At 42.4% G+C, this 139,594-nt stretch overlaps 2 protein-coding genes and 2 long non-coding RNA genes across 13 annotated transcripts; 2 read left to right on the forward strand and 2 right to left on the reverse strand.

The window, feature by feature from the left end:
* Positions 1 to 1,214: 1,214 nt before the first annotated feature.
* LOC147306696 (uncharacterized) lies at positions 1,215 to 2,661 on the forward strand. The gene is made up of 2 exons (XR_015126459.1): positions 1,215 to 1,556; positions 2,393 to 2,661. It is a non-coding gene; the product is annotated as an uncharacterized LOC147306696 (long non-coding RNA).
* A 5,724-nt stretch (positions 2,662 to 8,385) lies between these two features.
* On the forward strand, positions 8,386 to 12,103 carry LOC147306697 (uncharacterized). Its single transcript, XR_015126393.1, has 4 exons — positions 8,386 to 9,311; positions 10,069 to 10,136; positions 11,321 to 11,462; positions 11,890 to 12,103. It is a non-coding gene; the product is annotated as an uncharacterized LOC147306697 (long non-coding RNA).
* A 3,827-nt stretch (positions 12,104 to 15,930) lies between these two features.
* Positions 15,931 to 101,743, reverse strand: bltp1 (bridge-like lipid transfer protein family member 1). 10 transcript variants are annotated; one of them, XM_086275276.1, is made up of 91 exons: positions 101,585 to 101,743; positions 97,546 to 97,681; positions 96,767 to 96,883; positions 95,144 to 95,222; positions 94,984 to 95,048; positions 94,611 to 94,785; positions 88,349 to 88,430; positions 88,070 to 88,263; positions 87,462 to 87,541; positions 87,099 to 87,249; positions 86,048 to 86,204; positions 85,550 to 85,628; positions 82,867 to 82,958; positions 82,566 to 82,683; positions 82,288 to 82,443; positions 81,554 to 81,651; positions 81,165 to 81,349; positions 73,346 to 73,452; positions 73,037 to 73,245; positions 72,653 to 72,871; positions 72,187 to 72,324; positions 70,199 to 70,375; positions 69,864 to 69,992; positions 69,141 to 69,260; positions 68,696 to 69,024; positions 67,810 to 68,060; positions 67,340 to 67,583; positions 66,682 to 67,173; positions 65,327 to 65,600; positions 65,088 to 65,225; positions 64,856 to 64,926; positions 64,388 to 64,561; positions 63,783 to 63,903; positions 63,477 to 63,626; positions 62,885 to 63,012; positions 62,387 to 62,589; positions 61,995 to 62,201; positions 61,659 to 61,870; positions 60,414 to 60,565; positions 59,899 to 60,049; positions 59,572 to 59,724; positions 59,165 to 59,405; positions 58,788 to 58,930; positions 57,915 to 58,146; positions 57,291 to 57,440; positions 55,046 to 55,230; positions 54,440 to 54,615; positions 53,719 to 54,304; positions 52,759 to 52,957; positions 52,080 to 52,343; positions 51,798 to 51,891; positions 50,685 to 50,735; positions 49,758 to 49,964; positions 48,454 to 48,689; positions 48,071 to 48,321; positions 47,833 to 47,938; positions 47,197 to 47,294; positions 46,877 to 47,065; positions 46,460 to 46,628; positions 45,212 to 45,423; positions 44,170 to 44,253; positions 42,739 to 42,937; positions 42,497 to 42,556; positions 42,105 to 42,331; positions 40,984 to 41,151; positions 40,378 to 40,508; positions 40,169 to 40,292; positions 39,911 to 40,023; positions 39,348 to 39,441; positions 38,997 to 39,050; positions 35,180 to 35,442; positions 34,819 to 35,034; positions 34,432 to 34,612; positions 34,158 to 34,347; positions 33,639 to 33,800; positions 33,404 to 33,543; positions 32,999 to 33,194; positions 32,365 to 32,565; positions 32,039 to 32,215; positions 29,635 to 29,772; positions 28,696 to 28,941; positions 28,420 to 28,573; positions 26,552 to 26,709; positions 24,401 to 24,590; positions 23,695 to 23,912; positions 23,070 to 23,321; positions 22,730 to 22,933; positions 20,174 to 20,368; positions 18,994 to 19,128; positions 18,199 to 18,364; positions 15,931 to 16,847 (listed from the first exon to the last, which is right to left on the reverse strand). In XM_086275276.1, the coding sequence occupies exons 2-91, from the start codon at positions 97,649 to 97,651 to the stop codon at positions 16,631 to 16,633; spliced, it is 15,525 nt and encodes a 5,174-aa protein (XP_086131402.1). In that variant the 5' UTR covers positions 97,652 to 97,681; positions 101,585 to 101,743; the 3' UTR covers positions 15,931 to 16,630. The 10 variants fall into 10 exon arrangements, with proteins under 10 accessions (XP_086131402.1, XP_086131406.1, XP_086131401.1 ...); XM_086275280.1 differs by having other exon boundaries at positions 34,251 to 34,347; positions 58,788 to 58,936; XM_086275275.1 differs by having other exon boundaries at positions 58,788 to 58,936.
* A 5,037-nt stretch (positions 101,744 to 106,780) lies between these two features.
* c9orf72 (C9orf72-SMCR8 complex subunit) lies at positions 106,781 to 119,885 on the reverse strand. Its single transcript, XM_086275126.1, has 10 exons — positions 119,689 to 119,885; positions 118,453 to 118,933; positions 118,054 to 118,149; positions 117,459 to 117,523; positions 116,823 to 116,895; positions 115,315 to 115,431; positions 113,955 to 114,190; positions 113,616 to 113,673; positions 112,398 to 112,507; positions 106,781 to 107,891 (listed from the first exon to the last, which is right to left on the reverse strand). Exons 2-10 carry the CDS (start codon positions 118,897 to 118,899, stop codon positions 107,705 to 107,707), a joined length of 1,389 nt encoding a protein of 462 aa, XP_086131252.1. The 5' UTR covers positions 118,900 to 118,933; positions 119,689 to 119,885; the 3' UTR covers positions 106,781 to 107,704.
* Positions 119,886 to 139,594: the final 19,709 nt, after the last annotated feature.

Raw genomic sequence — 139,594 nt, forward strand, 5'->3', positions numbered from 1 at the left:
ATCTAAAAGAAATAGTGGGATCTGCACATCATGTTATTCCCACTTTCTCAGAGCTGCTTTTTAAAATCAGAACGCATGAGAAAGAGAGTCAATTAAAAGAAATGCGCAGGAGACGTTACATGAGCGGCACCTCAACTAAAGTGCAGGCTCGAACACTCGTAGCCACAGATGACGGCAGGCCTTCTGGCACCCTCCCACAGCGCTGGATGCTTGTACCAGAGAGCAACTGGAGGAAAAGAAAAAAAAAGAGGAGTGGAGGAAGTATGTTCGCCCCCTTGTACATGCTTATAACTGTACAAAACATGACGCAACTGGAGAAGCGCCCTTCCTTCTGATGTTTGGTAGAGAGCCACGGCTTCCGATGACACTTGCATTGCTCAATAACTTTTTCCTGTCATTACAACAACAGATTGCTGGGTTAGTGCAATCTCTGTCGGGTGATAGTGACGGGGACGTCACACTTTAAGCAGGGGTGGATGTAACCCAGTGTTAATTTGGTTATCTGATATTGTGTGATATTCAGTATATATGTATATACCTATATTGGGTGTTATAAAATGTTCTTCAATGATTTTGAGTTTTTTTTATTGCTATTGGTTTGCGGCTGCTTTACGACAGTCGACTGTGGTAGTACATCCTAGCGGGAGGGGCTATGAGCTTGTAGCTGTGCCAGAGAGCAAGCTGGGGTGAGCTAGCGGGGAATATCGCCTTCTGCAGTAGCCTTGAAAAGGACTATTGTTCGTTCTCCTGCCAGGTAAAAATCTGTTTCGTATGTATATTATACTATTCCATGTGTTAGCTATGATGTGATGTGTAGTAATGGTTATTAAGGTGCTAATCGCTAATCGAGGCTAAGCTAGCAAGCTCGACAATTAGCCGCCATGCTAAGCGGACGTTGGTAGCCAAGTTCGTATGTCACTATGGGGCTATGAGCTCACGTGGCTTGTAGCTGTGCCAGAGAGCAAGCTGGGGTGAGCTAGCGGGGAATATCGCCTTCTGCAGTAGCCTTGAAAAGGACTATTGTTCGTTCTCCTGCCAGACGCTTCGCTGCTGTGCTGCCTTACGGTGTGTTCACACCGAACGCGATGGACGCGAATAGAGCGTCAGGTTTACATGTAAAGTCAATGGAAAGGCGCGATGACGCGCGATTGCGGGTTCCGCGAAAATTCGGAAGCAGATTTGCGTCGCGAAAACGCGAAACGCGCGTCAGTGTAGCGCGTCTGGCGCGTTTGACTCGCGAATAAAACCACGCGCGTGAGTTTTTGTGTTGCATTTTGTGCATACGCGCGTTTCGCGTCTACCGCTCGAGTTGGAAAAATCTGAACTCCAGCGTCAAATCGCGCCGCGACAACCAATCAGGAGCCTGGTGACGTGGCTGTTACCTAGGTCAAAGGGGCAGATCCAGCCAAAGCCTTTCATACTTCAATGGAGGGGAAGGCTAATCAATGCGGTAGCAAACAACTCGGAGCTGTACAACACCAGCTGCTTTCAGTACCGAGACAGGAATAAAAAGGACCGAGCTTGGAGGAAGATATGTGAAGAGATCGGGCAACCTGGTAAGTTCATTCATTTCTCTTTTGAAAGTTTTCACTGACCCGGGGAAGCCGCACAAAAGCTAGCAAGCCACCGCTATTTTCCCACTGACGTACAAATACCGTTCTGCTTTTATGCATGTTGTCATTTAGGAATATATTTTATTGTTTATTAATAAACAGCACACAGTGGTCCCGCTGTTCATCCGTCACTGCTTTGCTTTTTCGCTGATTTTTTATTGCACAGTACAGCATTGCATTCTGCAGCCTGATTGACAAATCTCCTGCGCTTGCCAAATTTATCACGTTTGGTTTTGATAACCATCGCGTCCAATAGAAAAAACAGCACAAAAACACCCATAACTATGAGCCTCATTCGGAAATAGACACCTGCACCGTGAGGGAAAAAGGCGCACGAAAGTGGCGGGCAGATGAAGACAAACCGCGGCATAATAATACTTTTACGTTTTGCAATCTACAAAGGTTTGCACTTTGAGAATCAATTGTGAGAACTGTGACCAGGGGCTAGTTATTCTGAGAACCCCTGCAATAAATGAGGGACCACTGTCTACTCTACGATTATTATATCCAACCTGTTAACATTTAATACTGTATTGATAGAACCAACTGATTCTGCAGCAGAGCATCCCCAGTCCCTGAGCTCCTGCTGCTGCACCCACAGATATGTACAGCAAGCACTGATACCTTTTTAGTCGGTGGGATTCCCTTGTGATCACCTTTACTAAATATCTACAACCAATCTGATTATATCCTGTTATTGTTTTTTTTTTTTTTTCAATGTTGAAATTAAAATCTAGTAGCAGCCTTCTCATTTCTTTGTGTTTTGTGCTGTTTTACAGGCCCACAGAGGAGGACGGCTCCGAGGCAGATGAGGGACGGGTCCCAGGACGGTCCATCGGCGGTGGAGCTGGCCATCCTGGAGTCCCTGAAGAGGCCACACCAGTCTCCAATGGAGCATTTCCTCCTCAGCCTTGTTCCTGCTCTGGAGAGCAGCTGGTCCTTTTTATTCCTGTCTCTCTGTAAATTCTTATATTTTATATATTTATGTTTAATGTTTTTCTGTTTGAGACTTTTAATATTATTTCAAATAAATGTTTATAATGACTAATGTCTCAGTTCTACTACACAGCAAATGTTGGCACACAACTTGACACATGTAGAATTTATTTCATATTATACTAATGACAAAATATACTGATACAGTGGGATGCAGAAGTTTGGGCAACCCTGTTAATAGACATTATTTTCCTGTATAAATCGTTGGTTGTTACAATAAAAAATGTCAGTTAAATATCATACAGGAGACACACACAGTGATATTTGAGAAGTGAAAAGAAGTTTACTGGATTTACAGAAAGTGTGCAATAATTGTTTAAACAAAATCAAGCAGGTGCATCAATTTGGGCACCACAAAAAAGAAATGAAATGAATATTTAGTGTATATCAATGTGTGTGTCTCCTATATGATATATGGGGTGCCTTTGTCTGGATGTGCTTCCCATCCAGAGCTGCACAGCACAGAGGAAAGTTCCAGCGCTCCTGGAATCCCTCTGTGATGGACCGCCAGTCTCCAGGTGAAGGCACAGCCATGAAGTCGTCCACTAGACAGTCCAAGATGGACGTCGCTGCCTGGGTGATCTGGCTCACCGTGGACACACCGACTCTGAAACTGAACGCGATGGTCCTGAAGGAGTCCGCGGTGACAAGGAACCTGGACAAAATTGTTCAAAATCAGTATTATGTGTACTGCAGTTACAAAATGCATTATTCAAATTCCAAAATACTTTTGTGATGTCAGATATAAATCACAAAACTTAAATCTTACATAAAACATTTTGTAATTATAAGGATAATTACAAAATGTATATTAGATAATATCTAAAACAGTTGTTTTATTTTAACTTTAACATATCATAATTTGATTGGTAGCAACTTTCACAACTACAGTGAGCCAATCACTCATAATTCCTAAACATGTCAATCAGGTAGGAATGAAGTAAGACATTAATAGAAATAAAGAGTTGTGTGTTGACATGTAGCCCTTTCCTTGCTTAAATCATTAATATTTTTGAAAAATTAATCTGTGATAAGACAGCTTATCAAGATAGAACCATGTAACTAGAGATGAACCAAACTGTTCACAGTTTTATCTAACTCTGTTTTAATAAAGGCTGTGACCCCTGCTATAGAGTCTGACAGCTGCAGGGATTATATACAAATATTCAACTATCCCAGAATTAAACCAGGTCTAAATAAAAAGGAGTGAGTATCACTACAAAGGTTAACTCAGTGGTCCTAATGCTACAGTTTGATATCAGCAAACACCGAGCGCATACATTGATGTGACACCACAGCCATGCTATCATGCAAACACTGATAACAGCATAAATCGAATTAAATCGGGACTTGATGAGAGCTTCTGAGTATCACTAGAAATATTATAAAGAGTCGTCTCTGTACCACAGTTTGCTTTCAGTAAACACCGACAGCATTCACTGTTAGCATAGCACATCCATGTTAGCAGTGTATAACTGGATGGATTAGCATATTAGCACAGATATCAATAAAGGACTACCGTATTAAATAGTTTTACTAACCTCAGGCAGACGGACAGGCGCTCTGCAGGTGGGATTGAGCGTCTGTAGTTGGTGTCTAGGCGGGCGATGCTGGGACCGACGAGGGAAAGCAGGTCCTCAAACTGGCCGACGGTGATAGCGCTGGAATCGGCCGTCATCCAGGCGCAGCTCCTGGAGCAAGTGGTGAAACTCACCAAACTGCTCATGCCTCTGGAGGACCTGATGGACCCAGGTACGGCGAGGACGTCTTTTACGCTGCTGCTCTGCTCTCCACAGTACATAGAGAAGGGAGACTCTCTCTTCAAGCGCTAGCTCGATAGCTGCCATCTTGCAAAGATACCGGTCTGGCACAACTCCCTCCCACATTCCTCCCACATTTCCGGTTCACGCGCGTCAAATTTTGACGCGCGATGGATTTTTCTTGGACACGCGTTGAGACGCGAATGTACACGCGTCAAATTAGGGGCGTTTGGGGCGTTTTATTCGCGTCCATCGCGTTCGGTGTGAACACACCGTTACTGCTGTGCTGCCTCGCTGCTGTGCTGCCTTACTACTGTGCTGCCTTACTGGTGCCATTAAAGGACAAGCGGCCGCCATCCCTTCATCCATCCGGACCTTGATTATTTGGACCGAAGTACTCACACACACGCCCGCACTCAGTGCCATACACTCTCTTTATTTTGCTGGCCAGCTAATATCATTTGTTTTTTTTGTTTTGTTTTGTTTGCATTCACAAAGACTATCCAAAGACATTTTGGTTATTGTCAAATAGACACTCTCTGATTACGGACTGAGGAGGTTGTGGTGTTACAACCCCAGGACTGAGAAAAGGGACTCTTTACATAATATATTCACTTGTCTCCTGGTTAGGAAAAGTGACTATTGATGGAAATATTTTTCTTCTTCTTGTCTTTGTTTACATTGTATCCCAGAGAAGTTTTAAGTTGTTCAGGTTGAAACATTTGCATTCAAAGTCGGTTAAGTTTCCTTTGATATATCAGTGTCAAGCTGATGTTTAAGAGGGTATGTTAAGGACAGATGTGCTCCAGTCCATCAATCCTTTAAAGTGCTGGACACCGATGGTAAATTGCCATCAGACCCTAAATAAATTGTCCTCTGCTGTTATCCATATTGCTTCACTCATTCTTTGGTGAGTAGACGTATTGGTTACAGATGGTTTGGAGGTGGCGGTGCTGAGCAAAAGACAGGAGGTGAGGATGCTCAGATTTTTCTGGGAGTGACCAAAATGAACAGGATCAGAACATAAGAAGGACACCTCAGGGTGAACGACTAGGAGACAATGTTAGAGAAGAAAGGCTGAGATGGTTTGGACATGTGCAGAGGAGGGACAGTGGCTATATTGATGCTGAATATAGAGCTGGCAGACAGGAGGAAAAGAGGAAGACTAGAAAGGAGATTCATGGATGTAGGGAAGGAGGACATGTAGAGGTGGTGGTGTGACAGAAGAGGATGCTAGGAATAGGGTGAGATGGAGGCAGATGATCTGTTGTGGTGGCCCTTAAAGGGACCGGCTGAAGGAGGACAATCATCATCCACATCATCCCCTTTAGCGATGCAGTAAGAGACTTTATAACTTCTAATGTAAAAACAGTCATTATTAGTGCAGCTTTAAGAAAAGCTGTTGGCACCATATTATTAGTGGACTAACAGCAAAGCCACAAACCAAGTGTCCGTGAATCCAGTGGGGCATAAGTGGGACAGAAGATAGCCACTACTACTACTAGCTAGTTGGCCTGAAAGCAGATTTCCTTGGCGTTAGTACAGAAGCATTACATTCAAGCTACCTTACATGAAAGAGATGCGGCAGCTGGCGCAGATGTTCATAGCGGTTCAGTTCAGACAACACGGTCGTCAGTGGGGTCATCACCGAGTGAGGAAAGCCCCTGAGGTACCATGTGCGCATCTCAAACAGAGAATGAGTAAGTGAACACTTGAGAAAAGCCACATCTGACTATCAACTACCAACTTCCCCTTCTAATGTTTATGAGGCATATTGTTATAATGAATTATTAAATCAGGTAAAGCCAATGAGGTGGAACAAGCAATTACAAACTCAATCAAAAAGACGCTCAAATCTCAATCTGCACATTTGCATTAAAACAGGTTAGCAGCTGTACGTCATAACAGCGCTCTCTGGTATTCAATTTAATGGACCTGACTTTATTGTCCCACGTGGGCACATTTGTTCTGTAGGGCAAGGTTTAGAAGACAGCTTTGAAGAGGTTTTCAATATCCTTGAAAGTATCATGCCTTTGCTCTTTGTTTCCATCATTAGGCTAATGAGGCCTCTCATAACAAGATGATGATTTGAAGATGTAAAGAAAAAATATTCTTCCCCTGGAAAGCAATTTTCAGTAATGGCTGAGGGAAATAAATAAATAAAACTCTAATTATTAACAGAAAAAAATCTGTGTCAGTTTAAGGTGTTCAAAGCGGTCTCGTGTGTTGTTGGCAGGGCACAACCTCAGGTCCAAAACAGTTGTGAAGCTGCGTAACTTGTAAATAAATACAGAATGCAACTGTGACTATAATAAGGCCATTTTTTATTCACAAGAGAACATAGAAATTCAATATTTTGTGAAAACGAAGAGCTCAAGTCTAATTAGGTTTAGAAACAAGACTGAGTATAAAAAGAGCATCAAAGAAATAGCCTCTAAAAATATTGGAATGAATTTAGAATAATGTTTTATCACTATGAGAAGAATTTTATTTAATCATTTATGTTACAATAACATCAAAATATTCAGAAAATTGGAAGAAATCTCTGTGTGCAAGGGACAAGGCCACCGTTCACCCTGCTATCCACACATGCAGGCAGGGACCGCTGGTATGAATGGGCTGACAGGGCTAAGCCCTCCTATCTTTTTCAATAAAAAATAAATATATTTATATAAATTTAAAATAATCTTAGAACAGATTACTTAAACGCTGGTGTAACGAAGTGCAGCAACAACACCAAATAGTCAAAAGAAAAAACCCCCCCCACAGGATTTAGCTACATTGGCTTATTGACTATGTGCACGTTAGCATATGCTACTTCCGGTGCGGAAACTCCTGTGGGGAGCTTTGTTTCCGGTGTCCTATTCGCACCCTGTTTACTGTCTAAAACAAGTTAAGCAAATGAATGAATCAAGCGGCGATTTACATGTCTATAGATGTCTCGGGCATTTACCCAATATATCTGTAAATGATGTTCATCGACTTGTCGATATTTTTCCCCCGCGCCTCAGAGAAAAAGAGAAAAGGGATTCAAATGTTATATTTCTCAGCTGTTATGTTCTAAAAATAACCAGTGATAGGTGAAATCAAGTAGCCAATTTTATTTTTTGACGGTGCAAAACGTTTCCTGGACATCGTGGACATACAGTACTGCACTTCAGAGTCACACTGCAGCGATTCTGTACTGTACAGGAGAGACGTCACGGAGGAGATCGTCTGCAGCGATCAGGACGCAGGACACAATGTGATGTAAAAATAAGCATGCAAACTTGCACTAAAAAAATCTGTGAAAGGTGAACCGCGTTATAGCGAGGGACCGCTGTAATTTTGAAGGTAAGTCACAACATACCCTTCGTAAATACTAATGTATAGAAACCCTTACCAGCAATCATTCATTTTTTGTGTGGCTTTTTTCACGGTTTGTTAACATGCTGTGTAGGTGTGTACTTGACTAGCTGATATCGACATAACAGGGAAACATCTGGTTTGACTATTCTTCACCTGTAGTTTGAATGCTGAACATTTGCCTGTTTAGATCATGAGACCAGTCACTATACAGAGATGTGCTTCTGAATGTGGACGATGTGTCTTCTGCTGCAGTGATGCAGTTCTGCTTGTGTTGAGTGATGTAAACAACTGATCGATCTAAACTCTTTAAACGTCAAAATTGATCATTAGATTTTTTATGACACAGCAGTGGTGAGTGTTCCCACCTTCTGCTCTTTGTAACTTAACGCAATCTTTCTGTTTTCGAGTTTTGGACATGATTTTGGAGTATATCTTCGCAGTAGCGATTGACCGCAAAGTAAAGCTACCGGAAATGCACAACCCCATATCCGGTCTCAAACCAGGAAGTTAGCATTGTGTTTTTGTTTTGTTTTTTAATACGTTTTATTGACAAAGCACAAAATACAGATATACAAATACAAAATAGCAAACACAATGTCAGGGGGTTCGTATAAAAAAGCAAAATAGACAGTCAATTATAGAATCACATGATATTGAACAGGGAACATAGGTTTATGGTTTTGACAGCTTTTTGATTTTGAGAATGTTGTATGGTTTTAACATATTGTTTGGTTTCATTTAAAAAGTACCGAAAGGATGGTTTTGCGTTAGAAAATTTCGACTTATGTATATGAAATTTAGCCAATAATATCAATAAATTAATCAAATAAAATTCGTTTGCCCTGTGCATGGGGTACTTAAAGAAACCGAACAATATTTTCTCGTAACAAGGAGAGAACTCAGAAAAGATAAAGGAAACAACAAAAACACAAAATTCAGGAAGTTAGCATTGTCTCGTGCACATAGTCAATTCTCAAAGCATATGCACCGCAGCATCAGCTACCATTCATCTTCATGGAGTAGTGAGTGACAGGCGTCAGGTCACAGCCCCTTAATTTGCTGTTCAGCCCAGAGGCGGGAATTTTGGCGAACGAGTGACAGGAAGCGAAATCAATATGGCGGCAGCGACGAGCGTTAGCATAACCGAAGTGGATTATTTACTTAGTTGTATATTTTCTTCTATATCTTTGGACGAAAAGGTTAAGAGACTGGGACCACATCATCGAAACGATGTTCAAATAACACAAACGACAGAATCGTAAAGTTTGTGTTATGTGGTTTCAACGAAAGGACTAGCTAACGGAAAGCAGGAATTCACTTTACTGTGTCCCATGCCTGCTTTTTGGAGGAGACACAGCTTGAATTCAACAAGGAATTGTGGATTTGAAGCATTTATCTGACAAAATTAGGAAACACGAATGAAGCACAAGTCACATTGGAAATGGGGTAAAGTTAACATCGCCTGCCACCTGGATGAAGGACACCGCATTGCTTTAGACTCTAAAGCACTTGGTGTCGTTTGACTTCAACGACAGGGTGATTAACATGTTTGCATCCCAGAAAACTCGATGTTGTGATCTTCACTTTAAATAAGGTAAGCCGACCCCCTCTCCCCTTAAAATAGGGTAACATACTTCTTTCCTGTTGCCTCTTACTCATCTTTAAAGATCAATATTTTCCTGCTGTAGATACCAACTCCTTTTGTTGGTGATGTGTCATTTAAGTCAGTATGTTGTAAAATAGTTGTGACATTGTAATTGTAGTCTATTGGCAGATTTTACATTTTTAAGTACATCCCTGGCAAATTCAACAGAATTTGAATAGATTTTCCTGGCATTCTGCTCATTCAGCCGTCATTCCATCCTTCTTGCATATTTTGTTTTTCTAAAAACAAAAAAAGGGCTAATGTGCCTGGGAATATGGGTATTCCTCTATATAGTTTTGTTAGTGTTGCTTTGACAAGGTCTTGTGGCTCTAAAGTGGCATCAAGGATGTGATGTCAATATATATATAAAATAATATATTATTTTACAGTAATCAGGCTATATTTCACAAATGCAGTAACATCTGCAAACAGCAGTTCTGGGCGCTTGTGGTAGTTTATTTGACCTGTAAATTTACAGGTGCATTGTGGGATTTCTAACAGTTGTGACTGGAGGCATTTCCAGTGGCAGGAAGTGACTTATTTGGTTCAAATGTTATTTCAATATTTTACTCTTCATGTTTTTCTCTCTTCTCAAAATGAAAGAAATCAGAAGAATAGTGTTTCTGTTGGTCTGAATAAATGATAGCTTCATGCAACTGCGTTTATGGAGACGCTTGTTTATCTTCCCCTCAACTTGTAATTTCAGTGGCTGTTTGAGAGTGAAAAACTCCACTGTGCATGGGGAGGAACTACTGAGGAGTGGAGGAGAGACAGGTGAGCTATTTTATTCATAAAATGTTGTGTGAACAAACAAAAAAAACCACAGAAAGCAGATGTTGTGGCATAAGAACAGAACAGGGAGAATAATCCCAGCTGTTGTTTCCCACACCAGCAGCACTAAGCATGTTGTGTTTGGGCCACACAGTTTAGTTAACTGCTCTGCACTGCAGAGCTGCTTACTTCATGCTTTTCCTAATTTGACCAGCTACACGGTCAGCAATCTAGGAGCCGTCTTTGATGTGGAGTTTTACAGGGATTCATCCCATGTGAATGCATAAATCTTGGAAGAATGCACTTTGATGCATTGTTTCTGTATTTTTCGTCTTTAAACGAGTCTTCTTCCATGCACGGGTTTGATAACCACCGTCAGAGGACACAGTGACAAAGTTTTGCTTCCGGGCGGGGGCATGGCCTCTATTGGACAGAGGGGGTTGTTCCATTTCAAATCAACCAAGCCTTCTGCTTGACCATCGATTTGCATAAATAATTTTGAACATTTATGATTGCTGTGAAATTTTGGCTTCATATATCAAATAGTTTTCAAGATAGATTATTTTGAAAAGTTGTTTATTGACACACTTCCTGTTTTTCACACATTGAAATCTGAGGCAATGCTCGAACACGAATATTTGAGAAACTATTAAAGATAAAAGCCTGAACATTTCACTGGTCTCTCTCACCATCAACGAGAATCAGGATCTGTAATTTGGGACAGACACTACAAAAAAAATGTCTCAGTACTGGCTAGTTAAAAGATGGAAAAGTTCCATATTTGATCACACACTGATTAAAAAAAATGTTTAAGTGTTGAGATGATCCAGAAGTGTGCCACAGCAGCAGCTTTTCAACCAAAACACACCACCTGGGAGCCTGTGACTCACTGTACCCACTGAGACTGTGTACACTCTGTAATTAGTGTATTTTAAAGGCTCGTTATTGGTCATGCTGTGATAGTCAGTAGTGTGTATGAACAGATCTGTGTGTTTGAACCTTCTATGTGAATTTATTTGTACACAAAAAAGACAAAACCTTAAGTAAGAAGCAGTGAGATCTTAAATCAGTTAAATTAAATTCTTAGCACATGAAAATTACAGTAATTTAAAAAAAAAAACAGAAAAGTGCAACAAAAAACCACTTCCTGGATGTAATCACTTATGGGTGTCTTCTTATAATTGCAGTGTTTCGCAGCTTGGGCTGATGGATCCAGGTAAAAGTCTCATCGAGATTTAATTTTCCAAGAGAGACCTGGCCGTCATGGAAGCAAAGGTTACAACAAATACAACATATAAACAGAAGAAGCGAGCACAATTTAAAGCAAAAGTACGTTTCCAGTTTTACTGGGAAACTTGTGAGTATTTTTCAAAGATCAACCCCACACTGCTCTCAGGGACTATTTGTGTAGTTGTGGAAAAGTTGTGACACTGAACTGGTAACATTTACAACTGATCCTGATAATTATTGTCACTAATGTTTATATTGCTATTTTGAATAATCTCATCAATGTTTATAAAGCATGCTTTTATCCTTTGCTTCTTATTCTATTTTTCTTTTACTCTTACTGCATTGTGGGTTTCAAATGATAAAGCCTTCCCTGTCTGCTTAGACTTGAATCTGCTGTAGTCACTGTTTTATCTGTAGGGTAGGTGTGCAGAGAACTTAATGTGTGCCCAGCCTAACCCTCCTTTACCTTTTTGTGCTCCCAAATCCATACGCTGGTAACACTTACATCTCTTTTAAAAACCTGCAGCCGACTCCTTGGACCTGGGGAGCGTTTCGTGTCAACACGTCTAAGAAAAGAGACAGTGCAATGCTGCAGTGTTTCATTCTTCACTGTATTCACTTGCTTCTTTCTTCAAAATGTTGGTATCGCAGTCTCTGTTGCTTGTTGAAGTATTTTGTGCATGAATGCTGACAGATTTTGGTACCTGCTCAAAGAAGGTCAAATAAAGCTTTCAACATGGTTTTTGCTCTTTGTTCTGTTGGCCACAAACTTATTGAGTAACATACTTGGTTTAAGGAAAAAAAAAAAATCTTGATTTCATTCATTCATTTATTTATTTATTTATTTATTTTTAAACCCTCCCCCCCCCAAAAAAAACCACCCCCCCAGCTTGATTAAAGCAAGTTACTTATATTAGCTATTCAGATCAGCTGGACACCAATAGTGCTCATAAACATCACCAGGACACTAACCACAAGAAGATAAACTACCTAAGCCAAGGAGGTGACGACATGTCAAAGCACGTGTTTCCCGCCAAGACATGAACAAGTACACCTACCTTCTGCATCTTCCACCAAAGTTGATTGTTACTGCCTGAAATCCATAGGGTGACCTGAGCCTGAGAAGTGGTGCTAGAGCACAGCCACAGGGGGGATACAACAGGAGGATGGTTTGTAGGTTCCAGTTCCATCTTCAGCTTCTTAGACTTCCTCCAAGATAAAGATCTTCTGACTCGCTTTGTTCTTCTGAGTGGGGGGTTGTGATATTACCCCCACTGTTCTGGCGTCCTGACTCCTCCTTGCCGTAGCATATGTAGCACTTTCTAGGTCTAGGACCCTACTGGATACAGACACCCCAGGCAAGAATCGAACTTGTGACTCCCACTACAAAGATGTGTAGTCTTACCACTACGCTATCCAGCTGCTGTCCATGAATGTATCTATGGTCCCTCCTAAAGTCCAAGGGCCCTGACGTCAAAATTTTAGACCCCCCCTTTATGTAAGCACATACACCCAGGCTTTCTGCTGTGTAGCTCGGGGCAAGAGACCAAAAATGACCAGTAAAGTCTTCCTTGCAGGATCCAATAAAGAGCAGTCATGTCGGAGGTGATGTGATGACATCTGATAAACAAGAAGTCAAGCTGCTGCTGTTTGAACTAGCTCAAGGTGATATACTTGTTTTATAGTGCTATGCTCTCACTTGTATTCTGTATGCTGCTTTTGCTTCAGCTTATTTTTTTTTACCATCTCATCTTCCCAAGGTCAAAACTACTCGAGGCTGAAATTGAAATTGTCACAATATTTTAAGTATTACTATTCGAAATGTAATTTGAAACGCACGTTGAAAAGCTTGTATCCAACCTGAACTTTAAATTAGGTTTCTTTTTAAAGAATAAATGACAGGAATGCATGGATCTGGACTGCTTTTTATTAATGGGTCAGGCTGCTGCTGCTAGTGTTGTAATGGGGTGGGGGATATTATCCTGGCACACTCTGGGCATCACAGCCTACCTGAGTACTGTTGCTGACCACGGTGAACATCTTCTGACAGCTGCTTCCAGCAGGACAACGAACAATGTCATAAAACTGAAACTGTCTCATGAACATGGCAATGTTCACGGCAGTGTACTCAAATGTGCTCCACAGTCACCAGATCTTTTGGTAAGTAACTACAAACGATTATGAGGCTGCAAAATGAATACAAATGGGTTCAAAGAGACAAAATGAGCACAGATGGAAAAACAGTGCAAAGTAACACAAAATGAAACAAAGAGACTTAATAACCTTAAAGAGATGCACAACAACAGCAAGGCTAAAAACTCATTTCATCTTTTAGTCTAGGTGAATTCTCTCCTGTTGTCCCAAAACTCAAGACATACTCTGGCACCTCAACAAAGACTCGAGCGTGGCTCTCATGCGGAGATGCCCGGCATTACTATGTGGCAATGACTTGCAATTTTTGCAATTGCATTTTTTTTCTTGCTGTGATCAAACACAGAAGATATAAAAAAACATGCTAATTAACGACTTTCATGTAGTTTCTCACCCAGTTTGTGAGGTTAAAAGGAACCCTGGTGCTTTTGTCCAGCTCAGTTTGGTGAAAACCAGAGCGACTGGTCTGCACCACCACCAAGTTTACACTTAGAGTTGGCAGTGATTTTGAAATTAATTCTACAATTAGTTTTTCAGAACGGTGTTTTGCACACTAATCTGTCAAATGGAGATTGTTGTCATCACATGTAGGCGACCTAATGGTCTTTGTTAGTCTTCCTGGACCTGGTAACTCCAGCAAAGAGCGTCTGAGCCAGACGGATCCAATATAAGCTGCTTGACATCTCTGGCCACTTCATGACTTTTTAATGTCTTCTATTCCGTTTCTATTTTATAATTCAGGAACACAGCAGTACACTAAAGGGAGGTGTCATTAAGGTGTTCAGTTTGTAGGACGACTGGCTTTTGACTCCATCTACTGGTCATTTGCTTGGCTCTCATGTTTATATGTATATACTGTATCTCCAGGAAGTGAAGGAAATAAAAGAAATATGCAGTAACGATATGCAAATCGGAAGTCACTTCAAAGGAGAGCGCGTGGAGTAGGCAGAATAAAAAATCAAAAATAATGTCCGGTCCTGGCGAGCGAGACCAAAGACTTGAGTGTGCTCTCATACTGAGCAGTCTGCCTTTCCTCAGGTGACACTTCTGCATTCTCACAGCAGACATCACAGAGGAAACGCAGCAGTTCTCTTCCCCCTTTGCTGTGCTGCCGCGTGCCCTGCTCCACCCGCCAACGCACCATCAAAAATTCAACAAGCATGGCATGGAACCAAAAGTGGAACATGGCTCGTGGTGAGGGGGGAAAGGCACGGAGGAAGAGATTAGCACTGGAGAGGTGGGGAAGGGGGTCTTAGAGTCAGAGTAATGTATTAACAAAACCCCGCGGTGAGCAAAGCCGGTGACATGTGGGGAGGTTTTTTTTCCCCCCTCACAGACATCAGTGGAAACTAGTAGGAGTTCAATTACAAAGAGTCTTACAGGAGCACTCATTACCTCCTCCAAAAATCCAGAGGTGAAGCAAATTACTGCCTCAAGAAAGGAAATGTATTAATGCAGATACCATTACAGCTCTGATTTAAACCATGTGAAGCACTTAAAAGCATCAGACACTGCTCCTGTAACACCTGACTGACATTTCCTGGAAAAGTATCAACACAAAAGATGCATTTCATAGATCTGAGAATGAAGTGCTCGTGAGTCAGTGGCTTTTAGACACGAAAAAAAAAAAAAAAAAGCAGTGCTGCCCTTTCATTTAAAGCAGGGGTGTCAAACTCAAATACACAGTGGGCCAAAATTCAAAACTGGAACAAAGTCGTGGGCTGACAATATTTATTGAAATATATTTATTCCTCCAGATATAAGAATGAATCTTTTCTTATGGACTCAAACACGTTTTGCTGAAAAACTGAATATGGAACAAGCAAAGCTTAATACTAAACAATATATATATTAGCTGTATAATACCAGTAGGCCAGCTCTGATAGTAATTTGGTATGGCTTCGCGGGCCAAATGTAATCTATGATTTAAAGGGTAAAAAAAAGGGCTTTGTTTCTTAAACTGGATCCAATTGTGAACCAGTCCGTCTAGAGGCAGGTCTAGACACCAAAGACAGCAGAAATGACATCCCTCCATCAAGTCCTGCTGGCATCTTGGGGTCTTGAAACAAGATATGAAATATCGGCGACTGAACCCATAAAGTCATCTGGAAACTGTTTAAAGATTTTAGAGCTGAGGGATATTTTCCCATGGACTTCTATTAAGCTGCCTCATGTGACATTATGTGGACATTGGATGGAGGATACAATGAAAGCTGTTTAACAGGGAATCACTGAGCGATCTGTAGGCCTGGATTACTGGGACATTAGCAATCAGTTTCCCAGCTACCACTCATAACCAGTTGGGGAAAACTCACTTTTTCTCTCAGGACTGGTGGTTGCGATTTACAACAAAACTCCTAAAGCTCACGGAACAGGTAGCCTACCTTTAAGCTGTGTAAAATGAACAGACTCGAGCTTTATTTTTTAAAACTTCATGGCAATAGTTTTATTAAGTTACGAAATCAACACATTTAAGAAATTTAACTATATACATTGGTTCTAATGTGTGGATTAAAAAAAAGACAAAGAAGCTTGACACATCAAGCTAATACATCATACAGACGCTGAATTTCACATAGTCATAAATAATGATCAAATTATAATTACAAGCTTATATCATCCTCATGAGTGAGGGGATGATTTTAAGAAAAATCTCCCAGGATTTATTTGTTCGTGTCAAGAATGAAGAACACGTCACTGAATTCCTCTTAAATATCGCGAAGCTGCGCTATAAATTACATCAAGCATACCCACCATGTGTTCCATGGGAAACAGAGAAAAAGGCAATGGTTTAAGAAATCATTTCTCATGAACGACTGGTAAGCCTTAAAATAAACTTTGAAGCGGTTTCAGTAAGGTCATTTACAACAGGTAAGAGAGGCAGGGTTTTACCCATAAAGCAATCAAATAATGCTAGCATTTGCTAATTTGTTCAAAATGTACAGAAAACGAAAAACAGCAGTGCAAAACGCTTCAGTCGCAACCCCTAGAGGCAAGCACCACAGTAAACAACTATGCAGGATGCTGGACATCGTAAAGTAGTGGCCTTTTAAATACAGAAAACTAGTGTTGAAACATTTTGCACAGCTCTGATTCCAGTGGCATGACTGAGTTCCTCAGTGTTCTTCTTTGTCTCGGCCTCTCTTTTCCTTTTCGTCTTGCAGAGCGGTGCCCAGCTTCTTGATGAGTACTGACAGCACCTTGTCCAGTGGGTCCATCACACCCCTCTGCAGCCATTTGGGAATTGTAGTCCTGGCATGGTGGAAGCCCAGTTTCTGTAAGATGTAGTCCACGCCAACTGGGTCGATCTTCCGACCCGTCCAGGAGATGAGCCTGAAGGTAGAGGTGAAGTTTAAGCATTGCTAAAGGTGGATGAAAAGACTCCCTGTTGCTGCACATCTCTTTCCATTAAAGGATTTGCTTCTTCCTTTTGAATCTCAGAGGGGAAGCTGTTGCTTTGTACAAAGATATTTCATATAAAGATTCAAAAATATTCTTTTTTTTAAATTAAAATCTTTGTTCTTTCCTGGATTAATGAAGCAAAGTCTTTGTGAAGGGACTAAGATGCTTCATTTATTTAGTGTTTGTGCTGCATTTGTACAAATTCACAAAAGACTAACGATTAGTAATTATGAAATAGCATCTGAAAAAGGCTAAGGGGGTTAATAAGAGATACTGCACTGCAAAGTTATTGCTCATCCTGTACAGGCCATTTGTGAAATTATACCTCTGTTCATTATTTTTTGATAAAGCTTATCGTTAGGGCTGATTGGGTGACCCTTAACCATCCCTTAGTTACGCTGCTACAGGCTCAGGCTGCTGGGAGACTTCCCACTGAGCATTTCTTCTCTACTTCTGCATGTCATTAACTTTGGTCTTCTCTCTCCTGAAGTTTGAGTTTGGTCCTTATTTTTTCCTCTTCTTGCCTGAGCCTGCCTCTGCAGGACATTTCTTCCTGTGATAAAGGAGTTCTTCCTTCCTGCAATCACCTGCAAGTGCCTTCTCAGAGGTCGTCTGTTCGTGAGTCGGGTTCTCTCTATGATACTGTCTTTTTCCTACTGTATTACTGGGGCTATTAATCATACAGCTATAAATTCATTGATGTGAATCTAATTTTTAACTGGCTCCACCTAAACTAGCATCACACATTGCTTCTCACATATAGAAGAGTTACTAATATTAGTAAAAATCGATATATAACATTTAGATAACCAAGCACTGACAGCGCATCTTTCTGTTCATTTCAAAACTTGCATTTTTAATGGGCTAATTGCACTTTTACTTTTTACAACCCGGCTCATTAAATAGCTCATCGGCATCTCTGTGGAATCGAAAATATTCAAAGAGTCTTTACAAGATGATAAAACCCACAAAAATCCAACAAACAGAACAAAATTAGGCCATAATTGGGGCTCAGCTGTTCCACATCTTGGTGAAACGGCACAATCATTTCTTGATGGTTTCCAGCACAAACACTAACTAAACAGAAAATGAAAGCAATTTTTTAAACCTTTGCTGCATTGTTTGTTTTTGTTGGTTTGTGCAATCATGTTTGCTTTGAGAACAAACTCGTAGAAAAAGATGCTTTTTATTTTCTCCTCTAACATTTTTGAGTGAGCTTTAGGACTCCTGCTCATCATGTGAAAGTGTGCGTCTTATAATAACAAACAGATGCTGAGCTGACCTGAGAGTCGGCTCCAGGTGCCAGGTGTTGCACATGAACTCCCTCCAGTCCACCGTGGTGTAGTTGATGCTGTCGTCCTTGTCTTTATCCGCGGAGCTTTCATCGTGCAGGGCGGTGGGGCTCTTCTGGCCGGGCCGAGGTGCGAACATCCGCGGGGCAAAAAGAGCTGAGAACACCGAGGGAGAGAGGCAATCAGGTCTCTGCTTTGAAACGCTCCAGTTTTCTCTTTTAGCACATTCGTGAACAACAACATCAGAGCACAACATAGATGCGTCCTACTTCAATTATTCAGAATGAATCAAACGTGTGAAAATCTGAAGCGCTCGCAGTGCTTCTCTTTCTACTTTGTTGCAGAATCAACAGAACAAAGTCACGGCTGTTTTAATTGTGGTGATGAAAGCGAGGTCGCCGGCATAAAGAGTGCTAATTTGTTCCTTTGTGACGACTTGAAACCCATTAGGATGCTGCGCGCGTCGGGCTCCCTGACCTGGCTGCTGTGTGTGAAAGTAACAGCGTGTCACGCTGCTCCCAAAAATTTGTCCCACAGCACGCGGACAGCTTCACAAGTACAGAGACAGACAGATGTGCTTAATCTTGTGGTCTTCTCCTCCGATGGCTTGATGACTCATATTCTTGACAGACTGTACAATGCTTGGAACTCTGGAGGGTGTTTTTTTCGTGACTAGTTGAGTCATAAATTTGTGGGCAGTTGAAATGAATAAACATTGTTGTTGGGGGTTTTTTTTCTATTCACTGAAAGACTAACATCGATGAGTAACATGGAAAAAACAAAACCTTTCTCTTTCTCCTTTAGATAGGCCGACACCAGGTCGTGCAGGAACATGATGAGCTCGGCATCCATGGTGACGCAGATGTGGTCGGTGAACTCTGTCACCACACTGCACTCCACTTTGGGTTTGCTGCTGGAGTCTGGAACAAATGAAAACACAGAGATTGGATTTGTAAGGTCATATTTAAAAAAACAAACAAAAAAACCCAAGAAAATCAATTTCAGCAAACACATCGATGTAGAGTTAGTACGACCTTTGGTTTCCTACATACTTGAGAATATTATGCAACTCAATGGGATAATCTCCTCGCTCTTATTTTGAAGTTTCCATTGCTGCTGACTGTGTGAGTCCTCGGTGTTACTCAGATTGACTCTTTGTTCTTTGACAAAGAAAATTATGATTTTTTTTTTTTGTGTCAGCATGAATTTGTAAGTAATGTTTTTCAGTAGGGAGTATAATTTGTGTTGTCCAGGCAAAGTGGGAGATATGTCACCATAGCAACTACAAAAACCAGATGTGTAAGAAGCAGCAGGAACCTAAACCTTGGTTGTTTTCCCCTAAAACTAACCTGGGAGGTTTTAATCCTTAATCTTAACCAAGTTTTAATGTCTAAATTGAACCAAGTAATTCATTTAGAATTAATAACTGAGTCGGGTATGAATCCCTCCAACCTCCAAATGTGGATAAGGACAAAAAATGAAATACAAATAATAGTACAAATTATGTCCAGAGACACGATGAAATAATTAAGTTCTTGTTCAGAAATACGAATAAACAGATTCGGGCTGCGACTATTAAAAAAAACAAAAACAAAGAAAACACTGCCACAAGACTGCGCTGGTTTTGCTCTGAAATTGCTTTGCAAGCTAGACGGGCACTAACAAGAACCTGCAGCAGGGCGAGAACTGGTTCACGGTCACAGGAATCTGAGGCTCGCGGAGCAAAGCGAAGGGCTGCCGTCACTTCCTGCAGTGCAAGGCGGAGCTGGGATGCAGATGCTCCAAACAAGAGGAGCTGATTATTCGTTGATTTATTAATTTATTTAAGGAAGCGCAGGTAATTTTATAAACACTCCCATACTCCGAGTGTGATCCCAACAGTTCATTTACAGACTTGTGTGAACTAAAACATCACAAAAAGCTCATTCATTAGCAGATTGTTTTTATGGTGTTACTGTCACCTACCCGTTAGAGAAGGTTCATCCGGATCTTGTACGTGAATTGACTTAAAGTCCAGCTGCATTCTGGGTAGTGCAAAGATGGTCTCTGTTTCGTGGTTGTAGCTGGATGTGCTGCGGAAGCTGCTCAGCAGACTGGAGCTCTTGGCAGCCGATCCGCTCTCTTGGTTGTTGGCCTCGACGTTCCTGAGCAAGTTCAGCTCTGCGACAGGAGATAAAACACGTGGGAACTCTTTTCCTGAGTTTAAGGTCACGCTCACGCTCTGCTTTTCTGCTTTGTTAAATGCTATCTCCACCTATTTTACATTTAAGATAAGACGCGGCTGCTGCGCGGTGGAGAGAAGAGAAAATTTCTCCTTTTAGTCTGAGCTGTCTCGAGTGAAGAAAAGGTTAAAGTCTGAAGCAATCTTTTCTTCCCCAGATACCCCCAGTTAACACTTCTAGCCTAGTAAATCAGTTCTGAAGCTACTTAAGGCTACGAAATTCATTTTTTCCTTCCTTTCGGTTTATCTTCTACTAGGTTTACGTCACTGATTAAAGAATACAGGATGTTTGATTTGCAACAGTCCCAAACTGGCTTTCATCAACATTTGAAGTGGTTGCTCTTCCCCCCCTCCCAGCATGCTCGTATGACATTAAAGCAGCATTTGGTCCCATTAATTGATCTTTTTGTTCTCACTCGGTCTCAAGAATCCTAATGTGACCAATGGCTAAAAATGAATTCTGTGCAGCCGAACTTGATGTGAGACTAATCGAGTGAGTATATTCTAAACTTATAGTCCAAGTATGAAGTGAGATTCTCGCTTTGTTTACCTAGACTGTGTTTCCCTGCAGAACTAAAACAGATAAACACAAACACATCAATTCTGTGAGAAAAAGGGTGCGATCCTGGAAAATTCCCGTTTGATTTGGTTCACTCAGAGTGTGAAAGCTTCGTTTTAGAGACACCTGAATGCATTTTTGCACAGAACAATGACTCTGGATTCTGTTCCTCTTTTCTTCTATTGTCGTGACTGAGTTTGGAGGGATCTCTTCTTGGCTACTACAGACAGAAGGCACAATTATATCCAACTGAAAACTGCTCCCATATTCATGGAATAATCAGATTCCAAGGACAGCGTGAGCCAAGTTGATGACAGAGTTGAAGCGGACATATCCTGCACATTTCCAGGTCGTTATTTTAAATCTGGGGGTTTACTGGCATTAATCTGCATGATTTACAGATCCAAATTGATCCGATACTAGAGCTGGGCGATATAAGATGTTATGCTTGATGTTTTTTTCATTTCAGACGATAACGATATCTATCACGATATAAGCCAAATAACTATATTTGTAAGATTTAAATGTGCCGTTGCTCACAAGTAAAATGTGAAATAATCAGCAGCTTGTTTTGATTAAAATATTTATTTCCCATAATAAGTTCAACAGGGTAGATGTACTAAAGAAACATGAGACTTTTTCAGATAAAGGCAAATATTGCAAACTACACAAAAGGCAGCCGCTAAAGCGTTTAAGTTTCAAAATAGAACAAACGAAACAGACTAAATTGTCAATTCCACTTAGAAACAAAATATTAATTCTAAAAATAAATCTTAGTTTGTTTTACAGAAGAACAGACAAAACTGACTAACTTTTGTCAATATCAAATAAACTGAGAACTAAAAGGAAATTCTCAATCTCTCCTTGTTGTATAGCTGAGCTTTTCAAACAGTTTTAACAGTTACTTTAGTCTGACAAAAGCCGAATGACGAATTAGCGCTTCCAGTCAGAGACTGAGCATGCACCGCTTTATTGTATTTCCAGACTTGCTTTCGGCACATTTACAGTGCACGCTACTCTGTTTTTTGTCAGACTTGAAATAGCCGAAATACCTTCACACTACGGAACTTCTGTGGCTCTTCCGTTCGACAATCTCTCCGGCATTGGAACCATCATCTGTTTTCTCTTCGGTAACCTTCGCTCACGCTCTCGGTTGATTTTTCTGTAGTCGGCACACTCATTTCCTCCATTACCGGGCGGCACGGCGGCTGGCTGCGTCCCAAACAAATACACATGTGCGGCTTGGCACTTGTGCTGTACGTAACAAGTCACGTGACGTGACACTGCGTCTGTGATTGGTTCAGCTCTGCGCTACTTAATTTGGATTGGCTGTTGTTGGGTTTTTTTTGTTTGTTTGTTGTTGTTTTTGTTTTTTTTTAAAAGAGGACAAGAGAGACTAGGTCTATCGCAATAGTTTAACTTTTCTATCGAGGAAAAGTTATTTCGCAACACATATCGTTATCGTTCTATCGCCCAGCTCTATCCGATACTTTAAGTTCAGCCTCAGGCTATTTAAGGTCCCCCATCAGCCCACGCTGACTCTGATTGGACAGCTCCAAAACCAAACCACAGTAATCAGATTCAACTGTTTCCCTGTATTTTCCAATCCCAAATATTTTCTTTTTAAATACGCGTTCAAGCCTTTCGATCCCAAATAAGCGAGCATCAACGGCCCACTGACAAGGCTTTCCACTAAACAAATGGGCACACATGAATGACACAATTTTGCTGAAATGTTTACCTTCGTTTCTCATTGCAGTGACGTAGCTAAACCATTCTTTGACAGTAGCAACACCATGTGGAGGGTTTTCATGTCGCCGTCGTGTGATTTTGGTTATGGTGGCCATTGGGCTTTCGAGAGCACCACACGGCTTCGTGACCATCGTGTTGTGGCCGAGATGGAAATCCAGTGTCTGCACGATGTAGGTAGAGTCGTCTTTTGAGCCTGTGTGTAACAGAAACAATTCATAAAGAGATGCACCTTTATATATTTAGTTTTGATCTGTTCATCAGGACTGAGCATCATCTCGACTGAATAATATTAATATTCACGAGTCCCTAAAAAGAACATTTAGTCTCACCATCCTCCCAGATTTTCTGTGCCTCTGTCCAGAAGGCGATGTTGGGCTCTTCCAGGTGGAACAAGGCCCACGACTTGGAGCGGAAGTTTGGCCCGTGGAAGCAGGCCAGAGTCATGTGATTGCCATGGAGGCTCATCGACCCGCCAAGCTGCACGGCATCCTCAGGCAAGGGCGTCTGGAAGAGGGAGATGTGGCAGCCAGCGATTACCTTCAGCACCCCGGGCCAGTGGCGGTGATGGGCCGCATCCATGTCTGCGTGACAAAGACAGTTAGGAGGGAAAATGAGAAGCAGGCGGACAAATGAATTCTGACTGGAACACGAGGCTTGTTGCTGGCGCTAACAGGATCAGATTTAGTGTGTCATGTTGTTTTTGTCCTTATAAAGCCCTCAATCTTTAAAATGTATGCTGCCTGTTTCGTTACTGATTATCTCATGAGCGAGGCTGATTACATTCAGTTGCTAAACAACCTTTTCAACTATTTGAAAAAGTTGTTTACAAATTAAGCTTATTAGAATTACAAATCATTTCACTTCCTGCAAGCAGCACAGCTTGCTGTGCGCGCCTTATTATGCTACAGACTGTGCTCAACATTCACCCAGCAGTATGGAACGAGGCATGCTTACAAAGCTCTGCAGCTCCTTTGTCAGTGTTGACGACGGGGGTTTTAGGGGGCAGGTAGGGGCCAGGGCCCCAGGTGGAGAGGGCCCGCTTGCTGGTGTCGAATTGCTGAGTGAAAAACTCCTGCAGCTTCATGCCGATCTTGATGAGGTCTGGTGTGGTGGACCGTGAAATGATCACCTGGAAAATGTCCCACTGCAGGTCTCCGTGGATGAAGATCTCACTGGAAGGAGAAAAGATGGGGAGGGAAACGGAGCAGATGAGTGAAAAAGGTTGTTGCAAGAAACAAAGGAAAGGAGAGCAGGCATAAATGGCTCACAGATGAAAGAAAATGGCATATATTCTCGACATAATGTCGTGTAATTTGTGTATTCTTGTGTTCAAACTAGATACAAACACAAACCCTCGAGTCCAGACATAATTTTGTTCGGTCAGCAAATTGTCTGTTTTTCTTCATAACCCGCGATGCTTTGAAATTGTGCTCTCTAGTTAGTGTGCTTTGTGTTTCAACACTTCAGAAACTAAATACAAACCTCTTTGTAGAGAAAACATCTGCATTTCAAAGTACAGAGACATGGAGATGTGAAGCAGGCTAATCTCTGATGGCCACAAGAATGAAATGAATAAATGGCACTAAACATGACTCATCTAAAAGTGCTGTATTGATCGTGTTGTGCCGAACAGTGCAGTCACGCTGACATCATACCACACCTTTTCTCTGATAGGCTGGTGTCCACTGTACACAGGTTGACCTTCCATTCATCCTGCAGCTGCAGGTCAGCATTACTAAACACTCCCATTAGGATGCTGGAGCCCATGTAGTCCACTCGCGCCTCTGTGGAGCCCATGGTAATCTGGATCTTGTGGCTGGGCTGCTGGTTTGGATGCTCTGAGATGTGGGCTGCAAACCACACGATAGTAGTTACCAATGAGAGCGCACAAGCAATCCCATACCTCTCAACATCAAAATCAGTGGATTCTAGTAAGTAAGGACTGACTTCTTCTTCTTCTGGTTTACCTGTTTATTGCTGCTGGACCACAACAGCAACGGGGCAACCATACATAGCAGAACTCACACTACACATGGCTGCTTTGTATGGTGTCTGAGCATGATTGCCCTCCTCCACAGCCCTGAAAGCTTAAATTCACAGCTCCACAACCAACAAGGCATATCATCTAAAAATGGTGCTAACCTGTGTTAAGATATTCAACTGGCATTCATGAAAACGCTTTAGGCTTCTGGTAGGTACAAACCACAACTGGTACATGTCAATATGTTTGGTCTAATAATAGTTTTATAAAGTCACACACATCCAGCCACAGCTTCATGGCTTCAGTGTCTTTAAATACATGCTGAGATTGACTGTGAAGCCTCCTCTCAGATAAAAATGGCTCAGCACCTTGTTCTTATGTTTTTAGTCTAAAATACCAAAGTTAAAATGATTCATTTTGCTGTAAATATTCGCTTTTGTGTCTATTTATAAACTATTGAAGGTGAACAGGCGAGAAGGTGACGTGTGCTTCACACACACTGTGGCAGATTTAGTTCATCTAGAGAGGACACCGAGTAGGGACGATTTCAGGCAACAAGTAATTTCTTTAGCTGACTGCATCTCAAGCAGAAGCATCAGTGATCAGTGCTTAGATATTAAACTCAATGAGCAAAGATCTAATATGCAATCACTGATCACTTCATTAGTTACACTTTGCTAGGACTATGTTGGACCCTCAGAGATTTTGGTCCATACTGACATGATGGGCTCATACAGCTGCTTCAGATTTGTCATCTTTACATCCATGATTTCAGTCTCTACATCCCAAAGGTGTTCCAGTTTAGAGTTCAACAAATTTATTGTCAAGTTTAAGAACAAGCTAGAGCTGCATTTTATAACATTTTGTAATATTCTGCTGGATATAGCCATCAGAATATGGGCACAGTGTGGCCACTCAGGCAGGCTGTGTCACTGAAATGATGCTTAGGCTGTATTAAGGGGTCCATGGCGTGCCAACAAAATATCCTGCACATCATTACACCAGCAGCCGCAACTGTTGTTTTTAAAGTGGTCGTTTTATGATTTTATCCCAAAATCGAGACTGGTCACACCAGGCAACATTTTCCCAATCGTCTATTGTGCAAAAGTGAATTTTAGTCTCAGTTTATCGTTCTTAACGGAAAGAAGTCGCACCCAGTGTGGTCTTCTGCTGCTGTACTCCATGCGCTTTAAGAATATATGCTCATCTGCACATTTTGATTTTTTAACAAAGCTTATTTGAGATAATGTTGCCTTCCTGTCAGTTTGAAACAGTCTGACTATTCTCCTTTGACCTGTTGAAAGAAATGTTCATCATTCAATATTTTCTCCTTTTTTCAGACCAGCCTTTCTAAACTTCTAAAACACAGTTGTTTAGGAAACTCCCAGCAGATCAGCCTTTTCTGAAATACTCACACCAGGCCGTCTGACACCAACAGCCATGCTCCAGCCACCATCAAAGTCACTTAAATCCCCTTTTTATCCTCATTGTGATGCTCAGGTTCAACTTCAGCAGGTTGCCTTAACTATGTCTGCATGCCTAAATGCACTGAGTTGCTTCCAGCTTCCAAGTGGCTGCTGTATCTATATATTAGCCTATTTAAACATTAAATGTAATATATAAAATAAAATGCATTTTATGCCTATTTAGCAGAGTAAACATTTTTGTATGTGCATAATATTACATTACTGCTCCCAGTGTTTTAAGAACTCTAGCACTGAACTTTGGCTCAGCTCCACATCCACACTTTACACTCTGTTAGAATAAAAGCTGCTAACGAGTTGGAGAAAAACACCAGATGTTTGAAAAGCTGATGCCTTGTTTACTTACAGACCATCTCCAGGGTGTTCACGTCTATATTGCCACCCACCACCCCGCCCTTGGAGTCGAGCTTGGATCGGCCGAGGCCGACAGACATGCTGATCTCTCGGTCTCGGTTGCTTCCGACAGAAAGTCGGCCCTGACTTTTCAGCCCGCTGGTCGTCCAGCTGCAGGGACAAACAACTGTGAGCGCTCCTGAAATGCTGCTGAATAATGTAGAAGGCTTCTGTATGAAACATAAATGACTCATCACAAGAAGTTTCCAAGGAATAAACACAGGTAACAGAGGAAGAAACGAACAGCCAGTTCTGAGCGCTAAACCCATTTTCACAAGTCAACATGTCAACTGTGTTTTCTAACGTGTCGTTGTGCGTTTCACCTTCATCAGTTTGATGTGTTATTGCCTTTTTGCTTATATCCAAGTGCAGCTATTTTGACAATACAATTCTCGCTTTAAATCCAGGCTGCACCCTTGCATAAAAGTTTTTATGAAGGAAGAATATCCTGAGCTCATAAATGATTTAATTAGAGCTGGAGAAGTGTACTGTCTTGCCTTGGTGAGAAAGAAGCAGAAGGTGTGTGTTGTTTGTGGAGCCCACACACTTCCACTGTGGAAGAGGGTTATTTTTTTAACTTTATGGAGACCCAGAGCTCATAAAACAGTACAGCCTTAGTTATGAGGGTGCTGTGTTTGCCACCGCTTCAGCATCATTTTCTGCACTTCAGCCTCAACCGTAGAGATCAGGGGTGTACTGACACCATATTGTGGTGAACGGTAAAATCCAGCAGTGCAGTAGAGTTAAAATGAACCCATAAGAGTGGACGATAAAGGGTGATAAGAAGTGCAGGAGAAGCACCCCAGAGGCATCTGTACACCAGTTTAACAGCTGTTTACTGCAGTAAAAAGGTAAATAAACAATGTTGGCTATGTTTTATTTAGACAGTAACATTCTTAAGTTAAATTTATAACTTTAGTTTTGCTTTTAGAGCTACAATGCATGATGAAGAGTGTTTTCCAGTCAGTAATTTACTGTTCAAGCGTGGAATCTTTCACTTAAGTCATTATCTTACACTAGCAAAAATTGCTACAATTAGATCAGCATGCGAGCAAAAAACTTAAGGATTCAGACCAATCTATAAGAGAGCTTCCAATAGCTTTTCTCCTCTTGGATCTTAATGATACCATAATAGGAAAGGATAATATAATGTGGACATCTCAGGCTCTCAGGAGGGAACTAAATCAGCTGGTTTCAAACCACATATGAACTGAGGGACTGCAACAGGGCCGGGTATAAGATAACTAAGGATTATATTGAAAGCAACTTTAAGTGTAAGGCTGGTTTCAATGATTGCATCACCTGTTAGGATACTAAAGAAAATACAGACCCTTGTAGTTGTAAATAGGCCTGATTTTGTCTGATGTGTGGCTGTGAAAATGCCTGGCTTTTCTGAGGCACTTATATGTTGTTGGCAATTGATTCTTGTTGAGATGAGATGAGAGTCTGTTGTAGCCATCGACAAGCGTTAAAGTGGGGCAGCCAAAAAATATACTTTGATTGAAAATCATGAGATACTTTCAGATGAAAGATTTTTATCTCTCATCCATTTAATTAGTGTTTTTCTTCCTTTAGTGCATAATCCCCCTGCTAATTCATTTTTAATGATATTTTGTGTTTGTTTTCCTAAAGTTTCTTTTATGTTCTTTTGATTTTAATGTTTTTTTTTTCATGATTTGTGAAACTGGACAAGTGTGGCCAAGATATTCTATAAATGAAAATATAGTCAATAATTTTAAATCGCTTCTGTGTTTGAGTTACCAGAGTAACCATTAAATCCTAATTATTAGCACGTGTTTGCACAGCGTTGGATGCACTTACGTATTGTTTCCCATCACGTTGCTCATGTTCATTTGGACGGTGAGCAGCTTTAGGTTGATGGCAAACACCACCAGCGTCTCCCACGGCGACCCCTGCTGACCTGCTGCCTTCCCATTTTTACCAAATGAAGGAGTCGATGTTTTTGTGACTGAATCTAAAAAACAATGAAAAAAAATAGGAAAAAATTAATTGCAGTTATTTTTTCTTCCTTATCTGGATTTTTGGGTGTGAAGATTCGTACTCCGGTAACAAAAGGCATTTAATGTTCCCCGTTACCTCTCCTTGGAGCGGAGGAGTCAGAGACGCTCCTGGTGCGACCAGGTGCAGGGGACTTGAGGTGCCCCAGGCTGCCTGGGGACATGTTGCTTCCGGTGGAGTGCTCCGAAAAGACGTTGGGGGACTGGGGCACGTGCTGCGTCCCGGTGCTGCCGTCCCACGTTCTCCAGTAAGCTTTCCGGCTGGACTCGGGGGACAGGTGATGGGTGACATTTTCAGCTGAGTCAGGAGTGGCGGGGCCGGAAGCTGGAGCGAAGTAAAGGTTCGAAGAGGTAAGTAAAGGACACCTTTGTAAATGTCAACGTAAAGTGACTGCAGGAAATGTTTGCTAAAGGACTGCCAGTGAGACAGGATATTAAACTCAATGAACAAAGATCTAATATGCAATCACTGATCACTTCATTAGTTACACTTTGCTAGGACTATGTTGGACCCTCAGAGATTTTGGTCCATACTGACATGATGGGCTCATACAGCTGCTTCAGATTTGTCATCTTTACATCCATGATTTCAGTCTCTACATCCCAAAGGTGTTCCAGTTTAGAGTTCAACAAATTTATTGTCAAGTTTAAGAACAAGCTAGATGAAAAAAGGCTAAATGCACAGAGGTTAGCAGGTGGATGTTGGTGCTCATATCAGAATTTTTGGGGAGAAATGTTCACTCATTTCTGCACCGAGTTAAAGATTTTGTTTTTAGAAACCCATCTGAGAGGCAGTGCAGAGATTTATATAGAAGCCAACAATATCTCGCTTTAGTAAAAGCACATCAGTTTGTTGATCATTTCAAATAAAGATCAGCACTGACAGAAGCCTGGAAAAGCTCACTGTTCCCTGTGTCAGATGCCACACAAAAGCTGAAATTCTACAACAACTTAAAAGCCGGCAACGTAAACAACACACGGCCATCACAACACCCGAGTGCAACCGCTGAGCACTCACGTGGGAGGTTGATGGTTTGGTCCCCCAGGAAGAGGCGTCTGGCGATACTTCGACGATACCAGGCTCTCGGGAAGGCCAGGATCTCGCTCAGTCTTCTCATGTCGTACTTGAAGGAAGCCGAGCCGATGTCACACACAGCTGACGGAAGAATATCACATTAGTGAGCATGTGAAAGACTTCTTTATAAGACTGCACAGGATAAGGCCACAGTTCTAAAAGCTACAGGGGGAAAAGTATGCACTTACTCTCACAGATTGGAAAGACGTATTCTTCAGTCTCATTTATGTGCTTTTTACAGTGTGGCTAACCGTTTTGGAGTGTTTCTTTTTGAACACGCAGGCTCTCCAGGATCGGTGCCTACACTCACCATACACATCCTGCCTTTCTGCTGCTTCTGGCCCGCCTCTGAATGACTGGACTGGTGCCCAGGCCTGTGCACCAGCCCTTCCAACACCTGCTCTGAAAAGTGGCTGTGATCTGTCAGTCAGGGAGGCTGATTTGGTATGAGCAGCTCGTCATTGTCTCTCTTTTTATTAACTTGCTTGTCAGCAGTTTGTGCTTCCAGATGCTCATTTTCTCTTTACTAGTTTGCAGACACCTTATCGTGCATACCTGCAGCTGCATGTTGCAAAGGTTGTGCACTGGAGACCGGACAGGGTTTGTTGAATAACTTTATTGTAAAGGTTGCTTGTTCTAACTGTTTGGGTTTAATCTGGCTGATTAATGGCGTAAAGCTCTTTCGCTATTTTTCCAATTTTCTTTTTAATCAGTTGGTAAATTTTAAATGGAATTCAAGTTCGGAGCCCTTTATTTCTTTGTTCTGACGAGCACCATTTGCCCATGGCTCTTTCACCACTTCTTTTGTTACTTTGTGCTTTGCTTGGCTTCACTGTTTGTATTCATCACTTTCATAAAAAGATAACATTTTTGCCTTCAGCTGTTTCCATCTGGTTGTTTGTGTTACTGCAGTTACCCTCCGATGAGCTGGGGTCACAACAGCCTGCTTCTGTGCTGGAGTACATTCCCACGGTGCTGCTGATATGATTGAGTACTCAACACAGAGTTTCATATCCCTTAAAGATGATTCTCTGAAAGGGTTCGCATCTGTTGTACGTCACTTCCATTTCATATACTCTGGCTGTATTTCTGACTGCTTTACAGAGAGAAAGAAAGGGGCAAGCTTCTCGATTCCCACTTTTAGTGAACATGAAATATTTAGCACTATGCAGGAGTTCCAAAAAAACACAACGTTGTGAAAGTTCCTGCTGAGCTGGGACAACTTTGAGACAGTTCACAGAAAGGATGGCCAACAAAAACACTGAGTCCCAGTCTTGTTAAGCACATCTGCCCAGGACTCCTCAGGCTGTGCGTGCTGACACATGCAACCGGATTTATTCCAGTTAACTAAAATTCTTTGCCTTACGCCTATTTTCAGAATTTAATTTAGGTTTAGTTAACCCTTCTAAAAAACTGCAGCTGCTTACCAAATGTCACCCCCAACTGCATGATTGATGTTTTACCTTAAAAGCAATTTAAGTGATGCACTTAAAAGCTGATTTATGGTCTGCGTCAGTGTTCATTTCCCTACCACTCTCCCTGTGCACAGAGAAGGATTGTGGGAATTTTAACCAGCGGATTAGCAACACTGACTCGCTTGTGCGTCATCCTCTAACAAGCCAACACTGTGACGTAGAAGAAAAGGTGATGGGCTGAAAATCGGGGCTTAAAAATTAACAAAAAAAAAAAAAAAGAAGCACTGATGAAAAGCAGAGTGCAAAGAGTGAATCATTTTTAAACACACAGCAAAACCAGTTCTATATATACACCATAACTAAGCTAAAGGACTGACAACAGCACAAACCTCAGCTTTAGCAGTGTTCAGTTCCAGTAGTTCAACATACAGTATATTTGACAGTCCCCCCACGTTAGCAGACGACAGATACAACATGAAGATATGGATCTTCAAAGCTCTGCGTGGTTCAGTATCAAAGCAGAATCAACACAGCACCATGCTGGAGCAAAGTCCTTCAAGAAGCAGGCCTCACGACTCAGCAGCCATCTTAAAATGGCTCAGTGTATTTATGTGGGCAGTCATGAGAACATAAAAATACTGAAAATAATCACAAGTCAAATCAGCTTTTGATAATTCTGCCCTAAAATCCATTTTTAACAAGTCCCCCCCTGAACATTGCACTTTGACAAACACCTTCCTTTGCTGTTGCAAACTCTTCTATAAACCCAAAAATAAACTGACAACTTTTTACTTTGTATAACTTTGTGCTGCATAACAGAAAGCATATATTTGATAAATATACCTAAACTTTTGCAGGAATTGTGTCAACTTCCCAATATTGTTATTATCTGTCTAATGGACAGGTGTTTTTCTCTGGAGACGACCGTGTACCTGAGATGTTGATGAGGGTGGTGTCCATTTTACCCCCTTTAGGAGGAATAAAGCTCTCAATGAAAGTGGGGCCTCCTGTTCGCCTCATCCTCGATAAGCTGACCTTCACAAACTCCAGGTTGATGCTCAGAGAGTCTTTCCTTCCTGTCACTGAAGTCGACTCCTCATCCACGGTACCTTCGGGAGGGGGAGGAGATATGGGTGATGGGATCAGCTGGCATGTAATTGTTTTACATCAATCCTATCTACAAGAGGTGCATTTATTAGTGGATAAAATGCAGTCCTGTATCTTTAACAGATAAGAATAACACAAATGTTTAGCATACCTAACGGCCCTTGGCCCGGAGGCAACCCCGTGACTGCAGATTTCTGCTTTCCGGCGCCGTAGGGGTGGAAGACGTAGAGGGAGAAGTCAGACATGCAGGCTGTAAAGCTGAGGCCCGAGGAGTTACTCGGGGGCCCGGTGAGGTCGGACTGGCTGCTGCTGTGACGGCTTCTGCCCAGAGGGCTCCCCAACAACGGAGATGCTGGAAGGGGGCAGGAGAGACAAAAGAAATCATCCAGTCACACACTCATTAACAGCACTATACACTTGTGATATATATAAGTCTAACATCCTCTAATGCATTAGCACTAACACAATTTCAGGATGGAAAGGAGTGAGCTACCAGCTATCAAACCTGTGCATTTAGTGACTCACAGATTTCCAAGACCTGAGATGCATCTTAACATGCATCATCTGGCATAAAGACAGACTGGAGAGAAGAGTAATGAATGCAGGAGAACAGGCTGCGAGCAACATTAACTCACACAGGGCTCAGACATGCCATGGAGTGGCAGCTAATAGATATTCTCACGGTGTGCGAAAGACTTTAAAAGACTGTTTCGTTCACGTATCTCTGCACACATTAGAGCGCCATTATTCTGCCAAAATAAACGGGGAAGTCATGCTCTAGATACCTTTGCTGGGAGGTGGTTTGGGGATATGCTGCCCGGGTGGAGTTGAGGAGGGCTGGTGTGACCCGTCTGTCACATGGGCTCCTGTCGGGGTCTCCAGTTCTCCACGGTTAGAGGAGAAGACCAGGTCTAACGAGGGCAGTTTGAGCATACACTCCACCCTGGACATTGGCAGGCAGCTGAAGCGGATCTGAGAGGGCTGGAAACAGAAGACAGTAGATGTTTTCATACACTAAAATTCTCATTTTAGTGTAAATTTATGACTTGTAATTGTTATTTGTCATAATACTTTCCTTGTGCTTTTAGTTTTTTCTTACATGTAACACATTAATTATTATTTATATAAACAGTCGACTTAAATTCCAAAGCAGCTCTGAAGAAATTGCACGAATGACAGCTCATCAGTACCTGGACTCTGACGTAGACAACCACATCCACGGGGAAGGAGGAGTATGCCGACGTTGAAGAGGAAACCAGGGAGGTGGTCGATTCCTCGAGCTGTTCCACTGTATCAAACTGACCCATGTCTTCCTCCTGGGATGCCACAGCTGATGGAAAGGCATCAGAAGAAGTTTACTATGAATATCAAGACACACAATTCCTCCAAGAACACTGTCCCAAAGGACTGGTTTTAAAAACACACCTGTGTAGTTCCTGTCCACTGGAGTGATAGGAATTGTCTCAAGTGCTTTTTCCAGAAAGTCCAGCAGACAGGGGCTGATCACCATCTCCTCTGGCAGGGTCTGGAGGGCCACCCAGGCATACAGCTTGGCCGTCTTTACCCCTCCACTGCTCTTACCTTTAGCTGCAAAGACACATGAAAGTTAAAGTCATCTCCACACTCTAACAGCACTTTCAGAAGTTTGTTTCTTGAACTTCAAATAAACTGGAATCATATTAACAGAGGTTCTTTTAAACTGTCTTTTTGAGTCTCTCCCTCTGTGGGGCGCATCAATATGCATGAACCCGTTTGATCAAAGGGTGCCCTCTAGATCCATGCCTTTAAAAAAATAAAAAAATAAAAAGGGATGGAATCGCATGCATTTGATTTGGACGGTCCACGTGTAGATTTAAATCATCGGATCGAAGAGGCGTGGCACTCTAGTGTCGGCGATTATGGATGGTAGAAGGGCATGCAATTAAATGAGGGAATGCTAAGTACCTGATGGAATAGGTGGGGGCGGGGGAGGTAGGAGCGAGTTAGTCTTGCTTTGGACAGCATTGGGAGGATTTGGAGGGCCGCTATCTTTCATACCATACAGCTTTGACTCTTTGGAGAGAGTGCGAGGGAGAGAGGATCCACGCGAGGCGTTGGGTGACTCCGTCTTCAGGGTCTTTGAGTTGTAGTGCAACTGCAGGGAAAAATAAAGGAAAAAATAATTATTTAAAGCACAAAAGAAACCCTTGGCAGTTTGGATGATGTAGGAGAATCTGACCTTCACGTCCACTCCTGGAATGTAGAAAACTGTAGTCTCCAAGTCATTGGATTTAGTCGGCAGAGTGGAGGGACACTTCTTTCCAGCTAGGAGATGGCTGGAAGAGGGGTAGTTGGGCTGGAGCTTCTTCTTCTTGGGAGGAGATTCTTGGTCCAGGTTTCGGAGGCTGCGCTCACAGCTCCTATAAAACCCAAATTACTGATCTGAATATAGAATGTCTCATTTCTTCTGTCCAGTGAGGATAAATCATCACAGCTGTTCAGGTACTTCTGCTAATATAGAGTCTGATTTAATCTACGCTTAATACTACATTTGGGAGGAAATGTGAGACCAACTTTAAATAGGAGTTTGCATTTCCCAGATTGAGAAATGAACTTTTTACTGCACCTCCTCAAAGAAACATCCTCGTGCTCGGGCTGTTGAGTAGTAGGGTGAAGGACGCACTTCCCGCTGTCGATTTCCACACGGACATCCAGCTCAAAGTCGATGTTTCTTTCCGTCGTTGGGCCACTGAAGCTGCGGTTGGCAGGAGTGCCTGGCCAGCGCTCACTGAACAACTGACTCACAGCAGAAAAGCCCGAGGACTTTCTCTGAGACGTTTGGCTGAGAATCAGGGAGGACAGCACCGTTTAGTGAATGCTGAAAATTGAAAAGCTTTTCTTTTTTAGACAAAAAAGAAATTAATGGCGCTTTCTTTTCCTAACTGTCATAACAAGTACGCCTGCACTGACAAACTCAATAAACTCACACAGGCCTTCGATAGCTCTGCTGTCTGTCATGCTCGAAGTCGTCCTTGTCCGAGTCTTCCGAGGAGGAAGAGGACAGGTCATCGCGCCTTATGTCGTCATGCTGGAAGGGAAGTGTGGGTGAGAAGACAGCAGGGGTGGCGGGGGCACTGAAAACTGAGTGATGACCATCGACAACAGATAGGGGATGGAGATGGAGGTGATGAGGATGGGATGAATCGTCAATGGAGACTGTCGACAGGTCCCCCTCTGACTCCTCAGGGAACTTTAGAAAAGGACAAAAGGTCAAACTCACACAGGAAATGGTTTAATGTCTGTCTAAATTTGTTCCTACGTGGAGACATTGATCCAGGGAATCTGAGAGCTGGAGCTGATGTCTTCAGCAGAAATCCACCCAAAAAAGGAAGTAGTGTTCTGTAGACTGGACCTTATTAATTAGTTTAACTGATCAGTTCTGAAATTTGTGTTTACTCCTCAAATCAAATTTAATCTTTTACTTCTGCAGGTCCAGAGGCAGAACACTACTGCCTGCAACGGTTCACCGAGGAGCTCAGAGGTCATGCACTTTCTGTGAAGAGGAATGACAGCTTGAAACAAAGGAAGAAGATGAGGATGAGTAGATGACATACCCTGTCTCAAGATGGTGACAACAGAAAAATGCCCAAGAAAGTGTAGAAGTATCCTTATGACAGCCAGGGACAAAGCCCATTTGTGTAGGGTCAACAGATCCCAAACACACTGACAGAGGTGAGCATCAGTTAAATTAGAAATAATCCATCTGCGACACAAATACTCCTTATAGGACAATATAGAGTTTTATATGAATGTGGTATTGATTTATTGAGCAAGTCTTGTTCTTTCATCAAAGAGTTAGAGATTACTATAATTTTTTAATTAATATCAGGATTATTGTTATCAATTTCACCGTTAATGATTTTATTGAAAAAAAAAAAAAGAGAAAGATTTACACTCACCAAGAAAATAACACAACTGCACAACAGATTCATCACCATTCAGTTACAGTGCTGAGCAAATAAACCCAACGAAAGCTCCTTTGGGAGATTAAATAACTCATGTCATCAAAGGAATTTTGATTACGCTATTGACGAATATTTTAAGTGGCTACAGGTTGCTTGGCAACTACATAATAAGGTCACCATTTCATTATAAGACTTCAATCTCTTGGTTTTGTTAAAATTAAGTAAAAATAAATGATTTTTTTTAAATAAAATCATCTTTTATGATGGATTATGTGACGTTCACACATGCCTGTGACCACCTGTTTAACCCTAAAATTTCACTTGGACTTTTTAAAAAAAATTGTTAATAAGTAATTAAAACAGTCGGGTAGGGGGAGGGAACTTTCTTGTGGCTTCTGAAGAGAGAGGATTGTCTGAAAAAGGTTTGGGAGCCACAGTTATGAAAGTTGTTTGCAGTTTATGTTTGCAGTCACGCCCGCAAATAATAAGCAAGTTTTCTTATATAGTTATTATTCTCCTCAACACACATGACTGCCGTCTTCACAGTATGAGCCACAAATGCCGCTTCAGGGATGTGGGGTTAAAGAGAATGGATTCTTTTCCCCAGAATGTCTGAGTTATTATTTGTGATTGTGGCATTTTAAAAGGTAAACTGGTGACTTTATATTAAACGTATTATTTATTTTATCCTCGTGAAGTTTTTGGTATTGTTGGGGGCGATTAAGGACCTGCTGTTGTGACAAACAAAAGCCGACAGACTGTGACTCAGTGGCCACCCATGCATAGTTGTTAGAAATCACTCAATATACTAAGGTTAAAAAAAAGAAAAAAGCTGCTGGATTATTTTATGCAGTTTCAAGACAGGATGAGTGTGTGTGGGGTGTGAAACTATAATTCATTAAGCAGCAATTCAACTGTAAAGTGTTTTTATTCTGCAAACAATTGATTTTCTGAGAACTTTCTTGGGTTGAGGTCATTCTAAATAAAAGCAGGGATGAATTGCTGACTCTCACACTCAGCAGCTAAGGGAATAGTACAGTGGGGCAAAAAAGTATTTAGTCAGCCACCGATTGTGCAAGTTCCCCCACTTAAAATGATGACAGAGGTCAGTAATTTGCACCAGAGGTACACTTCAACTGTGAGAGACAGAATGTGAAAAAAAAAAATCCATGAATCCACATGGTAGGATTTGTAAAGAATTTATTCGTAAATCAGGGTGGAAAATAAGTATTTGGTCAATAACAAAAATACAACTCAATACTTTGTAACATAACCTTTGTTGGCAATAACAGAGGTCAAACGTTTACTATAGGTCTTTACCAGGTTTGCACACACAGTAGCTGGTATTTTGGCCCATTCCTCCATGCAGATCTTCTCGAGAGCACAGATTTTCTATGGGGTTGAGGTCTGGAGACTGGCTAGGCCACTCCAGGACTTTCAAATGCTTCTTACGGAGCCACTCCTTTGTTGCCCGGGCGGTGTGTTTTGGATCATTGTCATGTTGGAAGACCCAGCCTCGTTTCATCTTCAAAGTTCTCACTGATGGAAGGAGGTTTTGGCTCAAAATCTCACGATACATGGCCCCATTCATTCTGTCCTTAACACGGATCAGTCGTCCTGTCCCCTTGGCAGAAAAACAGCCCCATAGCATGATGTTTCCACCCCCATGCTTCACAGTAGGTATGGTGTTCTTGGGATGCAACTCAGTATTCTTCGTCCTCCAAACACGACGAGTTGAGTTTATACCAAAAAGTTCTACTTTGGTTTCATCTGACCACATGACATTCTCCCAATCCTCTGCTGTATCATCCATGTGCTCTCTGGCAAACTTCAGACGGGCCTGGACATGCACTGGCTTCAGCAGCGGAACACGTCTGGCACTGCGGGATTTGATTCCCTGCCGTTGTAGTGTGTTACTGATGGTGACCTTTGTTACTTTGGTCCCAGCTCTCTGCAGGTCATTCACCAGGTCCCCCCGTGTGGTTCTGGGATCTTTGCTCACCGTTCTCATGATCATTTTGACCCCACGGGATGAGATCTTGCGTGGAGCCCCAGATCGAGGGAGATTATCAGTGGTCTTGTATGTCTTCCATTTTCTGATGATTGCTCCCACAGTTGATTTTTTCACACCAAGCTGCTTGCCTATTGTAGATTCACTCTTCCCAGTCTGGTGCAGGTCTACAATACTTTTCCTGGTGTCCTTCGAAAGCTCTTTGGTCTTGGCCATGGCGGAGTTTGGAGTCTGACTGTTTGAGGCTGTGGACAGGTGTCTTTTATACAGATGATGAGTTCAAACAGGTGCCATTCATACAGGTAACGAGTGGGGGACAGAAAAGCTTCTTACAGAAGACGTTACAGGTCTGTGAGAGCCAGAGATTTTCCTTGTTTGAGGTGACCAAATACTTATTTTCCACCCTAATTTACGAATAAATTCTTTACAAATCCTACCATGTGAATTCATGGATTTTTTTTTCACATTCTGTCTCTCACAGTTGAAGTGTACCTCTGGTGCAAATTACTGACCTCTGTCATCATTTTAAGTGGGGGAACTTGCACAATCAGTGGCTGACTAAATACTTTTTTGCCCCACTGTAGGTTTTATTATAAATCCGGATGATCCTCATGCACCAGTAATAAATCAAAATCTAACTTATTATGCAAATGAATGTCTACTGCATATAGCCGAAAGTTCCCGTCTTATCATCCTGTTTTGATTTTGCATATTCAAAATCCTGTCAGCACTGTCAAGGTAATCACAGAGGAGAGGAGGAAACAGAAGTTTTTGATCAGCGTTGGTTATGTATTTTCATTTTTTAAATTTTATTCTTGGACCATATACCTTGAATATATCTCCTGGACTGACAGGTGCAGACTCCAAAGCCTGATTATTAATCTTTAATTGGACAGAAGAGTTATTTTTAAAACAAGAGTTCATCCCTCTGTTTCTACTGCAACATACTGTACAAATCAGCTGTAACAGAGATCAGTTATGGTAACAAACAAACATGTAAATGATGGATGAGATGCAGATGATCGCATATAAAATTGCACAAAACTAAAAAAACAAAAAACTGAATATTGATTTGTTTGGAAATGCTTTAATTTATAAATAAATCAATTAAGAGGTACAATGCAATCTATTAATGTGCTACAGCAATGGATATCTGACACATGAAGAAGGCAGGCTTACCGTGTCCTGGATGTTGAAGGTGACCCGTGGTGCCGGAGAGGACACGTCCACACGGATATCTGGGAAATCTGCATCCACATCTCCGATTCTGGAACTGAAGCCAACATTGTGAGGATCTCATTTTTATTTGATTTTGTTTCAGAACATATGGCATTTAATCAGCCAACACTTGTCAAAGCCCGGCCTGTTATTAGTACGATTCATTTCAAATCATTGTTGAGCATTTGTTGACCCCTCCAGAGTAAATATTTTTCTCCTGTGAAAGGTCTGAACTGCCTGAATATCAATACTACATTAATCCTGAGATAATCTGCATAATTACTATAAACAAAATGCAATGAGCACTTCCTCTTCACTACATTCTAATTTGTGAGTCACTCTGTCCCTCTTTGTCAGCAAGATAATGGGAAAATGTTTGAAAAACATAATGGCAGCAGCAGCAGCAGAGAAGTGAGACAGAGGTCACATGGTCCTGTTTGTTTACAGTGAAGCTCCCTTAATGGTGTCATTTCTATGATAATCTGATACCAGGGAAGGTGCCTCCTGCTGCCCTTCTTTGTTACCTTTGTCTGTCCATCCTTTTTAGAGGTGGCCGGCCTGCTGCCGCTGAGATGCTTTTGGAGCGGTTGTAGCTTGGTTTGTAGCCAAGACCCCACTTATCCTTTAGAGAGGCCGCCTGGGAAAGAACAAACACAGCTACAAACGGGTCCATAAAAGGATAAACATGACTAACACCCTAGCATGATTTCATGCTATTTTAAGTTAAGGTGCTGTGGAGAATGCACTTCTACTCGGGGAAGGTAAAGAGACGGGGGATTCACCCTCATGCTGGAGCGACGCAGCTTCTTTCTGACATCTCTCCTGATGTCTTTGACGGCCACAGACTCCAGCTGTTGATAGCGCTGAATCTCCTGATTGATGGTTCCTTCGCTGGCCCCCAGTTTCCTGCGTTCGTAAGAAGAGGACACGGCTAGTCACTTAGTTGTTGCAACTCTTTAAACAGAACAGTTACAAAAAGCTGGAGTCTTACTTGAGGTCATCGATGACTTTGGCTTGCTCATTCAGTTCTCGGATGTCAATGACCCTTTTTGTGAACTTCCTCCCACGAGCATCAATTATCTGGTTTCCTGACACCATGGGCCTTCTGGGGTCAACCGCCTCCTGTTGCACCAAAGCAGGAAACCAAACACACATGGAAACACACAGATGTGGTTAAACTGACTGACAACTGTGACAAACTTTCTGATCAACAGATTGTGCAATAAGAATCCATCGTCCCGATGTCCCAGTTTCTGATTAAAAGGTGCATTTTTGTGATTCAATCATTAGAAGTTTATCTGTAGAATTATCCACACACCAGGAGCCATGTCACAAATAAGAGACACCACCACCACCACCACAACTCCTAGTGAAAGAAGGAAACAAAGCTTTATTGCCAAAGGGAATTATGGGCCACTAATCTACTTCTTTTCACCCATCATTGAAGCTTAATGAGGAGGGCAGTGGAAGCAAATAACACAGCTCAGAATTTTGGAATCCACAGCCTTCATCACTTAAGTGCAAGTGCCTGAAATGTGACCTTGTAAGTGATTCAACCAGCCTGGAGAAAAGTTTAACACTGCGGGCGGCTACATACACAAGCCCAGGAGAGGGGTCTTTGGGTTCTGCCACTGCCTGGTAGGCAAGGAGATGCACAGTTTAAGTAGTCGATGGGGACAGATATGCTCTGAGGCCTGGGGCTGAGGCCCAGGATGTGGTTTACCAGACGCTTCCTTAAGGTCAGCCGAGGGCTGAACTCTGGAGTCTGTAAATAACAGCAGGGACAGGTGAATGGAAAGGTGGAACAGCCTGGGTCAGACTTTGCCTTCTGAAGCTTTTTTTTTTTAAATGCAAGCCAGGTAGGATTTGTTCAAACGGACTGATGCATTATTAAAGGAATAGTTCAACATTTTAGAAATCCACAAACACTATCCTGTCGACAGCACGATGAGAAGATATCGTAGAGCTTACCTGCGACACCACAATGAACAGCAGCTGGTTAGCTTAGTGAAGGAGAATATAGGCAGTCCTAAAGAACCCAAACTAACACATTTTATCAGTTTGTTTAATCTGTGCAAAAACCAAAGAGGAGAAAAAACAGCAATTTGCTGTTTTACTGAGGGGTTACGTGCCTGGGTGTTTCTTAGCTGGGAGCTGTGACCTCAATCTTGTGAGGCTGCTGGAAACCAGCAGAAACTCATAACAGCCCCCCAGACAACCCAAACCAATTTGTTTTAGAGGCAGCTTTAGTTATCAACACATTCCCTGTTTTCAGTCTTTGCATCAAACTAAGGTAACAGCTGCTGCTGCAGTCTGTTATCTAATTTACATACACCACAGTGGTACTTATCTTCTCATATTACCAGCTGCAAAATAAGAGAATAGATGCATTTCCCTAAATGTTGAACTTCTTCTTCTGAACCTGCGATACTGACTGGCAGTAAACTCAACAGCTGAATATTCCCACTTCAGTTTAGAGTTTTTCTTTTCACAACTTTCAACACTGGAAATATATATTTTTAGATATTTCTTGAGAACTTTCTAACTTCTAAAGGAGACCATCTGATCTGACTGATGCAACAGCTGCTCGGGTCTCGTTAAAGTCAGGCTGTGAAAGAACGACTGAATCCAGCTGTGGCGGAAATACACAATTACTCTTTAGCAATCTTCCGAATTCAAACTAAACTGTAATAAAAAACGAACTGAGCGGTGTCTGACCATGTGCGTGGTGGGTGACATGGAGTCGGTTTCGTCCTCATCTGAAAGGTCTGCCATGTTCACAGAGTTCAGATCGGCGATGTCGTCTATGTCCTCCTCGCCCGTCAGGGACGTCAGCGTGTTGCCCAGAGCGTTGAGGCGCTTGCCGATATTGGGGTCCATGTGAACGGCGATTCCACACATCTTCCAAAGCACATTGAGAGTCCAGGTACCAGCGCTGCTGCTTTCTGTTTTGGTGAAAAGGAAGCCAGGAGTGAGAGGGAAAACAGTGGATGATGTTGGGAAAATTAATGCAATAAATAATAAAATTTTCCACACAGTCTCAATATCATTGTGCAGCTCTAGGGTGTGATCTATATTTAATAGACCAGAGCACAGTTAAAAGAACTTGCCTGCAGAGGGCTGCCCTGTAGTCCTGGAACACACTTCATATGTACCGTCAGGGACTACACCTGCACACAAGTACATACAAACAAATATCTTTCATGATCTCTATAGAGACACACTGACAGTCTTCTTCTGCCCACTAGCTCACAAATCAAATGTGAACGGGCTCACACAGTACAGAATTTGTATTTGAAATGGCTTTCTGCAACACTTAGATAAAAACATTTGCATAAACTGTGTCACTCACAAGCATTCATGACGATGTCTCCCCGGACTTCAGGCTTCCAGTCGTCCCAGGAGGTCTCGAAGCCCTCGGCAAAGCGGATGCAGAAATTTTTGAAGTGTCCTTTACTCACCAGGGACTCGGAGGAGCAGGCGGTGATCAGTGTGCTCTCGATGGTCAGGACCAGCGCAGAGCCCGTGTCAAAATCTATGCTGTGATTGGCCTGGTGGAATGGCAGGGAGAAAGGTTACTCTGGCCTCAAGGGAGAGAGGAGAAGGGGGGAGAGTACAAGGAAAGGCAAACCACCTCCATTTGTTTGGAAAAGGAAGCGTTGGCAACACTTCATTCTGTACAGCTGTCATCAACTTAACCAAATATTAAGAACAATAGCACAATGGCAAATTATTGCACATTAAAGGGGATTTGCTATGCTTATTTCCAGCTCTAAACATTTTAGCTTGGACTCTAGATTATACAAAACAAATAATCCTTTTTACATCTTTCTGGCCTCTGTATAGTCTGTCTCCACACACAAGCTGGTTTAACACCCTTTGCACCGTCTCTTTAATGCATCTTTATTCTTATGGCCTAAAACTCCCCAACGGAAGGTTTGAATGGCAGGTGAAAGAGTGGAGCCAGAACTGTGTATCGTAAAGACTGGGCATCATAAAGATCCAAAAGGTCTGAAACTTTTTTGTTTGTTATTTTAGCATGTTTAATATTCAAGTCCACCTGAAAATAAGTCAAAAGCTTAACAAGACAGGTCCACTTTAAAACCTTCGAGGGAACAAGTTTAAGTGCTACTGACATAAATCTATCTCTGAGTGAAGTGTTACCAAGCTCTTCAGTACATTTCAAGTTCAAATGCAGAAAATCAGTGATTAAAGAAGAAAAAACAAACAAACAGAAACCCACACATCCAAATTACATGAATTTGATTAACCTGACATTAGTCCCAGAATAGCAGTCTGATCATTATCATTAGGAAAATACATATATCTGTATCTGAACTATTTACTAGCCCATTTCAATCAGCTGGATGAAAATAATCAGACCACAATTTTGGGGCAGCTATTACAAGATCCCAGATATAAGCCAATGCAAAATACCACATGCATACAAGCGTAGAGAGAGCCCACCATGTGCAACACTGCACCTAACTATATTCTTAATCTAGTCTCGCATATAGAAACGTACATAACTTAAAAGCACTCACATAATCAATACTCTGGATACCAACAGGCATAACTTTTATTATGAAAACACACCTCAAACACCAGCCCGAGCTTCACTACTTGTTATGCCGCCGTTAGAGAAGCTTTTTTTTTTTAAAACCACAAAGCACCTATGATGCAGTATACTGCAGTGTGACAGGTTTTATAGAAGAGCGTCACTCAGTATCAGTCAACACCTCACACCAAGCCATCCCAAGAGATGTAATAAACTTTTGGTTACTTTTCGTGCATTTCTTTGCTGGCCTGCTGAAGAGCTGGCCCCAGCTTCAGAGTTTGTGCCCTCCGTAACTGGTTCTTGTCCTCTCTATGGAAATAAGTGTAACATAACTGTCTGCATCTGAAATCTTTCCAATCCTAGCATGCAAAGTAGAATAAGGATAATTCAAACTATGATGAATGAGTACAGTAAAATATAGGACACACTTCCAAAAAAAAGAGAAAGAAAAAAAAAAAAAAAAAAAAAATAGGACACCCAATATGCACATGCACATGTTGACTTAAAGTAACTGTGAGGAAGCCTGTCTGTTGGGACTGTATACAGATTTACAGCAATTGTTGAGGAGGCACTGACATAAGATCTGATAAGAGTAGCTCAACATCACTGAACAGTTCTTAAGGCTGTTAGTTTGGCATCAGTCTCACATGCCTGCAGACTGGTTGGTGTTGAGCTGGAAATCTCCCGAAGCCAGGGAAAAATGTGGATTGTCTAACCAGTTAGCAAGTGTTTTTGCTGCAAGTTGCTGGCTGCTGCTTGGTGGAATCAGCAGCCTTCAAAGTAAAGACCGTGTCTTATGACTGTAACCAACATGTTTCAACATAAACTAGTTTTACTTTGAAGGCAAGCAGTCTGCATTTCCAGTTTACCTACTGCTACACTAGGTGAGTGAGTATTTGCAGACATAGGAAATCAATGTCTTCCAAAACTTGTAGTAGTTGAAAACTACTGCAGATTGTGGCATCTACTAGCGATCAGTATACTAGTAGATTCATCAGTACATTCAAATTTGGATGATCTGAAAAAAGCAGCAGTGATGGAAGCAAGCCATAAGCAGAGCACCTTGTTGGGGATTTTTGTTTTTTATAACTTTTCAAAGTGTGTATTTCAAGTCAGCATATATTAAAACTTTTACAAAACAAAATAAGTTGTGCACTTTATATCCTAAACCGAACTTAAAAATATATAAGATTATTTATAAGAAAACAATCTAACGCTCAAAGGGACTGACCAATGACACTTGGGAGACTCAGTCATAGCATATTACCTGAGATGTGTTGGTAATTGGCAGGCAAATACCCAGGTCATTGACTGTCAGTTGCAGAAAGAGGGTGCTGAATGCCTGGGCGGAGGTCTGTTGAATGCCTGGCAGCTTATCCACCACTTCTTTTGTGGCCACGTGAATGTCCTTGTTGAGGGCCATACGCTGCTCATTCCAGTTGTCATATGCAGCTTTGTAGTTTAGCCAGAAGAGCACAGCTGCAGAAGAGCACAGTGGTGGGATGAATAAACATTAAATAAGATCTAACATGTCATTTAAGTAATTTATATCAAATTTTGAGATGCTAAAGAACCAAAAACTCCAAATATGGATCTAAATAAGGAAAATCTGTTTTTCCCAGAGCTTAAATAAAATCACACACCCATCCCACTTTACCCACCAGTGTTGGAATTGGCATCAAAGTGTGAAATAATGTTACACAGTATAAAAACATTAAAACCTATACTTTATACTGTTGATTGTTCAGTGTTACCCAACAACATTAATAGGAACAGAAAGTCTTTCTCCAGTAATGTCACCTAAATATGTCAGCTACATGTCTGAGTCTTATTAAACCAGACTAAGTAAGACTGACGGAGTCATCTTAACAGACAGACATGTTTCTAAAATTTCTACAAAGTGTTTGATGGGTCAGATTATTCAGACATACTAACAATGAATAATGTATAATGGGAGTTTGACAAAATGTTAACAGAAGCTGAAGTTCAGCAGGTGCTTCCAGCTGTAGATGTTTTGAGTTTATTACATTAACTGCAACATCAGTTAGTAGCAGCAACTTTTAAACACATGGAAAAGAAGCAAAAACTTAATCACTTGGAACAAATTATCCCAGACAGGTTTGATAAGGATCCAACAACACATTACATTGTGTTCTTTCCTCACATAGTCACAGCTTTTAAGCTGTCACATCCATTTACCAAACTTTATTACACGTGTACACACACACACACACACACACACACACACTTTCATAAAGGACATGCCCACTCTAATTACCAAAGTAACTTTAACAATAAAGCTGCCACGTTAAGAAAAGTCTGACTTCAAGGATAACGTATCACCCGCTGTACTGCATTGTACATAATGAGGCTTCTGATCCTGCTTCAGTCAAGAAAGCTGTGAGAAACTTTTAACGTCAGAAAAATCATCACCTTTAAACACAGATTAAATATCATGCAGCCCATGTTTTAAAAGACCTATACACCAAAGATAGAAAAAAAAAGGAATCCTAACCTCTGTCGAATGCCACGGGCTGAGCGAAAACCACTGGCCTGTTGAGGGTGATGAGAACAGCCTCTTTGTCAGTGGATCCACTGATTTCCTCCTGCAGAGCATTCCGCAGACCAATCCGAGTTTGGAAGTATGCCACTTGGTGGAAATCCGAGCCAGCTTCTTCATACACCTTTAAAGTGAAAGTGAGAAAAGGAATCAAATAGTCATCTATTATCGTAGGATCTACTGTACAATATAAAGCGTCTTGAGGCGACTGTTGTTGTGATTTAGTGCTATATAAATAAAATTGAATTGAATTGACTTCATCTGATACGATAAAGCACGGGATGAACGGGACCTGTTAAGAAGTGAGGATTCTGTGTCTGTATGCTGAGTAAGACGAACTGCTTGAGAATACGTGCAGGATTTCATTTGTACCTGGTGCTTGACAATCTGTCCAAGGGCTAGGTTGAGGTCAACTTGACATTTTCCAAAGAGTTTCAGGTAACTGCTGCTGCCTCCAGCCTGAGCCTTGCACTGGATTCTGTTGGACAGCTCGAGCTCAATCAGGCCCGTCTCAAAGCGCACGGCTCGCATGGAGGGAGTGGTTGCTGTCATCTGGATTCCCTGTGAACACGAAGACAACAATAAAATCTCCACAGAGAAAACTTGAACTGGTTTCATCCCTTCAAAACAACACAAAGCTTCTCCCAAAGAGAATAATTTTGCATTTCTGAAACAAACTGAACATCAGATACCTTGAACCTGAGGCTGAGAGAATAAAGCAGGATTTTGGGTTTGTCTGCATCTGTTGAGGTGTCGTGCTCATTCCAGAGTGGGATGGGTTGTTCTCCTCCTGGCAGAACAGAACACACACACACCTTACAGGTCACACACAAGCTGGATAAAACATAGCTGAATTGTGGCAATGTGGACCGGAGGCAGATGTGCAAGTATTAATCTGCTGTAGTCTTCAGTTGCAGCTTTTCCTCTTTAATGTGCGCCTCCATCGTTATTCTTTTCTCTAAAATGGCAAAAAAAAAAAAAAAAAACTACCACTACTACTATCAAGCTTGGTGAGCTTAACAAAATACTATCAATAATGTGGAAATAAACAAGGGTGGATTTGTAGCAGTGCATCGGGCATTGATATTTGAGGAAAAACGATTTTTTAGCAACTTAAGCAGCAGCTGTAGGATACAGAATGCTGTGGGGAAAAGCCAGATGTCTGAGATTAGATTAACTTTATTGATCCAAGAGGAAAGCTCGGCTGCTGCAGCAGCACATAGAGGATACAGTACTGTAACGTGTTTGTGATTCTGGTAAGTCTCTAAAAATGTAAAAGATAATAATTAGAATAATAATGAAAAACCAGAAGGTTTACGTTACATTACCTGACACTTTCTGAATGACCTCGTTCACTTCCTTCATGAAAACCTTCTGCAGAAAGACCAGGTGGTTGAGCAGGTCTGTGGTCAGGTTGTGCTCAAAAGAGCCAATCTGTGCACGAGAGAGGACAGTGAACACAAAGATCAGTTAGATGTTACAAATAACAAAACTTTAAAGATTTAAAATGCAGATTGTAAATCAACAGGCCTTTACTTAAAGCACCTGCTGCTATAACTTTTTTACCTCAGCTACACATCGCAGGTAGTTGCCCTGCAGGTAGTTTCCTTGTTTTGCTGGGAAGTCGTCTGGTGCCCAGCCCTGGTCTGAGTGACTATCGTGATCCTCCATGATGTACTCTCCCGACATTGTAACCGGCGGCAGCGTGAGGCTGGCTGATGGCGACATAGTGTGCTGGGACATGTCCACCGGGGACACTTTTGATTGGAAGCAAAGTTTGTGGTTCGGCAACTCAAACGTGAAACTGGTTTGTGCTCCTAAAGACAAGTTGGTGAGAGAAGGAATATCATGACTCATTAACCTCAGCAAATTGGTACAAAAGGCTGGGAGGAAAACGATTATTTTAAATAAATATTGCAGAAGTTTGTATCAGATATATTTTCACACACCCGTCATGCCGTGGCTCTTCATGCGGCCCATCTTGTACTCTGCTTTCAGTGATGGGAGCAGGGCTGCGCCAATGGTGATGCCATCCATCATGGCGCTGAACTTGAGGACAATGGGCTTCTTCTCCAGGCCTTCGGGAAGCTGAGGGAACTCGTTGGCCTCGACAGGGGTCTGGTTGATGCTGGATGCTTTGTCAGAGGGTTGCGGGGTGGGGGTGTCCTCCCTATTAGGAGGTTGGCTGTTAAAAAACATAAAAACAATTACTCATGAGGTCAGGATTGCATGACTTTCTACTTTAGCCGCAACTTTGGCTTTTAAAGTATTACATAGCCTTAATCCCACTTACATCCATCAACTTCTTTACCGCCTTTTAAATCCCTTCTTAAACGTTCTTTTACTGCGAGCCGTTAATGAATGTTTGCTATGTGTTTATAAATGCCGCCTTGTTCCCCAATACCGTGTTTGATTCTTTTTATAATCTCCTCTTGTTAATATTTCTGTTTTTCTTTCAGATGATTTCATTACTTCCATAGGATGAGACTTTGTTCAAAAGTGGAATACTGATAGAGTTTATGTTTATTATTATGTGTGCTGTGTTGTCAGGAGGGTGGCTGGCTGTGTGGGTTTCCTCCCACAGTCAGAAATGTCCATGTTAATTAAACTGATGATTCTAAATTGGCCGCCAGTGTGTGGGTAGATACAGTGCTTAAGTAGAAAGTAAAGTGTTTTATAAATGTGTGTGGAAATCACTGATTGGTCAGTGAGACTAGAAAAGTGCTACATAGTTACATGTTCAAGCGATGATGTAATATGTTAATGTCTGGACTGGGTTTGGGAAGCAGCGCCTCCGATTTATCCACCCAGCCTTATGAGGTAAACTGCGTTGAAGGAAGCTGCACATGGAAAAGTCACTGCTAATGCTTTGATTCAGTTATGTGTGTGTTATTTTTCACAACTCTGCAGATACTGACTTCCATTCCAGCGAAAATCAAATTATAGACAAGTTCTTTAATACCCAAAGCACACCTATAACTCTATAAATATATTAACATAATTCAGCATATTACCATGGAAACAGACCACACACAGGTTTTAAAGGCGGGCGACAGTGTGGACCTGCTGTAGTAACGTGTCTGTTTAGTAGACATTACGAACTGAATGAGTAAACATTACACTTCAGAGACAGCACATGTTGGATGGTGGATTCATTTATGGTTTCAAGTTGAGCACATTTTGAAATTGATTACTTTGAAGTGGGGAGAAAAAAAAAGCTGTGAGAAAAGCTGAATAGGTGAAGCAGACGTACGCATTAGAAGGCTGGCGGATGAGGTCGGAGATTTGCTTGGAGAGCTGATGGGAGCTGCGGACCATCATACTGTGCAGCGTAGCCGGGTGTTGGGGAATGTTGATCATGATGGCCCCCACTTTGAAGACAGCAGCGTTGTTGGTCTTCAGACCCCGCTGGGCGCTGTACAAGGCCTGAGACTTGGCGATGTTGCATTTGACCACCGTTCTGTAAACACAGAGGAAGCCGGAATAAGCAGCGGAGCAAAAAAACTCAATCATAGAGAAGACGTAGACTTATGAATGAAGGTGGGGTTAGACACCAAACAGTGAAACACCATGCAAATTCAGGACTGCAATTATTTGTGTGTGCATTTTTGGTTTTTGGTTTTTTTAGGGACGTAATGAGCGGTTATGGTAGTGACGCTATGAATGAATAACAAAGAATGTACGGTCTGCAAGCCTGGCTGGCTCAGCTAAAGGAAAATGATATCGTGTCGACTAAATATTAATAGACTGCAGATTTTTATCAGATTGATGACATTAGAAGAGAACATGGATGCTGTAAACAAATACAAGAAAGGTGAATAGATAATGAGACACCATTTTTTGGCTTCAGCGTCTCAAATATTTAGTTTTTCTGCTTCTCACTGGTACAAAGAGATACTGCACTGACTCGCTTTTATTTTTCTGACATTTTATAAGGAAAAAAGTGAGATGAGAAAGAAATCAGATGATTTTATGTTTTGGGGAAGAAGAAAAAAAGTCAGCAACAATAATCCACAGGTGGCAGTTGCTTCATTTACACAAACTTAATGGGGACAGATCATTGTAAATGCTCACTGAAAACAGATGTGGTAAACAGATGACTGAAACAAATGATGGATGTACATTTAAGGAAGTTATGCTTTTGGTTTAATGAGTCCCCTAAAATGCAGCATAAACATACAGAAACTCTTGTTTAGCAGTGCTGGTGGGAGATGTTGGGAAATCCTCCAGTCTAGGCAAGTAGTTGGAAGAGAAAGCAAATTAAAAAGAAGAAGAAGAAGAAAGTGTAAAATAATTTGAGAAACTTGAAGGTCAGAGCAATTTTTCACATTAAATGTACTGTTAAAATGTTTTAGAAGTTCAGACGTTATTTATGATAAGGCTCTGGATTAACAAAGCAGTTAAAACACAAAGATGAGCTCAGGCAGCTCAGAGAACCACAGCTGAACATACTCGTAATTAAACTGCATCTAGGAGGCAACACTAAAACAACAACTTCTGACAAGCCACTGATATGTCAGACACCATTGTTTTGTTTTACTTCTGCACTGGGACCTGCTGTCTTCGCACACTGTTTTTGCTTGAGTCAAAAGGACAAGAGCCAAAATAAGCAATCACAGTAACAACTCGAGAATGCTACTGTCTTGGCCACATAAATTTAAAAACAGGCAGAGTGTGCAGGTACATTATGGAAACAGTATTAGGTCTCAGTTTTATTTTCACAGTGGGAGGATTTCTTAAGTAAGCCATCTATTTATGTAATAAACTGAATCAAAACAGTGTGGAGACACACTGGCCTGTCTAAAAGCATAAATACAAGGCTTGCAACCTGATTAGGTTGGCTACCTTTTGAGGAAATTGCTTGCAGTAAAAAGAAAACATAATAAAATTAACTGGCTGGACAGGAGCCTGTAAATAGTTCTCACTGAGCACTAACACAACCATGTTTTAGAGGGCTTTTAAAGGTGTTTATGGAGTTTATACTTAAACACTCAATCAACTGTTTTGATAAGAGTACATTTTGCAAAAGTTGTTCACTTTACAAAATTGTGATTAAGAATTAAAAAAACGACACATTTTTAAAGAAAACATTCAAACTAATAGAAAAGAAAAACACTACCACCTGCTGAATTATTAAAAAAGAAAAAAAAACATTACAATGAGAGAGAGTGAGGATCAATACAGTTAAGATCAGACAGGAACAAAGCACTTCGATTAAAACGCTTGGTTTCTTTTTAAATAGCTGCTAAAATATTTAATCGACAGGCTGAACAGAAGGAGAGTTTGCACGTACTGAATGTCAGGAGTTATCCCCTCCAGCAGAACGATGTTTACCCCTCCTATGTGAGCCGATGCGCACGTCTCTGTCATTTTCTGGTGCAGAATATCTGCAGGCACAACAACACCAAAAAAGAGATCAGATCAAACAAACCAAACTTCTACTGACCAGGAACTTCCCTTTTTTTGCACACCTGCATCGATCTACTTTGGGACTTTCTAAAGTTTCATATCGGATCTTTCCTACCATAAAAAAAGATGGAAAAAATCATTATCTCTGTCAAAATCCCTGCCTAACCTTTCATCTTCTCCTTCAGGGTGAAACTTCCATGTATCTTCTTCAGTTCTGCTTCCATGGTCAGCCCGCCGATGTCCGCCTCCAGGTGTGTGCGGTTCACCATGCCGATGCCGAACACGATGAGCGTGACGTGCTGAGGCTCGGAGCTCACAAGGCTGCGTCGCCTTCCACCCGCACCGGGAGGCTTGCTGGGCGTGTTGGGGTCCTGCTGCTCATTCTCAAATATCACTTTACAGAACGGCTCTGAGGTGTGACGTCCCGTCTCTGTGAATTTAGATTTACACGTTACATTAAAAACTGCTTCTGTACTTTCACTTATAAAATCGGTGATGACAGATGCACCACTTTTTTTTTTTTTTTTTTTATTAAATTGGGAAAGTTTATCCTCCCACTCCGAAGGAATGGTCACTACTTCATAGCCTCCTCTGTTACAGCAGTAAAATATTCTAGTAGGATAAACTGAAATAGGCGTGTCACAAACAGGAGAAATGAATGAAAAGGTGTTTATAAAACAGTGATCATGAAGGAAGTCAGTCAGATTTGCAGAGCATAGTGTGCAGATTATAAGACAGTAACAACCTCTAAAAATAAAGCGAAGAGTAAAGCATAATGAAAAAGACACAGTTAAGCTAAACAACTGAAATGTGGAATTGGATGTGTGCTGGAAGCTTTTTTCCACCTGAAAGGCAGTTCTCCGGGGAGCTTTTCTCCAGGATGCCAGTGGGATCGGAGATGAGGGAGTAGAAGTTGAGCAGCTTGTACATGTTCTGCCAACATTCTGCTGATGGCTCGCTCTGCTCTGACACTGTGATGGAGTCCGAGTCATCCATCTGGATCGCCATGTGGTCGGCCACGTCACGGGACCCTTTCCGTGACACCTGAGGGCATTACGCAATATTCCAGATTATGAAACAGAAAGTAGACGTGCCACAATATGCATCGTGGGGCTGAAGGGTAAATAAACAGGCCTGCTGACTCATTCCTTATTTTATTACCCCGTTGTTTACTCTGACAGTATAGTTATGATGCAGTAAGCTGTCACGACAGAGCCACTTAATGAAAGCTAAAAACAGACACTTGTGAAATAAGTGTCAGGGAGGTGACTCAGTTATTTCAGGAGAGTTCCCCAAGAGTGGAAAATACTTCAAATGTATCTCATACATCATTTACTTTAATAAAAATCTCATTTAAAAAGTGCTTAGTGCCTCAAACTTCAAAGCTCATATTCCAACTTCTGAAACAAAAGAACTTTCACCAAGTCAAACATGTTTGCAAGAAGATTTCTAAAGTTAAAAACTTTTTTGTTTTTTTGAAAACAAAAAAATATTTCTTACTGAAACATCACAGATGTGTTTAAGATACTACTGTCTGTTCTGAGAAAATCCTATAATCTTCTGGCTCCCTCTAGGGTTTGTGTGGAGGAAATGTCAGCTGCTGAGTGAATTTAGTGATTCTACTGGTCTGGACAGGTGCGCCTCACAGAGCCGTTGAAAAGGCACAAGAGGTTTTCATTTAATTTCATCACAACCATTTACAGTTACTGCGCAAAGTCTTCATTATGTTTGGCTCCTCAAAATATACACATTACTTTCTATCCATTGTGTCCCATCCCATCTTGTCCTGTCATGATCATCGTTACCTTGGAGGTGCGTCTTTCTGAGCGTCCGAGGGAGCTGCGTCCTCTCGGTTCCCTTCTTCCCAGCGTGTCCATGCCCGATGGAGGTCCGTTTGGAGGTAAACCACCAGCATTTGCGGCTCCCCCTCCTGATCCTCCACCCACTCCTCTCTTGCTCTTCAGAGTCTGGGTTCCGCTGCGGCCCGCCCCATTCAGGCTTCCACGGGAGCTGCGGCTGAAGTCCGACGACCTGAAGTAGCGATACGGCCGGGCCTTGAAGGTGGGTGTCGGGGAGGCCGAGCCGGCGGTGTAGCGGCTCAGCTTGATGTCGGTCTGCGTGGCCTTGATATCATCGATCATGGTGCTGAACTGGTGGATGAGGCGCACCAGGGCCATGTCGACGCGCTGGCTGATGGCCTGGCAGGCTGTAGTGAAGTCACAGTGGAATGTATTGTAGTGGCGGCGGTTGAGGTCGTGGAAGGAGAGCGGGGCTGCGGTGGGGCCCTGAGGAGCGCTGGTTGACTTCTCCATCACCACGGCATTCACACTGAAAGTCTCAATCAGCAACGCTGGCTTGAACTCAAGGGGAGGCAGGTTCACCATGCCTTGCCTTAATATAGAAGAAGCACAAAGGGTTAGCAGATAATTTCATTAAGAGAAGAAACCAAGGAAAAAGGCTTCAAAAAGCCAAAAAGCAGGGATGGGTAATGCAACATGTGCCTGTCGTGTTTTAGGACAGTTTTACCTCCTGGATCGCTTGTTTTTGCGCTCCTTGGTGGTATCAGAGTCGGCAATGTCTGCTCTGAGGCACTCGAGGTTGCCGGAAAAAGACAGGTGCTCTCCAAAATACATCTTATAGCTAAGCGGAGTGGTATCTTGGGCCTGGATGCCTGTGTAGCTCAGTAAAGGCTTAAAAACAACCTGAGGGGATGAAAACAGACGATCAACGCACAGAAAAGAAGATATTTTTGTAGACACTTAACTAAAAGCTTTCTATCCGTCTGACATCTGCGTATGAAATTAAAATAAAACGGTGAAATAAGGAAATGGAAAGCCCAATGAATGCCGAACGGTATGAGACAGGTGACATTTATATTAACACAGAATGATTCCTTATCAACAGACCCGCTCGATATTCAGCTTTTTCTAACTCGATAAACAAATCGGACTAATTGCAAATCAGTGTGAATTAGCTTTTATCTGCTTTAACGGCATCAACATAAAAAAGCCTAATTTAAAAACCAATTTCTGAACCAGTTCTAAAACTTATCAGTGAGCAGCAGATATCACACAAACTACCTGACTAATTCATGTCTAATTATAAAGTGTAAAAACAGATTTAGAGACAAACCTGAGCATCAGCCAGCTGAACAGCAGCTGGACACTGGTTCCCCTCTTCAATGTCGGCCATGTCGTCCTGGCTCGTGCTGTGCTGGGAATGCTGGGAGTGGGTCCCATCGAGGGTGTTCTGGTCACTGGACAGCACTGTGTTGAAATCTGAGGCCGAAGGGATGGTGGGCAGGTTACACGTCCCACCTGAGGGTGTTTAGCGCAGGTTTAGGATCCACGTGGATTAAGAAAAGCCGGCACACGTACAAGCAGCAGTGAGAGAGCAGAGCACTTTACCACTCCAGCTCCTCATAAAAAACATGTTGGAAAGAATTACACAGACAGCAAGAGAGAACGTTAAGTGGAACTTTACAGCCATTTAATGCACAATTTGCAACTGTAAACAGCCACATCACACTTACTTAATTTGTTTGTGAGAAACTGCTGCAGCTAATTTGCTGTGCTGTCATTGGCTCACACTTGGGTGACTACATAACGACGAACTTAATCATCTTTGGCACAAATCCGATCATTACACACTTACAAATGTATCCACAATTGCGAAGGTAACAAATGTTTTTCAGTCATTTGCATGGCTGATTCCAAGTAATAAACTGTTATTAAGAGAGAGTGAAACAAAATGCAGAGTGCTGCAGTTTGTAGCTTAGAAGATGAGTGGGAGTACAGGGTAACAGAGCGAGGGATAGAGTGGTGTTGTGAGGAATAAGAGAAATTTCAGGTCACTAAACTGAGAGTGTGTTTTGCAGGAAAGTACCAGTGAGGAAACAACATGAGCTTTTCTTACACAGCTTCACGCTGAGAGAGGCTAACAGGCTACCACATGACTTGAGGTGTATAGACTTCAAGACTCACAAAACAAAAAGGAGTCCTAGTACCACATAAAAATAGAATAGTAATAATAATCCTTTAATTGTCCCACAAGGAGAAATTTGGTCTTTGCAATGTGAAGGTTTTGAAAATACCTGAAATAGCACCAGTGGTACAGGTAAAAAGACAAGACACACTGGGGGCAAAGCGTCTGTCTGTATCTTATATATAACTGTTATACGGGTTCATCTTGGCACACCTGGATTACAGCCCCTTATCTACCCGAACAGAGGCATCGTTACATCCTTCCTCAGTAAAAATCTTTACTCCGGCTCCTACTACATCCATCAGAGGACGCTTTTTAGTCGCATCACTGACATTTCAGTCCTACATGTGTTCTGCACTTTGAGACAATGATGAATTCACACTGACCAAGTGGATGTTGCATGCCCAGGCAGCATTTTAATCTAAACCACACAGAGCATTTCCAGTAGTGAGAACACTTGACTTGGATATCTGTTGTGTACTACATGTAAGAAATGGCAACAGGGGCCTGGGCCCCGCCTTGTTTTTCTGATACGATCCAGAATTCAGGTGTGAGAACAGTTTGAGAGGCTTATAAGAACAAGACTAAACACAAGAAGAGACTAGCATGATGAATTTAAATTAATCACTCTAATTGGTGGGAATTCACAACTTTGGAGAGGCAAGAGACAGTAAAGCCTGATGGAGTTTTTAAGAGAACAACGACTCGTACATATAAGATCATGGAGGCCATGTCTTCCACCCTCATCCAAATATAGGTCACATCTGGCTTAAAAAAACTAAAAGACAAAACAAAACAAACAAAAAAAACAAACAGCCAGAAATTCAGAGCTGAGGCTTCAGAAACTGTGTAGAGCCTTTTCTCATTTCATTTTAGTCTCCAATAGCATGCCATACTTTTGTAAAACAAACTGGTTTCTGTCTTTTTTTTTTTTTACGAATTTTGCAGACTTTTGTGCTAATTTTGCAAATCGTGCAAACCAAAAAGGGGATGCAATTTCCAATTTTCTTTCATTGCAATAAATCAAAAATATCTCTCTAGTATATATGAAGGTGGTCTGGATGGCTAACAAACTAATGGGGGGAAATCACAAACTAGCTGCTAGTCAGCTAATTAGTTCAACAACACCATCAGCACAGCACTCAATGACTACTTAGCCCTGACCTCCTTCTGGACTGTTATCTGGCAGTGGTTGGTACTGGTAGCAGGGGTTGACAGAAGAACCCAGTGAGGCTACTGAAACAACATTACAGAAAACTTTGAACTGTTACCGCAAGAGTGAATATGTTAATAATTGTTTTATCTATTCCAATATCATCATAACAAAAATGCATAAAATAGAGCATTATATAGCAAAACAAAATCATCCTCTATTAAGCTCATTGTGTCTCACCTGTCTGTAGACTGTTGTGCTGGGAGCGGTTGACCGGAGACTCCTGGACTCCAGCCCCCGTCTTGTTGCTCACAGCGTTGGACATCCAGTTGTAAAAGCTGACAGAGGAGGGCTCCGACAGCAGCGGGTGCTCAGTCAGCATGTCTGTCCCTAAACAAGGAGAGATTGAGAGTATATTGCATCACGGAACAGACTACAAAAACCTCGACATTACACTTGGATTGACTGCTGTTCATGCATAATTCATCTTTTACAGTCAGCACGTGGATAATGCGTATAAGGAGGTGTTTCCACAATGTTCCCACTTTCACACCTTAAAAACATATTCTAATCTATTTTTTACAGCTTTTATTTCTCATCTTTGTCCTTCTTGGGTTTAAGTGAAAATCTCTCTCTCTCTACATATTTGTTCACAGTGAGCTGGTGGCGGATTTAAGAGCACGCCGCAGTTTATTCATTACTGAAATTGCTGAACAGCAGAGGTCACTGTTGGAACAGAAATGCAACTAGATTGTTTGAAGCTGTGATGAAAATCAAGTTCAAGCTAATGATCGACTTTTACCAGAACCTTCCCCATACTGCAGTTAGCAGCGGTACAACAAAATAGCAGTCGAGTGCGAGCACCTGTGCGAGTGAGCGAGCTGCTCTTGGTTGCGGTGGCGGCAGACGGCTCGTTCCTCTGGGGCGTGCCCTCCAGCAGATTGTGCAGACTCCGAAAGCTGCCCGTCAGGTTGCTCAGAAGGCTCTCCTTCCTGGGGCTGTCCTTGGCTGGCAGGCCTGCGCGGCTCACATGGGCGGGTGAGTCAGCTGCTGTGTCACCGCTGGTGTAGCTCAGCGACTGGTAGGGATGCGAACCCTGGGTATGACAAATGTACAGATTGCTGAGAGGAGTTTGTGTTCACACTATATAATTTTTTCCTCAAGCTGCCAGAGCCCGTTCTAGTTCAGCGACAGGTGGGATAAACTTCGTCTGGCAACATTATGAACATGGCTGAACCTAAAGCTGAGGTAATACTTTTTAGACAAAAGAGCCGAGTTGTCTAAAAAAGAAAAAAAATACTGTATAACCACATCACACTTTAAATTAGGAGAGAGGAAAATGTCACCTCGTCACTCAGTGTTAAGCTCTAATCCCTCCTGGCTTTCCAAAAGCAGAATCACCTTCATACCACAGTCAAGACAGCACAATCAGTCTGCAGTGGAGAGCTACTACCTTTGCAAAGTGTTTATGTAAACCAGACTATCATTATGCAACCTTGGGTTTTGAAATGTCAGAAAAAATAAAACCAAAAAACAATGACTCTCTTCAGAGAGTCATTGAATCTCTCACGACAACCTAAAATTCCTCATTTCATCCAACCGACAATCCAAACGTGTGAAATCCACAATCTCTGAAGATTTTTTTCATTACAAGAAAGTACGTCCATCAGTTGTGCATCGTCCATCTTTACAGCCTGCTTTGTATACGAATGCATGACATAAAACCGAAACTCATACCTTTATTCTGAGCACAGACTCGTTGTGTGTATGCGACTTGGAAAGTTTCCTCATGATCTCCACTCCGCTCACAGGACCAGAGTTGGCTTCCTTCGGTGGGGGGCGGCTGCATGCTACCTCCAGCAACATCGTGTGTTCACTCACTGTGGCTTAAAAATAACAACACAAAATAAAACTCTGAAAAAAAAAATCCTTTAAAGAGGTTGAACAGTCTGTCACTCAACCCCAGAGCTCCTTTCAGCAAACTAGTGGTATCAGTCTATAACACATCTTTGCAAACACTGACAAAGTAAAGGTCAAGAGTTTCACAGCCCATCTGTGGCAACAGATGGGTGCCTCACAATATTATTAGCACTGTGAAAGCTGTAGTTTCCCACCTGCATCGAATTCAAATTCAGCTCCATCCGCGCTGGTGTCACTCTGCAGAGCAGCTCCATTGTCCAGTCCCAAAATTGTGTCACCCTGGTTCTGCTGAGGCTCCTTGGGTTTGGTAAGCTGGTTGGGCCTCATCAGACCAATAGCCTTGAAACCCTGAGTTACCACGATGAATTTCATCCACTGCCTGGCCAATGCTACCAAACCTTTCTTTAGAGTGACCAGGGCTGGAACCCCATCATTCTGGGGTAAAAGGAGAGGAGAGATCAGCGCCACTGTTTCACACTCACAACAGATTCATTTAAATAATGCAGAGAAGACAAGAGAAAAGAGACGTTTGAGGCTACACTACACATGATCATGTTATGATCCTGCAGCAGTGCAACAGAAGAGAAGGGCTCGTACTAACCATAGTAGCTTCCTCTATGACGGAGTAGTCAGCTTGTTGCAGGTAGCGGTGCAGGATGTTACAAAGCATGCAGGAGGGGTTCTCGTGGAGGTAGCGGGCTCGTTTGGTCACGCGGTTGTACTTGCTCCTGATCGGGATGTGGATGCTCTTTTTCTGTTGGGGATTGAGAAATAAATAAATAAATAAATAAAAGCATCTGTTGCTGGGAATTATAACTGTTTTAAATGTTTTTTCCATTATATTAAGGTCACTTAAGAAAATGTTTTGAAATAGCAATTCAACCAGGAGACCCTACACTCCTGATGTATACACATATGTGCTCCTAACCTCCAGAGCCTCGGTCATGATGCAGCCCATGACTGCACAAACACGTAGCGTGCCCTCCATGTCCAGTTTCCGAAGTGACGATTTGAGCTGGTCAATGGGAACCAACCAGGCGCCAATGGCAGGTGTGGCTGTGCTGAGAAGATTCAACTGTCTATAAACACACACAGACACAACAGTCACCTTAATAACCATTGCTCATTACAACCAAAAATATAATCAGACTTCTGCAAAGTTTATAGGTTAAAAGGCACTGCATTTAAATTAATATGCCTGCAACTGCAAGTGGTTAAGAATTGCTTTGTTTCTTTATTTTCTAGTGCAGATGCCAAGCACAGTAGGCTAAATAATGAGGAAATTCACAACTCATCTTAAAACTAAAAGAGAATGACTAATCAGTTTATCGTGCTTCAGACAGACGATGATGAAAAGTGGCTGACGTAAAGAAAAGAGCTGGTGTGATTTTAATACAGCTTTTCTGTACAGTGTATAGTCATACAGGCATCACAGAGCCCTACCTGGAGATGGCCTGTGAGGCGGACCGCACATTGGTGGGAGCAGCAAAACTGAACCAGATCTCTCTAATGGTCAGTTTCATGCTGCTGGAGTCAGGCGGTGGGGGCATGAGAGGAAGGTCTTTCTTCAGGTCGTCTGATTCGACCCCTTCGTCCTGCAGAGCAGAAGTGAAGAGGATTTAACAGGAGGTAATGGATTTATGGCTCTCCTCCATGTAGAGCTCCATTTCCTATCACAGATCATTTTTCAGATTCAATAAAATGTATGCAAGGTTGTTGTATCTTTTTTTCTCGTGGGTGAGAAATAAGTTTGACTTTTTTTTTTTGCACATATCTGAACATTAATTTTATTGTTTTAACTTTCATGTGAGCAAAACAAATCTGAATCAGACTGTTGTCCATTAAAGACAGCAGAGCTTTTGCACTTTTTTATGACACTGTTAGCTTGTTGCCTAGTTGTTCAGGATAAATTCTATAGTGATGATACATATCCTGCGAGGAATATGGAAATGAACACTTATCTGACTTTGATTCGGAGCATTAAAATGATTCTGACTGAAATCTATTTTCAGAAATAAAGCCCCTGTGAGGAACCTGCACAGTGCTCCACTCCCTCTTCATCAAGAGCGTGGGGGACAAACTGTAGATACATGTTTTTCACAGCATTTGTTTGTTCCTGCGAGTCTTCCATAAGAAACGGTGCAACAGGATCCTACTGTTTGCTTTTTTTGGTTTATTTTTTTGCCAGATCGGAGCTGATGGCAGTGCAAAACAGTGTTTGATTCTGAAGCAAAGTCAGACTGATGCGTTTTTTGCCAGCTTCACTCGCTTTTCGGTCCTCGGGCTGTTTCATGCTTCTGCAGAAAAATTTAAGCATCACATCTGGAAACACCTGTCGGCTGTGAAAATTCTGCCTGCCTGCTCAAGCAAGATGAACATGTTGTGTCTTGCTGTTTCTCACACTTCTGCCTTTTAGATGAATATCTCACTTCTTCAGTAACCTCATCTTTTCAATGCAGCTGCCCTTCAACCCCCTTACAAATGCATTATTGTTACAGTTTATGATTTTGGTTAAACTTCCTGTTATGCTGTTTATTACCAGAACCACTTTGGTATCACTCTTTATTGTGCAGTGGCCTATATCTTACTGTCATGGCAATTAGTCGTTTCACCCTAACCAAAAAGCCATCAGAGTTATGCTCATTTTTTTAGCCACTTCACAGGTTAGAAGACTTTCTGGTTTCTCACCTGGTCGTCTGAGTCTGAGTGCTCATTAACATCAGAGGCTGGACTGACAGCATCATGTGGGAGGTTGTCATCAGACATATCAGTACTATAACCGCTTCCTGTCTGAGAGCCGGTTGAACCGTTGGACTTTGACATTCCTGTCTTCCCTCCTGCGTCTGAGCGCCCCATCACACCGAACGCATTGTAAAGAATAGCTCCTGACTGACGGCCCCCTGCAAAACAAGTGTAACACATTTATAAATGGCTACAGAAAAGCCGTCATCTAAATCAGAATATTCAGATTTCCAGGAGCAAACTTAGTCAGGATATATGTTTAAGGAGCCTGCATTGACTTACCTTTGACTGTGAGATTCTCAATGCCACATTCAAACATGATCCAGCCCCATTTCTCCAGAGATGCGGCAGAACGGCCCAGATCGCCTGCTGTTGCCTGGGCATCAGTTTCATCCACCAGTGAAAACTCCTCCATTTCCTCCAGGCCAAAGAGAACTTTGGACTTCTCAAAAGGAATTGCTGTGATAGCACATGTGCCAATATCTACAGCTGAAGAAGAAGTAACACAACTATTAGAAAATGCTACAAACCTTATAAAAACAACATGTGCTAAAATCCAGCGAATCTTGATAGCGAAGGTCAAATAAGAGCAAATCTTTCCACATCGTTACACAGCGTTGTAACAAAGAGGTTGGAGTGATGTTCAAATAATACTTCTGTTCTGCAAAGCCAACCTGTGGAGTCCAGGCCTCGGAGCTGGCTGTGGATTCGGTGGATATTAAGTCTTGCAGCAATCTCTTTGCCTTTCTCGATGCCAGCGTTGGAGCGCAAAGAGCCCGAAGACTGAGGCTGCATCTTAGTGGCTGAAGCGTACTTCTCAAACATGACAGAGGGTCGGCCATGCTCTGTGGTGTTGGGAGTCTCTTCTACAATTCCCCTGAAAGCACCAGCGGAAAATGTGCATGTTAAAAATCTTTATAATGTAAATTTAGTTGATTTCATACTCTGCACATCTCCTGTTTTTAATCAAACAAAAAAAATCTGAATTAGGTTGAATTCTTAAATCTTACTGACCTAGCACATATATATATATATATATATATATATATATATATATATATATATATATATATATATATATATATATATATATATATATATATATATATATATATATATATATATATATATATATATATATCCATATATCCAGGTAGAGCTGGAGGCATTACCTGTTCATCCTGAACTGGGTGGCAATCCTGTCAAAGCATAGTGCCACTAGAGACACATGTGTGACACTCTTACTGGAGCAAGATGGTGACCCTTCCTCTACAGAGGCCTGCAGGAGGCAAAGGTTCACCTGCACATAAAAGACAACAAGAGAAAGAAACACAAATCCAACTTGAAGTTAAATGCTGTGTGGGAAAAACATTGCTCTTCAAAATCAAACATTCAGAAATACTTGTGTCCAGAATAACAAGACAAAGTATGATAGTAGTCATTTAAGTAGTCATACACATTCCATTCAGACGAATTGTAAAATGCTTGTATAATCTAATGGCGTCTGAAACTTCGGAAAGGGCCATGTTTCCAAATCTATAGCTCCACAGTAAAATGAAAATAATAAACAAGCAGCTAAATAACACTAAGCTGTTATTAAAATACTCCACATTAAAATCAGAAACTACTGCATATTCATTGTTTCAGTATAAAGGGATCTGCAGTAGTGCTCATGATTCTGTGCTTGCTCCCGACCCCTTGTGGCTAGAGCATATTTTTTAGGACAGCCACTGGCCTCTCATTATTCTGGGTCACAGGTCTCACCTTGGGGATGGACACGTTGGCTTGGAGGCCCTTGATTTTCACATTATCTGGTTTGACGGACAGGTCTGTCTGGCCATGGGAGATGTTTAGGGAACCAGGGGTCGTGCCCTCCGTCTTGGACAGCTTATGCTCCTGCTTGCCTGTTTGGCTCTGTGCGGATCCAGACCCAAAATAGAGGGACAAGAGTCAACAGGCAATAAACTCCGCTTCTACTCACTTTTAAGCTAAGGCAGAGATTTTATTAAATCTCTCAACATTTTAAATGTTAAGCTGTTGTTGCTCTGCGCTGTGACTTGCTGTACTTACAGACTCAGTGACGGTAGATTTGCTGATCTGATAGGCTTCATTGAGGACTTTCCCGTGCAGGTCATCCAGAATAGCTGCTGGGTGTCGGATGCTTGCAAAGTGGGCCATGGACTCGATGTACCTGAAACAAACCAAGTACACAGAGCTATTAGAAAACTTCTAGTTTTATAGAAAGAGTTGATACAAGTTTTATCTATCTGCAAAAAACTGTAAAGGCTCCAAACTGAACAAGTGATTAATGTCTTTTAGAACATTTCCAACCCAGTGCTGCTGGCCTCTGGCAAACTAAAGATTCCCACTGCTAAACAATCAAGAAAAGAACCAGACTCTGAAGCTCTGTCAGCAGAATTTTAGATCCAAGTTTCATTGTGCAGAGGGATTAAACTGGCTTAAGGTCAAATCTTAGCCTCAGGCTAAAAATAACCGGAAACTAAGAAAGTGCAGTGTGAGAAAGAGTTTTTTGGCAGTCATGAGATTATCTTTATAATCTGGTTTTTCAGACCAGTATTAAAAACCCATTTCTAAAGGAGATGTGGCTAATGAGGCAGCCTGACAACAGAAATGTTCCAGGCCAGCTAACTCTGTCTGATAAGCGTCGTAACTACCTGTCCAGGGATTCAGCCACAAGAGGTGTGAGCACCACGTTGATGGCTCCTTTCACCTCCACAATGGCAGTGGTTCTGGTCTGAGCTAGGGGCTGCTCCAGAGACCAGTCATCTGTGGTTGTGTCCTCATCTGTGTTCTCCATGGCCCTCTTATCCAGGGGTGTATACGGGGTACTGTAGAGATATGAAGAAAGCTTAAAGCAAACATAGAAGAAGCTGCAACCTCAAAGGACTGCAACTTGTGTGTTGTAGAGTATAATTAGTAATGGTGGCTGACACATTACTGGCTGATAAAAAGAAAACAATGCCATGAAGCTGAGCGGCAATACAGTAACTTCATAATTAAAAGTTATTGGAAAAATCTATGATTTTAAAGCAAAAAAAAAAACAAAAAAAACAAAAAAAAAAAAAAACAGCCCACACGTTCCTATGAGAATTTTTCAACTGATAATGATGAAGGTCAAATACCTGTTGTTCTCACCCATCAGCTGAACACCTCTGTCTAACAGCAAGCTGGCTGAGAGGCCGTGCTTTATTACCTGTAATGTATAAGAAACAGGCCCATTCTTAAACTGATGGTCTGAGTGAATAATGGACATAGAGGCACAATGCCAGCATTAACAGCATTACAGAGGAAATAATACATGTGGACTGAGTCAGTAATCTCACTACATGAAGACTAATACTATAAGATAAAGACCTTAAAGCTTGGGATGGAGAGCTGGTCAAAAGAGCCAGAGCTCTCCTCGCTGGTAGGCGTGTCCAGATCAAGGGGGCGATGCAGCGAAGACTTTGAGGTTCTTTTATTGGTGGGTTGTTTGACAGACCAATTTGAGACCTAGCAGAGGTAAAGTTAAATATAGGGATAATAATCAAATCATAATGTCAGGCTATAGATGAACGAATTTTCCATCAGGGGTGTAATGCTAAAGAATTTACCTGGTAGTGGGCTAGGTAGTTCTGGTAACACGCCATGACGTGAGGCTGTCGAGTTACCGGGCCCGGTTCCGCCATCTTTTCTGCCTCCACTGAGCTTTCCTCCTCCATTGCCAGGGCTGAGACAAAGGAGGCCTGAGATGTGTGGCTGGGCAGGGGCTGAGGCGGCAGTGGAGGGAGTGTAGGAGGCATCGGCAGAGGACGTGGTTCAGTGATCAGCTCCCCATTGAGAACGTACGTGAGGGGACCCTCAACACTGTGGTAGATGGAGCTTCGGCTGTGGCAGGACAAAATATGAATAAAAAGGACTTAAATTAATTTGTCAAGTGATTAAAAAGATGTCAGTGTTTTGGTGCAAAACGGTCTTTCATTTCATCTAAAAGCAAAAATCCTTTGAAAGCTTAGTTGTGAACCAAAATGTTGAGAACGTCTGTGTGCAGTTTTATGCTCTTGAATTCAGCTTTATGCTTTCATAGTTTCCACGAGTGAAACTTTTCACGAGAGCGAATTGATTATTTATGTTTTCGTGGACGCTGTATCAATCAAAAAAAGCGTGCTGAAATCAATGCGAGGGCAATTTAAGGCAGCAGAGAAATGAGGAGGTAGTTTCAGAATGAGAGCGAAATCCAATTTGCGAAACATACCTGCAGTGAGTGGCTGCCGTGGATCAAACATCTCATTTGTTCAAATCCCCTCCATGACGTTCAGCCGTGCATGCATGATTGAATCGCAGTAATAAAATAAAGCTGCACCGTATTCAGCTTCAGGCCAAGTTGCTTTACACATTGATATTTGCAACTAGTTTGGTATTAAAGATAAAAATTGCATAACACGGTTCAAGTATTCCAACTCATAGTTGAATCGAGCCATTTTACAATCATTGTAAAGATTGAAGGTCTTCTAGTTACTTGTTTTTAAAAGGTCTCTGAATTTGCTTCCAACTCCAGCTACCTTCAAACTTCAAGTGAAACCACTCATTCTCTTGGTGTATTTCAACAGAGTTTGAATCTTAACATGTACAATATATAAATTCTTTACAACTGCTCATTATTATTATTTAAAAGGGGCAGCACTTTGAAAGAAATGCAGCAAGGTCAGAACTTTTCTAAACAGGTCATTAATTCATCTGCTCTTAGAGAGGAGAAATGAGAGACTCTTTGATGTTACTGTGAGCTGTCTTCAGTCTACCATCTCCTTAATCCCCATGCTTAACCTTGTACATGATCTGACCATGCTCTTGCTCTCAAATTTTCAAACTCTTTAACTTTGAGAACTTTTGCAAGCTTCCCTGGGGCTTAGCGACATTTGGAGAATATTGCACGCTCCATTTTCTAAAGTATGTCATCATCTCATCTGACCTGTAGTTCTCCATGTGATACGGTGGCTGCTGAGGCTGCTGCATCTGCTGCCTCCTCTTCTTTTTGCGTCCTGGGTAAGTCCCCGGTCCCTCGTCAGCGCTGCTGATTGGCTCAAAGTCCTCAGCAGCGGAGAAGTAGGCCTCGCTGTCGGCCACTGACATGCTGGAGTCGGCAGAGCGGTACTGATGGAAGGTGTTCGAGTCCGCTGATGGCGTGAAGGGAAAGGAGCCGTAGCTTCTACGCTGATGGGGGGAATCCAAGACGTTCTCATCGCTGCGGGAAACCTCGCTGCTGAACTGCACGCCTCCAGACAACACCGGTGGCGGCTTATCTGTGAAAACGGCCGCCGACAGGCTCTTGGTGCTGCCCAGCCGACCAGAGTGCACAGAGGACTGACGCTTGAGAGGAGAGCAGAGGGGTGAGCGCACTGAGGAGCGGTCCTGGGAGCTGTTGGGTGAGACCGGTGATACTTCTGGGACTTCCCCTAGGGTGCTGCAAAGAAACCGGGGAAAATGCAGCATTCAGGAGGCATGACAGGAAATATATAGAGGGAAAACTTCAACACTTTATATCTAATACATGAACATAACTAGAAGAGTTCAGTATTTGGGGTTCAGAATTTTTGGACCACAGTAAATTGCATGAATGTGCTACTCACTCAGCAGGGCTTTTGCCATTCATGGGGAACACGCGTTCCTCTGTGCTTGGCGAGGGGGAATCTCTCTCTCCTGCCAGTAAGGGTAAGGCAGCACTGGAGGAGCTGTTTTCTTCAGAGGAAGAGGCAGAGCTGTGGGATCGTTGGGGCACCTGGAGACTCAGGTGTTGCTGACCATGTCTCTCAGGCAGCTCAGGAGGCAGACAAGGAGAGTGTGTGTCTGTTTTCAGTCCAACCGCCTTCCCTCCTAAATGAGAGGGATTAAAAAATGTATGTACATCAACATATTGCTTATCTAAAACACCCTCAGTCATCGAACCTTGGACAGAAAAGGAAACGCATTCTTCCTGCAGGGTCTTGTTTAGTCAGAGAGGTTCCATTTCGTTTGCTTATGAATTAAAAAGATTGCAATTATTCTTTGTTTTTTTCCTTAAAAGGAGAGTTGATAGTAGAAAATAAAGAATAAATCTTACCATCCACTTTGGGCGTTTCCTTTGTAATGATACACTCCCCAGGCTGTAGCAAAGATTGGCCGTAACACATGTCTGACTCGGTGCTGGATGAAGAGAATGCAGATGAGGAGGAGGGCATCAGATCTTCTAGCTTGAAGAAGTCCAGCCCCATGTTGGTACCTCCAAAGAACCTGCAGCCACCGAGGCAGCCACAGCGGTTCCTGTTTCGCTTGTTCCGAATGCTGGCATCCTCTGGCCACAGGAACCAGAGTCTGAGGAAAAGAGGAGTGAATAAAATAAGAGAAATTGAGTAAATAAGAAAAATAGTTTTGGGGCTCTCTTTCTTAGCTGAAAAAAAAAAAAAAAAAAAAAAAAAGGGGGGGTTTCTTTCCCTGCTGTACGCCTGATTTTATCCAGTCATTCATACTGGGACCTTGACAATAAAATGTACCTGTAACATTTACCTACAGTAATAATACACATGCTGGAATATAAGACTGAAAACAAAGCACTTCACTAGCACTGGTTCCTTAACAGATTCTTAATTATTCCATTCAGAATCACAGCAAGTGACCAAAACTCTAGTCTGATATCATGTTTAATGAGTCAGGATACTGTAAATGACGAAATACAATGAACAACATGTAAATGAGTTGAATAGCTTCACAACTGTCTCAGTGACACATTCTAGAGGAGTGTGATTCAAAGTGTGAGTCAGTCCCCCTCTGAAAAGAAATGTCAGCTTTTACATTCTCCAAAACCTGCAATTATTACTGGTCTCCCATTTATCTCATGGGTGCTAGTGACCGCACTGCTGGAAAGCTGAGATAAAAAAAACAAATTTAACTTTTTTCTTTTTTTAAATAGTGGCTTGGAAAACAAAATGCTTAGATTTGTTTTCTTCTACCTTTTGGTTTGAGCATCGTGCAGTTCCAGAAATTGCCTCTGCACTTCACATTTGGCTGGGTGGTCAGCAGCCAGGGCAATATCTGCCGTGATGAGGTTCAGGTTGACTGCACCCGCCTCCAGCCAGACAGAACGTCGCAGCAAAGGCGGCTGACCGAGACCCAACGGCTGACCCGGACCTTGACCCTGTCCAGCCGGCTGCAGCCTGGTCACTTCAGCGTGTTGTTGTTCAATGTACTGCCGGATGTTTACATCCTGCACCACAGCGCTGATGCCCTCGCCCACTGCCTGGTTGTGCAGGTTACAGTTGGCTACACGAATAATGCCCGTCTGGAGGTGGGGAAGAAGAGAGAAAACAGAGAAGATCCTCAAAAAGTATAGAAAAAGAAACATTCTGAAGTTAAACAGTTATAGCTTCAGAGTTTTGGTTTTTTTACGCTCATTACCTTGATACTGGCAGCACAGCCATGCTCGACAATGAAGAGGTCAACTCCATCCATGGCCAGGCGGGTCATGGTGTACTTCAGCTCCTCGGATGTGCGACAGTGACCGGGGAGGCAGCTCAACTGAAAGACAACCATCATTTAGTAGCAGAAACTTTTGAACCTTTACTAAAAGCCAAGCTGCTGTTTAGTGTTAGACTATGCTTTAAATACTGCTGCACAGCCTGTAGACACAGTGGCTTAGACACTAATGAGGGCTTTTAGGCAGCATTTTCAAAAATATCCTTGTTAGTATTCGTATACAGACAAGACACTTTGTGAGACATGTTCCATCATTTTATACATCATGGTGCTGTGTATGTACAGCTGTTCCAAGCAGATAAATAGATACGGGTTAGACTTTTTTCTCAGACTTTGTTTTTCTGTGAGAAAAAGTGCACTTTCTGAGTCATGCATCATTAAAGAAAGGCTCAAAGTGGTCTCAGTTTATTTTCTGGTCTCATTTGAACATTTCATTTCACAAAGGACAGCTCGGACCAGCATTCAAATCTCACAAAAAGCAGCCATCAGCCATAATGATCTAATTTAGCAGCTTCCAGTAAGCAATTCAGACACACGACTGCTAACTAGTTCAAACCGGAGCCTGACAGCAGAGAAAGTGAAAATGTGTTTAGAAATGAGTCTCAAATATCACGCAGTATTTCATTGTATGCTGTCTGGCTGCACCTTGGCATCGCAGATGCGACGATCAACACCGTGCTGGCAGATGACAGAGGGCTTGGGTTGTTCTAGCTGGAACTCCCGGGAGAACACGTGGAAAAGGAAAGTCTTAGCCCACTCAATCATGCTGGCCACCTAAATAATCACCACGAAAAACAGTAACAAGAAAATAAAATAGATACAGTGATTACGGGGGTTTGAAGCATGAAAAACATTACAGCACAGCACACTCTGACAAGCTTTTAAGTAAAAATTTGCACATTTCTTTAAAATTTGCAAACGCGGGTTTGATTTCTACTGTACTGGTGTTTAATTCCAGTTAATAAAACAGACTCACACACCTGTGGAACAGTGACCCTCCCAGTGAGCCCCCCAGCCTGCATATCAATAAGCCATGCATACTCCAGTGTGTCACTGCCCAGAGGAAGGCCCTGAGCGGAGAACATGGCATGGGCCCTCATCTGTAGGCCAGACAGACTCAGGTGGCCGTCTCTCAACACCCCATCAGCTGTGGGACGCTGTCACAAAAGAAAGGATTTGCACTTACAAAACCATCATAAATTGATATGACACGATGCTTTTTTTCCCCCTAACGTGTAACCTGTGACAACGTTCTTTAATAAGCCTCCAGATTTTCCGTATTCCAGATTTAAAGAGTGCATATTATCTAGCCAAGGGAGGGAGATGAAAACACATTCTCTGTTGAGGATTAGTGAAAGTTATTAACTCAGCAGCAAATAGGATCTAACACAGCTAAAGATTACAAATTCTGTGCAGTTGCACAATATGCAGCTGCTTATGTAAATATGCGGCTATAGCAAGCGCGATTCACATTATGCAACATCTACAGCAGCTTTTATGGTTTTTGAAGGACTGAATTGCCCTTTCAGCCTAAATTTTTAAAAAAAGTCAGTTTGTTTTTTTATTGCTGACTCAATTAAAATGCAAAGCCATATAGTTGCTTGACTTAAGTGGTTTCAAGTAATATCTGAATAAATTCAAGTTAATAGCAAAATTGCACTGAAAATACTACAAAACACAACTGCTGTCAGTTTAAAGGAAAGAGTGAAGAAATGGCAGAATTTGCTTAAGTTAAAGAACTTTGGCCAAATGTGATTAGTATGAGAAAAGTAAATTACACCAGCACCCTGGACGTCTCAGTTTATTGTCCACATTTGGGTAAACAGCTTTTGAAAAACACCTTCCAGTGTGGAGATTTTCACAAACTCAGTTTCTGCATTTACATGTGGACATGACAAACAAAGACTTACACCTCTCCTTATCTGACATCAGACTTTGCACTGTGTTACTGCTCCATCAGGCTGCCAATAGGCCAACATTTCTTAGGGGTTATATCATCACCTGTTGTTTCCTTGACAAAGGTGTTTGGATTTTCATGAGGACAGAGATTCTTAAACTAAAGCTGTATATCTATATGATGAAGAAGAAGAAGAAGAAGAAGAAGAAGAAGAAGAAGAAGAAGAAGAAGAAGAAGAAGAAGAAGAAGAAGAAGAAGAAGAAGAAGAAGAAGAAGAAGAAGAAGAAGAAGAAGAAGAAGAAGAAGAAGAAGAAGAAGAAGAAGAAGAAGAAGAAGAAGAAGAAGAAGAAGAAGAAGAAGAAGAAGAAGAAGAAGAAGAAGAAGAAGAAGAAGAAGAAGAAGAAGAAGAAGAAGAAGAAGAAGAAGAAGAAGAAGAAGAAAAAAAAAAAAAACAAAAAACAAACAAACATGTGTGTGGACACTAGGGCTGTGCGATATGACCAAAATCTCATATCCCAATATAAGACATCTATCATCCCGATAACGATATACATTTTCTGTAAATATTTTAAAATATTTTAAAAACCACAAAGGTAGACATGAGTTGCATAGTATTCACCAACCAGTGATTAAGATCTACTTAATGTATCAAATTAGCCTGTTGTGACGATACTTAATCTTAGCTTGTATAAAAACAATCTGAAGGTTCAGCTGAAATACTGAGAAGTTGAGCAGATGTGCTCTAATGCTGTTTTAACTTCAGTTATTCATTTATGTTTACTCACTATAGCTGCATTAACATGATAAAGTGTAACTCTGTGCTCTCCTGCAGGACAGCCCTCTAAATAGGAATGTGGTCTGGGAGTCCAAAAATAGTGTAGCACTAAGATGCAGGTGCCTTGCGTCACTGAAAGGCGTAGAGGGAGTGAAATAGAAGAATTGTTTGCTGGAAATACACAAAGATGGGACTAGAAGTGTCTAAGACCAATCAGATCTAGTCTAATACTTATATATTTAGGAAACTCCATAAATCACAGGAGCCCAGCGTCAGCAGGTAGGTGAGTCTAATACCTGGTAATTGTCACTGACAAAGATGTGAACAGGGGACAGGAGCAGCTGAAGCTTTGTCTCCTTGTAGCCCTTTTTCATCTCAAAACACAGCCGCTCCAAGAAGCCGGATGGTGCTTCGGGACCCTCGCTGCTGCAGTGCTGTAGAGCCCAGATACAGTAAGCAAACATACTGAGTCATCAGCACAGACACACACTGATGGAAACCTACTGATCAAAGATAATTAATGTATATTATCGAAGGTATACAATCTGTCTACCTGATGCAAATTTACATTCTTCCATTTTTCTTTTACCAATTAAAACACAATATTTAGTAACTGATTACTATACTTTAAAAATGGCTTATTTTGTTCGTCTTACACTTGACTGTTTCCCACTGCAGTGAGCAAATGCTTCATAACCATATTCTGTGCACTAACTCTGCTCCCCACCTCTCGTTCTCAACTACTTGTGTCATCAGTCTTACCACTGGCAGCCGGCCGTGAACTTTGTAGAGGTTAATGAGCACGGTGATGTCCCAGGGCCGCAGGTCAAGGGGATGGATGTCTGAGGTTTCTTTATGTTCGCTGTCTTCCATTCCCAGTGGAGACCAGCCAAGGCCCGAGGAAGTAGAAGTGGACAACACAGGGCTCGACACGGCTTCCTCGAAGTCTGTGTACATGTCATCCTCGCCAAAATAATTTTCCTGTGAGAACAAAATATGAGGGGGATTAGAAAATTGTTTAAAAAAAAAGGGCAACTTTTTCATGATTTCATTCCTCTTATGCTTACTTGGTGCTTATGTTATGAAGTGTCTATTAATAAATTGGTTCAGTGACTACATAGTAAGTCATAGTAAGAATTTCGGTACCTTGATGGAAATCAGAGCTCGGAGCAAAGGCCCATAGAGAATTATTTGAGAATCTGGTGACATTTCCATTTCCACATGAAGTCTGTCAGGGGGCAGCTCTGAGGGGTCAGTGGTTGCCCGACTGTGGGGTGCTGAAGCAGATGTGTGAGCCACTGAGGTGTGTTCTGGGGGCCGCAAAGCCGATAGCATGGATTCCTCCATCTCAGAAACTGGGAAAATAATCAGAGCGAGGTAAAACAACAGTATCTACACACGAATGTAAACAATGATGACAGATTTTAAAGAACTCATACTGAGCAGTTAGCTTACATGACTGTTTGAGTTGCTCATCAGCCTTCTGGGGATAAATGGGGTGCCAGGTGTAGTCAATGATAAGCAAAAAGTTGGGCACACTCCAGCAATCTACCCAACCAGATCTGATGTAAGGACGAGAAACACGGACACTCAGAGCACAGTCATAATGCTTTATCACCATTTCAGATGGATTTTACACTTTATCGTTTGCTTCATGACCCGTTCATCCGAGGACACAGCAGACGCAGCAAATAGGTCACGCCTGATTTCTCGGTAGCACACAGCGTGCCGGCTCAGAAAGTATTCGATCGTAACCTCCCAGGGGGTTATTGGGTGTCTGACAGTGCTGCGCCTGTGGGTCATGTATAATAAATGATCTGGATGTTGGTTATCATGTACCCAGTGCACAAGGCATGTGCATGTGCTGCCTAAATAGCAAAGGATCTTTACAATCTCTTTAAACTCCCACTGACCGAGTGGTTTACACATTTGCATAACAAGCCCAGGCTCAATTCCTAGTTTGTCAACACTAATCTCACACAGCTCTAATGTGAGCAAAACACATAACCTGATGAGTTTTGACAAGTAAAGCATTTACTGTACAAAATATCACAATACAAGATAAATTTGAAGCTTGATAAATAGGTAAGTTAGCTTTTAAACCTTGCTACACATCCATACATACATCTTTGTGGGGCTAGGAGTCTAACCAGACCTTCGTCTCCTCAGTCACCTGCACCAACCCCTCTAACTGGACAGAGACTTTCCCATGACAGCCAAGAGACAATATCTCCAGTGTATCCTGGGCAGGTTTGCCACAACTGAAATACCTCATCTGGGGGGGCATAGTACTCAGACACCTGAAGCACCTCAGCTGCCTCCTTTTGATGTGGAGGAGCAGCTGCTCTACTCTGAGCTCCTCTCGAATGACCGAGTTCTTCACCTTACTGCTAACCGAGAGCCACAGATACCCTTTGGTGAAAGCTCATTTCAGCAATTTCTTTCTTTCGGTCACTACCCACAGCTTGTGGCCGTACACGAAACGGTTAGTTATGTCTATAACTTCTGTTCCCTGAAGGAGAGGAACGAGGTACAACACATAAGTATGGGATATCACGCCCTCGCGTGTCCTGGCTGAAGAAACCTTTATTCACGCCTTTACGGCAGATGACGTGTGATGACACGCGCAAGGCCCCGCCCGCACATATAGCCGCTGCCATCACCGTCATCCCTCAGTTCGATAGCCGCTCTTCACCGAGCCAACTGCTCAGTGGGGCCACCCTGTGTTGTACCTCGTTCCTCTCCTTCAGGGAACAGAAGTTATAGACATAACTAACCGTTCCCTTTCAGTCGATTCACTCGGTACAACACATAAGTATGGGACCTATATACACGCCCCGCAGAGCAGCCACCGAACCGGAACGGGACCACCACATCCTTAGTGAGTGGTAGACCCAGCAGAAAGGACAGCATGAGCCACCGAAGGGGCTGTAACGTCCAACCGATAAAACCGCACAAAAGTGTGCGGCGACGCCCAATTAGCCGCTGCACAAATATCAGCCACAGGCACCCCTCTAAAAAGAGCCCATGAGGTCGCCATCCCCCTGGTGGAATGAGCTCCCACCCCGTGGGGCAACGCAAAACCTCCGGTGCTGTATGCCAGCGAGATAGCTTCTACAATCCAGTGGGACAGCCTCTGTCTGGACAGAGCTCTACCTCTATTCGGATTAGCGAAGCAGACAAACAACTGGTCACACAAACGCACATCCCGAGTGCGCTCAATGTAGGTGCGTAGCGCACGCACCGGACAAAGAGAATGCACCCTCCTCTGCTCCTCAGATTCAAAAGGAGGGGAGCAAAAGCTCAGCAACTCAAACTCCATTGAACTATAAGATGCAGGCATGACCTTGGGAAGATAGGCGGCATTCGGACGCAATACGACCTTGCGGCCATCAGGAGAAAACTGTGTGCAGGCAGGATGCACAGACAGCGCATGAAGGTCCCCCACTCGCTTCGCCGAGGCCAAAGCGAGAAGCAATGCGGTCTTATACGAAAGAAGTTTCATATCTACCGACTCAACGGGTTCAAACGGAGGGCCACAAAGGGCCTCCAGCACCAAAGACAAGTCCCAAGCCGGGACACTGGACTTAAGCACGGGCCTCAGCCGGCGAACCCCTTTCAGAAAACGCACGGCGAGGGGATGCGCACCTGGTGTCACCCCGTCAAAACCGATATGACAAGCAGATATAGCCGCTAAATAAACCTTGATCGTCGAAAACGAAAGGCCTTTATCCAACAGCTCCTGCAGGAATGTCAAAACATCCACAATAGAGCACTGAAATGGGAGAGTGTGGCGGTCCTGGCACCATCGCTCGAAGGCTCGCCATTTGTAAGCGTACAAGCCTCTAGTAGACGAGGCCCTGGCGCTCTGAATCGTCGCTACCACACTAGGTGGCAGACCCTTAGCAACCAAGTTTAACCTCTCAGCAGGTAAGCATGAAGGTGCCACAGATCCGGGCGCGGATGAAACACTTCCCCCCCCCGCCTGAGAGAGGAGATCCCTGCGGAGAGGAAGCTGCCAAGGACTTGCTGCAAGCAGGCTGATTATTTCTGCATACCACGACTTCGCGGGCCACCAAGGGGCCACCAGGATCAGAGAGAGGGAATGCCGACGCACCCTCTCCAGAATTGGAGATATCATTTCCACTGGGGGAAATGCATACAGGAGCACGTCTGGCCATTGGTGCGCTAGCGCGTCCAAGCCCAAGGGTGCATCGTGGTCGATTATGGAGAAGTACAGGGGGCAGTGAGCATTCACCCTGGAAGCAAAAAGATCTATTTGCGCCTCGCCAAATAGATCCCAAATCTGAGCCACTATTGAAGGGTGTAACCTCCATTCTCTCACCAGAGGACCCCCCCTGGAGAGAAGGTCCGGCCCCAGGTTCAGGTGGCCCGGGACATGGGTGGCTCTTAGAGTCAGAAAATGAACACTGCACCATAACAGCAGAGAGCGAGACAGCTGCAACAGGGGAAGAGAGCGTGTTCCTCCCTGCCTGTTTATATAAGACACCACTGTTGAATTGTCCGTCCTGACTAAGACATGCTGGCCCTGCAGGACTGGACGGAAACGCTTTAGAGCTAAGAACACTGCTAACAGCTCTAAGTGGTTGATGTGCAGCTGGCGCTGAGCCGCGGACCAGATCCCTCTCACTGACGCACCCTCGCACAGCGCTCCCCACCCACTTAGGGAAGCATCTGTGGACACCACCTTGCGAAACAACACCCTCCCAATCCGAGAGCCCTGGTGCAGTAGCCCGGGCTCCCTCCAAGGACGGAGAGCTAGCATGCAAGACGCAGTTACCGGCAGCCTCCTCCGGAGGTGACGCGAAGCACACAAACGGTGAGAGAGAGTCCAGCGTTGAAACGCTCTCATTTTCAACAGCCCAAGCGGCACTACGGCGATCATAGATGCCATCATGCCCAACAAGCGCAATATCGTCTGGAAACGCAGTCTGCGTCCCAGCTGAAATTGAGCGAGGCAGCGATGAAACGCGGCCACTCTGTGCTCTGACAACCGTGCGCGGCTGGAAAGAGAGCATATTTCCAGACCGAGAAAAGCGATCTGTTGACCTGGGATTAGCGAGCTCTTCTGAAAGTTCACAGAGAACCCCAGTGTCTGAATGTGTGACAGAACCCGCGACAGCTGCGTCTCCGCCTGTTCTCTGGAGCAAGCCACGAGAGCCCAGTCGTCCAGGTAGGCCAAGATGCGGATGCCCCTCTTCCTGAGGGGCGCTAGCGCTGCCTCGGCACATTTCGTAAAGGTGCGGGGAGCGAGCGACAGCCCGAACGGCAGCACTAGGTATTCGTAGGCTACGCCCTCGAATGCAAACCTCAGAAACTGCCTGTGTTTCGGGTGTATAGCGACATGAAAATAAGCATCTGTTAGATCGATTGTCGCAAACCAATCTCCCGGGCCGACTGCACTCAGGAGCTGTCTGAGTGTTAGCATCTTGAACCTGTACGTTCGCAGGTACGTGTTCAAGACTCGCAGGTCGAGGATGGGACGAAGCCCTCCCCCTTTCTTCGGAATGACAAAATAACGGCTGTACCAACCTTTGTCCGTCTCCGAAGCGGGGACCACCCGTATTGCTCTCTTCTGTAATAGCGCCTGTATTTCCTCTCTGAGTACCAAGGCTGCCTCGGGGTTGACAATCGTGTTCACGACTCTTTGGAAACGAGGCGGCTTGACCCGGAACTGCAACCGGTAACCCATGGCAACGGTTTGCAGCACCCACGGAGAGGGGGCGCAAGCGCGCCACTGAGGGAAGTGAGCAGCCAGCCGGCTGGCCTGCAGCACTGACGGCGGGGCGCCGTCGCCCCCCAGTGTGTCTGCAGGGGACTGCATCCCCTGCCTGACCTGGCTCATTTCGCCTGCAGGTTGAGCATTTGAGATTGTTTGAGAGTAAACAACACTCTTTATTGATCGCAACATGGGAACATGTACATTTATACATTTTGTTGGGTGCACCTTTTCCGGGGCATAACAATGAAAAACAGCGGGAACACTCGATGTGGTCGTTTGAACATTCACCACATCTGAACCGTGTGCAGGGGTTATGTGCTTGGGAGACCGCGATAGGGAAGTGCAGCGCCTTCTGGGGCTGACAACCTGAACAGAACTTAAGCGGCACCTCTTGTGCGGCAACAGAGGGGTAAGGGCAGCGTCTCCCTGCTGCCGGATCCCTTCCCCACTCGCAATCACAGCTAGGAGGGCTGAGGCTTCTTCCTCCTGGGCGTCGGGTCCCGTCGGGGGCCCGGGGGAGGGCCTTTGCCCCAGGCCGACTGGCGTGGAGCTCGGGCCGGAGTACGTGCTCTCGCCGGCGGCCCTCCCACTCCAGCAGTGGGCGCCGGTCTCTTGCCCGCTGTCAGAGGAGCGGCGGGCCTGTGAGAGCTAGCAGTGGGCTTGGGCTGGGGCTGGCGTCTGGGGATGATGTCGCGCAGAGCTTCCGTCTGCTTCTTCCTCAGATCGAATCTAGCCTGAATGGCTTCAAGTGAATGTCCGAATAACCCAGCCGCAGACACTGGTGCGTCCAGATACACAGCTCTGTCTCTATCAGGGACGTCGGAGAGGGTCAGCCACAGGTGCCTCTGCGCCACCACTGTCGAAGCCATCCCTCTGCCCAGGGAGAGCGCTGCACAGCGAGACGCACGGAGGATGTAATCCGTGGTGACTCTAACCTCGTTAAGAAGAGGTGACAGCGGGCTGTCCTCCGGAACCAGCGATCCAAGCTCCGCCAGGCACATTGCTTGGTACGTCTGGAGCATGGTGACGGAGCTCATGGCTCGAGCGGTGCCGGCCTGAGCCCGATAAATCTTCTCCAGCTGCGAGGCCGAGAATCTGCAGTGCTTGGACGGCAGAGATGCGGGGCCACCGACACCATGGTTATGGGACGGGGCCAGATAAGCAGCCAGAGACGGCTCCATAGGGGGTGGGTTAGCTAAACCAGCTCCCTCGGCGCCGTCCAATTCCATGTACTGTCCATAGCCGGGCACAGTGACGCGGGTAGACAGAGGTTTGTCCCATGACGCTGTTAGCTCGCAGAGAAAGTCTGGGAACATGGGGAGGCAGTTTTTGGCCGTTGCGGGCTCCGGTGGAAGGAAAAAACCCGCAAACCGCGACGGCTTCCGAGCTGGTGGAGGAGAGGGCCAGTCCACCTGCAGCTTCTCAGCGGCACGGCGAAACAGGGAGAAAAGAGAGGTGTCATCGTGGCCGACCGGCGCAGCAGCGGCGGCATATTGGGTCGACAATGAGCTCTCCTGCTCATCCTCCGACAAACCATGGATGTCCAGGCCGATGTCCAGCACGTCATCGTCTTCCTGGGGAGCGCTGGCGGGCTTCAACCCAGGCTGAAGCCCGTCAGCGCTCCTGCATGGTTCCGGTCCGTCATCGGCTAACCCGTCAACGTATTCCATGTGGTCAGCCCAGCTAATCGCGGGGACATCGACCTGAAAATTTTCGTCTTCGGACTCGGACGAAGCCGGGGCTCCAGACTCGGAAAGAAGAGGGTCATGCCGTGCGACAGCCGAGCGTCCCAGCACTCTTTCCACAAACGTCACCCGTCTTTCCAGGGTCGAGCGTCGGAGCTGGCGACAAAACGCACAAGCTTCGGGCTCCGTCAACGCTCTCCTAGCGTGGACGATCCCCAGGCAGACAGGGCAGGCATCGTGCTGGTCGCTGTCGTGCAAAGAGAAACCACATCCCTGAGGACAGGGGCGAACAGAAGATTTCTGCTTTGCTCGCTTCGGTTTGGAGTCCATTCCCAAAACGCAAAGCGAAACGCTGCACAAGAAAAACTTGAAAATAGCGCTCCGCGGGCAGCCTACGCACCAGCTGGGCGGTGGAGGCTAACACCAACAGGGGCAGTTAAGCTAGGTTCAAGTTGGCAGACAACGGAGCTAACTAGCAGTAGCTAGCTAGCCCAACTCAGCAGAGGTGTTCTCAGCGAGGTGAAGAGCGTAAGAACTGAGGGATGACGGTGATGGCAGCGGCTATATGTGCGGGCGGGGCCTTGCGCGTGTCATCACACGTCATCTGCCGTAAAGGCGTGAATAAAGGTTTCTTCAGCCAGGACACGCGAGGGCGTGATATCCCATACTTATGTGTTGTACCGAGTGAATCGACTGAAAGGGAACAATAGATTGACCATTAATCGCAGTTTCTCTTTTCCCGCTCCGCTCTCTCCTCTCCACCTCAGACCAGTACAATGCTTGGGTAAGGCTTACACATATAAGAACATTTAGATAGTACAGCAGCAGCACCCCACTTCTTTATGTCATCAGAAGAAAACAACATCTGCACAGAAGGTAGAATCATTTTGGAAACAAGTGCTGTGACCAGATGCAGGTAAGAATTGAGGCACTGTATTAAAACAAAGCTCCGTGGGGAGAGAAAAGGATAACAGTTGATGACAAGAACAGTTTGCTGCCTTTTTAAAAATGTGGGTATAAAATCTTTGAGGTTGTTCCACAGCAAACAAAACAAAAAGGAAAACATGTATCACGCCATTTCTGGATTCAAATCTTAATTCATGCAGTGAATAAACTAAAATAAATAAATAAAAAGAAATGGCGTAAAGAAAAAAAAGGAGACCTCAGAATCCCCCATCACCTACTTCAAGAAATACAAACTGAAGCTTTTGGAACAGCCCGCGCATTACTCTGCTTTGAACATCACTAAAAATTTGATGTGCAGCCCTTAAACATGTGCATGCAAGACACCCTAAAATATCTCAGAACACGAGATATGCAAGTAAGAGTGGTGATATTTCCTAAATCGAGAATAGAAACACCCTCGGGGGTTAAAACAAAACAAAAAAAAAAAAACGGAGGGTTTGCGAGATGTGATATCTGTAAACTATCCACGCTTTTACAATTACTGTTCATGAAATAACAAGATATGACTGCAACAGTGCAAGGCTTATTTTTAATTTTTAATGTCTGTATTTACTACTTTTGACTTAAATGGCACACAACTGCAGCTTCATCTTGCATAAGATGTATTCATGCTTCTCAAAAGGTCCCTTTTCTGAGTAGAAACGAGCTCCATTAAAACAAAGTCTACTTCATGTCACTTCAAACCAACATGGCAGCAACAACTGATCAGACCACAGCATGAAAAGTGCAGGTTAGTGCTACTCTTACTTGAAATTACCACCTACTATCTTTTTACCTCAGAAGTAAGAGATGTTACGGTGGTGAGTCATCATACTCTTTGCTAACGCACTCACTTTGTTCCCCCACAACTAGAGAGAAATGATTCCTGGCCTTAACTCACTCTGCGCGGGTGATGTTCCTCCACCTCGACTTGGCGGCTTTGGGAGGAGGAGCTCCTTGATTCTCCCCCGGCATGAACATGTCTGGGGGCAGCTTCATGTTCTGGTAGTCTTTGGCCAGGGTGAGCAGGGGGCAGCGGCTCGGATGGCACTCTGGCAGGGAAAGTCGCATGTCTGTATCTTCCGCCTGAGGAGGACAAAGTACGCGAACATTAATGCACCTACACATCTTCTGGAGTCACATTTGTGAGTAAAGAGCAAATAAATCTGTATCTATAAAATACTGCTTTGAAATGTTTTTTAAACAAGAAAATCCTTTACAACTACATAAAAAAAATAGTTCTCTATTGGATATTTATTTTTGGAATAAACTATAAACCGATTCACTCACCTTTAAGCTGAAGCGGGTATGGCAGGTGGTTGGAACAAACTCATTGAAAGGCAAAGTGAAGTCTATATTGAGCGTCTCGCCGCAGGCTGCTAGGTACACTATAGAAGATCAATAATGCAATTGATTAGTTTGCTGTCCTCCTAGGATTAAGTAGAGTATACATATACTGTAAGATGTATCATGACTTAATAGAGTTAAAATGCCTTGGACATTAGCTGCCAACGTTAAAGAGGTACTAAAGCGTCGATTGCCTTCGTGCTCTACCTGGATGTTTTTCTTATACTTATCTCACAGCGTAGACACGACAAGCATAAACAGCAGGTTTATTTGACACACTGTAGAACTGTATCACTGTTATTACAAAGGCTCTGTGTTATTTCAAATACACATAACTTCCTTTAAAATGACACACGCAGAAAGGTACAGGACATCGTTAAACACATTTGCAGTAAATATTCAGTATGAGGTTTTTAAACTTCTAGGCTTATCTAATTAAGCATCTAAAACGCCCTATCAATCTCATCTTTTTATAACCGTACAGTACCCTTCATTTCATTTTAACTACTTTAACTTGCCGAGAATGAATGCTCGACCCGTAAAGTGACAGTTACTCAATGGCTGCAGCACCTCCAGAAAGCACAACTGCTCAAGATGTTTTTTAAACAAATTAAAAGTGATTTCTTGAAAACATTTCATTTAAAATGAACATCAGCTGTTCGGTGGATCTGTCTTACCATTCTCCTGTTGTTTGGTGGAACAGTCAATCCAGTTGTGTTGGTTTGCTGCCCAGATCATCTCAAACTGGTGGAAAAGGATCTTGAACTTCCAGGAATACGGCACAAAAGAGTAGATATCGGGGGCGCTGTCACTCGCCCAATCCTGGATCAAATCTAAAAAAGAAAGGGAAAAGAAAAAGTGATTCTCGTAGACACATTTCTTTCAAGATTGTTTGGGATTTCCTGATGTGTCAATACGCACATGGCCAAATAAAAGAATCTGAAATCTTGCTCACCAGTGAAGAAGCTTTTCTGGGCGTAGATGAAATGGTACGTGGCCTTGTACACCTCAATCTCACACTGCCACGACTGGGGCATGTTCCATACCCGGGGGTAGCTGGCTATCACGTGGAACTAAAAAATAAAAAAATGGGAAAGACAAAACAAATTTTAACCTTTGAGGCACCTTGTGTGTATGCAACACTGGTGTCTGCTTTGGCTCCGCTCTCCTTGAATGCTGAAGGAAATGTAATAACTTTCGAGAATCTCTCCAAAACGTCAAATGAAAAGCTTCGTTGCTGATTGCCTGCTACTTACAGCCAACATCTCAGCCTCCAGAAGGGTCCTGTACTGCATGCTGCTGGTGGTGTCCACATGAAGCAGCTGACCTTTGATGGTGGGAGAGTATCCTGAAGGCAAAAGCAATCATCTTTCAAAAGCTAGACCTACGGTTAAGTTCTTGGAAACACTGTTATTTACCAAAGCTGCTTATGTTAACTTCCGGGAACAGAGGTGAGCACTGACATAATTTCATCTGCTCTGTGTGACAAATCGTTACATCTCAAAAACTATGGGTGCTTTCAAGGTGAGACAAAGGTTTGGCTGTGGAGGAGTTTTATAATGTTGCTTTAGTTCATTGTCATTCGTTTATGCAGTTTTTCAGTCGTGCTGAGGTCTGAACTTTGACTGGGCCGTTGCAACCTTGATTCTTTTCTTTTTTAACTTGTAGTTTTACAACTGTGGTGGGAATGACTGTCCTGTTGCATGACCCAGCTGTTTGATGGCCTCACATTTGACTCTAGAATACTTTGGTATACAGAGGAGTTCATGGTCAACTCTATGATTTCAACGTGGCCAGGTCTGATTGTCCTTTTTACTCAGTACAAAACAATGATTCTGAATGATAAAACCTTAACTTTACAGTTACACAAGTCCTAAGGCAAATAGTTGTTAACAATGTTCCTTACAGGCCATGACTTAACAAATGTTGGCAAGCCTCAGTCTGTGTGCAACGCACAGAAGAGAGGAGCTGAGTAGTTGCAGCTTAGCATTGCATGGTTAACCTCACATACACCAATAAGTGATCACTTTAGGCAATCATTCAGCAATCTTTAATAAGCGATTAGTCATTTACTAAATAAGGAAGCAGGAGTTGAGTTAAAACAACTGTTATTTACTCTCGTTTAAATGTCTTCATTTTGTTTTTCAAACTATTTTTATATTTGTGAAATCATTCATAAGATTAGTGTTGTAATAAGATGCATTATGTAACTAAACTTTGTATTTAAAAGTTTAGTTACAGAAAAAAGGAAAAGAAAACAATCTCTAGGTCATAGTAAGCTGAGTAATATCACAAAACAAAAGTGCACGTAATGTAATTTTAGAATTTTTACAGTGCAATTTATAAGAATGATTTCCATAATAGTAAACCTACACTCTACACACTAACGTACCAAAGATTTTAATAGTTTAAATCATTACAGCCCCTAAATTGAATTTAAATTATATGGAGGATGTTGCACAATTTACTACATTGGTTCACTTTAAGAAAAAAATCATGTTTAGGAAAAAAGTAAATTATGATTTATTAAATAACTGCCAGCAGAAACTGCAAAATTAAATTTAGCACACTTAAACATTATTGAGAAATAGGGCTGCCACGATTAGTCGACTAGTCACGATTACGTCGACTATTAAAATCGTCTACGACTAATTTAATAGTCGACGCGTTGTTTGAAGCTTTGTAAGATCACAAAAGATGCAGGAATGAGTAGTAGGATTTAAGAGTGTAATAACTGACTGAAACAGAAGATGGCAGCACTGCGTGTACAAGGATGCCAGCTGCCGTTAAACCCCGAAGAAGAAGCTGTGTCCCATAATTCATAGCGCGGCCCAGAACAGTTGTCAACAATGGCGACAGCTAGTTAGTTTTAATATTACTCTTATTATTCTTTTTGGGTCACAAAGTAAAGTTTAACATATTTTCAGGCGAGAATGTAGCTGTGTAAACCTCAAATATCTGCTCAGTTTATCAAGACACCACGTATTTGCAAAAGCGCTCCGACGTTTTCGGAGATGTCTGTTACCCACCAGCTCGATAGCTAGCCGGGGTTCAAGGCTCACTAGAGCCAGTGAAAACACCGGACTCCCGGCAAATCGTTTTCAAACCCACTGCCGTCTTTCGCTACTCAGGTGAAACATATATGTCACTTAGATAACTTACAAATGTTATTGTTTGGCTTTTTTCAGTATTTTATTTGTTCCTGAGTAAATCGGTTTGGCTGAGATTAAAGTTGTAGTTTTTACACAGCTGAATAAACGTCAAGCAGACAGCTGATTATCAGAAGTGTGAGATGCTCGAGAATATACTGTGCTGTTATATTTTAGATCGCAAGGAGCAGACGGCTCAGTTTATTAAACTCCACCGAAACAATCTGCAAATGTAATTAACATTTAATAAACTATCATTTTGTCTTTATTTTTAGTTAGCACATTCCTTAAACACTTAAAGCTGTAAGCTAATGATAGTTATATAAGAGCAGACGCATGCTGGTGCAATAAGCTGTACGTTTTATGTCCAATAGATGCATGATCTGATTAGTCGACTAATCGCAAAAATAATCAGTGACTAGTCGACTATCAAAATAATCGTTTCTGGCAGCCCTATTGAGAAATGAATTTGATGAATATCAATGGTAATAAATATCTGAAATAATAATAAAAACAGAGATACCCTCATCTTCATCATTAGCCATACTATAAGCAGCTTGAAGAATCCATCGCTGTACACTTAAATGAACTTCTAGTGAGATCTGATAAAGCTGCTTATCACAGTAGCAGTTCAGCCATTATTAAGTGTAAAAGATGATTACTACATGATGAGAAAACTGCTGCGTGCGTCTACATTAACCAGGGCTGACCTTGAGCCAGGGGGATATTTGCTGATGTGAACACTCATACTTTGGTCTACTGCTGTTATTTCAGTGAAACACACACTTACCATTCTCTCCCACAGTCATGGGGATGTTGACTTCCAGGTAAGAGCCTGCACCTACATTCACATGAATGGCATTGGTTTCCTAGTAACAGGGATGAAGACGTATCAGAAGAGAGAAAGCAAGCAGCAATATCATACATGCTGTCAAATTATGAGTGGGCGCTTCAGAGAATAAAAATACAAGAAAGAAAAACATCACCTAATCTGAAGAGAAATGTGTTCAAAAGATGTAATAAAATGACAATCTTTCCTGACTCAAGCAATTTTAGGCTTTTATTCAACGTGTATTAATGGTGTTATTTAGTATGCACTTCACATGCTTTGTGAAGATCCCTGCACTGCTCCAGGAAGAAAATATGAAAAAGCATAAAACATGAACCAATATCAATAGCTCAAACATGGTGAGATATAAAGAGGAGAGGAGAACAGCAGGGAGACGAAGACAGATCAAAGAGTTTGGCAGGGGGAAAAAAAGCAGACAGGAGAGAGAGCAAGAGTCACCCTGTTTTTGGTGAAAAGCAGATCGATGGTGGCGTCAGCAATGATGTTCATGCGAAGCTCGAAGGCCTGGATCTGCCTGGGTTTTCCCGGCTGTGCCACCTCAGTTGCCTTCATGGCCTGGTAGTCTGCAGGCAGGAAGAACTTCCACAGACAGTCCCTGAAGAAGGTAAAATCATATTATAGAGCCAAGTCTAAATACTTACAAGTGTGAACTAATCATACCATCGGGGTGTTAGAATAAAAGACTTGATGACACCCCCCCCCCTTCAACCAGTTTCTACTGGCACATCTCTAAACTAAACTGTCCAGTAAATCAGGAGTTTTCTTTCTGTCATCAATCAAAACCAAACCCAATCAGTTTTGATTGGCTGCCTTCCAGAAGCCAGCCCTCTGCAAATACTGAAGCTGGATTTAATTTCTTTCCTGGTTCGTGAGCAATAGGTCATCATCTCAAACACATTCATTCATGTTTTAGTTGGAATGAAATCTAAAATATGGAAGTGCATAACGACCCTGAAAACAACTTCAGCAACCAAGCAACAAAGAGCTTTTTATGTGTACACAGGAACAGTAAGGATTTCACATAATGTTCAGAGATTTAAGGCAATAAAGAGATGGACACAACATCAGTGCGCAGCCTACTGCTTGCAGACGTTTTTAATGCCTAGTACTTTGTGATGGCCTCCACAGACAATCTCCAACTTCTTGGTGTGCAGCTGATGACGCTTTTACTCGGTAGCCTTGGTGAGCTCAACAACACATGAAAAGGAGTTACGCTCCAGTTCTCCAGTTCATACCACATCACTGTAAATATGCTTGAAAGTATAACTGAGCCAGGATTAATATGTCTGGGCAGCTCACCCAAGGAAATTCTGTGTGTGCAATAATAAGTTTGTGGTATTACAGTGACAAAATCCTGAGCAGGACCTGTATGAACTACAATTAAAAACAGAGATGTCTTTAAAACTAATACCTCCAACTGTCAGCTTGTACTCTAAAAACCTATTAGTTCAGGTTTCATGCTGATTTTGTTTTGTCCATCTGTGCTCACCTCTGCCGGTCTGCCCAGGGCCCATAGTTGAAGTCAGTTCCTTTCCCACAGACGATGTCCAGACCCCAGCAAGGAGGCAGGTCCTGCAGCTTATCATCCTCACTGCTCGTCTCTGCTTCCTCGCCACTCTCCTGCTCGACAGGAACCAGACCTGGACACATACACAGTGAAAACGTCAAAACCTGGGTATCAGCAGAAGGCTGAACAAAAATACACAACTGCACTAAAAACAATCAAGAATATACTTTAATAGAGACAGCATACTGGCTGGCAAATTTTACATTTAGTGTCAGCAGCTATCAGTTATTCATGTTAATGTCTTAGCACAGAAATCTCAGCGGATGTGTGCATGCATGAGCTTACCTGGTTCATCTTGGTAATAGTAGATGTCAACATCATTGGACTGCATCACAACAAAGCCCTCTCCCATCAGTCTGGGGGGTCTAGATGAGAAATTCACAAAATGACAATTCGGGGGCAAATATGTTAAACAGAGACTTGGAACTCTGTGGCCTATTCTTCTATACTGTAAACCCATGATCTTTAATGCAATGCAATTCAGTCTCAGTGTACTTGAAAGAGCGACATTCACTTGGCAGCGTAATTGAGTAAAAAACAGCAGTCATTAAAATAAAATTATTCCAAGGTAACAAAAATCTTCTACTTGTGTTTTGTACAAACTAGATGAAAAATACAAACCCAGTCTCATCCTGTCTGTTCTTAAGATTCACACCATAGATATGCATGCGGCAGGATAGATGAGAAGCACTACGGAGAACTAGCACTAGTCATTATAATATGCTTAAAGAAATACGTGGAAATAAAGAAATAGGATATTCTTCAAGCCGAGTTATTTTTTGGGCTACAACTCCTCTAAAAATGCTTTGAGGTAAAAAGTTTTATTATCAACAACACTGTAAACAGAGAAATACTGTTTATGTGCTTATCTTTGTTAGATGACTTGAACTCACTCGTCATTCTGCATGCCCAGGTAGCGAGGACTGGGAACCAGCATGACCCGCACATTCTCCAGTGAGCCTTTGACAATGTGCATGTACTGGTCCAAGTGGCTGGAGGGAGGTTTGGTGGCATACGTCAGGCAGGCATCCTCAAAGTTCATGCACAGAGTCTGTGGAAGGTAGTGGTTCCCAAATGCTAAGCGGCCCTACAAGACAGCAAACACACATTATTTTTTTATTAAATTGTATTACATGCCTCTAAAAGGTTTTGAGATGTTCTTAGGTACTTACAGTGCTGATGTTAACTTTGATGACGGGAATGAGGGACCGCCAAGATGATGAGGGATCCTGACTTTCAGCTTTAATGTTGACACTACACAAGAAACAGAAGACAGTTTCACAATCTTTAAGTAGAGGTGTGATTCTAGTCAGTTCAACTAATTTGACTGTCAGCAGGAAACGACAGTAGCTCTGTTCTGTCTGCACTTCTAATCCACTTGGTAACAACAGATAGAAAAGGGTGTGACATTATGCAACTTTTTCAGCAGCTGTTTATCATTCACAACCACTGAATGTGCTCTTTCACTCATTTCTGTTCCCTTTCAGTCGATTCACTCGGTACAACACATAAGTATGGGATATCACGCCCTCGCGTGTCCTGGCTGAAGAAACCTTTATTCACGCCTTTACGGCAGATGACGTGTGATGACACGCGCAAGGCCCCGCCCGCACATATAGCCGCTGCCATCACCGTCATCCCTCAGTTCTTACGCTCTTCACCTCGCTGAGAACACCTCTGCTGAGTTGGGCTAGCTAGCTACTGCTAGTTAGCTCCGTTGTCTGCCAACTTGAACCTAGCTTAACTGCCCCTGTTGGTGTTAGCCTCCACCGCCCAGCTGGTGCGTAGGCTGCCCGCGGAGCGCTATTTTCAAGTTTTTCTTGTGCAGCGTTTCGCTTTGCGTTTTGGGAATGGACTCCAAACCGAAGCGAGCAAAGCAGAAATCTTCTGTTCGCCCCTGTCCTCAGGGATGTGGTTTCTCTTTGCACGACAGCGACCAGCACGATGCCTGCCCTGTCTGCCTGGGGATCGTCCACGCTAGGAGAGCGTTGACGGAGCCCGAAGCTTGTGCGTTTTGTCGCCAGCTCCGACGCTCGACCCTGGAAAGACGGGTGACGTTTGTGGAAAGAGTGCTGGGACGCTCGGCTGTCGCACGGCATGACCCTCTTCTTTCCGAGTCTGGAGCCCCGGCTTCGTCCGAGTCCGAAGACGAAAATTTTCAGGTCGATGTCCCCGCGATTAGCTGGGCTGACCACATGGAATACGTTGACGGGTTAGCCGATGACGGACCATGCAGGAGCGCTGACGGGCTTCAGCCTGGGTTGAAGCCCGCCAGCGCTCCCCAGGAAGACGATGACGTGCTGGACATCGGCCTGGACATCCATGGTTTGTCGGAGGATGAGCAGGAGAGCTCATTGTCGACCCAATATGCCGCCGCTGCTGCGCCGGTCGGCCACGATGACACCTCTCTTTTCTCCCTGTTTCGCCGTGCCGCTGAGAAGCTGCAGGTGGACTGGCCCTCTCCTCCACCAGCTCGGAAGCCGTCGCGGTTTGCGGGTTTTTTCCTTCCACCGGAGCCCGCAACGGCCAAAAACTGCCTCCCCATGTTCCCAGACTTTCTCTGCGAGCTAACAGCGTCATGGGACAAACCTCTGTCTACCCGCGTCACTGTGCCCGGCTATGGACAGTACATGGAATTGGACGGCGCCGAGGGAGCTGGTTTAGCTAACCCACCCCCTATGGAGCCGTCTCTGGCTGCTTATCTGGCCCCGTCCCATAACCATGGTGTCGGTGGCCCCGCAACTCTGCCGTCCAAGCACTGCAGATTCTCGGCCTCGCAGCTGGAGAAGATTTATCGGGCTCAGGCCGGCACCGCTCGAGCCATGAGCTCCGTCACCATGCTCCAGACGTACCAAGCAATGTGCCTGGCGGAGCTTGGATCGCTGGTTCCGGAGGACAGCCCGCTGTCACCTCTTCTTAACGAGGTTAGAGTCACCACGGATTACATCCTCCGTGCGTCTCGCTGTGCAGCGCTCTCCCTGGGCAGAGGGATGGCTTCGACAGTGGTGGCGCAGAGGCACCTGTGGCTGACCCTCTCCGACGTCCCTGATAGAGACAGAGCTGTGTATCTGGACGCACCAGTGTCTGCGGCTGGGTTATTCGGACATTCACTTGAAGCCATTCAGGCTAGATTCGATCTGAGGAAGAAGCAGACGGAAGCTCTGCGCGACATCATCCCCAGACGCCAGCCCCAGCCCAAGCCCACTGCTAGCTCTCACAGGCCCGCCGCTCCTCTGACAGCTGGCAAGAGACCGGCGCCCACTGCTGGAGTGGGAGGGCCGCCGGCGAGAGCACGTACTCCGGCCCGAGCTCCACGCCAGTCGGCCTGGGGCAAAGGCCCTCCCCCGGGCCCCCGACGGGACCCGACGCCCAGGAGGAAGAAGCCTCAGCCCTCCTAGCTGTGATTGCGAGTGGGGAAGGGATCCGGCAGCAGGGAGACGCTGCTCTTACCCCTCTGTTGCCGCACAAGAGGTGCCGCTTAAGTTCTGTTCAGGTTGTCAGCCCCAGAAGGCGCTGCACTTCCCTATCGCGGTCTCCCAAGCACATAACCCCTGCACACGGTTCAGATGTGTTGAATGTTCAAGCGACCACATCGAGTGTTCCCGCTGTTTTTCATTGTTATGCCCCGGAAAAGGTGCACCCAACAAAATGTATAAATGTACATGTTCCCATGTTGCAATCAATAAAGAGTGTGGTTTACTCTCAAACAATCTCAAATGCTCAACCTGCAGGCGAAATGAGCCAGGTCAGGCAGGGGATGCAGTCCCCTGCAGACACACTGGGGGGCGACGGCGCCCCGCCGTCAGTGCTGCAGGCCAGCCGGCTGGCTGCTCACTTCCCTCAGTGGCGCGCTTGCGCCCCCTCTCCGTGGGTGCTGCAAACCGTTGCCATGGGTTACCGGTTGCAGTTCCGGGTCAAGCCGCCTCGTTTCCAAAGAGTCGTGAACACGATTGTCAACCCCGAGGCAGCCTTGGTACTCAGAGAGGAAATACAGGCGCTATTACAGAAGAGAGCAATACGGGTGGTCCCCGCTTCGGAGACGGACAAAGGTTGGTACAGCCGTTATTTTGTCATTCCGAAGAAAGGGGGAGGGCTTCGTCCCATCCTCGACCTCCGAGTCTTGAACACGTACCTACGAACGTACAGGTTCAAGATGCTAACACTCAGACAGCTCCTGAGTGCAGTCGGCCCGGGAGATTGGTTTGCGACAATCGATCTAACAGATGCTTATTTTCATGTCGCTATACACCCGAAACACAGGCAGTTTCTGAGGTTTGCATTCGAGGGCGTAGCCTACGAATACCTAGTGCTGCCGTTCGGGCTGTCGCTCGCTCCCCGCACCTTTACGAAATGTGCCGAGGCAGCGCTAGCGCCCCTCAGGAAGAGGGGCATCCGCATCTTGGCCTACCTGGACGACTGGGCTCTCGTGGCTTGCTCCAGAGAACAGGCGGAGACGCAGCTGTCGCGGGTTCTGTCACACATTCAGACACTGGGGTTCTCTGTGAACTTTCAGAAGAGCTCGCTAATCCCAGGTCAACAGATCGCTTTTCTCGGTCTGGAAATATGCTCTCTTTCCAGCCGCGCACGGTTGTCAGAGCACAGAGTGGCCGCGTTTCATCGCTGCCTCGCTCAATTTCAGCTGGGACGCAGACTGCGTTTCCAGACGATATTGCGCTTGTTGGGCATGATGGCATCTATGATCGCCGTAGTGCCGCTTGGGCTGTTGAAAATGAGAGCGTTTCAACGCTGGACTCTCTCTCACCGTTTGTGTGCTTCGCGTCACCTCCGGAGGAGGCTGCCGGTAACTGCGTCTTGCATGCTAGCTCTCCGTCCTTGGAGGGAGCCCGGGCTACTGCACCAGGGCTCTCGGATTGGGAGGGTGTTGTTTCGCAAGGTGGTGTCCACAGATGCTTCCCTAAGTGGGTGGGGAGCGCTGTGCGAGGGTGCGTCAGTGAGAGGGATCTGGTCCGCGGCTCAGCGCCAGCTGCACATCAACCACTTAGAGCTGTTAGCAGTGTTCTTAGCTCTAAAGCGTTTCCGTCCAGTCCTGCAGGGCCAGCATGTCTTAGTCAGGACGGACAATTCAACAGTGGTGTCTTATATAAACAGGCAGGGAGGAACACGCTCTCTTCCCCTGTTGCAGCTGTCTCGCTCTCTGCTGTTATGGTGCAGTGTTCATTTTCTGACTCTGAGAGCCACCCATGTCCCGGGCCACCTGAACCTGGGGCCGGACCTTCTCTCCAGGGGGGGTCCTCTGGTGAGAGAATGGAGGTTACACCCTTCAATAGTGGCTCAGATTTGGGATCTATTTGGCGAGGCGCAAATAGATCTTTTTGCTTCCAGGGTGAATGCTCACTGCCCCCTGTACTTCTCCATAATCGACCACGATGCACCCTTGGGCTTGGACGCGCTAGCGCACCAATGGCCAGACGTGCTCCTGTATGCATTTCCCCCAGTGGAAATGATATCTCCAATTCTGGAGAGGGTGCGTCGGCATTCCCTCTCTCTGATCCTGGTGGCCCCTTGGTGGCCCGCGAAGTCGTGGTATGCAGAAATAATCAGCCTGCTTGCAGCAAGTCCTTGGCAGCTTCCTCTCCGCAGGGATCTCCTCTCTCAGGCGGGGGGGGAAGTGTTTCATCCGCGCCCGGATCTGTGGCACCTTCATGCTTACCTGCTGAGAGGTTAAACTTGGTTGCTAAGGGTCTGCCACCTAGTGTGGTAGCGACGATTCAGAGCGCCAGGGCCTCGTCTACTAGAGGCTTGTACGCTTACAAATGGCGAGCCTTCGAGCGATGGTGCCAGGACCGCCACACTCTCCCATTTCAGTGCTCTATTGTGGATGTTTTGACATTCCTGCAGGAGCTGTTGGATAAAGGCCTTTCGTTTTCGACGATCAAGGTTTATTTAGCGGCTATATCTGCTTGTCATATCGGTTTTGACGGGGTGACACCAGGTGCGCATCCCCTCGCCGTGCGTTTTCTGAAAGGGGTTCGCCGGCTGAGGCCCGTGCTTAAGTCCAGTGTCCCTGCTTGGGACTTGTCTTTGGTGCTGGAGGCCCTTTGTGGCCCTCCGTTTGAACCCGTTGAGTCGGTGGATATGAAACTTCTTTCGTATAAGACCGCATTACTTCTCGCTTTGGCCTCGGCGAAGCGAGTGGGGGACCTTCATGCGCTGTCTGTGCATCCTGCCTGCACACAGTTTTCTCCTGATGGCCGCAAGGTCGTATTGCGTCCGAATGCCGCCTATCTTCCCAAGGTCATGCCGGCATCTTATAGTTCAATGGAGTTTGAGTTGCTGAGCTTTTGCTCCCCTCCTTTTGAATCTGAGGAGCAGAGGAGGGTGCATTCTCTTTGTCCGGTGCGTGCGCTACGCACCTACATTGAGCGCACTCGGGATGTGCGTTTGTGTGACCAGTTGTTTGTCTGCTTCGCTAATCCGAATAGAGGTAGAGCTCTGTCCAGACAGAGGCTGTCCCACTGGATTGTAGAAGCTATCTCGCTGGCATACAGCACCGGAGGTTTTGCGTTGCCCCACGGGGTGGGAGCTCATTCCACCAGGGGGATGGCGACCTCATGGGCTCTTTTTAGAGGGGTGCCTGTGGCTGATATTTGTGCAGCGGCTAATTGGGCGTCGCCGCACACTTTTGTGCGGTTTTATCGGTTGGACGTTACAGCCCCTTCGGTGGCTCATGCTGTCCTTTCTGCTGGGTCTACCACTCACTGAGGATGTGGTGGTCCCGTTCCGGTTCGGTGGCTGCTCTGCGGGGCGTGTATATAGGTCCCATACTTATGTGTTGTACCGAGTGAATCGACTGAAAGGGAACGGTTAGTTATGTCTATAACTTCTGTTCCCTGAAGGAGAGGAACGAGGTACAACACAGGGTGGCCCCACTGAGCAGTTGGCTCGGTGAAGAGCGGCTATCGAACTGAGGGATGACGGTGATGGCAGCGGCTATATGTGCGGGCGGGGCCTTGCGCGTGTCATCACACGTCATCTGCCGTAAAGGCGTGAATAAAGGTTTCTTCAGCCAGGACACGCGAGGGCGTGATATCCCATACTTATGTGTTGTACCTCGTTCCTCTCCTTCAGGGAACAGAAGTTATAGACATAACTAACCGTTCTGCTGAACTGAAACCATACAGACATGCTGAGAAAATATAAAAAGCTGTACTCCCAAAAATGTTATCACAATTAAAAAACAAAATATACACTTTTTTTTAAAAAGGTAAACAAGCATTTAGACTGTTGCATGTGTTCTTTTTGTTTCAGATATAGCTAAAAACTGACAAATCATCCAAAGGCATTTTTATTTGATTTTAAGGTAACACAACTAGAGCAATTAACAACTTAGAAACTTCAAATAAGACTCATGTCTTACAAAGAATTTTAACACTGGATAAAAAGCAAAGTTGCCCGATGATGCCGTAGTTATACCTTTCCAGTGTCTTGTTTCTGTCCTCTCGCCCCCTCTCTTCATCTTTTTTGGGCCTTTGAAGCGTGGGTTCCAGTCCAAAGGTCTCCTGCAGTCGTGCGTAGAGGTCAGTCCGGTTATAGACATGGAACTCAAAGCCGTTGACAGTCACGTAAAGCCTCGTCTCTGCCTTGGGATCTGATGCAAAAACAGAGACAACTCAGAACTCAAGGTGATGTTGCCACATGAAACTAACTCAGTTAGAAAAGTTGCATCTTGATAGTCAAACATAGATAACCCAAGATTTCCAATATATACATATATTTTTTCTGTGGTGGACTAACATATGCATTTAAAAGTTTAATCTAAGCAGTCATCAAATACTTCTCTACTCACCATGTTGTTTCTGTTTTGGATTATACATTTTCCACCAACGAAATATGAGAAAGCCATCCTGTATCCTGTAACACACACAAACAACAATCAGCATGCAAATTATAAGATAAGAGTGGGACGGATGGAGGAGAAGCAACAACAGAAACATCGGTCAGATTACCTGATAGACATGTCTTGGTTGATGTAGTAGACATCTCTGAACATGACCTTCCCTGACAGAACAGAGAAGGAGAAGGAGCCTGTGCACAAAGGCAAAGTTGAACAGTGTAAGCATGTTTTAAAATGGCAACATAAAGTGTTGGTTTTACTATTAAACCGTACTAGTAACATCCTGCAAATTTCTTTGGATTTGATTGCAATGTCTTCAATTCAAGCTTAACCAGTTAAATGAATCATTACAGGTGTGGGATTAGAGCTCTGGGTAGCTCCCCAACTGGGTCTAGACTGGGTCTAGAGAGTATTTTAAATTCAGGGAATTTAAAATAGAAAGTAGCTCGTCCACAGAAGGACTGGTAGCTCCCCTTACGATAAGGGTTCAGATCGCGCGAACAGGTGTGGGATTAGAGCTCTGGGTAGCTCCCCAACTGGGTCTAGACTGGGTCTAGAGATTTTAAATTCAGGGAATTTAAAATAGAAAGTAGCTCGTCCACAGAAGGACTGGTAGCTCCCCTTACGATATGGGTTCAGATCGCGCGAACAGGTGTGAAATGTGTGTGTTTAGTTAGTTAGTTTGTTTTAATCAATTTTAAATCATGCTTTTTATTTGTTTTTGTTTCTAATGTCTCTGTAAAGCACTTTGAATCACCTTGTTGTTGAATTGTGCTATACAAATAAATTTGCCTTGCCTTGCCTTACAAAACTGCAATTACAGAATTATAAAAGCTCTGGTACAATAACAGCAGCATGGGTGTTGCTGGGATATTTAATCGCACTTTCACTCTTATCAAAGAGAGAGAGAAAAAACACCCCAAAAACAATCTTAATTACGATCTAAATCAGCAAGTGGGTCTGAGTCTGTCACTGAGTGAGAAGGATGAATTTGATTTCCTGTTAATAATCTCTTTTGGCTCATAACATGTCTTTCTCAGTTTCAATTACTTCATGCAAACAGAGCGACAGCACCTGAGTGCTTCATGCATTATCATCCAATGTAAAGCTTCCTCACACTGGTGAAATTCCTTTCCACTGACTGACGAGACAATGTCTAACTCGCTCCAAAAATCCACACAGAACCACAAAGGCTAATGCCTTCCTGTAAATTCATGCAGGATTGAGTTGAAGCTAAATGATAGCGAAACACACCTGAGGCATGTTTGAACCTGCTTAACACCTGACACAAATATGTCAGTAAAAAGTATACATTCTCTTTATCTGGATAGAAAAGTCAATCGCAAACAAAAGGGTGACTGCTCAGTTTGTACCAGCATATGTTGGCAAAGAGATGTCAACTACGCCTTGCTCTTCTCATTAAACTTTCATGCTGCCTTTGTTGTCATTTTGCATTTCTCATTCATGCTGTCAGTCAGGTTCAAGTTTGTGTTTAATTGATATGCGTTTTTGAAAGAGAAGCTCACATCCTAAAAACTAAGTAAGGTTTCATTGGATTGTGGATTGTGTCACCCATGTTTAGAAAGTCTGGTATTGTTTGCTCAGATGCTGTGGATATAATCACTGAGAGAACCTGGCTCATCATGAAATATTCAGCAGATTGAGTTAACGCCTTCAACTGAACGCTTCCTCCTCCCTATTCATCACTGTGCGACAGAGCTCCTGATGAACACACCGATGTGAATGTAGCCATCCTTGTAGAGTCTGTTGATGATGAGGGTGAGAATGAGGCCAATGTTGCGTGAGTTGTAATAAGTTAAATAGATAATCCATCCACAGGACAGAATGGTGGCTGAAAGGGGAAAGAAAGAACATGATTTCAGTCAGTAAAATTAATTTTAAGAGTTACAGAAGCTTCTGTCTGCTTGTAAACATAACAATTTAGTAGGCCAACACTTTCAAATATAATCACAATGCTTGATTAATCTCTGTTGGGTCAAATTCTGCAACAGCACAGCATGAGTACTAGTAACACATTAGGAACCCCACCTGAAAGTACTCTGTTTCCTTAGGCACTATAATTGGTAATGCAGATGGAATTCATATACACTCCATTTCACCTGCTTTAGTGCAAATTCAGGTGAACCTGCTCTTCTCTATAAAAAGATGGGGTATATATTCCTTAATGACTGAATCCAGACATGGATTAAGCTTAAATTCAAAGGACACCTGCTTTTAAAACGTTTATCTAGGACTATACTCAGTCCTAGAGCTCAGTACAATAAAATGTCCAACATGTCAAGAGAACACATAAACGTACTGTAAACTGAGCTGAATCATTGCTATGCATTCAACACCGAGTATAAAGGCCAAAAAAATGCCCTTCGTGTGCAGTGAAGTGAATTAAATTGCACTCTCATAAAGATGCATTGACTGAAATAATATTACTGCTGCAAAGCCAATATTTGGAACACATACAAATTAAGTGTCTCCATAAAATTTTTAACTACTGACCAACAAGAAGCCAGATGAAGTTGGAATCATGCTTGGTAAGGAAATTATCCAGATCCACAAAGCTGGGGAAGGTGCTTTCATTGGTTTTGGCAGCATGTCCATCCATGGCTACAGGCTCGCAGTCAGGTGTCTAAAACTGAAATGATCAAATGTCAAATTAGTTTCACTGGCACATGAACATGTTTAAGTATGCAATGAACTACATCACTGCAGAGAAAGACAAATACTATCAATAGTGACTTGTTATAACCATCATGCAGATAAATACAAGATTAAACTTTTTTTTTCCCCTTTAGAAACGTCTCTGCATCCGCACAGCTGCCTCCTCAGGGGGGTGAGTCAACAACTTAAAATTATTCTTGGAAATCACAGGAACTGTTTTGGTACATAGAGTTCCAGATTTCCAAAGGGGCCTTCCACTTTCTCAGTGCACAATTTGAAAGCCAGCATCTGTGGAAGCACGGGATGGTATTAGTGGTCACTACATGAACATTTTGCACATCCGTGAAGAATAAATTCTGAACAAGCTTTGGAAGTTTTAAAGAAATACTGGCATCCAGATGTCTTTTGTAGGCAATGGCTTGAAACTTGTTCAAACTATATTCTGGATGTTATGAGTCTGAACTGCATGCCTAGACTTATTAAGAGCTGAAAAGTTTAGACTCATTGTGAAAAAACAACAAAGGAAGTCCTGAAGAGCAACTAAGATCCTGTTTACAGTCTTGCTAAAATCAGCAATAATGCAAAACACTAAATATGTCTGTCACAACTGCACCACACTCAAAATGATTAAAAAAAAAACAAACAAAAAAAAAACCCGATGATAATAATAACAATAATAATTAAGTTTCTGGCTCTAATATGTTTTCCTTTAAAATTCTTTAATATAGAGTTTAAATAAGTCAAAATTTTTTGCTTTTCTGCTTTTATTTCCATTTTATAGTGTCTTAACTATTTTGCAAACTGTGTCGTACATAATGATAAATGTGCGTTATCAAAACTGCTGCATCGACACAGCAAGTTACATGTTAGAACTACACTATGTCTACACTGGCAGGGCTGCATCATATTTGGAATAAAATTTGCATCACAAAATCTGGCAGATTAATTTGCAAATATGATTCTGTAAAAGAGAAATAATAAACAAGATTGGCGGGCAAAAGGATCATTGCTTGTTTCATCTTATATCCTGTGGTCATATCCCTCCAAGTTATAGTTCACATCCCTGTAGACATGAAGCAAAGATGCAGCAGACATTTTCACACATTAGAACATAACTGTCTGAGTCCATTGGGACTCATGTACAGACAGGCAAGCCCAAAGCATGAAAATAATAAAATTAGCATTAGTTATTAGTATATAGTTAGCTTACTGTGAAGTTTTTTTTTAAGATTTCAAACCAGTCACATAATGCATATTTCCAGTACATTACAGTACAGTACAGTATGCATAACATGACGCACAATCATAATTAGGAAAATGCGTAACTACTTTGCATGTTGTGGCTCGTTCAGTTATTTGTATTTGCTTCAATGATTATTAGTGACAGGAGGCTGGTGAAAGGCTCATGTGTGCCCGTGTATGCTGTGATCTCAGTCACCCCATGCGTAAAGGCTTCAATACTGTACACACAAACACAAATCCTCATCTAATCCACCCCAAACATTGTTGGCTGTAAAACCAGTGAGATGAAAACAATCCCAGCACAATTTCCAACAGAAAACACAGTTTCTAAAAGTTTCTTTCTGACAGATACTACATGTAACTACATGTGTTTGCTTGTCACATTTGACAGACTTTAAATTAACGGACGTTTCTGATCTCACATGGACCTGCTAGATGCTAATCCTGCTGTGGCTGTCGGTTTCTCTTCTGAAGCAAATTATAAGGAAATGGGCAAAAGATCCTTTAGGTCATTGTGTTCAAACCTGCCCACATTCCAGAATCTTACTTCCTGGCTAGCCTACCATGATTCCTTATCATAAAGCTTACCTCACTCTTCTGTATATCCAAAACACACAGAAAGAGTACTAACAGCGAACAGAAAGAGAGATTATATTTCTCTCATATTAGCTTCTCTTCAGTGGCTCCCTTTTAAATCGAGAAGTGATATTAAAAAAAATTTCCTTCTAACATACAATTTCCTCAATGATCGTGTTCCCATCACATTAAAGTCATCATAGCATTACATTATGATGATGCACTGAGCACTTCTTCTCCCCTCTCATCTTTTCATATCACTCCTGGTGTGAGATTTACACTCTCATGTTAAAGCAAAGTGTTAATACATTAAAACGCCAAACCTCTCTAAAATACTTTAACTCACACCATATTCTGACATGCATTTCCAGCTAGTACAACTACGACTTTCGCTGCTATTTTTAAAATCAAATGAAAAAAAAAGGGATCAACTTGACTTGATAAACCACAGAACATATAACCACTTGCAAAGCTAAAACATAGACTCTACACTGTTAAGAGTAAATCACATTTTGCATGGTTGTCTGAAGCATTAATTTAACACAGAAGTCTGAATGATCATCAGCCATCATGATGTTTAAATCATATGTTTTTAAAAAAAACAAAAAAACAAAAACAAAACTGTATTCTGGAAATACCCAGACTACGTATCCATTCCTGTAAGGCAAGTTCAGGTTTTACAATCTAGCACATGATATGAGATGCTGGCTTTCAGGAAAGATCAGCGTTGGCAATCACTGACTCATAATTGTTTTCTGCAAGCTCAGTGTTTTCACTTTAGGTTCATAATGGTAACTAGATTACAGCAAGAAGTCATCATCTGAAGTAAACAACACCCATCAGTCTTTAGTTTGTAAACAACAATTATGTTAACTAACTTTTTCATGCCAACGACCATTCAATGGGCACACTGAGCAGAACTACTGCATAATTCAGTACATGGGTGGGGGGACGACGACACCCTTCTATTCTTCATTAAAGAGGTGCATTATAAACATATACACATTTTTACACAATGAGCAAATGTACAACACACTGGGATGTCTTAAGAAAAAAGTGCAATTTAAGTCTCTTTCTATACTTAGTGAGTCTACTGTCACTGAGCGTTCATTACAATTTCATATCCTAGTGGATAAATAAAAGTACAAAACCCTGTTATAACTACACAGTACTTTTTTATGTCCAATTCAAACCTTCTAAATAGACTGAAAAAAATACTCACTTACTGATATAAAAGTAACTCATAAGCATGCGGGCATGAATTATCAGCCACAGATGCACCTGTTCCTAACATCATTATTTTTATTTAGGAGGGATTATAAATGCTAGCTTGTGGTTGGGATTCTGACAACAAAAAAAACAAAGGTACACAAACAATCGAGGCGCACTGTCCCATTGCCGTAGTTGAAAAAGGCTATACAGAGAATCCATAGCTAAGATGACTGGCAGATTAAAAGCCCCAAAATATGTGCATTAATTTGATTATCAGCATTATATTAGCGCACACAGGTAACCAAAGAGCAATTAAGACGTTTAACCCAAATAAATGTCGGACTGCAACATGAACCGAACGTGGCAAAAAAAATAAAAAATAATGGGGAAGTTGTCTGTCAGTTTGCCTTTGTTGACAGAGGTAATGACATACATAAAAGGACATCGCTGCATCATTTTATAGAAGGCCAGGTGTGAAACGATTACTCACTCCAGCTCAGTGTAATCTGGAATCCAGAGACACCTGAAACTAACCACACACCTAGCTAATCCCAAGTCTTGAGCAATTTCCTGAGCATTACCTACAACAAACAAAAACTGTTGTTGAATTTAGCTTATCTTCCTATCTTCTTTTTAAACATTCGTAGCAAAAGTCTGAGTTACTGATTTGTCCTCTGCAGTCAGCCTCCTTCTTTGCTAATGACGTATTAAGCCATTAATTTAAGAGCCGCTCAATATCATAACGTTAGCACTGAGGTTAGCTAGCATGCTAATGACAGCAGGCCGCGCCCTCCAACTTCTCCTTTTCTGAACTGTCAAAACAAAACAGCTGGTGTTCCTTACATACCTTAATATCCTCAGTAAAGAATGGGCTTTCATCTTTGCTCCAGTTAGCCCGGAGTTTCTGTCCTTTAGTAGTGTCGGAAATGACCACAGCTAGCATCCCCGGTGTGTACTATTTACCTGCCAGGCAGACGACCAGTTAGCATCTCTTCCTGTTGTGACGAGACCGGCCACAAAAACTACCAATAGGAAAAAAGAGCCAAGGCAGCTTCTGACCAATTAGATGAGAGCGTGACACACAGCTGACAGACATTCTTCCTGCCTCCCAGCGTGATTGTATTTGTGACAATGGTGTTTGACGTCGTATTGGTTACATAAAATCGATATACCGTAACATAAAAATTACTTCATGCATTAAAATAATACACACATTACTCTGTGAGTTGCTAGAGTATTAAACAAAGAGCACATACTGATCAGAGATGCTTATATTTTTCATAAATGATGACTTTATTTTTGTCGGTTTCGGATTAGTTTTCATTATCTTGAATTTGTTCTTCATTTTTTAATCACTACAACAACAACAAAAATAATAATAATAATAATAATAATAATAATAATAATACAATATTGAATTTAATGTATTTTTATTTTTCCAGTTGCCTAGTCCTCTGTTTTTGTGAACTATAACTTGAACATCACTCTTCACGGATGGTACCTACCTTCAAGCTGTTCAGTGCATTTAAATATGCACTGAACCTCCTGCTAATTCAGTTTAGCTGCACAGATTGCTTCAGAATGCCATGAAACATATACTCAGGTATCATGTATTTGCAATATTAACTACACTTCTTGCACTATGTTGTTTCCTTCTGTAATCTGGGCTCTACCTTCTTGCACTAAAAGCACTTTAAAGTTAGGTACACTGATACACTGCACTGCTTCTAGGGAGTGATGTGTTACACCCTTTGTTGTGTGTTGTTGGCAACAATTGGCAGACAATTTCCTATCAGCTGTGTTGCTGATATGACTACAATCAACTTGAATTTCCCTTTAACAGCATTGCTTGTGTTTTTAGTCAACATTTGAACATTGTTAGATGGTTATAAACAGGTATAGTGCACTGCCAGCTGAGTGCAGGCTATTCCGGAGAAGTATACTAATACTTTATTTCCTGGCATCTCATCAAAACAGAACGTGTAATGTGTAGGCTGATCACGCCAAGACTTCAACACTATACATTCAGCCTGTCCCACAATCTTAATTAGATTTTTTGGTTGAAGAAATTCTTTCTAAATTATATTACAGTGTGTTGAGCAGCACAGCTCCTCTATGCTAATTCTGTGTCTTGGGGATGGTGAAATATTTTAGTCAAAAGAATTATAACAACTTCATATTTATTCTTCCAGACCTTTCAACAATTCTCTTCGTTAGATTTGTAAATGGTCCCAAAATGGTTTTATAACATTTTTCTGTTACAAACTTACAAAGAATGTTTAAAGTAAGACATTCTCTAGGAATATATGTAATTTTCTGCCAAGTTGTTATATTAACTTTGGATATTTTTGCTCTTATAGACTATGGCAATATCTGCACAGTAGAAAATGACTGACATTTGAGCAGTTTGGGGATGTTGTAAGAAAAATATTGCAAAAGCAAGCAGCAGGTAGTTCACATGATGAAGAGCTAGTTTAAATGATTATACTGTTTCCCCTTCTTTGTATCTGCAGTCCAGAGATTGAAAGCTAAATTATAGGCACTAGAAGAGTATTCTGATCTCTGTATCTCTGAATTTTGAAAAGGGAGAATTCAATTTAGTGTGATGAATTTTTGTTTTTATGTTTTTATGTATTTAACCTTTCTTGTATTGTATAGCTTTATGTACCCTGTCCAGGGACTCTGAATGTGAATTAGAAGGTCCGAAGAAATCTGCCATGTTCCCATGTTAGACTTTTATACCGATGTTCATTATGTGTCAGTCAATCTATGTGTTTAGCAGATTGTTTATAAAGTAGTTACAATAAATATAATAAATTAGAACAATTCAAAAATGTAATCACTTTATTCAAATACATTTGCTTCTGTAGGGATCATGAATATTATTCAAAATTTCATGGCAAAATTAAATCATTTTGTAGCAAAGTGTTTTGAAATATTGACAGTTTCCGTTCCCATAACTAAACCATGCTGGTCTTCACTTCTTCTTGGAGAATTGCTTCCTCCATTTTAACCAATATTATGAAATTGTTAATAATATTTGAACCTTAAGTTGATGAAAATGCTTCTAGCCTGGGAGCCATAACAACAACAATAATAAAAATAATAATACTAAAAGAGAAAAACAAGAAGCAATTTGATTCCTGTTATATTAAAAAATAAAATAAAAATTCAAAAACACCAGAAAACAGTACAGGCCACAACTCTTTGTTATCTCCAGGAATTGCCTGAACTCTTGGGTATTGTTTAATGTAAGAGGATGTTGTCAAGCCTTCCTCCAGTCACAACAACAAAGCCTCCCCAAAGAACACGTGGGAGTCGCTTTACCACAAAGCTTGCAAACATCAGGTTCAAAGCTCTTCCCTGCCAATCAAGCCCTTCCCACAAGACCAGCCTATTTTTTGCCGTAGCTTTAACGGAAACCCGCATCTCACACAAATCCTTTTTCCTGTCTTGTGAGTGTTATTTCACCTGAATTCCTGAAGGATGTCCATGGTATCGCAGCTACAAATACTATATTAGTAATTAACAGCTCCTTCACTTTTGCTTCATTACCCTCTTGTTTTTAAACATGCAGCAGTTCAAGGCTCTCTAGAGGACACGTAATTAGACTTTTCTTGCATGAGGCAATTACAGAAAGGCTATGAACTTCAAAATTGTCTTTTTTTCCCTCTAATGGTTTACAAAAAGCAGATTTTTTTATTTTTAAAGATGGTCCAATCTAAAAGAAGCTGCACTTAGCTTACGAAGGCCTCCACTTCAGGCCTCATTCTCTGACACCATTGAGCAGTTTTGCATTATTCAAATGTCATTAATGTTATTCAGCAAGAACATCTTGAAACACACAGACCCACTGGTGTTTACTGTATCCGCTTGATTGATCAGCCATGTGTATTCTCAGGGTCTTAGGTCCGGTGCAGCTCTCTTTGCATACTGAAGACCTCCACTCGGTCTCATCAGAGTATCAGATTTCATTGTGAACACTTTGCCTGATATTATAACTTGGATTTATTAACCACTTCATCTCAGGAAATCAATTACTGACTGGCTAAAGTACACTTGGCACACTCAGTTACATCGAGGACTCTCGTGGTCATCAGTCAGTCAAACTGAGCTTGCCAGTAAAAATCATAGTGATGTTTGGGAGCACTTCCAAAAGCACAGTTGTAAAACTTGCTGATGAGAGAGGCCCCAGCTATCAATGGTGCATATACATTCCCAATAGATGGGATTGCACTCTCAGCTATATTCAGCTTTGCTTTAAACAAAACAATGATGCACACATTTGGAAACGATCTAAAAACAAGTACAGCTGCAAGCTCATTGGTCATAATCCAATATTTTAATGGTGCCAGCATATCGGGGGCCGTAATACTTTGCAAGACATTTCATTACTATCCATCCAATAATGCCAAGAACTGCAAATGTTCTACTTTCCAGCAGAAACTGAGGCAAAGTCAATAAATGAAAAGTATGACAAAAAGGGCCCAAAGTGTAAGAGGCTCCTGCAGGAATGATACCTCCTGCAGTGCACTGTCCTGAGTTTGAATCTGCAGGTCAGCTGGGGGCTTTCTATGTTGAGTTTGCATGTTCGTTTTATGTCTGTGTGGCTTCTTTCTGCGTATTCGAGCTTCCTCCCACAGTCCAAATACATGTCTCGTTAACTGGTGAATCTAAATTGGCTGTAGGTGTGAACATGATCATTAATGCTTTTGGTCGTTCTGTATTGGCCCTGTGATGGACTTCAGCAAATTCTTCAGCGTGTACCCTGCCTCGTGCCCAAAGCTGTGATAGACTGAAGGCCCCCACACCCTATGTCCCTGAAATTGATACATGGTTAAGAAAGGTAATAATTGGACCCTGCAGATTGTTATTTTTTTATTAAATCAAATCAAATCAAATCAAATCACTTTTTATTGTCACATCACATGTGCAGGCACACTGGCACAGCACATGCGAGTGAAATTCTTGTGTGCGAGCCCCACAAGCAACAGAGATGTGCAAACACAACAACACAAACGAGCAAAATACAAGAATGGCCAACCTGAAACTAATAAATATATGTACAATATATAATAGTGTATGCATTTCTGGATGTGTATACTAAATATTTTCCTACGTGTGTGTGTGTGTGTGTGTGTGTGTGTGTGTGTTACTATTTAATTTTTACAAATTAAATAGTAAAAAAATAAAATAAAATAATAATAATAATAATAATAATAATAAAATATATAAAATATACAGAGTTGAATATGTGCAAAACAAGTGGCATTTATATACAGTGTGGAGTGCATAATGTTGAAGTTCCAGTAGTGAAGCTGAGGTGTCTATGACGTGTTCAGCAGTCTGATGGCCTGATGGAAAAAGCTGTCTCTCAGTCTGCTGGTACGGGACCGGATGCTGCAGAACCTCCTTCCTGATGGAAGCAGTCTGAACAGTTTATGGCTGGGGTGACTGGAGTCCCCAGCCATAAGCCATATTATCACGTCTGCTGCTGCACACTATCCTGCCAAAACAGAACCGGCTCTGCACATGCACCAGCTTCATCTCCTGGGAACACCAGGTGTTTGCACACTATTTTGTGAAATTCCACACTAAAGCTTATGGGATATATATGTCTGGCAGATATTAGTAGTTGCCCGGCACGGCACAGCATAGCTAAGAGAAGCATCGAGTTTATGATGAGAAGCTGATAAAGTCCTCTGCAAGAACAGACACCTTAAAAAGCTTCAGCTTCAGATTTTTACCCAGTCAGTTGCAGAAGAGTTTAATTTCTTTGTCTCTTTAAAGGTTAATATGAAATAGAAAATGAAAATATATCGATAAGCTAATCATTGTAAAATACATTTGGACATAAATACACATTTGCAAAATTAACCAAAAGTATTGAAATAAAAACTGCTGAAACTTATTAACGCTGTTTTTGTTAAGGAGCATGAAAAACGAAACATCTCAGCTTTTAAACCTATCAGGGACCTTCAGCTTTCAGACCTTAATTTTTGAGGAACTTGGAAGGGCAAAGATTTACAACCAGATACTTCTTTGTTTGTTATTACTGTTTTTATTATTCATGAACTAATGTACACAAGTTAATGTACAATTAGACAAATAAAAAAAGAATTCCAATATGCAAGTACAAAGAAAGTTTAAGATTAAAAATATAATAAAAATGTAATATGGCGCAACATCGAGTAAGCTTATTACAGAGCCACGCAAACAAGATTTTAAGACAAAAGCAAATTTAGGGTTGCAGTAAAGCTGGGCATTTCCAACAATCCAATAACTAGGCAGTTACTGTGGAAGGAAATAAAAAAAAAATCTATTTTACATACAACTGGGAAATGCATTCAGTAATGGCAACTAAACACACACATTGAGTCTGTCAGGAGGGATTACGAGGAGATTTCATTTTGTCTTTGTCCATACTGAAATATGGGCGCCTTGATTACATAACCTTTCTGTAAAGTCAGGCAATCGACACCGCTCACATTAATTGAACAAAGATAATTAAAAAAAGAAAAAAGGCAAGTGTCAGAGGTTCAAAGGTCAGCGGAGGCTGTTGCACGATGCAGGCAGGGAAGAAACGAATAACTCATGTTTGAATAAATATCATTTTAAATTAAATTGTAAACATCCAGGTGGACACCTAAGCCAATTCTAACAATAACTTAATGCAGATCTTCTATTAACAGAAGGATGAGAAAACACTAATACTCCATCCTACTGAAACAGCCTACTGAAAACATACTGACAGTATTCTTGATCAAGATAATATAACACAAGTTTAATAGTGATGGCTCATAACAGCAGCAACAATCAGTCTGATAAAGGCGTAAAAGGAAGGCGAAGACTACTTCTTTCAGTAAAGCAGAAACAGACACAGCACATGATGGTAGCCTTGCATCAACGCGCATGCTTTCATGTAACAAAGTCACCAACCTAAAACGATACAAAGTGCGAGTGAAAGTTAAAAGCTCGTGAGTACATCTCGCTCCTGCATGCTCGTGTAGAACGGTTTCCCGAACACAAACGAGTGAAGTCCGGCCCTCAGCTTCTCAGCGAAGGCCATCACGATGTTCAGGTCTCCCTCCACCATCAGATCCAGGTCTGTCTTTAAGTTGCGCAAAGACCGAAATGGCTTCTTCCCTTTTTGCCTGCGGAGAGAGACGTGGACACGTTGAAGTATAATGCAACTGTTAACCTATAAAACTCAGGGTCGGGGGACTTGCATTAGCCTTTAGTCGGGCTGCAGCTGTGCACAGGAATGCCATGCCATGATGAATTATGTATGCTGCTAAAGCACGCTACCTGAGCATAAACAGCCTTGTCAAGGCACCTGTAAAATAGTATGCCCTTAGACCTCAGGCTGTCGACGGCACCATAAACAAGACCGGTTTTATGCTTTCACACGAGCCCACAAATTATGGTTTTGCTTGTGTAGTTAGTGTCGTCTCTGGAGTGAGATATGTTTGGGCGGTTTTTATGCATTGGAAGGAGTAGGCTTCAAAATAATTCATTTGGACTCAGTTTAAGCATTTTGGACAGGAGGGGAGCAAAAATCAAAGTAACTATTTGTAGAAGCAACGGGAGTTGGGGAAGGTCAGTCAACTGTTGTGGAGCACAGAAGGAGATGAGTCAAGCCCAGATGGAGCGATGACCAGGTCACCACCGGGTGGGAGGCACGAAACAATTCAGCGAGCCTGAGGAATATGGTGGACTTTAGAGTCTCAGATGAATTGAAGGGCTTAAGAAGGCGCTTCTGGACACGAACCAGAGATGGGTGAAATAAGCCTGATGGGATCAGAGTGTGACTGGACATACAATTATGTCCCCTTTTATTTATTTATTTTCTTGACCAAGCAAAAGGGGGAGGTAATTAAAGCATATAGTGAGCATAACGCTTCAGTACTGGTTTCAAACACGCGCTGCCTTAATTAAAGCTTTAGTATGGAACGAGGCCACCATAAGCCACCAGGTCACCTTGCAACCTGGACTAGTGTCACATTTCTGTGGCCGGGAGGTAAAAGAGATACGAGAAATTATTTTCAGGGATCAAATGGCGATCATAAAAACATCATTTAGTGTTTTGATTATGATGATGGGAGGAAAATGCAATTTCCAGAGCCCTTTCAGAGGTTTAGCTGTGGTAACCTGTGAAGGTAACGCAATGTCTGTGCACCATTTCCTCTCAAAAACATTATTCATGCACTACATAGATGGGGAAGCTGTCCTTCTGGGAGGATGCTGAAGATTTATCACGCTGTGTGGCTACAAAGTCGGCCTCTCCCCAGTTTCCTCCTTACACCTTACACATATTATAGCTGAAATTATTTTCCTCTCTTTATTAATAAATCATGTTCTTTTAAAACACATTCTGCAGAGAAAAGCCAATGCTAATATTGGAAAGGCTGGCACAAGCAAGCATTCAGTATCACAATGTAAACACATTTTACTGCTGCTTAACTACAGGACAAACATGTTGTGCTCTCCACCGCATACAGGCACACTATTTGAAGATATGGGGTAAAAATGGAAGATGTGCCTCCAACAGATAACACAGTGGAGAGCTGACTGGAAAGGTGGGGAAAGAGAGCGGGGGAAGACATGTAGCAAAGGGTCGAGGGTTGAAATCAAGGTCAGGCCACTGCATTTGGTCTTTGTGGCCTATGGTCGCCGGCTCATGCTGTGAGCTAAACTGGCGCCCAGTCCTCACACACTTCTACCATAGACAGTACAAACGATGTAGTACCAAGTTCTGGGTTTGAAAACTGCCTTAAACCTGCATTTTTTCAGGCCAATAGAGGGTGACTCCTCTGGTTTCCAAAAACAGCCCCGAAAATAAAACTTCAAATTGTATAAAAATCAGAAAACATTCTTGAGCTCTTTTCCTCTTTAAATATTTTCCTGATGACTTTATGCACTCAGTTATTTCAGGTCAGACTGCATAAAACATGAAGTTCATTTAGTAAATTACAGTCATTAGAAATGTCAGAAGCAGAAGCAGTAAAAGGCTCATTGCCCCGAGGTGCAGGACCGAGTGCTACAGGAGATCTCTTCAGCCTGTGGCTATTAAGACTACTTAACTCCTCCCCATCCTGTAGGGGGGACATTTATAAACAGTTTGAAACTCATGTGCTCAACAGTACTTTACACTGTTTAGACAGTTTCATCTGTTCTTTACTGGATAGGTGGATTACACAATTATCTCATTTTTCTGCTTTTTGCCATCTCTTACCTCCATCTGCTGCTAACAGCATCAATATTATGAAAAGTCTGTCACTTTCTGCCCATTTACACCACTAGCCAAGCATTTATGATACAGCACATTTTTACATTTCCACTTTTTCTTTAATCTGCCTCTTGTTTTTAATCGTCCTTTCTATTTATATTTTACAGCTTTTATTTAAAAAGGCACAAAAATTGTCCTCAGGATGAGTAAAGTTCTTATCACATTTCTTCTTATTAGCAATGTAGGGTTATCCAGAGTAGCAACTTGTCACAAGTCATTAGCCAATAAGAGCGCATTTTCACATGCAGATGCATCCTTAGTTTTAAAAACTCGTCTCACAAACAAGATGGCGACAGTGAAAATGCTCAGCTTGAAGCGTCACATCGCAGTGGATACGGCCATCTTTCAATATTTAAATGCCAAACTTTATGAGGCAGAAATAGGTGGGTTTATAGCATGGTACAAAAATACATAAATAAAAGTAACAATAACGGCCTTTATATGACAACAGTAAACTATACAGGGGTTAGCTTGAAATTAAAAGGCTTAAAGATTACAGTACTAGGAGGCCTGAAAGCTTTGCGGAGCAGGGAGGCTGCCCACAGTTGTATTCGTGGCATCTTTTGGAGCATTTTTAACCAACTATCAGACAGATAATGTTGCCTATTTTCTAGTCCAAAACGTCTGTGCTCTGTGTTTGTTGAGCAAAATTTCAATTAACAGGTGTCCGTGCCATTGCTGTGCACACATACGGTTTATGGATGCTCACGCCCAAGACGCATGGGCCAACAGACCGGTCAGCAACCATCTAGCAACTACTGGTCGAGAGGCAACAATCATTACTCCTTGAGTGGTTGGCAAGTGGTTGCAACAAAACGAATTGCTAGGCATAGAGACCAGTCAGTGATCCCCTGGCTTCGGTTGCTAGCAGGTCGCCATAGTCGCCAGTAGTTTACAGGCAAGACGCTGACTTGTCTGCAAACACTAATCATATACTTGCATCACTTAGCCGCAGTTAAACTTGGAGAAAGTGCCACGCAAACTGGAAACGGAAAACATTTGCCTGCAAAGTAAAGCTTGTGCCTTGGTTGACGATATGACACAACTCATAAGTTTCCAGTCCGCAGACAAGCTTCATCTTCATTACATGCAATTCACAAACTATTGGATGATATGTCACTGCTGCTACAGCCATCCTTTATACAGACTCTATGAACAAAACAGAATGGCAGATTATGAAAACAGATTACTAGTGACTATGTTATTAAAACATAATCTCCATGTTCTATCAGTCCTGGGGAAAGGATAGCAGCTGTTAAGGAAGGTTTTCTGATGTCACTAGTACAGTTTTATGTGTTAGATGTTGCGAATACACATTAGGAAGATAAGCACTCTTAGGTAGAAGGTTGCAAAATACATTATTTTGACTAGCATCTGGTATCCCCTGAAAGCTGGGGATATATATTGCTGCCTGTTGTAGAATAACAATATGCAGATGAGTTCTAGATGTAATCGCTTAAGCCAACAGCAGCAATGTTTGCGCTTTCTGCTCATGGGCAAAAGGGTGGACGTAATGCATAGTAGAAAAAAAATCCCTCCAAAAGCAGCACTTTGGGGAAAACAAGCACTCAGACCTATAGATTCCTTGGGAAATGCATCATAGCCTGCTTGTTGAGACCAGTGTGAAGGATGACTCATCTGATCACAGGAGTTTTTTTGCCTCCTGCTCAGCAGAACAGTGTCTGTATTCTTTGCACTACTTCTCCTGCAAAGAGCCAACCCCCATGTTCCCCTGACCTTATGTTCCACTCTGCGCGTTTCTTGACACACTCCTCTTCATCTTGATTTAAGTGTAGGCTTACACCTGCAGTCAGCTGTATCTGAGCTGCCTATATTCCTGTGTTTTTCAATCTAACATCACCGATAAAGGGACACTTCTCCTTCTGTATAGTTTTGGTTTAGTACTCTGAGGGTGTGGGCTCATCGTGGTACCGTCTCTCCTCTCCAACTGTCCATCTACCCGATCATGCCCTGAGACTGGTTTCATTTGGGTCCTCACTAAAACTCATCAAATGTGTCGTAGATCCTAATTATCCACTTTCTGGTAATTTGTCCCTCCAAGCTTGCTGCACCCTCACTACTGCACAGCCAAACCCTGGAGACAACAATAACTGAAACTACTATTTTGATAACAGGGCTTTAGGGTACCTCTTGCTGTGTGCTTTATGGATGCCCAGCGGTGATGGTGGGTCAAAGCAAGGTGAGCAGCTAGAATGCAAAGTCGAATCAAAAACAATGGCTAAAAACAAGGAAATCATCAGCTCTCCTTTTGGGGATTTTCTTGAATCTTCCTGTGGTGCAGTGTCTCTGAGTGCCACACGGTAATCTCTTTTCTTATTTGGATTAAAGACTTATTAGTGACAGCTCTTACGTTTCGTCCTCGATGTACTTGAGCAGAGTGAGGGCCTTCCTGTGGAGCAGCAGCAGAAACTGGGCCAGATAGGTGCTCCGCAGGGACAGGCCTGGCTTCAGCATGAACACCTGGGTACGAGACAGGATGTCAATTAGTAGTCGGATCCGCGGCTCTGCTGGAAGAAGAGCAGAATAATACACTCCTCCCTTCCTTTGTGCTAACCTTGAGAAACAATCATGCTGTTGCTACCGTCTTGGGGGGAGATTCCTAACAGCAGCTCTAAGATGGCTCTCAGGTGAACAAATGATGGGGTGTGACCACTCGGCTTTCAAATATTTGCCGTAAAGCCGGGCACACATCTGATCTGGATTTTCTCACCAGCTATGACAGTGACTCGACCACTTTTAACTTCACAATAATACACACAGCAGTAAAATTACAACTATGCTCTAGTGGTTGCATGCAGCCATCTGTGAGTGAAGCTGTGGCATAATTGCAAAAATATCTTCTAATTGGTGATTACACAACAACCCTCTAAAAACCAGCAACTCAGTGATTAGAAAACAAGTATTAATTAATAGCATACACCGTAAATCTGCTTCAGCATCGCTTTTGCTAATTATAAGTTTGAGTCAATGACTGCTCTGTTTTCATGCTCATGAACTGAAATGCTTGAACATTTCTATGACTCAAATCTAATTAAAACTGAACCAAATTTTTTCTGTGTTAATTGTTTATTTAAAAAAACAAAAAAACTGTGTGTAATGTTAAATTCACCGATATTTTAAGTAGATGCCATGTACAAATCTCCTACATAACAGCTGGAGAGTGAAAGCTGAATTTTCATCTCTGTGAGTCAGAGCTGACTGTGAGTCAAAATCAGATGACACATACCTGCAAAAACGTGATTTATTTAAGCAATTACAGGAAAGATTTTGCAGACTGGCTCATATAACAATCAGTCACAAATGAGTTCATCTTAGGAAAGATAAAGCACGGAGCAATGTATACGGTCACCGAAAATCATTTCATACCACAGGAGCCTTTTCTTATTTGATCATTATTTCTATTTTATTTTAAATGACAGCAAAGAGAGGACTGCTTTTCTGCATTTAATTATGACATTACTAATGGGGCTACTATATCAATATGTCACGAAGACAGACATCTTTAATATCTTCATCTTAAAGCAGTTTATATATAATGAGAGATGATTTTTTTTTGTTAGATTCTTACCTCAATTATAAATGACTTGACCAAAGCGTCTTTATGCATGACGTCTTGAAATATATTCCTAAGAAAAAGAGCACAGAGGTTATCGCATTAGTGCTTTTCATTTTAGAGGTTTTTAAGTATAGTGTAAGGAAGCTTCAACTTAAATGTTACATGCTTGTTTTCACACAAGCCCTGAACATTTATAGTTGTCACCAAAAGGAGCATGTAAGAATGCAAATCTGTGACGCAATGGTAGTGGGAATTAAACTGTCTTTATATTACAGAGCTGGCAGGTTCAGGCTTATATGATGCCTAACTGAGTACGTCTGTAAAAACACAACATATATGAGTATCACTTACAGGTCAGGTGTAAAGGTTTCGTCAGTATGAATGACTGTATCTGGAGGAATGTCATCCTCGCTATCCGTCTTCCAGAGCGCGCTTAGCTCAGAACGCATGTAGCGCCGCTGGTTGTATGTGTGTTCATGGCACGGCGGCATCTGTTTCACTGTGTTGATGTCCACGTCGATGTGTGTGGTCGGGTAGGGCGAGTAGAGTACCTGGCGGAAGGGCAGAACAAAGCTGCCGGTCGAGTCCTAAGAGCGGAAAAAAGGTGAAAGAGTTGCTCCTGTTTGCACCTGTGAGCACAAAAGCTAAACTCGGTGCTTGCAAAAAATTTTATATTAGAAATTCTGATGCACATAAAAGTAAAATGCAAAACATTGGTAAAGAACAATCATATCCATAGATACAACATGCAGATCAGCTTTAATACATAATTTAACTTTTAGAAACACAGAAGCTTTAGTCGTTTTTCTCTCGGTCAGTTTCAGTAATGTATAAGATGCAGATTTTGCATTTGCTCTACAATATACATTAGCAACCCTCCATGACTTTATGACTATGATGGTTTTTGTATTTTTTTAAACTTTCTGTACATTAAAAAATGAGCACAAAACGGCTTTAAAATGTGTCTGGCGCCTTTAACTTTAATCTTTTCCATGGACTATCATAAAAGCAGATTTATTATACTCATTTCCAAGTCCTTATTTTTATTTTTGGACTTGAATAGCTCTGCACAATTCACATTTCAAAATAATCCTCATTAATCTTATGCTAAGACTTTCTGCAGTCCCTCAGTTCATCCTCTGTCAGAAACAAACCATCGTAGCGCTTCTTTAATCGTCTTCCTTCTTTTAAAGCCAGCTTTTTCTGATTGACACAAAACAACAAATTGAAACAGCAGGTAGGTGGTACACCTGATATACCTGAGATTACCATATTTGGAATTGTCACTGACGTATAGATCCAAGAGCAGAGAAAAAGTAAAAAAAAAAAAGAATGTTTAGAGTCTAAAACTTTAATTTTATAGCTTACAGAGAAGCTGAACCATTTCAATTATAAATGAAATATTTAAGTAAAGGCTTCTTTTTGAATATGTTCTTTCATAACCTAAAATTGTGTCTGTCACAATTATGACCAAATATGTAGCTTCTCCATGTTTTCCTTTGCATGGTCACACTGGTTGTATGTTTCAAAGCAGATGAATCTCATGCAGTGTAAAGGGAAAGTCTTATTGAATTACGTCCCTGATATGAAAAAGAAATTAGGTCAGAGCAACAAACAAGGGCGACATCAAATCAGCAGACAAAACAAAACAATAGCCAGATCCTAATTCTAACCACAGTGTACTGTATAATGAGAAAGAGCTGGTGGCTACCTTGAGCAGACCCTGAACAAACAGGCCAGTGTCATACTTGAAGGAGTCGTCGGCCCTGCAGAGGCGAGAGCACTTCCTCTCAGCCGGAGTGAGAAAGAGGCAGAGAGTCCGCACAATCTGTAAAAGACGGTCAGATTTATCAACCCACAGTCTGACTTTCTAACTAATGAGGCCTGAAGATAACCGGGTCTGATTATTTACTGAAGAATTTATGCAACAAAAGCTTTATCTTTAATTACTTGGTGTTCAGTTTGGGCCTCGAGACAAGAAACCTACAAATTAATGCATTGCGTGCTTTTGATATTCACTGGGAAAAACTGGAGCTGCTATATTTGTGCACCACTAATCTTTCTTTAAATCAGATACCTGGAGATTTAAAGTGGTTTTTCAAACACACTGTATGGAGAAAGTTTTCATACTTTAAGTTTTTCACACTTTGTTTCACTTTTGAATCAATTCACTTAAAAAAAAAAAAAAAAAAAGACTCTTCTTCTTGCCAGAATTGTTCAAGCTCACCTAGGTTGGATGATGAGTGCACAGCCATTTTCAGCACTCCCAAGAGATGCTTTTATGCTGCAGGTCAGTTTTGAAATGTAAACCTCTGCTACAGCCTGAGGGGAACTCTGGATCAGGTTTCTCTGAATTTGTCTGCCTGTGTCTTTCCTCTATCCCAACTATTCTCAACGTCCATATTTATAGAGAAACCATCCACACAATAAGACGCTCCTACCACATTTGACAATAATAATGAGGTGACGCTCAGCATCTGCACAGTTTAGTCTTCATTTCATTAAACTAGATGATTTTGTTTCTTATGGTCTCAGAATCAAGTAGTAGCTGAGCGCTACCTTCATAATGGTTTTCATTTAGTAAAGCTCTCTCTTCTCAACAAAGCACAGCCAGATCTCAGTTACAGAGATAATTAGTTTCTCGGTTACCTTCTGTTCTTTATAGTCGAGTTTGGCTCAGTGGCCAGATTTGAGAAGACTGTCATGGTCACAAACCTCTACCAATGATAACAAAAGAATGATAGAAGCGAAAGCGCACTCGGTTCCTTTTAATGTTGCAGAAACAGCCTTGTACCCCCTGAAATCTCTAAGTTGATACAATGCTTTCTCACACATCATCTTGACCTCTCTAGATAACTGCGAGCCTCCCTACTTGACTCCAATTGAGCTGTAAAAGCATCTCAAGGACGACTGATAGATTTTAGGCGCCACACCGCAATAACAGTTTTTGAAGTGTTTTGCAGAGACTGACGAGGGGAAAAAATTAAACGCAGGCTCATTTTCAGATGAGTATGAAACACAGGAAGATGAGGAAAACTTGAAAGAGTCTGAAAAGAGCAGACTTGAAGCAGTAACCCGACTGAAAATCAAAATACTGATGCGAAACTAAAAGAAGTGCAAGAGGGGCTCATTAACAAACAAACATAACAACAAGCTTCAAAACATTTAAAATTATGTCGATGCTGCGTCTGTGTGGAGCCACTAATCCAGCACATTTACCTTGTTTATTTTCTCCGGGTTGCTTCCAACCACGATTGAACAGCCACACGTCTGCAGATGAGAGCTGATGGCCCTGAAACACAGAGACAACATCATGCAGATTAGCACCAATTAGCTTCATTAGAATTCTTCTGATTAGAAACGAAAAGTTTTTAGGAATAACAACTGAGACTAAGGAACGGCATCCCTCCCCGCTAAAAATATGAGGCCTTAAACCTTTTGACTCATCGACTTCGGCTCACATTCCAGCCTTTTTGAATTGACTTGTTTGATTGCTCATAAAAAAGGATTACTTCTAAACCTGAGATTATTTCAAGTAATACACAGTGAGTGTGTTCTTTCTTAAAGCCTGAGCTATAAATATCAGATCCCAGCAAATAAGTTCCACTTTCCAGATGCTCGTGTCGTCGTCACAGGATACTGAGCTAATCCTGTTCAACTCTGAGCAATTTGGCGCTTCATTGCTAGAATGGACTTTGTAGACTCTCGACACTAAAGAGCGATTAAGCTTTTCGTCCTTTCTCAGGAGATAACTTCAGCTAAGTGAAGAGCCATTACTCATCATTTGAAGGTTGATGGGTGTTAAATGGGCATTGTTCATCATCTGTCTCCATTTGCCTGTACCGGATTGCTTACTTGTGTAGGAAATCCTCGTGGCAGCTGTCCCCGATGTCATCATCATTTAGCACTGTGTCTTTTATCTGCTCAGCAGGAGCGAAACAAATGAGTCATTTTAAAAATTGGCCTACAACAAAGACAAAAGTGCTGACGGGCATATCTGCAAGCCATTGTAATGAAAGTGGAGGGTTTAAAAAAAAAAAAAAGACAGTGAAAGATTCTGGGGAGCTTCTTTGTACTTTTACATTTGCATATTAAAAGGGAGCAAATGTGTTGAATCACACTGGGTGGTAATCTAGGCAGGGAGAGAACCTTGTTTAGTTAAACCTCTTGGAAAAAGAAGTCATTTGAACAAGAAAAACCACAAAAAGACAAACAATTTCCTCATGTTTTGTCAATAAATTTCACTTGCTGGAATTCAAGCTCCTTTCAGTTACTGGCAACATGATATAGGATAAAATACTACTGGCTCTGTCTTGATTTTGTTATTTAAATGTAATTTAATGATGCCAACAATGCCAACCAGTTTTTCTAATGCAAAATGAATGACATCTTTCACTGTCTCTTAGTTACTGTGCAGTTGGTATTAATAGACTGAAAAATTGTTACTTACATCTATATCTTCTTGTACACTATGTGTCTTCATAGAGGTCAGCAGCTCCATGATTGGGACAATTTCTAAGCTCAGCACTGAGATGATATTGTAACCCTAAAATTAACAGAAAAAAAGGAGAGAAAAGAACAAGAAGTATCCAACCTACATAGAAAGACACACAAGGTTAAAAATCTGACCTAATTAACTAAGCAACCCCTCTGTGTTTGGAGGATACAATTTTATTATTCTGGCAATGTTACTGAAATCCCAAATGGGTACAACAAATGTGACAGATAAGTTAATACTCCTTTAAATGTAATAATTAAAGCTGAAAGGCAGGTTTTATGAGTATAAAGAATAATAATTTGCCTATTCTTCAGTGCACACTAAGGCCAAATGCCTGTAAGTCAAGGCTACCTTCTGCATCCAAATGCGTCCCTTGCGGATAACGTGCTTCAGCCTCTCCACACAGATGGTGTGCAGGGGGAGGTAGAAGGACAGCTCTGTTTGAGGCAGAATAATGGACAAGGCACATGTGTTCTTGTCCCCCTTGAGCTCGCCATCAAAGATGAGAGACACGATGATGACGCCCTTTTCTGCCAGCACAAAGAACTTCACGTCCACGGCACCGCACTCTGCGCTACGCAGAATCTCCCCATTGAGTGTGTGATTAGCCAAAAATGTTACTTCTCCATCGCTGAGGAACATCAACTGGTCACCCTTTGGTACCCAGATGTGGCGCACCCGTGGTCCCAGAATATTGTCCCAGTAGGCAAAGGTGGCAGCCAGGAGCGGGCATTCTCCCTCTACCGCTACTTCAGACTTTGCCACAGCAGGTGATTGAGGTGGACAGCCGGAAGACATTGGGACAGGTCTTCAAGGATCACTTATAATTAACCTGAAACATAGAAACCCCTTTGTTTATGTTACAAGTACAGGACAAAAAAAAAAAGTGTGAGTGGAAATGAAACTGATTTGTTTGCACTTCACAGACCAGCCCCAAAGCAACTTCTGCTTCTCTGACCAATGTCGAAAGTAAAAAGATGTTTTCTACAGGCATTCATGAAAACAGTAAAAAGAAGGGGTCATTTCATATTCAGATTTCTGGCAGACTACACACACGTTACAAGCTCACTCAAAAAAAGCCTCTGAGACTTCCTGGTCTTCTGTGAAGTTCGGATTGTACAGCTTGCACTTGGATTTAATTTCAGAGAAAACATTCGTTCTCATCATTTCCATCCCCCACTGATTACAGGTCAGGTGAAATATAGCCAACTTATCCCACCAAATAAAGAATTATATTGATTACAGGCACGCCGAATTTACAAGAAATGTCAGCTTATTCGAGGCTTGAGCTTATTACTTTGCCAGATAGTTGTACATTTCAACAGCAATCAAATTTACATTTAAATTAAAAGCTTTTAAAACAGAGTTTGGCGTCTAATAGTTACAGCAATTTAAAAAGAACGTAAACAACCTTATACTTCAGACGCACAGATTGTAATCTCCACGTAAATTTTGACTGGAAGTTAATATGTGTAACTTTAAGAATAAGAGCGTAAGAAACGAAATGCAGGTAGTGTTTATTCGATTATAGGCTAACTAAAGCTAACCCGCTAACTAGCGTGAGCCAACGACATCAATACAACTTACTTTTTCGGTGTTTTGGATGTTGAAAACGCCACACCACAGCGGTTCCAGAAGATAGACGTTCAGTGTTAATGAAAAGTCATTGCATTTTTGCCTGTTGGTGCCATAGCTTACATTAACTACGATTAGCCAGTTGCAGCTTGGCTGCAATTTTGTTATGATCGTTAGCACACTTCCTACTACGTCAGGCTTACGTCATTGGTAGGGGTAAACGACGACCTCTAGCGACCGGTACATGACAGTTTACAGCGAGTCAATGATGTCATTTTTATTCCAGGCTGCTACCTTCAGAAAATGAGTTATTTTAATTCATTTACATGGAGCCTGGTCATACAAATGGATGTAGCTGCGGGCCCCACACATTGTGTTTGCCTTTTAATTTCATCCTCCAAGGCTAATGCTGACTATAAATAATGGTTACTGACTCCTTCTTTTCTCCCTTTCATTATACATGTGTGAACTGCACAATATCTTCTAGCTGCAGAACCCCACAAGCTGAACTGGCGATGTTAACATTGCTGTATTATTTATTTTAAACATCCTCATTCTTTGTTTGCTTTCAGAGCAGGCTAAAAAATCTGAGGTTCTCTTCTTCAAACAACCAGAGACCAGTTTTCCAGTTAACCCCTCCCTATCACAGGAATCTGTTTGAATGCTGTACAACCAAGATACCTTCACACTTAATCCTTGTCTGTAAGCACACAAATTTACAATATTATTCCAAATGGTCTTTGCACGACTCTAATGGGACAACTGATGCTGGCTCTAAATGGCTCTAGGATTCTGAATTGCTCCTGAAAACAGTCAGCACTAATTACAATTCCAACTAAGGATTAAAATGCTATGGCCGTATCACCATCTAACCATATGCATTCCTCTATCTTACTTGGGCTAGTAATAGTTTTCATACTCTGTGTCCACCTCAGTCAGACTATTTTCAGTTGCTTGTGTGGCCTCTTGTTTTCTGTTGCAATTCAGGAGTGCAAATCTCAGAGGGTACACTAGTAATAGGCAAACTACAAATAGTAAGCAGCTGTCTTCATCCAAGCCTAATCCTATAATAAACCTCCCTTACATTATACTGTAGTGTCCCAATGCACAGTGAAAACCCGAAAGTAAACAGTCTGATAAATTTTAAGTCACAACAGATCGATAGAGGAGTGGATCTCAAGTGTTTTACCTCATAACCATTGGCCTCTCTAATTGCTCTAGTTCGTCTATCGAGCTTTTCTGCACTGGCTTGCACCTTTCAAAGTCAAGCTGTTCCCTTGACTTAGTCATTATAGTCCAATAATTGTGAGGTTACAGTGAAAAGAAGAAGAGTTTAGGTTGTAACATCAAACATGAAAATCCTTGCTGCAATCCAAACACCCCTCTCTAAACATCTGAACAGTGTTAAGCTCAATTAACACTGTTCATTTTTTAAATGTCTTAGAAGTCAGTGGAACTACACAGATCAATTGTCTTCAAGCTGTCATTTTCCTTGTTCTTTCTGAATAAAACGAATACCTTGTGGTCACAAAACAAGGCTATTACAGCAGCATTTGGAGAAAGCAGCTACAGTTTTTGGCCATTTTGGTGTCCTATTATTTTCCACTACATAGAATTTTAATAAACATTAGGTAAAACTAAAAACACACTTTATTTTATTGCTGATGAAAGTCAACAGAATTGTTTGCAGCCATGTTTCTGTTACAATTTATCTGATTTTGCCAGAGTTAAGACCCACCGTCGTGACTGTATTACCCTCTAGCTGGAATAAATTTGCATAGCATATATGCAAACTGGCCCTAATAATATTGAATATTATTTCAGTGAAGTCAGTTTCTTTCTGTTGTGGCCCGTCACAGCATTTCTCTCTGTGTGCAGTAAGCCTATTGCTGAGAGTCCCTTTTTCTATGGAGCTCAGCAACAGCGGACTTGGACAATGTGTGGACAGTCAGCCAAGCAGTCAGCTTAAAAAAAAAAGAAAAAAGTTGGCTCCAGCTGAAGTTTTCAAGGTCACTGACCATCAACAGCCTTTCCAAATTGTGTCCCCCCTGGCTGCTATACTGATGAGATTTCAGTCTGTGAAAAGCATTGCAGCAACAGCTCCTGTCTAAGTCTGAGCAACAGTCCCCTCTTTTCATTTTTCACAGACAAAATTCTCAATGATTATTAGCTGTACATGTGTAGTTTTCATTTTAATATTGATACAAAATCTTTTTTTGTCCATAAATGAAACTAGTGTTATCAGAACATCTTCTGTTGTGATGATGAACCTGTGAGGTTAAGAGCCGCCTTCATTTTTGACCCTAATTATGCCTAATTAAAAGGATGCTAATGCACTGTACTTCAGCACCGTGCTTTACATAGAAGAGCCTCAGGATCTTCTCCCTTCATGTTATAATTCTTTTAATCTTCAAACTATGTGAAGGTTCTTGGGGAAATGTTTGGCTTTTTATGTCTCCCACAAAAGCCTTTCTTATTACCACTTGCCAGCCACCTTCTGTGATGATGGTACATATTAGATTGAGCTTTTTATGTGTTTTCTGATTGTAGCCCTTGCAGTGATGCAAACAGGCACTCTAACTACCCAAAAATATTACTTTGCTACTTGCAGGTTTTCTTACACCAGGATCAAGATTTGGAAAATCGTGTTTGTCGCCCACATTGCTCCTCTAGGAGGTGTTACATCCCAGCTGCTTCAGATTCAGCATTGATTTCACATTTGATCCTCATTACACTAAGTGTGCAGATGTAAGACAATAACTCTCTGCCTATGATATTTTGTAAAGAAACTAGATAACCATTAATGTTAAAATTTGTCCTTCTGTCTAAGCATTGATCTGGTTATATGTCAGCTGAGTTTTAAAGGAAAACCTTCAATAGAGTTAGAAAATTAATTGGTTTCCTGAGCAGAATTAGCTGAGAAGATTTAATACCAATCTATTACACTTGTAACAGACATTAGCATAGCATTGGATCGCTGAAATATGCCGAACCTGCCCAATAGTTTAAAAAAACATGTTACTTTTGGTGTTAACTTTGTAAAAAGAGAAAGAGATGTAAAAATTACACATTTAATTATTATCTGATCAGATGACTGATGTTTTCCAGAGAAATTAAAACATTCAGTTATTTATGTGAAGGCTAATGCTAACAAAAATGAGACTAAAGCTGATGTTTGGCAAATTTTTTTTATATATCCATAAAATAAAAAGCATATAGCCTGCACTTCTAATAGTGTATTATTACTATACAATTAAATAAGGTTAGGATACTTTGTATCAATATTTTGAGTATAAATTCAGAAGAATCACATGGTAATGGTTGGGAAATCGCAGGCTGTATACCGTGCTGCCTTACATTCATTCTTTTCCACATATCCAGTAGGCATATAAATATTATCCTGCAGTTAATACTGTATCCACAGCATTCTATTGTTTCCAGTTGTATACCTACTGAACAGCCACTTTGTTAGGTCTCATGCAAGGGCTTAACCAATCTTATATGTCTATGAAAACAGCATTTTACCATCTTCCTCAGTTTTTCTGCTCTTGCAAGAACTAGCGCTTTGTCAAATCAAATCAAATCACTTTTTATTGTCACATCACATGTGCAGGCACACTGGCACAGCACATGCGAGTGAAATTCTTGTGTGCGAGCCCCACAAGCAACAGAGATGTGCAAACACAACAACACAAACGAGCAAAATACAAGAATGGCCAACCTGAAACTAATAAATATATGTACAATATATAATAGTGTATGCATTTCTGGATGTGTATACTAAATATTTTCCTACGTGTGTGTGTGTGTGTGTGTGTGTGTGTGTGTGTGTGTGTGTGTGTATACACATTTTTACAAATTAAATAGTAAAAAAATAAAATAAAATAATAATAATAATAAGAAGAAGAAAATATATAAAATATACAGAGTTGAATATGTGCAAAACAAGTGGCATTTATATACAGTGTGGAGTGCATAATGTTGAAGTTCCAGTAGTGAAGCTGAGGTGTCTATGAAGTGTTCAGCAGTCTGATGGCCTGATGGAAAAAGCTGTCTCTTAGTCTGCTGGTACGGGACCGGATGCTGCAGAACCTCCTTCCTGATGGAAGCAGTCTGAACAGTTTATGGCTGGGGTGACTGGAGTCCTTGATGATCCTCCCCGCTTTCCTCAGGCAGCGCTTCCTGTAGATGTCTTGGAGGGAGGGAAGCTCACCTCCAATTATCCGTTCAGAGCACCGCACTACTCGCTGGAGAGCTTTGCAGTTGTAGGCGGTGCTGTTGCCATACCAGGTGGTGATGCATCCAGTGAGGATGCTCTCAATGGCACAGTGATAGAAGGTCCTGAGGATGCGGGGGCTCATGCCGAATCTTTTCAGTCTCCTGAGAAAGAAGAGGCGCTGCTGCGCCTTCTTCACTGTTTTGTTTGTGTGTACTGACCACGTAAGATCCTCAGCCAGATGTACGCCAAGGAACCGGAAGCTGCTCACTCTCTCCACAGCAGCGCCGTTGATGGTGATGGGGGTGTGTACTTCTCTGCACCTCCGGAAGTCCACTATCAACTCCTTTGTCTTTGCGACGTTGAGGGTGAGATGGTTGTCTTGACACCAGTGGGTCAAGGCGCTGACCTCCTCCCTGTAAGCTGTCTCATCACCGTTGGTGATAAGACCCACCACTGTAGTGTCGTCCGCAAACTTCACAATGATGTTGGAGCTGTTAGTGGCTGTGCAGTCGTAGGTGTAGAGTGAGTACAGGAGAGGGCTCAGTACACACCCCTGTGGAGCACCAGTGTTCAGTGTGATGGGGGATGAGGTGATGCTGCCCAGTCTGACCACTTGGCGTCTGTCAGACAGGAAGCTAAGGATCCAGCTGCAGAGGGAGCTGCTCAGTCCTAGATCCTGCAGTTTCCTGTCCAGCTTCGAGGGAACGATGGTATTGAATGCTGAGCTGTAATCTACAAACAGCATCCTCACATACGTGTCTCTCTTCTCCAGGTGTGACAGGGCAGTATGTAGTGTCAGGGCTATGGCATCATCAGTGGACCTGTTGTGGCGGTATGCAAACTGTAGAGGGTCCAGTGAGTCGGGTAGTGCAGAGCAGATGAAGTCCCTGACCAGCTTCTCGAAGCATTTGCTTACGATGGGGGTCAGGGCTACAGGTCGCCAGTCGTTCAATGAGGAGATGGTGGAGGATTTGGGTACAGGGACGATGGTGGCCATTTTGAAGCAGGCTGGGACTACAGACAGAGAGAGGGAAAGGTTGAAGATGTGCGTGAACACTCCAGCCAGCTGAGCCGCGCATGACTTGAGGACGCGGCCGGGAATCCCGTCCGGACCAGTAGCTTTGCGTGCGTTCACCTTCCTGAAGCACTTCCGCACATCCTCCTCAGACACAGTGTGCGCACTGACGTCATCCGCGGTGCGCACACTGTCCGGTCTCATGGTGTTCGCTGTGTCGAATCTAGCGTAGAATACGTTTAGATCCTCACACAGAGAGGCCGTGGTCTGCGGTGTGCTGGTTTTCCCTCTAAAGTCTGTGATCGTGTTTAGTCCCTGCCACATACTCCGAGGGTTGTCAAACTGTTGTTCCACCCTGTCCCTGTACTCACGTTTGGCTGCTTTGATCGTCTTCCGGAGTTGGTAATGTGCGTGTTTGTAGTCCGACGTGTTCGCGGAGGCAAAGGCGGTGTTCCGTGCCGCCAGTGCCGCGCGAACATCTCCGTTAATCCAGGGTTTTTGTCAGTGTAGACTGTGTTGTCTTTTGACAGTAAAAAGGCTTTATTTGAAGTTTTACACGCCTCCTCTTTCATCTTAGCTCATCACTCAACTTGGCGAGCAGACTTTTTAGGCAGTAGCGCTGTCGTCTTCAGCTGTCATTTGATCCGTATGTGCCCTAATGAGTAAGAGGCAAATGCGTCTGTGATGCCTTTCCCCTCCATCACACCTCAGTTTAACGAGTGTGAAAAAAAAAAATCACCAGTCAATTATCTAAATGTGTCGTAATAAACTCACAACATGGACCACTCTATTTCACAGTTTCACACATTATTAGCAGCAAAGTTGTTTATCCAACCGTTCAAAATGCTCTGACCCTTGTGCTGATGATAGTGTGAGCATCCCACATTTGACCGGGCATTTATTTAAAGATAAAGCGCCACTACATTAATCATTATGAACATAAAGGCAGGTGAAAAAAATGAAGGCAAAACAAACAAGTAAGGTCACTGAAAACCAGTTGAGAGCTACACACCATTTTTCAAATCATATTCCCTCCGTTTGTGTTTCAGCGATGGTGGTGGAAAGCAAAGTCTCTCTAAAATGCTGGCCCAAAATCTACAATTCAACTCAGTTAAAATGTGATCACTGTAAAGGCTGTAGGATGTGAATCACATTGTTTTTGTACTATAGAACTACTCACTGGCACCTCGCACGCTGTGAATGGGGGCATTGTCATCCTGGACGAGATCACTCCCATCAGGAAAGAAATCTGATAAATGTGATAATGTGATTTGCACTGATGCTTCCCGCCAGGTTCAGACTGCACATTGTCCTGATCTCAAAGACATAGGGCACTGGCTTTGGATTGGGACCAAAAATGGATGTCATGCACAACAGTCGGTCATTTGATATCATAAAGAGTGTAATGGATGAAAATCACTTCATTCTGACAGCAAGACTAGCGTTTTAGATTTTTTCCCCCAAGTTTTTGCAGTGGTTGGATTTGGTTTGTGAGGTGACCCAGTAACTGTGTACAACTGTAGACATGACTATGTATGAATTTAAAATGAGGGACAGTAGACAGACAGTATATATGTGATAGAGACCTCTTCAGTTGCCAGAGTACTCTAGAACCAAGTCTCATCTTAGTAGCCCTCTTGAAATGCCTCCTAGTACGTTTTAAAGGAGTTACATTTTATTTTGCATTTGCATCAATATAAAACAGACACTTTTTTAAGGTACATGTGTTCAAATATCACATCAGTCAATTTATGTGGCAGCAATTTAATGCATGTAGATATGGTCAAAGTATCCTGTTGAAGTTCGAAATGGTGAAAAAAGGTGATTTAAGTGACTTTAAATGTGGCATGTTTATTGGTGCAAAATAGGCTATGGCTGGTCTGAGTATCTGAGAAACTGTTGATCTACTGGGATTTGCCCACAAAGCAACCTCTGGGGTTTACTGAGAATGAAATATCCATTGAGCAGCCGTTGTCTCGAGGGTAAAGCCTTGTTGATGGCAGAGGTCTGAGGAGAATGGCCAGTGTTTTTTGAACTGATAGAAGTGCAACAGTCACTCAAATAACCACCTTACAACCAAGGTTTCCCAAAGAGCATCTTGGAACACACAGCACATCAAGCCTTGAAGCAGATGAGCTACTGCAGCAGAAGACTGTTGCCAGCTGTTATGAGTCATGATTTCTGGTGCATCATTCAGATGATATGGTCAGAAATTGTGCAAACAAAATAAAAGCTCTGATCCATCCTGCTTTGTGTCAATAGTTGAGGCTATCCCCGCCCATCCCTTTATGAACACAGTGTGCCCATGTTCTCACGGTCGCTTTCAGCAGGATAATGAATCATATTTAAAAAACCATTAAAAACCAGACCAGTTTCTTGAGCATGACAGAAAGTTCAGATGGTGTCCACAATCACCAGATCTCAAACAGAACACCACTGAGATGTCTTTTTAACTGCAGCCTCCTTTAAAAAGGTCTTGTGAAAACACTAAATAGAGCATTATATTTTCACTCTCATTTTAAATGTAAACAAATGACATCTACTTACTGTCAAGTGAGCCTTAAGGTAAAAGTGTTCATTTTCTAGCCTTGATGGAGGTAATCTAGTCTCTTAATGGCGTCTCAGTAAGTCACTGTTAGGCACAATAAATACCTCATTAATTGAGGACTTACCATAACTGAGGAATGATCAGTTCTAAAGCTCTGAGGTTAGGGGGGTCTGTGGTTGTGTCTGTGTATCTGTGGTTCACTTCATTAGTGTCACTGTTTTTTCTCAGGGAGACGTGATTGAGAGTAGTGACAGCACAGCATCTCTTTTCATTTGACATTAGACAGACAGATGGGCTCCGGTTGCTGTCCGGGCTGGCAGCCTGATGCCGACCGCCAGCATCCATCAGGATCGGTTTAACATCAGCCCTTTCCTCGCTAACCTATATGGCCATGAGAAATGGGCCAAAACTGCCCTCAGAGCAGCCTCTGGGGCCTCCATGAATCCCAGCTTTCCCAATTCTGAAACCCAGCTCTTCTATCTTTCCCTGAGATGTACTGGGTTAAAAAAAAGACGGAAAAAAAATATGTACATATTTAGTGAATGCAGTGTTGTGCACAGTGACATATATCTGATCAGATAACATGAAACACTGACACGAACAGACATTGCAACTATGGGCAGAAGAAGAAAAATAACAGGGATGAATCACACGGGTTTGACCACGAGGATCTGTTATATTTATTAAAGGGTGACCCTGTCAATTCATATTACTTTTCAATTTTTTAAAAAAGAGCAAAGTATGGACAGGCTGCTGGGCTATAATAAGCGCAATCTCTTTGTATGGTTTCAATGCAGGCTCCAGGTTTGAAACAAGACAACAACAACGATCTGTGTTGCGATTCAAAAGAGGGAACTTCAAAGAGACTCATTTTCTCTTGCCCAGCTGCACTGTGGCTCGCTGCCACAGGCCAATCGTTATAATGAGTCTGAAAAAAAAGAAGCATTCTGGAATAGACAGCTAGGCAGACTCGCACTGCAAGCTACTGTACAGTGTCTCAAACTGATCATCAGATGCTATGATGAACAAAACACAGGGGCTTTAAATACTGCCAGTAATAACCGCATTAATAATAGGCTGCTAAATGTCACGTGAACATCAAATTTTTAACAGCTAAAGAAAATGAGCTTGTTTAGACAATGTTTGCAAGTAAAACCTTTTCTGTTCTTTCTTGGTATAACAAGATGTTTGATTTATGAGAAATTAACATAGTGTGAAGATATGAAAAAGCTCCATTGGTGTCTCTTTGGGAAGATTCGCAGCCGTTTATGAGAAACAAAATGACGATGATGTGTTGTAGCTGGAGAGGAAAGGGTGTAGCAATAAATGTGGAATATTATCAAGGAAAATCATTTCAAGAGTCTGGGAAGCTTCACGGGAGTGGACTAAGGCTAGAGTCAGTGCATCAAGAGCCACCATGCAAAGACGTCAACACAAAAGATGCTACAGCTGTTACATTCCTAATATTGAGGCACTGCTGAGCCAGAGAGAACATCGCAAGTCCAAAGTTCTTCTCCAGATTAAAAGTAAATTTTGCATTTTATTAGGAACTCAAGGTCCTGGAGTGTGGAGAGGCACAGAGTCCAAGGTGTTTGAAGTCCAGGGTGAAGTTTCTGCAGTCTGCAGTAATTCGGGATGCCGTGTCATCTGCTGGTGTTACTGGTGCATCAGTGTTTTATCACGTACATCACAGCGTCTACCAGGAGATTTTAGAGCACTTTATGCTCCCATCTGCTGAAAGCTTGCCAACACTACTACCAAATAGTTTGAACAACTAATAATGTTACTAGGCTTGATTGGCCAGCCAACCCGCTTGATCTGGACCCCGCAGGGAATTAGGTATTCTCAAGAGGAAGATCAGAACCTCCCAACCCCAAAATACAGATGAGATGAAGGCCACTATCAAATCAATAACCCCCCAGCACTGCTGCAAGATGCCTCCATGGCTGATGCAGTAACTCATGATGAGGGAACCTCAACCAAGCACCGACTGTATAAATAAACATACTTTTCAGAGGTTACAGATTTCTGTGTAATCCCTTTTTTGGTCGAGCTTAGGTAATAATTTGAGACTCTTAATTTGTACTTTCATCAATTATAAGTTATTAGAATCAAAATTAAACAAAAAAGCTTGAGTTATTTGACTAATGTGCAATGCACATACATTTTAAAAAATTTACTATTTGGATTAAATAACAAACATAACTTTTTTTTTTTTTTTTTAATGCAGTCGTAAACAGAGGCAGATCTACTGGTGGTATGGGGTTGCACATGCCACCCTAAATTAATCTCTTGCCTCCCCCATCATGACACACAGCTCTCCCCTACTTTTTTTTCCTACTTTTTCTGCCTGTCCAGTTTGGATCTTTAGCCATCAGAACTGTTGTCTGAAGGCTAAGAAAGATGCCTAGTGGATTTACTTTACCAAGTGGATCATCATGGAGTTGCCATATTGGCCCATTTATCGACCTTTATTATAATTATGTATTTCTTTTCTTTTCTTTTCTGTTGTTACAGACGGGACAGACATGACTGGGGAATAGGACAGGGAGAAAGAAAGAATGAAAGAAAGAGAGGGAGAGAAAGAAAAATAGAGGGGAGAAGAGATGGTGAGAAAGGGGGGAAGAGGAAAAAAACCCCCAAAACAAAACCCCGGATCACCTGTATGGAGATAAGAAAACAAAACAGAAGAGAAAACAAACAAAAAAGAGCAACAATAAATACAACACCATCACAATAAACTAGCTCCCCAAACATACTCTATATCCCAGGTCCAAGTACCCTCGTCCCCAGAGGGGCAAACCGATGTAACCCTTCTCTCCGGGGTGAAGGCAAGCAGACCGTCCCCTTATCTGTAGTAGCTCTCCCCTACTTTTAACTTTTATAGGTTAAAAGCATCAGCAGTACTGTCTCTGTATTTACTTGGTATTGGCTCACTACCAACATTTACAGTATTGCACCCACTACAAGGGAAGGCAAGAAACAAAAGCAGGAAGTAAAATCTCAATAAGGCTCATTGGAAAACTAACTTTCAGAGTAAAACAGGAAGTCACCAAATGACAAATTAAGATGGTCCAGACAATGAACACAGAAAGCTCATGTATTATAGTATGAAAATAGAGAATAGAGAGACAGCTGAAATCTTTAAACAGACAAATATTGAAAGCAGCTGAACTGTCAGTTAAAAATTAAGTGTAAAAAACAAGAACACTGCTTCTACTAATAATAAAGTAAATGTTAGTATGAATCAAGTATTGGTATTACTGGAAAAACGGAAAAAACGCTGAAGTGATCATGTTATGCTAAATTCAAACAAAAATGAAAAGCACTAGCATATTTACCTAAAATTCAAATGATGAAAGACGATAAAATGTCGACAAAGTCTGGATAATAAATCTGAGCTCAAGGCTTCTGTTAATGTGAAAGCCTTTAAAGAAAATTTGTTCCACTTCAGGTGAATAAAAGTGAATTTCACCAAAGGTTTGCTGAAGTGTAAACGTTGAAAGTTGTTGGAAGTGCAATTTATATAAAAAGTTATGGAGAGGTTTGACAGGCATTCATTTCTGACATCATCTTGCTATGATAAGCTTGATTTCACTCGTGATATTCTGCCAGAACTTCCAAAACATTGAATGAGATCAATACAAAGGCCAGCACCAGAAAAGTATTTAGAAGAACCAAATCAATAAGTGTTTCTCTAAATGGCAACTTCTGAGATGAATTACACGGGCAAGTTCAGGGGGTTAAAATTAAAAGCCTTGAACAGCTTGTGTACCTCTTTGATTTTAAATGCATCACTTCAGGTTTGATTGATTTGCTTCAAAATGTATTCACAGATATTTACTGCGGGGGGAAAGATTTTTATGAATCTTATCTTTGCTGCACTTTTGTCTGGCATAAAGGCACCTCCCTCTTCTCCATGTTTGTGCTGGGATTTCATGCCTCGCATGTGCTCATTAAGCTTTATTTGTCATGCCGCGAGCTGTGAGCCCTTTAAACACCTGCCCCTTGCTCTACCATTTTGCTGTGATCACACAATTTGTGATTGGACAGGCTCAGTTACAAACATGCATTTGCGTAGGAGTTGACCGACTGCTGCTTACATGCTTATTCTGTCTCACTGGGTGGTGGGATGATGCATGATGTGAAGGGCATGTACAGTGGGGCAAAAAAGTGTTTAGTCAGCCACCGATTGTGCAAGTTCCCCCACTTAAAATGATGACAGAGGTCAGTAATTTGCACCAGAGGTACACTTCAACTGTGAGAGACAGAATGTGAAAAAAAAAATCCATGAATTCACATGGTAGGATTTGTAAAGAATTTATTCGTAAATCAGGGTGGAAAATAAGTATTTGGTCACCTCAAACATGGAAAATCTCTGGCTCTCACAGACCTGTAACGTCTTCTGTAAGAAGCTTTTCTGTCCCCCACTCGTTACCTGTATGAATGGCACCTGTTTGAACTCATCATCTGTATAAAAGACACCTGTCCACAGCCTCAAACAGTCAGACTCCAAACTCCGCCATGGCCAAGACCAAAGAGCTTTCGAAGGACACCAGGAAAAGTATTGTAGACCTGCACCAGACTGGGAAGAGTGAATCTACAATAGGCAAGCAGCTTGGTGTGAAAAAATCAACTGGTGAATGACCTGCAGAGAGCTGGGACCAAAGTAACAAAGGTCACCATCAGTAACACACTACAACGGCAGGCAATCAAATCCCGCAGTGCCAGACGTGTTCCGCTGCTGAAGCCAGTGCATGTCCAGGCCCGTCTGAAGTTTGCCAGAGAGCACATGGATGATACAGCAGAGGATTGGGAGAATGTCATGTGGTCAGATGAAACCAAAGTAGAACTTTTTGGTATAAACTCAACTCGTCGTGTTTGGAGGAAGAAGAATACTGAGTTGCATCCCAAGAACACCATACCTACTGTGAAGCATGGGGGTGGAAACATCATGCTATGGGGCTGTTTTTCTGCCAAGGGGACAGGACGACTGAACCGTGTTAAGGACAGAATGAATGGGGCCATGTATCGTGAGATTTTGAGCCAAAACCTCCTTCCATCAGTGAGAACTTTGAAGATGAAACGAGGCTGGGTCTTCCAACATGACAATGATCCAAAACACACCGCCCGAGCAACAAAGGAGTGGCTCCGTAACAAGCATTTGAAAGTCCTGGAGTGGCCTAGCCAGTCTCCAGACCTCAACCCCATAGAAAATCTGTGGCGGGAGTTGAAAGTCCGTGTTGCTCGGCGACAGCCCCAAAACATCACTGCTCTCGAGAAGATCTGCATGGAGGAATGGGCCAAAATACCAGCTACTGTGTGTGCAAACCTGGTAAAGACCTATAGTAAACGTTTGACCTCTGTTATTGCCAACAAAGGTTATGTTACAAAGTATTGAGTTGTATTTTTGTTATTGACCAAATACTTATTTTCCACCCTGATTTACGAATAAATTCTTTACAAATCCTACCATGTGAATTCATGGATTTTTTTTTTTTTCACATTCTGTCTCTCACAGTTGAAGTGTACCTCTGGTGCAAATTACTGACCTCTGTCATCATTTTAGGTGGGGGAACTTGCACAATCGGTGGCTGACTAAATACTTTTTTGCCCCACTGTATGTGCCTCTTTAAGCAGATTTTGAAGCTCTCTTCTCTGACCGTTAATCTCCAACCCAGCAGCAGCCAATAGGAAACTGGAAATGAACCTTCTTCTTGTGGCTAGTTCCTTTAGGGTTTGCCACAGTGGATCATCTGCCTCCATCTCATCCTGTTCTTCTGCATGTCCTCCTTGATTACATCCATGAACCTCCTCTGTGGTCTTCCTCTTTTCCTTCAGTTGGCAGCCATTGAGCACTCTGTCTCCAAACGGATAAACCTGAGCTGTCCATCTGAAATATTCCTTTCTAATCTTATTAAAACTGGCCATGAATGATTGCAAATTTATAGTACCAAAAATTTAATGGGAAATATTTTGTGTTCTTCAGTACTTTAACCAACTTTCTCTCTTTCATGTTGCTTTTAATATAGCTTCCTGTGACACCCAGAGCTCAGTAACAAAGCACTGTTTCCCAGTTCAACACGTCTATACTTGAAAATCTATTTTAGCTGCACCCTTCCTGAATATACTGCTTCTCCTTGCACCCCGCTGGTTTTCAAGGGTGTTTGTCCCATGCAGATTTTCTGGGGTCAAGACCAAAGTTTCCCCAATGGCTTTGAACTTGTTCCCAATTCCCTCTAAGTGGCAGTGGCACTTGGAGTTGCTTTTCTCAGAAAGAATACCTCAGCAGTAGAGCATAAACAGAACTGACAACAATAGCAGCATTCGACTGTTGTGTATAATGCACTAGGTAGACACAGAATTGCGTATCTTTTGGATAATTATACATCCCCTACTTCACTTTCAATTTGTGTCCAATCCCAACACAAAAAGAGTTGCTTCCTTTTTATATGTTTGTTTGCCATTTTCTTTAAAGTTTAGCTTTCAGGTAGAACAGACAAAGTTTTTGGTTCGATCCCCAGGTGCTCCAGACGAAGTCTCCCTGTGCAAGATAAGAAGTGCCCTTGATGTGTCACCAGTGTGTGATCATAAATGTGCTGTGGCAACAAAAATGCCCTTCACCACTTCATCATCAGTTATTTGTTATTAAATCTGTAATCTAAGGCATTCATCAACTTCTTTTTTAGAGCCAGGAGCCACCCATATTTGGATGAGGGTGGAGTATGAAGCCAGCCCCCATGATTAGTAAAGTCCCTTCCCCGACTGCTTGGGTCACACTGACACTTGGTAAAGTAGCACACAAGGCAGATTGTTTGAACATCTGAGTGCATGACAAGCCGCATTATTTGTTAGATCATTGCATTAAACATACTTTACCACCACAAACGCAGTTGAGAGCTTCTCTTCTGTGGCCTGGATTAGCAAAGGTGAAGCTTAGCAATAGCAAATCAGCTATTGAGGCATTTCTGCTGTCAAGTTGGGGTGAATGAGGATAGAACCTACATCAGATTCTGGTCACAAAAGGCTAGGAGAGTGGTTAATAACTACCAAGAACTGGGGGAAAAATAGTAGCCTTGGTAAAAATGGGTCACAAAAAGTGTGCAACACCAAAAACCTTGCAGTTGTTTTGGTCATGATAGCAGATAGCCAGAGGCACCTGTGGTTTGCATGCAATCACAGCAATCTACTAGCAAGAAAGGAATCGCAAAAATGGTTTTAGTGCAGCACCCTGTGCCAAGCTTGCTGTGTCACACAGGTGCGTGAAAAGCAGGGTGGAGACCTCAAACATGCTCCGCCTCTCAAAAATAAAAACACACCCACCCACCAAGACACACACATACACAAACCAATACAGAGGGGAGGAAAGAAAGAGACTCTGAGCAGCCGAACAACTACCAACTGGTTAGGAAATACAGATTTTTCCTCAAACCAATTCAATTCAATTCAGTTTAAACTGCCAGGTAAAGTAAACCCTACAGTAATAAAGCCAAAACGCCAATGGTCACATGACCTCATATGAGCAAGCACTTGGCTACAGTGGGAAGAAAAAATCCCTTCTAAAAGGAAGAATCCTCCGGCAGAATATCTCTGTCTCTATCTATACAGATTTATTCAGTTTATTTCATTCCGCAATAAATCTCAGACTAATTTAAATCACAACCTCTTTAATCCTACTTGTGTTTATACAAGTGTTTTAGCTCTCAAACTGATTCGTGCGTTATGTGTTTTTAATTTTTATTTTGTAATTTTTTAGGGTTTTGTTCATCCCCTGTTGCTTCTATCACCATTGTGCCTGCAGACACTAGTGTCAGCTCTGCTCTTCTTCAGATTTAAATTCCTCCAGACATCCTTCCTATACACTGCTCAGACATTAAGGGACTCCCAGTAGATTCCAAACAACTGCGTTTTTTTGGAAGCAAGCCAAGCGGAGACAGCCGTCTGGGTTTCCTGTGCGTCTTTTATCCCGGATCAAACAATCAGACATGAAACATGCGGGAGCGGTATCTCTTCTGGTTATTGCTCCCTTTCTGGGAAAAAGCTGAACACACTATAATGATTATTCAGACTGTTTCTGCAGACATGCTTGAAGTGACAGTCCGACTCATCTTGCAGCACCTGCTGAGGCAGAGTTGTATATATTTAGGAGCAGGTGATCCTTGTTACCCCGATGCACTGCAGCTTTTTGGCTTATCATTTCATTTAGCAAGCGGGCAATTTTCAAATAGTTACTGCAGCTGTCATATTGTCCATAAATTCCCTGACAGAAAGGAAGCATATTGGACTAACTATCATTGGAGCGTGTGCAGTGTGGTAATGAGCCAAGAGCTGTTTGTGCTGCAAGCTTCCTGCTTTCTCAACTCTGCGGACAAAGAAGTACATATATTTGAGTTTAACTTCAGGTGGGTGAGGGTTTATAACATGTTAGCATTTATAAGCAGAAATCTCTGTCGTCCAATCTATTGATAATTGCATTTACCCCCTCAGGTCCCCTGTCATTCATTCAGTCTAATTAGCTCTCCTGAACCTCTAAGCATGGCTGTGACCTCTTCATCCTGAAGAGGCTGACTTCTGCCTCATCATTTTGACTGCTGGCTGACAACCAGCGCCGACCAGTGTGGATCCTTCCTGGGCAAATACGTGCCCCCGATGTTTGTTGCAGTTTAGAGAGATATATCTCAGGAAAATTAATGACTTATCAGATCTATTGTTAGTATACCAGGAAAAGTCCAGTAACCTGCATGTAGTCCAGATATTTGTGCTTAAACAGATCTGCAATACAAGTGAGTGATGTAAAACTAGCTGCCACTGGCCAGCCCTCCAGAATGCACCCAATTAATTGGTGACTCATTGACAAGCACGCTGCTATGGAAAGACAATTGTGTCTAGTGATTTCAGTTGAACAATGGGCCTATTTAAAGCTGACTGGAAGGCTTGTTGTAAAGGAGAATTAATGTTTGAATTAATCAGCACCTAGCTTTGCTTTTCTTCCTCTGTGATTTAGTGTCAGCGGGAAGAAGCAGGGCACAGAGTCATAACTCACAAATTAATCATTTATAATCATTCGTTTCACTTTCTGGCAAACTGCAGTTAAAAAAAAAAAATAGTGAACATGCGCTGACAAGATTTGTAAATGTCATGTTTTTGGACCATCCTTTATCTTTTAAAATAAAGTTATGGCTTAGGCTTTACTGCAATACTGCAGTATAAGCCAGCTCGAGCACTCACAGTAGCTGTAACCTGTAGTGTTCACACAGGTTACAAGTGAAGCCCAGAGGATATCTCTAATGTGACTGTAATCCTCCATGGCCTCAGCGCAAATCTCACTGTATGCCTACAGGCACCCAGTGGTGATTTTTATATACACATGTAATATCCTGCAGGGCAGGTGTCCCATTCATAAGCGCCCCTGCCTACTTTTAAACAACTCAGGTGAGAACGTCTTTTAAATGACATCACACTGAACATTTCCTACCCCCCAGAGCTTTGGGCGACGTATCAATTTAGTCCACTCCCTGGAGGGTTGACTACTGACGCAATGTGATGTGCTTCTCTTCTGTTATTGCTCTCATCTTTCACAGTGCACCTCTCGCTGACACTTGCCACAAGCTGTGTTTTAATGGGGCAATTCCACCGAGATGAAATGAGTGGTGCTCGACTCTGACCAGAGCGGGGTTAAACGAGAGTAGGCCGGTGCTAAGCGTGATTTCACCATCACTGCAGTTTGAGCGAAAATGCCCTTATCTCAAGCATGAAGCATAATTACATTTTCACAAAAAACGGTGGCACTTGTATCACATTCTTGTTTTTAATTTGAGTTTTGAAAAAAATCTAATCATGGAATAAAAAAAGAATGCAATAATTATTGTGGCTGAGGTTAAAAAGATTGATCATTTTAAGGAAATGTGAGAAAGTGCGCTGGAAACAGACTCGTTAAATAAATCACAATGTGCATGTTCTCGTCACAAATGACAGGAAACAACGTAAAAACCACGTCCATCGCGTATTCTGTTCTTCACGATTTAACTTGACGTCATTTCCTCTAGAATATTTTAACATGTTTATCTCCATGAACAGAAATAATTTAAATGACATTTACTTTTCATGACTTTTTTTGATAAGCAGTGTAAAACGGCAAATTAGTTTGTGCTCTGACATCATGTTAGCAACTGAGAAACTCCAAGCAATAGACGTGTAAAAACATCTGTATTATGGGGATTTACTGGGATAGTTTTTAATAGCTAGCAACTGGCCAGTTGCGATGTTGATCCAGGCCCAACATGATCCAATTACAATGATATAGGAACAACACCACACTGAGACCTCAGCGGAGAGATATATGTGCTCCAGCAGATCCTGGGTCTTTCCGAGTTCTACCTGCCTCCTCCTGGTAGAAAATTCCTGCCTCACATCACACCGGAGGATCCAGGAGGTATCATACTCAGATGCCTGAACCACCTCAAAAGCCTGCTTTTGATTGTGAGGAGCAGTGACTCTACTCTGAACCCCTCTCGAATGCCTAGTCTCACTAGGGTAAGGATGATGTTATATACGCCCATTGCAAGCTTGAAGTAGTCTTTAGGTTTTAGCTATTTTGTAACCAACAAGTTGCAACCGTGAGAGTGTGCAGTAAACCAGATTTCTTAATCAGATCCACCACTCACTTGTAAAGTCAGATTTCAAAATACCAGCATGGTATTTATCAAAATCATCAAGACAGAGCTTTAAAACATGACTTCATGTACCAGTGCGTGTTGCCATGGCAGCCACATCCATTTTTATATACAGTCTTTGTGTGTAATGTGGTCTAGGACTACAACCTTTGACAAAATAGTATCTGCAAAACAGAAATTCATTAAGATAAACTAAAATTATGGTGAATTACAGGTCATACACAATCAAGCAGCTGCAGTAGTAAACTCTGAAGCGTATTAAGGTAAGCAAATCTTATGAAATTAAGATTAGTTTGTTAGAATATGAATGTGTTATTTGTTCTTTAAAAGGTCACAGAAACAGCATGTGAATGTTTTCATCCTCTTATCAGATAATATTCACTTCCTTCTGCTATCCTCCTCCTCAGAGATACATGGACACCTCAAATTAAACTCATTCAAAGATGCCAAGCTACAGCTTTAGGAGCTTGTAAACACAATTATAAATCTAGGGCTCCATCTGTTTTACGTAGCTAAGTTTTACTCAGTTAAATGAACAATTTCTTCTGGTCTGAACATCCTGAAAAGTATCAGTTTTCCAACTGTTTCCAACTCTTTTTTCTTTGCTGTGTTAGTTGGATTCTTTCAGCTACAGGGCTCAGCTTCTATTACACGAGTTCAACGCTAGTCCCATCAAAACTATAACGTTATACTTTTACATTTTGTCTCAGAGGGTCTTCTGGGGTCCGACGTGGCACGAACTTGCCATCTCTGCGGACCGACTCGATTAGCGACTGACCTTTCATTATCGTCTGTACATCATCAGCGAGCTTCGAGGCACTGGGGAGAGCTGGTGCACCAAACTCCAGATTTCTTATTGATCTGTGTTACTGTGAAGCATGCATCAAAACGGCACAGGAGGAACTGACTGGAGGAACCAGACAGTGAAAGGTAGCAGGGATAATGATTGGTTACACAACCGAGGCAGGGACAATTTAAAAAATAAATAAGTAAAAAAAAAAAAGAAAATCTGTATCCTGTCAAGTTTGGTTACAAGTTAAAACTGAATGAAAGCAAAATATACTTTTTCAGAGTGTGGAAGCAATTCTCCCCAGAGTTATGGCTCATTAAGTCAGCCCAAGCCCTTCACAGCTACATAAGCAACAAAGATAAAGTTTGGAAAGTTTAAATTAAACATTTTTCAAGTGCCTGACAATCTGCTTCCATATCTGCTTCTCAACTAAAATACAAAACAAAAAAAAGCTATGAGTGAGGGACAAATAGTTTTATTTCAAGTACTGGCTAACAGGTCAGAGATTGTACAATAATTTGGATCGTCCACTCTTGAAAACCTCTATTTCATTCATTCTTTTGGTACAGCTGCAGGTGGTGACACACTCTTTATAAAGAGCCATTATGATGTGCGAAGTAATTCATTTAAGAGTGCATGGCTCTGCGTGTGAAAACCTCTACTTGAGTGGCAC

Source organism: Aulonocara sp. 'chitande type north' Nkhata Bay, linkage group LG19, assembly GCF_057382095.1.
Source record: "Aulonocara sp. 'chitande type north' Nkhata Bay isolate Kocher_YH1m ecotype deep benthic linkage group LG19, A_spYH_male_GT1.1, whole genome shotgun sequence".
Taxonomy (NCBI): Eukaryota; Metazoa; Chordata; class Actinopteri; order Cichliformes; family Cichlidae; genus Aulonocara; species Aulonocara sp. 'chitande type north' Nkhata Bay.

Coding starts and splice junctions, on each gene's coding strand:
- bltp1 (XM_086275275.1), bottom strand. CDS start 97,651: ATGGATGGACATGCTGCCAAAACCAATGAAAGCACCTTCCCCAGCTTT. Junction 67,174..67,339: donor AATGGCAAAAGCCCTGCTGA/GTGAGTAGCACA, acceptor GTTTCTTTGCAG/CACCCTAGGGGAAGTCCCAG. Junction 41,152..42,104: donor TGTCACCCACCACGCACATG/GTCAGACACCGC, acceptor TGTTATTTACAG/ACTCCAGAGTTCAGCCCTCG.
- c9orf72 (XM_086275126.1), bottom strand. CDS start 118,899: ATGTCTTCCGGCTGTCCACCTCAATCACCTGCTGTGGCAAAGTCTGAA. Junction 116,896..117,458: donor CACGAGGATTTCCTACACAA/GTAAGCAATCCG, acceptor TCTGTGTTTCAG/GGCCATCAGCTCTCATCTGC. Junction 113,674..113,954: donor GAAACCTTTACACCTGACCT/GTAAGTGATACT, acceptor TCTTTTTCTTAG/GAATATATTTCAAGACGTCA.